At 44.8% G+C, this 130765-nt stretch overlaps 4 protein-coding genes and 4 long non-coding RNA genes across 18 annotated transcripts; 3 read left to right on the top strand and 5 right to left on the bottom strand.

Moving 5' to 3' along the window:
• Positions 1-6215: 6215 nt before the first annotated feature.
• Positions 6216-6929, bottom strand: LOC116668612. Its single transcript, XR_004325833.1, has 2 exons — positions 6506-6929; positions 6216-6411 (listed from the first exon to the last, which is right to left on the bottom strand). It is a non-coding gene; the product is annotated as an uncharacterized LOC116668612 (long non-coding RNA).
• A 140-nt stretch (positions 6930-7069) lies between these two features.
• Positions 7070-17962, top strand: CHAMP1 (chromosome alignment maintaining phosphoprotein 1). Of its 4 annotated transcripts, none has more exons than XM_032496553.1 (4): positions 7070-7437; positions 10712-10823; positions 17214-17288; positions 17808-17910. In XM_032496553.1, the coding sequence occupies exons 1-3, from the start codon at positions 7087-7089 to the stop codon at positions 17255-17257; spliced, it is 507 nt and encodes a 168-aa protein (XP_032352444.1). In that variant the 5' UTR covers positions 7070-7086; the 3' UTR covers positions 17258-17288; positions 17808-17910. The 4 variants fall into 4 exon arrangements, with proteins under 4 accessions (XP_032352444.1, XP_032352443.1, XP_014407865.1 ...); XM_032496551.1 differs by lacking the exons at positions 17214-17288; positions 17808-17910 and adding exons at positions 9378-9480; positions 12959-16516 and having other exon boundaries at positions 7346-7437; XM_032496552.1 differs by having other exon boundaries at positions 17214-17962.
• An 8537-nt stretch (positions 17963-26499) lies between these two features.
• On the bottom strand, positions 26500-47832 carry UPF3A (UPF3A regulator of nonsense mediated mRNA decay). 2 transcript variants are annotated; one of them, XM_032496557.1, is made up of 10 exons: positions 47510-47832; positions 46498-46604; positions 44848-44954; positions 43618-43716; positions 43384-43494; positions 40193-40248; positions 39944-40102; positions 34502-34662; positions 32494-32767; positions 26500-27510 (listed from the first exon to the last, which is right to left on the bottom strand). In XM_032496557.1, exons 1-10 carry the CDS (start codon positions 47801-47803, stop codon positions 27358-27360), a joined length of 1521 nt encoding a protein of 506 aa, XP_032352448.1. In that variant the 5' UTR covers positions 47804-47832; the 3' UTR covers positions 26500-27357. The 2 variants fall into 2 exon arrangements, with proteins under 2 accessions (XP_032352448.1, XP_032352449.1); XM_032496558.1 differs by lacking the exons at positions 26500-27510; positions 34502-34662 and having other exon boundaries at positions 32605-32767.
• On the bottom strand, positions 46498-85295 carry CDC16 (cell division cycle 16). 4 transcript variants are annotated; one of them, XR_004325830.1, is made up of 19 exons: positions 85104-85293; positions 83791-83845; positions 83600-83697; positions 82642-82680; positions 82170-82313; positions 80082-80241; positions 79038-79129; positions 78395-78528; positions 77514-77593; positions 76421-76470; positions 75443-75516; positions 73736-73861; positions 66916-67068; positions 65470-65533; positions 63005-63066; positions 61941-62076; positions 60370-60460; positions 57483-57956; positions 46498-46604 (listed from the first exon to the last, which is right to left on the bottom strand). XR_004325830.1 is itself a non-coding variant. In XM_032496555.1 (18 exons), the coding sequence occupies exons 1-18, from the start codon at positions 85149-85151 to the stop codon at positions 57697-57699; spliced, it is 1713 nt and encodes a 570-aa protein (XP_032352446.1). In that variant the 5' UTR covers positions 85152-85293; the 3' UTR covers positions 57473-57696. The 4 variants fall into 4 exon arrangements, 3 of the variants coding, with proteins under 3 accessions (XP_032352446.1, XP_032352445.1, XP_032352447.1); XM_032496555.1 differs by lacking the exon at positions 46498-46604 and having other exon boundaries at positions 57473-57956; positions 80082-80167; positions 82249-82313; XM_032496554.1 differs by lacking the exon at positions 46498-46604 and having other exon boundaries at positions 57473-57956.
• On the top strand, positions 47835-49897 carry LOC116668611. The gene is made up of 3 exons (XR_004325832.1): positions 47835-48003; positions 48150-48421; positions 49342-49897. It is a non-coding gene; the product is annotated as an uncharacterized LOC116668611 (long non-coding RNA).
• LOC116668613 lies at positions 55983-68762 on the top strand. The gene is made up of 3 exons (XR_004325834.1): positions 55983-56059; positions 58234-58244; positions 68752-68762. It is a non-coding gene; the product is annotated as an uncharacterized LOC116668613 (long non-coding RNA).
• An 8219-nt stretch (positions 85296-93514) lies between the features above and the next one.
• On the bottom strand, positions 93515-118327 carry CFAP97D2 (CFAP97 domain containing 2). Of its 4 annotated transcripts, none has more exons than XM_014552364.2 (5): positions 118006-118327; positions 111132-111212; positions 110193-110311; positions 101665-101807; positions 93515-94835 (listed from the first exon to the last, which is right to left on the bottom strand). In XM_014552364.2, exons 1-5 carry the CDS (start codon positions 118096-118098, stop codon positions 94816-94818), a joined length of 456 nt encoding a protein of 151 aa, XP_014407850.1. In that variant the 5' UTR covers positions 118099-118327; the 3' UTR covers positions 93515-94815. The 4 variants fall into 4 exon arrangements, with proteins under 4 accessions (XP_014407850.1, XP_032352450.1, XP_032352451.1 ...); XM_032496559.1 differs by having other exon boundaries at positions 101665-101812; XM_032496560.1 differs by lacking the exons at positions 93515-94835; positions 101665-101807 and adding an exon at positions 109195-109385.
• A 6642-nt stretch (positions 118328-124969) lies between these two features.
• Positions 124970-128177, bottom strand: LOC116668615. The gene is made up of 3 exons (XR_004325836.1): positions 128041-128177; positions 127903-127950; positions 124970-127117 (listed from the first exon to the last, which is right to left on the bottom strand). It is a non-coding gene; the product is annotated as an uncharacterized LOC116668615 (long non-coding RNA).
• Positions 128178-130765: the final 2588 nt, after the last annotated feature.

The following is a 130765-nucleotide window of genomic DNA, read 5'->3' on the forward strand; positions in this document are numbered from 1 at the left end:
AGGATGTGCTTCACTAGACGAAGCATAAGCAAACTGGGGTACATGTATGTCAAGAGGAGCAGAATGAGCCACCCCAAAACAGGCCTCTTTGGCAAAGAATTAGTCTGGTCTAACTATCAAAAAAAAAAAAAAAAAAACCATAGAAAACTAAGTAGAGGTTGCCCATCTGGGAGCAATATTTACATTTCTTAGGAAAATCTACATTTGTAAGGGTGTGTCCATCTTTGTACCAGAAATAAAGAGCTGATTAAACCTCAATTAACTCTTGCCAGTTGAGAAGTCCTGACTTAAATCTGCATAACAAACACACCCTTGTTTACTGAGCTTTCACAATAACCTACCTTAACCTGACTTCCTCCCTCCCCAAGGCCTTGCTTCTGTTTTTAGCTGAAGATCCTATTTAAGGTGATACCTTTGGCCATTTCAGAGAGAGACCCAGTTGTCCTGGGTGTCTCCCCTGTACACAGGAGGTACACATGTTATTAAATCTGTTTGTTTTTCTCCCTATAGTCTGTCTTATTGGGGGGGGGGGGTCTCATCCAACAACCTAGAAGGGGAGAGGGAAAACTGGTTTCCCTCCCACACACACGTAATGGAATGCTCCTCAGCAACAGACATTAAACCATCAACCCACGGAAAGACACGGATAAATCTCACTTGTATGTTACAAAGGGAAAGAATCCAGTCTGAGGAGGCTGCACACAGTAGGACCCCATTTATGACAATTATGGAAAAGGCAAAACTGTACATGAGCTGATCATGGAGTGGGGGTGGGGGGGTAAAGTATTCCATGTGATATTTTAGGATGGACACCTGTCACTATGTGTATGTCGAAGCCCAAAGGTCAATCATAATCTATTCAAATTTGGTTGTTTAGGGTGCAGGAGTGTCACAGGATGGAACACTAACTGTGACAGAATCTAACTGCATTGGAAATAGGTGGAAAAATCTCAGTCGGTGGTGGGGCAAAAGGTGCTGATCTAAGTTAACTTTGGAAATGAACAGACTTATTCTACAAAGGTAGAATGGACCATTGTTAAACTGTGGACTTTGTATTATACAGTTCTTTCTGGGGTGTAGTAGCTAACAATTCTGAAAGCACTGTGCATGTAACCTGCAAAAGAGAAATGAGTTGACAAAGGGCAGATGGTGGGAGCCAGGCTCCTCGCTGTGGGATTGGGGAGTCACAGATAAGCAAGGGGAGAGCCTCATACTCCTGGATATGAGCTTCCTGGGCAGATGGTGTGGGGAATAGACAGGGATAGGGGAAGGCACAGGTCCTTACTCTTGGAAGGCCCTGCAGATGGAAGAACTTCACACCCTTTCCTTCCCCCCATACCTGCTGGAAACACTCAGACTTCCAAAATCAGCTGGTTGCAGGTTTTAAGACATTCTCACCCCCACACAGATAAAGGAGCAATGAGGATCTTGCACTACCCAGAAGCTGTCCCAGAATCCAGGCCCTAGAGGGTGGACCCAGGACGGGGTACCTGGATCTCTGACCAGCAGGTGAGAGCAAGGAGACCAGTCCTGAGGGCAAGGGTCTCCTGAAGTCTGTGAGCCCGATGCCCTGATGGGGTTCAGTCCCTGTGGGGACATGGGTGGGGCCTGCAGTGGTTCTGTTTTCCACCTGAGCCCCTTGGATGAAACCTGAGCAGCACTGCGCTCAGGTGTCTCCTGGTAGTGTTTCAAACTGACACAGCAGCTTTACAAAAGAACAGGAGAGTGAAACTAAGCACCTGACAGCAACCCCTCTCTGGCTCTCAGCTGCTTCCATCAGGACCACAGTCCCCTGCACAAGATCTGCTATAACCCACCTGCCCTGACCCAGCCTCTCCCCTTCCACCCTGGACCCCTCTCCCATGCCAGATGCTTCTGTCCAACCACTGTATCCCCCTCTCACCTTGGGGCTAACAGGCCCCTCAGAGGACTGTGATCCTGTTGGCCCCACACCCCAGGAGGCAGCCCCGCCTTCCCTGGTTGCTGAGCTCAGACACCCCAGGCCTCCTAGTGCCCACCCACGTGAAACCCGTGTGCTGCTGGGTTTCTGGCCAGGTGAGCTCCATATCCTGGGAGGAGCCTGCGAACAAGCGTCCTCACTTTGCTGCTGGCACAGTTGTTTAGCTACTGGCCCATGGGCAGTGCTGGGATGAGATGAGAACCAGGAGATGTTCCAGGTCTCTGAGCCCTGCCCAGGCCCATCCAGACTGACCAGGTCAGTAGGTGGGGTGCTGGCTGCTGTGCTGTATGAGGGTGGCCCCATAAGTACCTCCTGTTTCTTCTACCCTACACAGCAGAGGCCTCCAGAGGGCAGAGCAGACAGCCTGCCTCAGTGGGTAGAAGCTCCTGGTGACCCTACAGGGGACCTGGAAGGGAGGGACCAGGCAGGAGGGGAGCAGGGACCCAGGCAGAGCCATGGGGCTTGTGGCCTGAGGGGCCTTTCTGGGTCTGAGCTTGGAGTGGACAAGCAGGAGTTGAGTGTGACCCAGGAAAGCTGCCCTGGTGAATGAGGCTGAACCCACTTTAGGGTGAAAAGCCTCCTGGATGACCCTAAAAACAGGATTATTAGATGAATCCTACTAAAGGAAGACTTTGTAACATGAGTCCTGCTGAAGAGAAGGTTTTGCAAAGCGAATCCTCCTAAGAGGAGGCTCTGTGAGCTGGCACCCCTCAGAAAGAGGATGTACAACTTGCTGGGGGCCACCCTGGGCAGGTGGTGGGCACAGACTCCACTCTGTGGCCCCACATCTGTGCTTCTGGGTGGTCACTTGGCTCCTCAAAGCCTCAGCTTTCCAGTCTGCTCGGGGAGGGATGGCAGTGTGGATTAACCAGTATTTTGCTCAGAATAGGGTAGAAAGGGGTCTTGTGGAAACTTTGCAGAACACTGTCTTTAGGGGAATCACAGGCTCTGTTTCCTGCAGGTGTTAGTTTAGGGTCAGGAGGGCAAATCTGAGTGGACTTGCAACAGATCCTGGGGATGGGCTCATTTCAGTGGGTCCTCTTGTTCCCTGAATCTCAGAAGGGGGAGGCTCCAGTGGGCAGTGGCAAGTTCATCCCATACCTGGAAGCATCCAGACCTCAAGGCCCAGTGGCCCCCGGGAGGCGGGCAGGACAGGCCAGCCTCCCCCTCAGTCCCCTCCTTCTCAGGACATGCAGGGTCCAGACTGTCATCAGGGAGAAGGATGGATGGAGGGAGGTGGGTGTCCTATGTGGGAAGCAGCTTGTGTAAGAGAAACAGTCCTTAATTTATGTCTCAATCATTTTTATATTTCTTGAGATGCATATTAATGCACTAGTTTGAATTGAAAAATTGCCTTTTTTCTGCCAGAAGTAAGTCTGATTTTGGCCACTTCATTTAACAATGTGCAATGGGTGTGCCATCGTGATTCTGCGCAGATTTGGAGTATGTGCAGAGGCTCAGTGCTGTTATTCTATGTACACATATGACAAAGCCCAATGCCACTTCAGTGGTGTTTGGGGTCCTGCTCCGCAAAGGCTGTTTAGACTGTCACTTCCTGCTGCAATTGTAGCTCACTTGCCTCCACCCATTCACTCCCTTCTTCAGGTTTGGCACCTGGAATCCACCGTAAGTTGAGAAAACACCCAAATTAGTTGTTAAGAAACGTGTTAAATAAAAACCTTAAACTAGACCTAGTTTGAAAGCCTGTAAGGCCTCATTTTACTGGGTTTTGTGAGTTATTTCTGCTTTCTTTGGTTGCTTTCAAGTACTGAGAAGCTTTAAAAGGGCATGATTTCAATAATTGAGAGTTTGTTTGCATTATTCACCTTTAAGTATTTACATATTCTATTACTACAATAGCTTTGCTTATGTAATTTCGATTCAAAATAATGGAAGAAGGTCTTTCGGTGTTTCGTTATTTTGTTGTTGTCTATTTATAAAGAAAACACCCATGAAAAAGACCCAGAATTACTGCCCCATCACAATCTAGATTTTGGCCCCCAAAAGTTGCACAGTGCTACAGGTTTGTTCAGAGTTCAGTTGGGATAATCAACTCATTTGAACACTTAAGAAAACAAAGTAAAGCACCCGTTCAAATTACAGCCTGCATCCACAGCAAGCCTTATCTCTAACAGTGAATTTCACAACAGAAGGTAAAAAGGCCCCAGAGGCATCATAAAGAAAAGGAACCCAGAGGTATCCACACACTCCACAACCACCTCTAGATTGAAGGGTCCCCCTTCTGCAGATAAATCAAAGGAACAAGTACATGTTTGTACACTCATATTTCACTGACAGATCCCTCCAAGACATCTCATCTTCACCAAATACAGAAATAAAAACAGGTATCTTGCTACCAGTCTTGGGCTCTAACCTGTTCTTTAACTGGAAATTGTGTGATAGGAATAATAAATTAAACTGCCTTCCAGGAAGTGGCCTCACAAATAACAACAATAAAGGGTTGCAAGTTATTATGGTGATGCTGATACAACAGCAACACTTTCAATAAAATTATTACAAGACCTTCAAATACAAACTACAGAACTCCATATATGCCCAAACTAAATTTCACAACATAACTTCATATTACAGTTAATGATCTCACAAGTTCTTTTAAAAGAAAAACCTGATGTTCAAAGTAAAGATCTCAAATATTTGCAAATGATGCAACTGACAAGGGCTTAATTTCCAGAATATACAAACACCTCAAATAACTGAATAACAACAACAACAACAACAAAACAGCAACAACAACTCAATCAAGCAATGGGCAGAAAACCTAAACAGACATTTCTCCAATGCAGACATACAGATGGCCAATAGGCACATGAAAACATGCTCAATATCAATAATTAACTGAAAAATGCAAATCAAAACTACAATGAGGTATCCTTTTACATTGGTCAGAATGGCCATCATTAAAAAGTCCACAAATAATAAATGCTAGAGATGGTGTGGAGAAAAGAGAACCCTCCTACACCACTGATGGGAATGTAATTTGGTGCAGCCATTGTGGAAAATAGTATGGAGATTCCTCAAAAACTAAAACAGACTTACCCTATGATCCAACAATCCCACTCCTGGGCATATATCTGGAGGAAACTCTAATTTGAAAAGACACATGCACCCCAATGCTCATAGCAGCACTATTTACAATGGCCAAGACATGGAAACAACCCAAATGTCCATCGACAGATGACTGGATAAAGATGTGATATATATATACATTATACATATATGGCATATATACATAATGGAATATTACACAGCCATAAAAAGAATAAAATAATGCCATTTGAAACAAAAATGAACTTATTTACAAAACAGAAACACACTCACAGACAGAAAACAAACTTATGGTTAGCAGGGGCAAAGGGCGGGGGAAAGGATAAATTAGGAGTTTGGGATTTGCAGATACTACTATATATAAAACAGGCAACAAGGTCCTACTGAGACAGGAAGGAAGAGGGCAGGGCACAGCCACTCAAGGAATGACAGCAACCAAAATGGTGGAAGATTCACCTCCTAGTTGGCCTTGAGGATTAAGAGGTTTGATTTCTAATAGACCTTCAGCTTCATTATACGCTCATTGTAACAGCATGATCAAATAACATGCCCGCAGGCGCCATGACAGACCCAAGGCTAACCGCAAAAGGCCAAAGAATGCACGGTGGCCCAGTCCCTGGGAATCCCAGCCCCTTCCCCAGGGCTGTTAGATTGATTGCACCCGTAGGCTTGTGAAGCTACTGAGACCATAAAAAGTGACAACACCATGCCTAGTGGTCCTTTGCACTTTCTATCCCCTTTGGAGAGGGCCTGCCCTCTGCCTATGGAGTGTGTACCTACTTTTACTTTAACCTGAGCACCCAATTCCCACAACTCTTTCCTTGCCTGCCTCTTGCCTTATACTCTATGCAGTATGTATCTCTCTAAATAAATCTATCTTAACTCAACAGTGGCTTGCACTTGAATTCTTTTCTGCACAAAGCCAAGGACCCACACTTGGCAGGGCACATCCCAGGGGCTCAACCGAGACCTGGGACTCAGCCCTCCTCATGCCCCACATCCTGCATCACTACGGTAAAGCACAGGGAACTATATAATCAGCATCTTGTAGTAACCTACAATAATACAGAATATGAGAAAGAATGTTTCTGTGTATAACTGAATCAATATGCTGTACACCAGAAAATAACACAACAGTGCAAATCAATCATACTTCAATTTTAAAAAATCTCATGGCTACGTTCACACCTGCCACTTAAATCGTGTTTTTATTTGCATTTTTCTTATTATTAAAGCTGAAGGTTTTCCTCTTTATTGGACATGTCGGTCTTCTTTTGTAAATAAGCTGTTTGTGTCTTTCCCCTGTATTTCTCAACAGGGTTTCAGCATTTCTTTTTTTCATAAATTTTCAGCCAGGAGATTAGAGTTCATTTCAGAGTTGGGCCCTGGAGGATGGGAAGCATTTGCCTGGGTAAGGTGAATGGTGTTCATTTATCTGCAGTCCCGTCACCCACTCCCCTCCAGTCCCAGTGAGTTTACCGTGAACCTGGGCAGGTACGCCCTTCAATTCCAGGCAGGTGCCTCCATCGGGGAGGAGTCCACGGAGCTCAGGTAAAAGATACTAGAAAATTTTTTAGCCTTTAATTTTAAGTTTTCTTTTAAAGCTGTTAAGTCAAAATTATGGATCACCTTGCTAAAAAACAAAAACCTGCAAATTTCCTAGCATGCACCCGTTACTGTTTAAGACTATTTACAGAAATTAAAAGGATGCAAGATCTTAAACTTGGGTAAAAGTGAGGATAAAACAAAAACCACAGGGATAGACCGGAGATGCTGCAACGGAGGCAGAGTGGAGGCCGCTGGCTCACACAGCGACCACGCGCCAGCTGTTCTCCTGGCGCAGCACCGTCTGGGCCGGGCGCTTGGGATCCGCGGAGATGTTAGCCTCAAAGGACCCGAAAAACAAGCAAGTCCAAGACCCTGAGCAGCCGAGGGACCGCAGGCTGCGGCTCGGCCCCTCCACCCAGCGGGAGGCGCAACGCCGAGGCCCGCCCGGCCCGCACGGTAGGGAGTATCGCGGACCCACATCGAGCCCCACCGGCTCGCAGGAACTTCCGGGCATGTCCGGGCGGGGGCCGCACGGCCCTTCGCGGGGCGGGTGGGAGTTGCATCACTTCCGGGGGCCTAGCGGGCTGCTTGACCCGCCGACGTCCCCTCGGCAAAGCGACGTCCCCGCGCCCAGCGATCTGATTGGTCCGCGTGGGAGGGCGCGCGGCGCCAAACTCGCTTCCCGTCAGCCTCCGCCCGCCCGCTCTGTGGCCGCGCGCACGTTCGCGCGCCCGGAGCCCGCGCCTGCGCCTCGCCGCCATTCGGGAGGCCGCCGCGCCGCAGGGCCTCGCGGAGCCGCCCGGGGCCGCGAGCCCGGCCTCCCGCCGTCCTTCGCCCGCCTGGACGCCGCCCGCTGCCCACCGGTGAGGAGCGGGGCGGGCGGGAGGGGCGTCATCCGGGCCGTAGCCCCGAGGAAGCCGGGGACGGCCTCCGAGGAGGGGCCTGGCCGGGCCGCCTGCCGGCGGAAGGACCGCTCCCCCGGAGGCCAAGGCGGGGTTGGGCCGCCAGATCCGGGGTGGGAGGCCCTGCGTCACCCCGTCAGAGGCAGGAAGCGTTTTGTCGGAAACCCCGCGAGGAGCGGGGACCTCACTCAGCCGGGCGGGCATGTTCTGCGTTCTGGCCCGGAGGCAGTTTCCTCTGCCCCTCGTCTGCGTGGGCTTTTGTCGTCGTTGCTATTTAAAACTCAGCCAGGCAGCCCCTGGCGTGGGAGGAGTGTGATCGTGTGTGTGATAAGGGGTTAGTGTCCAGAGGATGTAAAGAAATCCTGCAGCTCAACCACAAAAAGCGGTTTTAAAATGGGCAACGGACTTGAGTGGGTATTTCTCCCAAGAAGACGTGCAGATGGCCAGTGAGCACATCAGAGGATGCTCATTAGCCATCAGAGTTACGAAAATGAAAACCAGAATGAGATACCACTTCACAGCCACTGATACGGTTATTATTGAAAACAAGAGTGGACACTCGTTCGTTGCTGGCAGGGTAGTAAAATGGTGCGGCCACCACCTGTGGAAAACAGTGTAGTACTTTCTCAAAATTTGGGCATGGAGTTACCATATGACCCACCAATTCCCCTCCTAGGTGTAAACTCTGAAGAATTGGAAGCAGGGACTCAGATACTCGCACACCAGTGTCCACAGCAGCCTTATTCAGAATAGCTTAAAGGAGGTAACAGTCTAAATGACTATCAACAGATGAATGGAAATAAATTGTGGTATGTTACTCATCCTTAAAAAAGAATTAAATTCTGATACATGCTGCGGTGTAGACATGCCCAGTGAGGTAAGCCAGATACAGAAGAACAGGTGTGTGATTCCGCTCAGAAACAGAAAGGCAAATAGGGGTGGAAAGGGGTACTGTTGAATGAGTGTCCAGTTTCTGTTTATGGTGATGAAAGGTTCTGGAAGTGGATAATGGTGATGGTCATACAACATTGTGAATGTACTTAATGCCACTCAGTTATGCTTTTAAAAATGGCTGGAATGGTCAATATTATATTTTACCACAGTTTAGAAAGTGTATACAAAAAGGCAAAACTACAGAGACAGTGGTTGTGAGGAGCACGGGGAATTGTTAGAACAGTGACATTACTTTGTGTGAATCTGTAATGGTAGAGAACATGACACTACATTTGTGAAAACCCTCAGAACTGTACAGCACGTGGGGTGAGCCCTGTATAAAGTGGACTTTAGTTAAGAGTAACTATATATTCGTCTCTAACAAGTCTGCCACATTAATACAGGGTGTTAATAATAGGAAGGGTGTGCAAGGGAGGAAAGGAGATACATGAGAACAGAGAACTTTCTGTTCAGTTTTTCCTTAAACCTAAAAGCTGCTCTAAGAAATAAAGTTTAATTTTAAAAGAAAACCAGCGAGGGTGAAGAGCAATGCTAGTGTGTACATACTAGTGGGACCCAATTAGCTTTAAACATGCTCTGCTAAACACATTTTTACATTTAAGAGCTGTGTGTCAAAATGTTTTAGAAGACGACCAGTAGTGCTAGACTTTAAGGAAGAAGTTGAATGGGAGATGAAAATAGGTGTGATATCACCTGCTATCCTCACTGAAAAATACAGGATGATGGAGTAGCAAAACACTCATGATTAAAACATGTTTTTAGAGACAATGTTGTCTGTAGAGGTGAAAAGTAAGATAAGAAATTTTTATTAATCTGAATAATGTAGAGTTACTTTCATAGTTAGGCTTAGGAGCCCTGACCTTTAGGAAAAAAACTTCTGTAATCTTGAGGCTGGAAGTAATCTTAGTGTCTCACCTAGCAGTTGAATTCTGGACTCAATTTTCCAGCGTCACCATGGGAGAGACATCGTTGTCTTACAACAGAGATCTGGAAGCAGAAACCAGGGGCTTCTGTAGCTTCCTGTGACCTACTTACTGTGATCTTTGACAGGTTGGTCCCTCTCCCCCAGCATGAGTTTTGTGTTGATTGTAAAATAAGGTTGGACTTAAGTCCTGTGAGGATCCTTCCAGTCCTTTACTGACCATTGGATTCCAATTGTGGACGGCTCCTACCTAACAAAGCAACTCATTCTAGTCCATGATTAAATACTTTGTAACAAACTTTTTAGGTTGACCTGAAGTCTCTTTTCCTGCTGGCTTCCACTTGGACAGCTTACATGTTAATCTGAAATTCTTCCTCTTTTGAAGTTAAGTCTCTGCTCACAAATGACATCTTCTTAAAGACTGACTACCATTATATTTGCTTTCTTTTGCATATTCCTAGTCTTAAGGACTTTCTTAAAGTATCCTTCCCAGTAATCCACTGGGATACTCTGCCCAGTGCAGACTCTAGTCTTATAGTCTGCAATTGATATTTGGATTACAGATGTTTGATAAATTTCATTTAGTTGAATGTGGCCCATTTACTGGCTTTTCAAGATCTTAGTAATCCCATTGTATTCGTTTGGTCAGGATACACAAGGAAGAACCTGGATAGATAGCAGAACGTTTTTCTGGTCCTTCGTCAGGTGCTGATTATCTGCCTGATCTTGAGAAAGGTGGTTTATGTCTAGGTTTGAGTTCCCTTCACTATAAATAGAAGTTTTAAAGTACATGATCTCTGAGGTCTTCTGCCCTACAATCCAATGACTCAGGCTAGACAATAGTTCAGGTCTTTCCTAATTTTACAATTCTGGGAATCTAAGATCAGTTCCCCAGTCTTCATGAGACATCATGAAGCACTACCATCCCTCCCTTTTGCAGAAGCCTCTTCCCTCTTTGCCCCTTGATCCTATTGGTATGTTGTCCCTTCCTCCACTGTGTGTTAATTTGCTGCTCTGCTGTGCATGGATAATTGACAGAATAGCCTGTAGTCACGGCAGGAGTCTCCTGGATGCCGGTCACATCAGCTGAAGTTAGATGGTGGGTTTGAGAAGGTTTGACTGGGTTAGGGTTAGGTATTACATAGTGGATCATTACCATGGAATTTGATAGTCATGGATAGCATCTACTGTAGTCTTTGGTGTCCTTTCATTGCAGTTAGTGTCCAGGCTTATTGGATTGGACCCCTCTCAATGTTGGAAGGGGCAGGACAGTGAGAGGAAGAGGCAGAATTCTATTACAGAGGGCACAAATTACCACAGAGAAGTAATTTTGATTACCCTTCTTTTATTTTTTTTCAGGTTCAAGTTCTCATCTTTGTCCTTCTTGATGTACTGCAGGCTATTGTCTGTGGTTTACTCAAAAAGCCATGTAGACTTCTCTGCCCTTGTAAGACTTCTAGTAAGACAGCTGGTAAGTCTACTAGGGAAAAGTATGTTGTTTTTTCATTCCCTCCCCATTCTAAAACTACTTGTCCTGGATTTCAGTGATATTCTGCCAGCATTGCTTTGCATATATTTTTGTGTGCTTTTATCATTTCTCACTTTCTGATGTTTAAGAGAGTATTTTATGATGAGTATATTTTTGAAAAGTGCTTGGTGGAGTTCTCGAGGAAAAACTCTATAAAGGTATACACACCCATATATGTAATGATGTATGAACATGTGCTAAAAATGTTACTTACAGAATCTGTTTTAGCAGTTGTTGGATTCCCATGCTAAGAACACCCAGATGGAAATGGTGGAGAATAGACTAGAGTCCAGAATGGAATCATACATGAAACTTAGTCATTGCTAATAGAACGTCATAGCTCAGCATAATTTAAAAGAGTCATAAGGAAAACACTCAAGTTTTTAATTTTTATGTAAACCACCTATACATAGTAAAAAAAAAAATTTACAGTCGAGAGACATGGTAAAGTGAGAAGATATTTTCCATATAGAGGCTGATTTCTTTTATATGCAGGGCTATTATAAATTAGTAAGAATAGGCAAAGCACATCCTGGAAAAATAAATACACATGAATAATAAGGTAAAATGCTCATTAGCCTTTCTCATTAAAGAAAAGTACATTACAACAATAGTGAGACATCAGTTTTCACCTAAGAAGTAGCAAGGATTAGAAGTTTAATGATACTCTGTTGACAAGGGAGTTGGGGAATTGTTCTTCACATATGCACTATTGGTTGGTATATAAAAGTACAGCAACTTTTTGAGAGTTTGGTAAAATATCAGTTTCAGTTGCGAAAAGCCTTTGAACCATGTAATCCATTTCTGGGTTTTTCCCCCTTCAGAAATACCCTTAAATTCAGAGAAGGAAACTCTGCTTACTCTGTATGTAAAAATGTCCTAGAAAATGCCTTCTAATTCAGCAGAATTCCTGAACATTATATTTGCCCTTACTATAGAAACACGGAAACTTGGCCCAGTTTTGTCTCCAGAATCACCAGAACATGTTCCTCTCGCTTCCCTGGAGCCTGGTCCTGTTGTTTCTCCTAAGCCACAGGCACCTTTTCTTCCTTCAGTGAAAGTGTATTGCAGAACAATATGTTTAATATCTCATTTCTGTAAAAGTGTGTGCACTTTTGTAAAGATAAACATGTCTTCAGTGACACGTAAGTACAGTGGCTTCCCCTGGGGAGTGATACTGTGCGTGTATCTGGTACTGTGTGAGTAAGTGTGTTTTTAACCGTGAGCTTCTGTTACTTTTACCACCTAAGAAGACTCACTTAAAAGGTTAAAAGTCTCATTTTCTGGCAAGCAACTTGCCTTAAGTTTCCTCCACCAGAACTGCCCTTTGCTTGGCAAACTCCTTCACGTCATTCAAGACCTCTGCTTGAGTGCCTTTCCTTGACAGCCTTCTCTGTGTTTTCCTCTGCACTCTCACCTCCCCAGCTCAAGTAAGCACCATATTGTAAGACACCCCTTTAAACACAAAGTGCTTAGAAAAGCATGGAACACAAAATGATTTATTAAATGGATGGATAAAAATAGATTAGGATGGATAAAACATTACAAGATATGTTGATTTTTTTTTTAAGCCATCTTTTCATAGTTAGATTTAGTTTAACAAGTACTTCCTGAAGTGGATCTAAGGTTTCTTATTGAGCCTTAATAGCCTAACTATAACTTTCATATTTACTCAGCTTTGTGTGCTGACACTTTGTTGATTCAGGGTTTTAGAGTCAAAGTGTAAGGCACAGGCAGTAGATAATGCTGGAGTCAGACCTGGGTCACTGGTAGTCCTGTAACATGGGTAAGTCACTTCTTTGAACATCAGTTTCTTCATCTGTAAATGAAAATACTGTGTGAGTTATGTTGTTAGGAGGATTAAATGAGATAATGTGTGTAAAACTAGCAGAGTTCCTGGAACTCAGTAAAATATTACTGACATTTCTCCTTTCTCTTCAAAATCTTAATAGAGATACCATCTAATAAATGCATGTGCCATTCTAGGCTTAAAATGATACAAGTATAGAAAGGACTAGAACAGTATTTTTATTCAAAATTTTGTTCCCTGAAAATAAGTTATTTCTACTTTATTGCAGCACTGCTTTTAGAGAATATAATCGTGTATGTTAGAAAGAAAAATGGAAGTATTCCAGGACCTTCATAAACTATCAGCACGTTTGGAGTGTGACCACTGCAGTTTCAGAGGCACAGATTATGAAAATGTACAAATCCACATGGGTACCATCCATCCGGAATTTTGTGATGAAATGGATGCTGGTGGGTTAGGTAAAATGATATTCTACCAGAAAAGTGCAAAGCTATTTCACTGCCATAAATGCTTTTTCACCAGCAAGATGTACTCTAATGTATATTATCACATCACATCCAAACATGCAGCCCCAGAGAAATGGAGTGAGAAACCAAAAAATCAGTTAAACAAAGAAGCAGATCCTGTGAAAAGCCCTCTTCTTCCTGAACACCAGAAAATGCCCCCTAATTCAGGAGAACTCCTGAAATCTATACCTGCCCTTTCCGTGGAAACACAGAAATTTGGCCCAGTTACGTCTCCAGAATCACCAAAACCCACTCTTACTTCCCTGGACTCTCAGAATTCTGGCCGTGTTGTTTCTCCTGAGCCACAGACACCTTCTCTTCCTTCTCCCGAGCCTCCAAAACCTGCCCCTATTTCTTCTCCTGAACTTCCAAAACCAGTCCCTCTAGTTTCTGAATCCCAGAAACCAGTGCCTGTTCCTTCTCCAGAACCACAGAAACTTGCTCCTGTATCTCCTGAGCCAGTAAAGGCTACTCTTATTAATCCCAAACCTCAGAAGCACTCCCATTTCCCAGAAACACTGGCGCCACCTTCAGCCTCATCTCCAGAGTCACCAGTTCTAGCTGCCTCCCCTGAACCTTGGGGACCGTCCCCAACTGCATCTCCAGAGTCTCGGAAGCCAGCCCGGACTGTCTCCCCTGAGCCAAGGAAGCTCTCCCCTTCTGAGTCCCCTGAACCTTGGAAGCCATTCCCTGCTGTCTCCCCAGAGCCTCGGAGACCAGCTCCAGCTGTGTCACCAGGTTCTTGGAAGCCAGGGCCACCTGGGTCCCCCCGGTCTTGGAAATCCAGTCCTTCAGCATCATCAGGACCTTGGAAGCCAGCTAAACCTGCTCCATCTGTGTCTCCTGGACCTTGGAAACCAATTCCTTCTATATCACCTGGACCTTGGAAACCAGCCCCCACATCCTGGAAGTCTTCATCAGTCTCACCTGGTTCCTGGAAGTCTCCCCCTGCATCTCCTGAGTCATGGAAGTCCGGCCCACCAGAACTCCGAAAGACAACTCCCACCTTGTCACCTGAACATTGGAAGACAGTTCCCCCAGTGTCTCCTGAGCTCCGTAAAGCAGGACCTCCCTTGTCTCCTGAGCTTCGCAAACCAGGCCCACCACTGTCCCCAGAGATCCGAAGTCCAGCAGGATCTCCAGAGCTCAGAAAACCCTCAGGGTCTCCAGAGCTTTGGAAGCTTTCTCCTGATCAGCGGAAAACTTCTCCTGCTTCACTTGATTTTCCTGAGCCCCAGAAAAGTTCCCGTGGTGGTTCCCCTGATCTATGGAAGTCTTCCTTTTTTATTGAACCTCAGAAACCTGTCTTCCCTGAGACCCGGAAACCAGGTCCTTCTGGGCCACCTGAGTCCCCTAAAGCGGCCTCTGATATCTGGAAGCCTGTTCTCTCTGTTGATACTGAGCCTAGAAAACCCGCCCTGTTTTCCGAGCCTGCCAAAACAGCCCCTCCTGCTTCTCCTGAACCACGAAAACGTGCTCTTTTTCCAGAGCCCCGGAAACATACCCTTTTCCCTGAACTTCCCAAATCTGCTATCTTCTCAGAATCTCAGAAGGCAGTTGAGCTTGGTGATGAACTACAGACAGATGCCATAGATGATCAAAAGTGTGATGTTCTGGTTCAGGAAGAACTACTAGCTACACCTAAGAAACTCTTAGAAGACACTTTATTTCCTTCCTCAAAGAAGCTCAAGAAAGACAACCAGGAGAACTCGGATGCTGAGCTTAGTAGTAGCGAGTATATAAAGACAGATTTGGATGCGATAGACAGTAAGGGCCAAGAGTCAAGCAGTGACCAAGAGCAGGTGGATGTGGAGTCTATTGATTTTAGTAAAGAGAACAAAATGGGCATGACTAGTCCAGAGCAGTCCAAGAACGTTCTGCAGTTTACTGAAGAAAAAGAAGCTTTTATCTCTGAAGAAGAGATTGCAAAATATATGAAACGTGGAAAAGGAAAGTATTATTGCAAAATTTGTTGCTGTCGTGCTATGAAAAAAGGTGCTGTTTTGCATCATTTGGTTAATAAGCATAATGTCCATAGCCCTTACAAATGCACAATTTGTGGAAAGGCTTTTCTTTTGGAATCTCTCCTTAAGAATCATGTAGCAGCTCATGGGCAAAGTTTACTTAAATGTCCACGTTGTAATTTTGAATCAAATTTCCCAAGAGGCTTTAAGAAACATTTAACTCATTGTCAAAGCCGGCATAATGAAGAGGCAAATAAGAAGCTAATGGAAGCTCTTGAACCTCCACTGGAGGAACAGCAGATTTGATTTTTAAACAGTGTGAATATGTGCTCTACAGAGTTGTTTATTGAAACCATTTGTTGAAAGTGTAGTTAAATAGCCTAGTTGAATCAGTAGATGTTGGTGTGTATAATGTACTGCGTTTAATTGTCTCGGTAGTGTTACAAAGAATGAGCATTTGGGTTTTTTGTTTTTGGTTTTTTGTTTTTGGTCTCTATTTATGTGGCTATCTTGTAAGTCAGTACATTCATATTGTGTATTCCGGATGTGTAAAATTTCTTCAATTTCTTTTCAGTGTATTTGAATTTGAAGAGGTAGGCATTCCATTTAATGATCAAGAGCAAGTCATACTCAATTTCAGACATCTAGGTAAAGTGCATCTTTTTTTGTGAAACTAATTTCAGGCAATGGAAATCATTAGTTGGAATGTTTAAGAATTAGGGATGAAAATTTTCAGAAATTTTGTTCTCTTAAATGTACTTTCAGATCATAAAAGTTATTTTAAGATTTTTATTGGATCATGTAAAATTAGTTTATTTATAAAACTTGAACCACTTCTAGATGCTTAATTGCTCTTATGGAAAATTGGATCTCAGGGTTGCTGATTTTCTGCTACAAGGGGGAAGTTGAGTCAGTTAAAAAAAATAGTTTGCAGCCTTCTCCTATAGGAAACTGGGAAGCCTGAGTGTGATTTTAGGCCTCACCCTTGGTTGTTTCTTTTGGAGTCTTCCATTCTGTACCTAACCCCAAATTCTGGCCCTTCACTTCCCTGTGAGCTCACGCCAATAGATGACCCTTACTTGTCAAATGCACACGAGCCGTACCTCCTCCTCCTGGGCTTTACGCACCATCTGTTGGGGCTTCAGACCAGGGTAATGAGCAGGAACTGAAAGTCTTCCAGATTCACAACAAAAAACTTTATAAATAGACATTGCTGTTTAAGAATACATCAGTTTTATGTTTTTCACAGTTGTTACTGTAAATACCTTGTGCCTGTTCATGGGTTATTTTATTCTAAAATTTTTTGTCAAATGTGTATCAACCAAATTAAAAACAAAGACTTTGATGTTAGCAACATCTTCAGGTGTGTGTTTCCTTTTGTGTAATTTTCATTGTATGTTACCAAATCCAATTATTCTTTCCAATTTCCTCTTGGTTTTAGCATATTAATTTTGATATCTGGAGCAGCATTTTCTCAGCTCTGCTTTCTCAGAGTTCTGTGATAGGTAAGTTAGGGTGTTCACAGTCATCCCTTGGTATCACAGGGAATTAGTTCCAGGACCCCATGCAGATTCCAAACTCTGGATGCTTACGTCCCTTATATAAAATCATGTAGTGTTTGTATATAACCTACACACACATCATCCCATATACCTTAAATCATCTCTAGATTACTTACAATGCTTGATACAGTGTAAATGCTATGTAAATAGTTGCTGGCATGGTGGCAAAATCAAGTTTTGTTTTTTGGAACTTTATGGAAATTTTTTTCTAATATTTTTGATTCATGGTTCTTGAATCCAGGAATGTGGAAACCAAGAATACAGAGGGCTGACTACATTAGGCACTCGTTATGGAACACCTCATCAATTCATATCAGCATATCAAAGGGTGTTTAATCTTGGTTGTGGTCAGTCCTGACTGCCTCATTTAAACAATGTGACGTTTTTAGTGCCATAAGGATTCTGATATTTGGCCACAATTGAGATACTGGCTTTTATTGAGCTGTTCCCAGATATTTGGGAATAAGACATTTGTTCCCATTTTTTCACAGCATCCAAAAGAATACGCGCCTTGGGAAGACTTAGGTCGTACTAGGAAGGCCCTACAAGCTTCAGACCTGTCACTGGTGAGCACGGTCTGGCAGGCAAGCGTGTGAGTGGTTGGTGGGATTGTTGGTTACACTGGGTACCTTGAGGACGAGCTTCCAGTTCTGGGGTTTCCTGCTAGGTGTGATGCCAAACAGTAGGACAGATAAGGTATCTTGGACACAGCTGTCTGTTTCTTGTATACTGACTTCATTAAAATTATGAACCGAAAGACAAGGGGCCTGTGGCGCCCAGAAACCCTTTAGAAGCCTGCAGTCTCAGACCAACTGTTAGAGCATGTGACGACATGCAACGGCTTCTTAGGCCTTCACGCTTTTTGATGCAAGCTTCTTACAGAATCCTTCCTAAATTACACAAGGGGGAGCCAGCTGGATCCCACAACTTGCCATCTGATGTTTTCTCATGATACTGTCACAAGTGAGAGGGTATACTGCTAGCATAGGTGGTGGTGCGTGAGCAGCTGTGGCACGGAGCCCTCAGCTGTACTTACTGAACCACTTGTTCATGGCTCCCCGCTTGTTCCTCCGTTTCCCTCTCAGGTCAGGGGCAAGCTGGAGAACTTCTGTTCACCTCTGACAACTGCCTCGTTCACAGTAGCGTCCATCACTGATCAGTGTGACCCACTCTGTGCCTTTACATTTTCTTAATTTTCTATGTAATGGACTTTTTAGTGAAGTCTCCAGTGATTTCACTTAATATGAAAGGGAATGATTTCACTTAATATGAAAGGGAATAAAAGTTATTGTACCATCTTTGGCAACATTACTGGTCTTGATGCCATTATATCCTAGGTGGCCAATTTAGTTTTCATTAATTTGACTACATGACTTGTGATGTGTCTGTAGCTGATCCTGCTTTTGTTTTTAATGTTGGTGTGGGTTCTATAGCTTTGTCTTGGATGAAGATGATGCTTATCAAATCTGATCTGCAAGCATCAAAATGAAGAGGGGTGTCCCTTTAAGTGGAATTGCATCCTTAAATTAACAACAACCCAAAAGTGTCTCCTTTCTCAGTCTAGCTATTTTTGTATTTCTTTCCCACTGCCATGACACACTGCATGAAATGTGGCTTCAAACCACGCAGATTTGTTTTCTTACAGTTACAAAGTTCTCTGGGCTAACGTCAAGGTGTCAGCAGGGCTGCATCCTTTCCTGGAGGCTCCAGTAGAGAATCCATTCCCTTCTCTTTTCCAGCTTCTAGAGACCACCTGCATGCTTTCCTCATGGTTCCGTTTCTGCATCTGTGAGCTCGCACAGTGCGTCTTAGACTCTGCTTCTGGTGTCACGTGTTTCCCTCCCTCACACACTTAGGACCCTTGTGATTACATTGGGCTACCCAGATAACCTAACAGGATCTCCCTGTTTTAAAGTCAGCTAATTAGCATCCTTAAATCTCCTCTGAGATGTAAACCTCCATAGTCACAGTTTCTGGCAGTTGGGACTTGCCTACCACACCCGAGCTTGAAAATTGGGGTTTTCATCACTCTGCTTAGCCTATAGCAAGCCTGGTGGAGTTTCTTTGCCAACTTATCTGCTGCTACTACCATACTGCTCTAGGCCCTCATCACTGGTGCAGAAGACTGCTTAGTCCGGGGCCCCCAGTGTCAACCCCAACCCAACCCTTATACACCAAAATAAGGTCTCCACAACACTAATTTTATGTTACATTTGTTAAACAGAACGACCCCTTAAGGTACAGTTGCTTAAGGTCTTCTGTTGGCAAAGCATACCTTTTTCAGTAAACTTCTCAGCCCATCTCACAATTCTTGGTCTGTTTATCCTGTTAAAGTTCTACCCTTATTAAGCCAGGCACGGTTCTCTCCACTTGCAAAGGCTACTCTTGCAAGATGACTTTTTATTTTGTAAATTGGGGGAGGGGGGAACCTATAGGACTGGTTTGGACCTAAATTAGCATCAATTCAGTGCAGGAATGCTACTTTTTTTTTTTTTTTTTTTTTGGTTATAAATACCCCAGACTGGATGCTACACTCAATCCTAAAACTGAAGTACAATATGACATTTCAACACCTTTGATCCTGATCAGTTAGTTGCTTAGTTGTTTTGAGCATACTGTCAATTAACTTTTTGCTTCTAACACCAGCCAATCTCTTGCAGATGCTTGCCATGGGCCACAAGGAGGATTAGATGAAATGGGTAGGGAGTCTACTAAATTGTTACTTGATTTATATAAATGGAAGAGTTCTAGGTCAAGTGAACCAAATTCTAACTTGAATTATAAAAACAGAGTCATGGCCCCTCAATCATTTCCCAGATGAGCTTGTTTATGGACCTGGAACCCCTTGAATGAAGGGGCGACTGGGTCCCCTAGAGCAAGGACCCCAGTACACTACCAGGAATGTATACCGTTAACTTTTACCCCAACCTTCCCCAAAGGTACCTATGGTCATTTACCAGGGTGACTGCATTGGGGAAAAGGAAATAACCGACCCTTCAGGAATTCCTGGACAGTGGCTCTGAGATGACACTTGATTCCAGGAGACACCAAGTGTAACTGTGGCCCTCCGGTCAGAGTAGGGGCTTACAGAGTTCAGATAATCAACAAAGGTTCAGCTCAAAACCACTTCACAGTGGGCCCAGTGGGTCCCCAAACCATCCTGTGGTTATTTCCTCAGTTCCAGAATGCAGAATTAGAGTAGACACAGGCAGCATCCCCATGTTGATTCCCGACCTGTGAGATGAGGGCTATTATTGTGAAAAGGCCAGTAGAAAGCCTCTAGAATTGCCTCAGTCTAGGAAAAATGTAAATGCAGAGCCATCAGGCAAAAGGAGTTCTGGGAAGATGGCAGAACAGGAGCACCAGGAGCGGGTCTCCCCACCACGATAGCAGCTGAACTGGCAGAATCTGTCTGGTAACACTGTTTTGGGACTCAAATCTGTTAAAATCTTCAACTTTCAGGGGAAGAATTGGAGAGTAAGTTGCAGTTAATTTTGGTCAATCTGGGCTCTTCACAGAGTAGCAGCTACTTGTCCCCCACTCACAGCCACGTGAGCACGATGCACACAACTTGCAGGAGCTAGTGTGGGTGAAAAGGACCCTGTTTTGCAAATACAGAGGATCTGTGCTTTGCTTTCTAGTTGCTGCTTTAGATTACAGAAGTGCAGACAGAGACAGGCAACCATTCTTTTTGCACCTCCCCTCCAGCTAAAGTGACTTTCTGTTGATTTAAAGGGCCAGGACTTCCCCGCCCTCACCAAAAAAAACCCCACATACACTTCATTCTTTGTTTTTCTCCTTTGGAGAACCAGACGTTAAAGACTAGGACATTAAAAAACTACTGTATGTACAGGGAAAATTAGAAAGTGACTGCTTGCCCAAGGGAAGGCTCAAAAGAGACATAAAAAGACATTGTTTACACCTCAGACTGATCCTTGGCACAGAGACAGTCTACAGCAGTTAAGTAAATAAACATATAACCAATAGAGGAAGAGGGAGAATCTGATTTCCAGAGTTACACATCAGCACATTCAAATGTCCAGTGTTCAGTAACAGCAACAAAAGGTACACAAAGAAACAGGAAAGTGGGCCTGTTCACAGGAAGAAAATTCAGCAGACTCTTTCCCTGAAACAGACATAGTGGGCAGATGTATTAGACAAAGACTTTATCTAAAGGTTTATCGATTTTGTTTATCTTTTAAAAAACTCAGCACTTAGTTTCCTCGCTCTTTAAATAGACGGTTGTGTTTTTCCTCTCCACTTCCTTTTCTGTGCTCTGATCTGTGTTACCGCTTTCTTTCTGCTAACTCTGGGCTGTTTGTTATTCTTTTTCTATCTAGTTCCTTGAGTTGTAAAGTTAGGTTGTTTTTGAGATATTTTCTTTTTCCTATTTTTAAAATATTTTAAAAAATTATTTTTGTTCTTTATTGTTTTTTTTTCTTACTTTGGATTTGGGGGGTTAGGGTTAGGGGTTTGTTTGTTTGTTTGATTTATTTTAATAGAGGCACTGGGGATTGAATCCAGGACCTCATGCATACTAACCCTAAGCATGCACTCTACCAATAAGTTATACCCTCTCCCCTCTTTTTTCTTAATGTAGGCATTTATCACTATAAAATTCCTTCTTAGAACTGCTTTTGCCGCATCGCACAAATTTTGGAATGCCAGCTTTCCATTTTCATTTGTCTCAGCTATTTTTTTGATTTCCCTTCTGATTTATTTGACCCATTGGTTTTTCAGAAGCATGTTTGATGTAGTGTGATGCTCCACATTTGTGAATTTTCCTATTTTCTTCTAATTGTTTCTAGTTTCATTCCATTGTGGTTGGAAGAGTTGCTTGATACGATTTCAGTTTTCTCAAATTTATTGATTTGTTCTGTGACCAAACATTGGATCTGTCTTGGAGAATGTTTCACGTGCACTTGAGAATGTATATTCTGCTGCTATTGGTTGGTATAGTGTGTACATGCCTGTTTGGTCCATCTGGTCTAATGTGTAGGTTAAGTCCAGTGTTTCCTTATTGATCTTCTGTCTGGATGATTGTCCATTGTTGAAAGTGGGCCTTAAAGTCCCCTGCTATTATTTCATTGCTGTCTATTTCTCCCTTCATATCTGTTAATATTTGCTTTATATATCTTATGTGCTCCAATGTAGGGTGCATAAATACTTACAATTGTTAATTCTTGAAGAATTAACCCCCTTAAGCCTGTATAATGACGTCCTTTGTCTTACTGCAGTTTTTGGCTTAGTATCCTTTTGTCATAAGCATAGCTACCCCTGCTTTCTTTTGGTTTCCATTTGCATGGAATGTCTTATTCATGCCCTCACTTAAAGCTGAAATGAGTCTCTTTAGAACAGCATAGAGGGGGAGGGTGTAGCTCAATGGTAGAGCACTTGCCTAACATACACAAGGTCCTGGTTCAATCCCCAGTACCTCCATTAAAATAAATAAATAAATAAGCCTAATTACCTCCCCCTACCAAAAGTCTATAAATAATAAAGCTAATTTTAAAAAAAGAACAGCATAGAGATGGATCTTTTCCTTTTTTATCCATTCAGCCACTCTTTGTTTTTTCTTTTTTTAAATTGAAGTATCGTTGATGTACAATATTATATAAGTTACAGGTGTACAACATAGTGATTCACAATTTTTAAAGGTTATATTCCATTTATAGTTACTACAAAATACTGGCTATATTTGCTAGCTATATTCCTGTGTCATATAATACATCCTTGTAGCATATTTATTTTATATATAACTTGTATCTCTTAATCCCCATCCCTATCTTGCCCCTCCCCACTTCACCCCTCTCCACCGATAACTACTAGTTTGTTCTCTGTGAATCTGTTTCTTTTTGGTTGTATTCACTAGTTTGTTGTATTTTTTTGATTCCACATAAAAGTGATATCATACGGTATTTGTCTTTCTCTGTCTGACTTACTTCACTTCGCATAATTCCCTCCAAGTCCGTCCATGTTGTTTCAAATGGCAAAATTTCATTCTTTCTTATGGCTGAGTAGTATTCCATTGTGTATATACACCACATCTTCTTTATCCATTCTTCTGTTGATGGACACTTTGGTTGCTTCCATATCTTGGCAATTGTAAATAACACTGCTGTGAACATTGGGGTGCATATATCCTTTCAAATTAAGTGTTTTTGTTTTTGTTGATACACAGCCAGAAGTGGAATTGCTGGGTCATATGGTAGTTCTATTTTTAGTGTTTTGAGGAAACTCCGTACTGTTTTCCACAGTGGCTGCAGAAATTTACATTCCAGTCAACAGTGTATGAGGGTTCCCTTTTCTTCACATCCTTGCCAACTTTTGCTATTTGTGCCATTCTGACAGGTGCGAGGTAATACCGCATTGTGGTTTTAATTTGCATTTCTCTGATTATTAACAATGTTGAGCATCTTTTCATGTGCCTATTGACCATCTGAATGTCCTCTTTGGAAAAATGTGTGTTCAAGTCATCTGCCCATTTTTAGAGTGAGGCTTTTGTTTTGTTTTGTTTTTTTTAAGTTGAGTTATATGAACTGTCTGTATATTTTGGATATTAACCCCTTGTCAGTCACATTGTTTGCAAATATTTTCTCTTACTCTTAAGGTTGTCTTTTCCTTTTGTCAATTGTTTCCTTTTCTGTGCAAAAACTTTTAAGTTTAATTAGGTACCATTTGTTCATTTTTGCTTTTATTTCCTTTGCTTCAGGAGACAAATCCAAAAAATATCGCTAAAATTTATGTCAAAGAGTGTTCTGCCTATTTTTCTTCTAGGAGTCTTAGGGTTTCTAGTCTTACATTTTCATGTATTTAAATTTATGAAAATGTTCTAATGTCATGCTTTACATGTATCTGTCCAGTTTTCCCAGCATCACTTACTGAAGAGACTCTCTTTTCTCCCCTGTTTATTCTTGTCTCTTTTGTTGTAGATTATTGACCGTAAGTGTGTGGGTTTATTTCTGGGCTCTCTATCCTGTTTCATTGATCCATGGGTCTGTTTTTGTGCCAGTACCATACTGTTTTCATTACTGTAGCTCTGCAGTATTGTCTGCAGTCAGGGAGCATGATTCCTCCAGCTCTGTTCTTCTTTCTCAAGATTATTTTGGCTATTCAAATTTTAAAATCATTTGTCTTAGTTCTGTGAAAAGTGCCCTTGGTTTTTTGATAGAGATTGCACTGGATCTGTAGATTGCCTTGGGTAGTATGGTCACTTTAACAATATTAATTCTTCCAACCCATGAACATAGTATATCTTTCCACATGTTTGTGTCATCTTCAATTTCTTTAATCAGTGTCATAGTTTTCTGTGTATGGGTCTTTTACCTCCTTAAGTAGGTTTATTACTAGGTATTTTATTCTTTTGGATGTAAGGGTAAGTGGGATTGTTTCCTTAATTTCTCTTTCTCATCGTTTATTGTTAGTGTGTAGAAACGCACAGATTTCTGTATACTAATTTTGTATTCTGCAACTTTACCAAATTCATTGATGAGCTCTAGTAATTTTCTGGTAGCGTCTTTAGGATTTTCTATGTATAATATCATGTCATCTGCAAACAGTGACAGTTTTACTTCTTCCTTTCCAATTTGAATTCCTTTTATTTCTTTTTATTTTCTGATTTCTGTGGCTAGGATTTCCAATACTGTATTGAATAAAAGAGCCACTTCATCTTTAGAATGGAGAATTTAGTTCATTTACACTTAAAGTAATTATTGATACAGACTTACAATTTTGTTAATTGCTTTCTGACTGTTTTGAAGTTCCTTTCTTCCTCTTTTGCTCTTTTCCTTTCAGATTTGATTATTTTCTTTAGTGGTATGCTTTGATTCCTTTCCATGTATTTTTTGTGCATCTGTGATAAATTTTTGCCTTGTGGTTACCATGAGGCTTACATAAAACATCTTAAAACAGTTTACTTTTAGCTGATAACTTAACTTAGAATGCATATAAAAGCTCTACACTTTTACACTCTCCCCTCCCATATTTTGTTCTTGATATCACAATTTACATTTATTTACATCTATTGATATTATATATCCATTAACAAATTATTGTAGTTAGTTATTTTAAGAGTTTTGTCTTTTAACCTTTGTACTAGAGTTACAAGTGATTATCCCACCACTATTACAATATTAGGATATGCTAAATTTAACTATATACTTACCGTTACCAGTGAATTGCTTTTCTGTTAGGAATCAGTGGCCTTTTGTTTCAGCTTGAAGAACTTCCATTAACACTTCTTCTAAGGCTGGTCTAGGGGTGATGAGCTCCTTCAGCATCTGTTTGGAAAACTTCTTCTATCTTCTTCAGTTCTGAAGGACAAATTTTCTGAGTATAGTATTCTTGGTTTGTGTATCCCCCCACCCCCGACCTTGTTAATTATAACATCTCACTCCCTTCTGACCTGCAAAGTTTGTGCTGAAAAATCCACTGACAGTCTTGTGGGGGTTCCCTTGTACATAACAAGTTGCTTTTCTCTTTCTGTTCTTAAGAATCAGTCTTTAACTTTTGACAATATGTCTCAGTGTGGGTCTCTTTGGATCCATCTTAATTGGTACTCCTTAGGCTTCCTGTATCTGGGTGTCTGTTCCTTTCTATGGGTTATGTTTTCAGTTATTATTATTTTTGGAATAAGGCTTTTACCCCTTTCCCTCTCTTTCCTTCTGGGACCTCTGTAATGCATATATTGGTCTGTTTGCTGGTGTCCTATAAGTCTCTTAAGCTATCTTTACTTTTTCATTCTTCTTCTTTTTGCTTCTCTAATTGGATGAATTCTACTGCCCTGCCTTCGAGCTTGCTGATCCTTCCCTCCAGTTGATTTAGTCTGCTGTTGACCATCTACTGAATTTTTCAGTTTAGTTATTGTATTCTTCAGCTCTATGATTTCTATTTGGTACTTTTTAATATTTTCTTTCTTTGTTGAAATTCATACTTCATGCAATGCTCTCCTGACCTCAGTGAGTACCTTTGTGACTGTTATTTTGAACTCTAGCCGTTAATTCACTTATCTCTATTTCATTAAGATCAGTTTCTGGATATTTATCTTGTTCTCTTTTTTGGAACATATTCCCCAGGTGTAATTACTCATTAAGGCTAAGACATTACTCACCTTTTTCATTACGAGCATCTCATGAGTGTACAGTGGAGTTTTCCAGAGGCTACATGCTGTGTGGTGATGTTACTACTTTGACAGCCAAATGGACCACGGGTTTATGGATTCTTGAGCTTTAAAACATTTTGTTTTAATTGTGAATACTATAACATCAACAGATATAACCTAGTTATAAACAAAAAGTCCTTTGGGGTTGTCAATAATTTTTAAGAATGTAAAGAGTTCCTAAGACCAAAAAGTATGACAACCGTTGTTTTAAACCATTAATTTTGAAAATGAACACTAACAACCTATGGTTTGTTACACAGGCCAAATATGGTCTGCTGCTTGTTTTTATGAATAAAGTTTTATTGTAACACAGCCCTGCTCATTCATTTACTACTGTAAATGTATTATAATGCTGCTTTCTCACTACAGTGGCAGAGTTCAGTAGCTGTGACAGAGACCATGTAGCCTGCAAAGTCTCAAATATTTATCATCTATCCCCTTTCAGCCAGAGTTGGTGTGGCTGGGTCAGCTGGGCCTCCCTGGTTCCACAGTAAGTTCTTCTCTCCCCTCCCCCACAAAATTTTTGGGGCTCAGAAGTCAGAGCAAGAGCACAGCAATGCGTGAAACTGACTGTATGTCCAACAGTCATAGATGTTTTTTAATAATAAATAAGTCAGTTTTTGGTAAACATTTTATATTTTATAAGGAGTAGACATAACCAGCAAAATAGTCAGATGATTGAAGCTACATTTTTAAAAAGCGGTATTTTGTTACATACAATTCTATGTAGGAAAGGTACCATAACTGGAGTTCACATTCATAGCAACTAAAATTTTTATTTAATAAATTGGCATAGCACCAAAAACACATGAACATTTAAAATATTCACTAGAAGGAAAAAGTACTATAGAACGCACAGTTGCAGAAAGCTACATTACTATTTTAAAATAAACTGCCTCAGACTGCAAAGAGGAAACCCACAGACGCTGCACTTAGAGTTCCCATCACAGGGGTTACAACACTGTGGTGTCAGAGGCCATGACAGAGGTGCGCAGGGGGGACGGGGCACAACGGCTATAGCGGAATGACAGCTGCTCACTTTCCAGAAACCACAACTCACAGAAAACCAACAAAAAGCACGATGAGATACAGACCCCAACAGAACCCTTGCTTACGAATGTGTGAAACGCAAAGTCCAAGTTATGTTTAAGGTGCTTTAGATACTAGTCTTCTTCCCTGTTTTGGTCATACTTTTCTGCTTCCTAAAGGAGATTTTTTTCCTGTATTAGTTGTATTATATATACTAGTCTGTACTAAAAACGGTAAAATCTATGTAAACTGTTCAAATTTTTAAAAGATCGCTCCTTAAGAATGGTTTCTAAGCCACGTTAATAGTTCTGGTTTCTCATTTCTTTATAAGGAGTAAATTCACCTTGCTCGCTTTATTCCAGGCTAATTTATACACTTGTGAAATGCCTCCTTGAATCCACAGAATGCCGAAGGGAGCTCACCACCGTCACAAATGCGCACGTTGCTCAGTCTGCCCCTTCGCTCTTCTGGGATCCAGCCTCTGTGAAATCTTCCGCCTCACCCCTCTTCCTGACATGGCCCTCCTCGAGGGGTCTTCCATCACACTCGCGGGCTCGGACACACGCTCTGGGCTGGTACAGCTGCACCGCTGGCCGGTCCTGCCAGGAAAGAAGGTGTGTTACTTTTCCAAGGGCCAAAAACATAGGAAGGGACACAGTTCTATTTCTAAGACCTGATAATCCTAATTATCTAAAGAAAATCAGTCTTGCAGCTAAAAACCAGCTCTTTTCACGTATTATCTCAGAAATCAGGCATTTTGAGACCAAAAAAGCCATGAAAAGGAAGACAGTTAATATTTAAAATAAATTGAAAGCAGGTAAAATTAGTATCTGGGTAAGTTACTGTTAAAACCTAGAACACCCTATACAATTAATACAATCATGGCATTCCCCTCCCATTTTGAGAGATGAAAACTCCAACACACACATATCTCAGCCCCTCAAATTCACCAGGGAGGATGTGAAGTCTGAAACAAAATGAGGTGTGGCCCCTCAGAGAGATGGCTTTTTAGAGCTACTAACTAAGCAGTCATTAACATTTGTAATAAGCAATTTCTGTGTAGCTTATTCCTGAACTGTTACCTTTACAGAAAATAAACCTAACCAGTCATCATACTAAACTCTTAGAGATAGTGGGATTAAATACCTGAAATGAAACTAAACTGTTCAGGGAATGGGGAGAGGAAGCCAGCTGGCTCAGCATGGACCCAGCCCTACGGCCGAGGGAGGGGGCAGCTGACCCAGCTTAGCAGAGCTTCCAGCCCTGAGGGAGTAGAGCAGCCCCACAGCCTCCATGGCCACCTGGGGGCCCAGGACAGCGTGAGTCAGGTGGGCACGTCCTGGGCTGGGTTTCTCCAGGGCCCACCCTTGGGCTGTGTGTGGAGGCCTCACATCACCACCATGGGGCTTATCGAAACACTCTTCTCCTTGGCCAGGCTGAGAAAGGAAAAGAGTGGGAAAGGGCTTGGCAGGCCCCATGGATCTGAACTCCTGCGTGGCCCGAGAGGCAGGCTCCACACACCACCTCTGCCTGGGGCTCTGCTCTCCCAAGTAACGTGTGCACAGAGAGACCCTGAAAGAGCATAATCGCTTGCCGAGCCTCGTAAGAAAGGAGCCATCACACACAAAGGTGTGCAAAGACCCACACCACTCACTGCTGCTAAACAAAAAGGCAGTTAAACACAAGCGTTCCTGTGAACAAACCCCACCAGAAAGCCCCATGGCTGTACCTGGTACCTGAGGTTAAGGTACCTACAGACCCTTTGAGTAAAACGGGTGTGGCCAGTCAAGGGTGACGATGAGAAGGCCCTGCTGTCTGGAGTCCTGCCTCGCCTTCACTGGGGATGCTTTAAAACCAACGTCACTGACACCCACCACACCCTGGACGGATCTGCAGGGAGTTGCGCCAAGTGGAAAAGCCAGTCTCAGAGGCCACACACATGCTCCCAATCACAGAGCTCCCTGAAAAGACAAAACCACGGAGGCAGAGCAGAGGTGGCCACCAGAATCACGGGCGGGCTGGGAGGTGGGTGTGCCCTGCAGCTCGTGACCAGCACTGGGGCAGGGGCCGGGGCCTGGCAGGGAGATGACCCCAGTTACAGTGCTTCTCTGCGACAATGTGACCTGAATAAAACTTAAACTCAAGCTTCTGAAAGAAAAGCTGTCTGTTGGGCTAAGTTAAGTACACAATCCCAATTCCATGCTGATTGTGTAGAGCAAACCTATGGTGTTTATGAGCTTTTCGAATATCCAAGAACAATCAGAACACTTTTGGGGGGATCAGGATGGAGAAGGGGAGGACACAGAGCTCACCTCCCCCAACAAACACATCAAAAATAAATCGACCTGTGGAACAATTCTCACATAAAACTAGCTAGAGACTAGCAGAAGATCTCCTATGCAACGAAAGCTGCAAGAAAGATCTCCATGTAACTGGGCAGGATGGGAAAAAGGCATCTGTGGGGACCCGTGTCCCTGGTGGGAACTGTAAGGAGGTGAAGATCCGCATGGGTGGTCCCTCATCCTGGGGAGCAAGCAGGTCCAGCCACAATCTGGGTATCCCAGTCCCAGGGTTCTGCTTGGAGGAGATGGACTCCCTTGCCTGCTGGGAAATCCGCTGAGACAGAGAAGGGCTGGAGAAGCTCAGACTCCACTTGTTAGGAGCACAAGTGTGCTGACAATCAGGGTGGAAAGAGAGTCTTGCACTGGCAGCTGCCACCTCACTGCACTTGGGGCAAACATCCTGGCCTGCTCACTCCACACCACAGCCTGGTGTGAGATCTGGGCAGAGACTCAGTCTAGCAGTGCAGAGACAGAGAAGAGCGTGGGACTGTGGTACAGGTGAGGTGGCAAAGGCCACTGTTGGCATGTGCAGGAGTACACAGCGGTTGTCTCCGAGCAAGAGCCCTCAGCTCCGCCCACTCCAGAGCACAACTTAGTGTTGGATCTGGGGCAGAGGGTCCTGGGAGAGTCTGCCACAGAGGCAGCCCAGACCCCAGGCAGCAGCACAGCCACCTCAATTCCTGCAGCCACATTGCCCTGACCCCCAGCCCCACAGCCTACTCCACAGCCTTGCATGAGATCGGGGTAAACACAACAGAGAAAGGGATGCAACTCTGGGCTGCTTCTGAGGGGAACCACAGATGCCCACACAATCAGCACGTATGTCTTCTGTGACTGCATGGGCCACATTTGCTTTTTAGCAGTCACCTCCTTTGGGGCAGGACACACACTCAAGGGCAATGAAGCTTTACTGAACCCAACCCTCATGGCTTCTACTCCAACAATGGGGGAACAGACCTCACCCCTGACAGGAAGCCCCCACTCATACCCTGCATAGGGTCTAGATACTCCAACACCAACCACACCTCCTATCAAGGGGATAATTGCCAGCACACCCTGAGGAAAGACAAGGCTTCCATACCAAACCAGCCCTTATGCCAAAAACACTGGACATACATAGTTTATACATAAAAACACACTATTAAGACCACAGTAGACAACTGTTTCTCCTAAGTTCACAGAGACAGAGAAAGTAAAATAAAAAGGCAGAGGAACCACTCCCAATTAAAAGAACAAGAGAAATCCCCTGAAAGAACAAATAATGAAACAAAGCTCAGTCTACTAACCGACTAGACTCCAAGTTCAAAAAGGAAGTAGTAAAAATGCTAACTGAATTAAGAAAGATTATTGATAGAAATGCAGATCACTGTAAAAAGGAACTAGAAACTATAAAGATGAACCAATCAAAAATAGTTCAATTGCTGAGATAAAAAACAATCTAGAAGCAATTAACAGTGGACTAAGTGACACAGAAGAACAAATCAATGACCTGGAAGAGAGAATAATAAAAATCACGCAATCGGAACAGCTGACAGAAAGACAAAGGAAAGAAATGAAAGCAACATACGAAATCTATGGGATAATGTAAAATGTACCAACCTGTGTATAACAGGGATTCCAGAAGGAGGAGAGAGAAGGAAAATGAAAATGTATTTGAAGAAATTATGGCTGAAAACTACCGTAACCTAAAGAAGGAAACAGATATCCAGGTACAGTAAGCACAGAGTCCCAAACAAGATAAACCCAGAGACCCACACCAAGACTTGTTATAATTAAAATGGCAAAAGATAAAGATAAAGAGAGGATTCTAAAGGCAGCAAGAGAGAGTCAGTTACAGGGACCCCCCTGAGGCTATCAGCTGATTCCTCTGGAGAAACTCTGCAGCCAGAATGGAGTAACATGATATATTCCAAGTTCTGAAAGGAAAACACCTGCAACCTAGGATACCCTACCAGCAAGATCATCATTTAGAACAAAAGGAGATACAAAGAATTTCTCAGGCAAGGAAAAATGAAAAGAATTCAGCAATTCTTAACCTACCTAAAAAGAAACACTGAAGGGTCTTCTGTAAATAGAAAAGAAGAAAGAATCTATAGGAAAGGGAAAGTCACAACAGGAAAGGCTGAAAATCACTTAAATAAACCAGCACGTAGATTAAAAAAACAATAATAAAAAAAAAAAACCTGTGAAAAACGATTACAACTACAATTAACAGTAAAAGAATATGCATGGAAATATAAAGTAGGACATCAAAATCACAAAACGTACAGGAGAGGGATATCAAAAATGCAGCTATTTCAGAATGTGTTCAAATTTGAATGACTATCACTCAAATTTAATTTCAAAGACATTCTTGAACTCCATGGTAACCGCCAATCAAAAATACACAACAGAGTCACAAAAACCAAAAAGAAAGGAACTCAAGCATACCAAAAAGGAAAATCGTCAAACCAACAAAGAAAAACAACAAGGAAGAGATGAACAAAGAACTACAAAAACAACTGAAAAATGACTAAAATGGCAATAAGTATACACCTATCAACAATTACTTTAAGTGTTAACAGACCAAATGCTCCAATGAAAAGACACTGAGTGGAAGACTGGATAAGAAAATAAGAACCTCCAACATGCTGCCTACAAGAGACTTACTTCAGGGCAAAACACAGACAAAGTGAGAGGATGAAAAAGATATTTCATGCAAATGGAAATGCCAAGAAAGCAGGGGTAGCAGTGCTCATATCACATAAAACAGACTTTAAAACAAAGGCCATAAAGAAAAAGAAGGGCATTATATAATGATAAAGGGATCAATGCAAGAAGAGGGTGTTATACCCATTAACGTATATGCACCCAATACAGGAGCACCTAAATATATAAAATAAAGACTGACATAATGGGAGAAGCAGACAATAATGAAACTTAAGCCCACTGACATCAACAGACAGATCATACAGACAGAAAACCAAAAGGCAACAGAGATACTAAATGACACAATAGACCAACTGGACTTAATTTATACCTACAGGACTGCATCCAAAAACCCCGGAATACACATTCTTTTCCAGGGTGGACCCTCACTGTCAAGTGTGCACCCTGCACCTCAAGACACCACGCAGACTTCCCTCGTTTGGTTAATAAAAGAATTTCTGTTTGGAAAAGCAGCGGGAAGCCTGCAGAAGCAGTTTATATTTTCAGCAGATGGAAATGAAGTGAGAGGTTATCCCAAGTGAGTGAAAGAACCTTGTTTCCCAGGCGCTTCTTTCTGGCCACCAGCCAGTCCTCACTCCTCTGCTCCATGGGGGCGCCCCAGTCCTGGCTCCCTGCCCTCCCTCTGTCTGGGGCGAAGCCTTTCCCTGACTTCGTCTCTTCATTGCCTCTTCCTGAAAGCCTGTCCAGCTCGCAGTGAGCTCTCTGCTTCCTGCTGTCGTCCAGGTGGTGTCTCTGTGCTTCAAGTTCTTGTTCCCGGCATCTTCTTTCTGCATCCCTTTGCTCTTTATCACTGTCGTTTTGTGACCTGTGATTAAACACAAATGATCAGCAACCTCTTGCAAACTGCTTGTCAGTTACCCGTCCTCCCTTCCAGACTGGAAGGTCAAAAACAGGCCAGGAATACGTAGGTCTGCTCATCCCCATGGTGCCAAGTTTGCACATGACAGGTATTCAATAAGAAACTTTTGAAGAGATGAATAAACAACAGTAATAACTATATTTGCTGTTATACCTGAGTGACACATATGTAATAGGCACTATGGGAAGATACCATGTACACATATTTTTATTATTCTCAGTAAATACAACCTCCCCTTTTCTGAAATGAGATTAACAGTGGTCAAGGGACTTTCCTGAGAGCCCAGATACACATCCATCATGACACAGAGCCGGTATCTACAGCTGCATTTCTGCTCCAAGCAGAGCTAAAGTTAACTGAAGATTAACGTATGCTGTTATCAAACTGTTAAATGAATAGAGAGAAAGTAAGTGGCTACTTAGCTCATCTGGTTCTTAAAGTCTTTCTCTCCACGAACCTCACACACTGTCTGGCTCCCCGCGCACAAAGGCAGCAGAGCAGACAGGAACAGAAAGATCTACCAGAAAAGCACAAATCTGTGCAAGAAACATGACAAGGGCACTCTGTGTCACAAGCAATAGTAACAGAAATGCCTGTAACATAAACCAGAGTGTTAAAAGACCATAGATTTGATAGTCACACATGAATTAATTTTATAAACAAACCAATTAACCAGAACCACCAAAAAGAGGACAAAAACTTTATCACAACTCTGTACAAGGAAGGCAGTAAGAAACCATTCAGATTATATTGATTCTGGACAAACAGCAGCCTAATCCCATGACCTCACCCTGCTCCCTCCGAACTCAAACCTACTTCCAGACGCTCTGTGAGCAGAGGGGCCCTGGGCTCCAGGAAGCTCTGCAGGCGTCCAGGTCCAGCCCATGGGTAAGAGCCCCTGGTCAGGGGAAGAAGCAGCCCAGCTGCATGTGGCACCCGACTGTGGGGAGGGGATCAAACCCTGAGGACACAGGGCAGGAGGCAGGGGCTCCCTTCTGCCAAGCCTCTGGCTGGTCTTTGGCCCCACTCAGAGACTGCCATGTCCCATCCCAGAGAACACTGCCTGAGCTCCTCTCACCAGCTGCTCATCATGAGCAGGCAGAGGACCCCCGCTGGCGGAGGGGGGCTAGCAGAACACCAGTACCCACAGCTGCTGGTCAGATCCCGTGGTGGGACAGAGGGTTGCCCACTCCAGCAAAGGAATGACAGTACTTAGGGTTCTATTTCTGTATCACAAAAGATTCCCAGCACCTAACAGACTGGGTTCTCAAATCTGTAATTCTGTAGATGAATTGAAGGAGGTCCGGAAGATCAAGTGGGCAGAGTATCTCAAAACAGAGAGGAAAATTACAAACTGATAAAAATCCCAAAGGAAGAGAGATTGGGAAGATCTTGAAACCCAGAAGTGCAGTGACAGGGGCCCAAGAGAAGAGGCAGGAGAGGACAGTTAAGGAGATAACACAAGGACATGCCCCTTCTGAAGACAAACCGAATGGGTTCACCAAGTTCCCACTTGACCAAGGAGGGATAACAATGTGGACAAGCATATTCTGGCAAAATTCCTGAATTCCAAGCATACTGTGATGTGTAAGTACTTGCACTGGCAAAGGAAACATGACCGTGACCCAAAGGCCACCTCAGACAAGCAACATGGTCAGAGAAACAGAAGCACAGGCTCACTTTTCCCTGAGCTCCTCCCGTGAGCTCTCCAAGGGCCCAGACTTCATGCCTGCATGGCTGGGACACAGTTCCCGTTTCCCATCTCCGGGGTCAGTTTCCTCTCCTCTTTCTTTTGCTTTCTCAGTGCTTGGTTCTTCTCCCTTTTCTGGTTTCTTGAGAAGCTGAAAAATTATCATGTTAGTAAAATATCACTTTAAGAGTGTATCATGGAGGGTAGGGTGTAGCTCAGTGGTAGACTGAATGCCTAGAACGCATGAGGTCCTGGGTTCAAGCCCCAGTACCTCCATCAAAAAAAAAGGAAACCCAATTACCTACCCACAGAAAGTAAATTAAAAAAAAAAAAAAAGAACAATTTTTTTTAAGTTTATCATAAAAGAAGTTATTTAATAAATAATTTAAAATACACAACAATACTGAGTCCAAATGTTTGAACAGCAAAAAGAGTAAGCTAAAGGCCCACTGAACGGGTTTTTGGTAAAATACACAGGGGAATGTTCAGTCAATGAAATACTCTGTAGCTATAAAAACAATTTAGGATAGTTACTGTGATGAAAACTTACTTATACTAACGAATAAAAGAATGTTACAAAGCAGAATGACTTCTAGCTATATGTTGATTCACACACACAGAAAAATGTCTAAAAGGCTTGCAACACTGTGTTAACAGTGATCATTTTTAGTTGGCAGAACTGAAATGATTTTCCATCATCTACAGGTTTTAGTTTTTCTAAAATGAAGACGTATCACTTTCGTAATAAGGAAAAAACCTTTTTTTATTTTTAAAAAGACTGCTTTATATTGATGACTTTGAGACTAGTTTAGAGTTTTCAAACACTGTTCTCTTTCTGGAGAGAGACTCAGAGGTTGCTAGGATCCATTTAATTTGGTATGAAACTGGCCTCCCTCCCTGTTCTTACTCTGAAATTTAAGTACTGCAGGGCGAAGTCAGTTTGTAGAAAATGAACGGAAGGTCTGCTTAACGGGAATTCTGTTCTCCCTAGACATATTCTATATTGCAGCACAGCAAAACTATACACAGATACATTTAGACTAAACTAGTTCCTTTAAGAATGAAACATGGGCTGACAGGCAAAATGCAGAAAGGTGCTTCTCATGAGAGGTGAACACCGTCACCTGCACATATGCTCTTACTCTGCCTGCGGGGGATCTGCGAATTCTAACACTTCCTTTCAGATAACACTCTATATTTTTTTTAATTAAAAAAGCAATATATGCTGGTAATAAATGCAAACCCCAGGGAGGGGCAATAGCATACACCTCCATCCACCCAACAGATGGTTTTGTGCACCTCTGAACCGTTTTTACTCACAGTATTTCTGGAACCAAAGGTTAGGGTTAGACCCCCCTACCACACCACTTCTCCAACACAGGCTGGGTATCCCATGGTTCACCCCAGTCCTGACACCATCTACCTGCCATTAATGTCAGATCCCACGAGACTGTCCCCACTTCAGAGGCCAGTTTAAGTCCCAGGTTGTCTGGGACCAGCACTTCTGATGGGCTGGCTATAAGCTCAGGGGGGTTCTGAATAAGAGTGACTCACGGAACTGTGGAAAGTGTGTCACTCACTATGAGTGGTTTGTTATAAATGGTACAGTGCAGGGACAGCTAGATGGGAGAGATGCGAGGACACAGCAGCAGGGAGAGGTCTGAGGCTTCCATGCGCACCTGGGATCCGCCTTCTTGGCAGCCAGATGCACGTGCTCACAAGCTTGGGTGCTCTCCAAACCCCCCACTTAGGGGACTTTCAGAGAGACTCCATTACACAGGGCTCACTGACTGAATCACTGGCCATTGGTGACTGAACTCAACCTCCAACCCTCTCCCCTTCTGGAGGTCGGGGAGTGGGGCTAAAAGTTCCAGTCCTCTAATCATGCCTTGGTCTTTCTTAAGCCCCATCCTGAAGCCATCCAGGGCCCCAGACACTGGTCAGCTCATTAGCATACAGACACTCCTGTCACTCCAGAGACAAGGGTTTTAGGAGCAGTATGCCATACATTGGGAAAAAGACCCTGTATCAGGTGCTAGGGATACAGTTGGGAATAAGAGACAAGTGCCCACAATTAAGGAACTTACATTTAACATTCTAGCTGAGGCAGTGGTGGCCGTGGGGGTGGAAGACTGGTGTACACAGTGACAGAAACAGAAAAGAGTGAACAAGACAATCTCAGGTGGTATGAATGCTACAAACACACAATAAAACAGAATAAAAGGACAGTGAGATGTGCGGTAAGGGGAGGAGAAGGAATAGTTTCTCAAGGGGGTCAGGAATGGCATCTCTGCAGATAAGATGTGAACAGGGACCAGACGGTGAACAGGAGCCACAGATGAGAAGGCGTGAGTCTGGGGAGAAAAGCTCCCTGTGGAAGCGGGGAGGGGGAGGAGAGAGGGACAGGACACAGGGGAGGCAGAAGCCAGGGCCACATCCAGGGAGCCCTGCCCAGCCCTCAGTTCTACTTGTTCCACAGGCATCTGCTTTTAAAGAGCTTCGTGAAAGAGATCACACAATTGTCTTGGATAATGCTATTTATAGCCTACAGTTACGTACTCAGGATTTTGTTTGTAACTGTGCTAACCTGACCTACCTCAACTTGAGCTCACTGCTTAGTTTTCAAGTCCTTGGAGGAAATAAAATGCTGAGTTGCTCTCCCTAAATCATATTTTTCTTTACTGTTAAAAACAGCCACGAGAGCCTCTCTCTGCCTCATTACTTTCAGGGTATTAATACAAATTCTTTCGGCATTTCTTTGCAGATTTTATTTTTCAAGTTCTCTTCTTTAAATTAGAATTCTCCAGAAGAATCATAGGTCAGAGACACCCAAATTGAGCACAGATGCTCATTAAAGGCTACGCCTGGAGTCAGACACATAGGGTCAGGTCAGAACACCACACACTGCGGAGGACAGAGCTGTGGACGGCTCATGTCACAGGTCTAACCTACCACCAGGATTCTTTTTTACCAGATTGGAATAAGACTAAGCCTTTCTCTCACTGTGCCCATGTTTTGTTTTCTTTTTTTCTAGATAAAGAGTCCTACAGTTACTTTCACTGACTTAAAATTTTTTATTATTATTATTTTATTTTATTTTTTGGCAGGGAGAGGTAATTAGGTTTTATTATTTACTTTTAGAGGAGGTACAGGGGATTGAACCCAGGGCCTCATGCATGCTAAGCATACGCTCTACTACTTGAGCTATATCCCCACCTAAATTTGTGTTTATTTCTTTGGCTTATTTTGGATGCTAATTCCATACTCAAAAATGTAAAAGTAAAATGCTATACTCCAAATATTTTGTCTTACTTAAAGTCATAGTGAAAACTGTGGGCTACAAGTTTCAACGACTCTTCCTGAAAAACTCTGATAGCTGTTGACAAAAGCGCTTCTGAGAATATACAGCCTTAGACTAGCTATCATTCTTTGCTGAGGAAAGTAAAGGAAAAGGTTAGACAGTATTTGCACACCTGTGACCATAAAATCTGCATTAAACGTGTACCTACTTCCTCGCAGGTCATGACAGAGCGGCCTTTCCACAGTGACAAAGACCTTCCCCATAACGTGAAGGTTTCATTTGACTAGTTATCCTTCAAGGGCTGTTAGTTCACACTGCTGAGACTATCTGCATTTGCCACAGGAAGTACGTCCGCTACACTTTTGTTATGAAGAGTCGCGTGCTCACTCAGGCCACACGGACAAGCAGAAAACACCCTCTCCGAGTTACTTCCTGAGGGACCCCGGCCTGGCCTGTTCCCGGTCCATGTTCTGGCAGATGTGGGGAAGGTGATCTTCACTGAATACTGCTGACTGGCTTCCTCTACTTCATCAGTGTTATTATCAGATTATGAGACTTTAAAACTACACAGATCTGTGTCCAATTCTCAAAGCCAAGATGAAAGAAATGACTTGGGATGATTTCTTGTGGGGCAAACGGCTCCCTACTCATCTTTGCACACTGGGGTTTCATCTTTGCCACAAACGTGTGTGAGCAACATGGCCTGGCCCACACCTTCATCAAGCTGAGTTTTTCAGCAACGTCCTTAAACTTAAGAGAGACATTTCAAGAAACAGTCTTCAGAAATAATGTCACTCATTACTGCTGTTCATAAATACTTCAGGTTTTCCTCTGGCACTTCCTCTGTCCCCACTTGAGATTAGCTGGGGATGTGCACCATGTTTTGGCAGGTGAAATCTGAGCAGGTAGGATGGATGTCACTTCCATGTGGAAGGCTTAGGAACTAGCGTGCAATGTGCTGTGTTACGCATCCCCTTCCCCTGTCATTAAGACTGCGGAAGCAGATGCCAGATGGTGCCTCCATCAGCTTGGGTCACTGAGTGGCCGTGTTGGGCAATGCACAGTCGACAGCAATGTGGCCCAGAAAAGGACCTGAGTTATGTGAAACCAATGAGATTTTGAGACTGTTACTGCAGCATAACCACCAGTCCTGACGGATACAAGTAGTTGTGTGTTTCATAGGAATGTTGTTGAGACATTGTTCCCTCCATTGCTAGTGAACCCCACATGACCACCTATGCGGGAAATTGTTTTAGAAGTCAAAGTCCAGAAAAGGCTTTGCTTCCCTTGAAGAACTGGCATGTTTTCTCTGCATGGATAATGGAAACTGTTTCTGATCAGCTTTTCTGGTTTTGACTGCCAAGCACATCAGACACTGACCGACAGCTCAGTTAGGTGTTTGCGACCTCTTTCCCATCCTTCCCTGGCTACCTCTGTTCCTCCAAGTCCTGACCTTTCATATTTTTCAATTTATATTATATAATTTTAATGAATCCCTAAAAGGTACCGTAAACCCTTCATGGAACAGGTAAGATTCACATTAGGCTACAATCCGGGCTCAGTTTAAGTCACCTGAGCGGAGCACTGAGAAGGCGAGGCTGACCCCAATGCGGACAGTAAGTTTTACACAGAGGAAAGCTCCCTCTCAGCACTAAGCCACACTCCTGAGAGAGTGCATCAGCCAAGGGAGAAGCTGGGCGAGGGAGGCAGAAGCCGTTGCTGCCACAAGAGAAATGGGACAACCCGGTTCTATGAGTCAGGCTTCATGTAGAAAGGGCAGTGAACACAAAGCCAGCGGGTTTCAAATATGCAGTTTTTCAGTCAAGAAATCTTCCTTCAAAGGCAAATATAAGCAGAAGCCCAACCTATGACATTCAAATGTGGGGCTCCTCTGGGTGCCGTGCTCCTGTCTCCCCAGGAGGCCAGTCCCCTTCCCCACCCACCTACGTGGTCCTCCCAACACAGCACGCCCAAGGAACCCCAGGGGCTCGGGGAACACAGTGTGAGAAAAGAACTCTAACAGTTAAAGACTACACTCATTGAAAATGTTCTTAAAGTTCTAAAGAGCTAAAATACCTAAAAGGTAGAACTATTTTTGGAAAAAGGAAACGAAACGTCTAATCAGAATTACCTGAATCCTTACTTCTTTCTCCGCACTTCTTTTTGGCCTGTCTGCCGCTTTTCTCTTACATCTTTCCTCCTCTCTCCTCCTCTTCCTCTCTTCTTCCCGTAAGCGCTTCTTTTCCAACTCCCTCCTCCTCCGTTCTTCTCGCTTTTCTTCTCGAATTCTCTAGAGATGTGGGAAGTACGTGCATAAACTGTCTGCACTGGACGTGACAGGAACAGGAGCGCTGTTCATCAGGTAAAAGGCCAGACCTACCTGCTTCTCTAATTTTCTGTTTTTAATATATTCCAAAAGAGGCGTGGTTCTTCTAGCTGAAATACAAAAATTGCAATGTGGTATTACCTCTAAAAAAAGATTTCTTTCCTTTATTTTAAATACTTGCTTTCAATTCAATCTTTAAAATAATTAGAGGAATTAAAATATACATGAACATATACTATATTTGAGGGAGTTCTTATTTCATCACTATAAAGTCAAATAATTTGGAGGTATTGACAATTTTACACATGCTAGGCATTTAATTCCAGACTCTTCAGGGAATCTTCTATATTACAAATATGGTATAAAAGCAAAATGAGTACAATACATTAAACTTCCCAAATGTTATGACTATCTTAACATTTTTGCTGATAATTTAAATCAGCACATAACATTTGTAGATACAGTCAGCCCTCCGTACCTGCAGGTTCAACATCCACAGGTTCAACCAACTGTGGATCAAAAATATTTGGGGGGAAAAGTCCAGAAAGTTCTCTAAGGCAAAACTTTGAATTTGCCACTGAGTGGCAACTATTTTCATAGCGCTCACAGCAAATCAAGTACTATAAGTCACCTCGAGACGACTGGAAATACCCGGGAGGGCGTAGGTAGGCCACATGCACGCACAGCACTGTGTTTTAGAGAGGACTGAAGCGCCCACAGACTTTGGTATCCGTTGGGGGCGGGGGGAGGGGGGCTGCTGGAAATCCGTGCAGACTCTGCTCTGCACTGTGGAAGTTCCGGCCTTGCCCACCAAGGGCAGGGCTGAGACCCTGGATGGGTGGAGGTTGACATGGAGACTCGGCCTGCCTCCCTCCTTTCCTGCAGAACACCTGCCTTGTTACCCCAAAGCAGTGATGTGAATGAGGGGTAAATGAGACCTTGCATGAGAAAGTGCTTTACAAACCATAGAAGTGTCACTGTTAGACCTCCAGAGAGCTGTTACCACAACCTATGAGGAAACCGGGAAGCTGAGGCTCCGGACAAGGTCACGGGGTTGCTAAGTCTCAGAGCTGGGACTGAGCCCAGGTTTGTCTGCTCTGTAGACCCTGATATACACTGAACTAACCTGAACTTCAGAGTGAATTAAAACTTCCATTTAACCCACTCTGCTTAGACTTGATCGTAAGAATCCACTAAAGGCCAAAATCTAAGAAAAGAAGAAGGCATTTGCCACAAATTGTCTGATTAAGATTAAACCACACAGGCAGAAACAGGAGTCACAGAAACAAAGCCCTCGGCCTGGTCCCGGGCTGGCGGGCTTCCTCAGCAAGTCACTACCATTCGTGTCCCACGCACCCAGCACTGGGCCGGGTACTGGGAGCCAGAGAGGACAGAACTGCACCCTGCTCTGCAGGAGCATGGCTGGAACCTGCAGGGTGGTGTGTGTTTGACCAGCAAGGGGGTATCTAAAACTGCCCAGACATTAAAGCCCTCACTACTTTTCTGAAGCTATCCTATACAAGGGCATTCACAACAAAGCAGTGAAGAAGTGGGTGGGGGAGGGAGGTGACTTGTGTCAATTTCTGATCTTCTTTTAGTTCTTCTTAAATTCAGCATATTTCTACAGTGAGATCACAATCTGTCCTCAAAACTGTTTCTTCCCTACTTCAGTAACAGTGCCATGGTCCACGGACCTGCTCAAGTCAAACTCCAGGAGGCCCTGATTCCTTCTGCTTTCTTACTGCACATGCCAGACCTCAGCCCAACCCCCAGAGCGCACGCCAACTCGGCCAGCCTGAGTCAAGCGCCTTCCCTGACCACAGCCTCTCTACTAGGGCCCAGCTTCTACCAGCACACACCGTCCCCGACGCTGGAGCAACCAGAGACCACACCACGCCACTCCCTCAATGGTTTCCAGCGTCCCTCCAGTAAAACCCAGCCAACCGTGCTGTGCCCCATCTCCAGCCCATCTGCCCCTTGCAGGCCACGTGCCACCAATGGGCCTGCGCCCGCTGCTCCGGGCCCAATATGCCAGCAACCAGCCCTTGCTTCCTTGCCTGGCTGGTCTCAGGTCAAATGCGGTCTCAGAGGGGCCTCTCACCAAGCCCTTACTCTATTCCAGTATGTTTGTGGAGCTCATCAGGAATGGAAACGCTCTGGTTTGGGCATTTCTGCACGTGTTTGCGGCCATCACCCCAACAAGAGGGCAGCGCGTGAAGGCAGGAGCCAGTGCACCCCATTCTGGTGCAGTCCCCGGTACCCAGTCAGCACATGCAGGGCATGTGTCCACAAATACTTCAGTGAGTAAGTCTTCTGAGCCACATGTTAAATCATCTCTTATAAAACTCCGTTACTACACTAATGAATGTTTCAGTAATGTTCACCTTTTTGATTAATTTACTCAACAAATATTTACCAAAGACCTAAATTTGTCCAAGCAATGTATTATATGCTGAGACTAAAAGACAGAAATACAGTCCCGTTGGTGGGTGTGGGGTGGGGGAACAAAATGAGAAGAGAGTTAAGGCAGAGGGAGACAGACAAATAAGATAAATTATCAACAGTGTCACTGGCCTGGCCTGTAAGTGTCAGTGGGTGAACAGGGTGCAGGCATCAGGAGGGGAGGGAGGAGAAGGGGAGGGGAAGGGAATCGGAGACAGAAAGGGAGACACTACAAGCAGACTGCCTGATAGAAAACAGGGTTTCATGTCTCCAAGTTCTGGGGGACTGCTACCAGGAGACAAGCACTTCTACAACGTACCACCTGCAGGTATAGGGTTGAAGGCCTGATTCACACCAGACTCTTGGCTTTGGCTGGGCTTACCCACTGGCTCAGGAGGACTAAACAGTTTTTTTGAACAGCGGCAAGATGACCTCATACTTAAGCAAAGCATCTCATTTGTGGGACTGCTCTTTGCAAACATGTCTGATTTCAACTTTGAGACATAAGGCTTTTCCCTAATGCAGCCAAGCACACAGCACTCAAATGTCTTCTTTGTTGTTCACACAGAAGCATCATAACTCTGAAACAAAATGACTGTAACTGAAAACTCTGGTGTTCTCCATTGACAGATGCTCAGAATTATTTTCCCAAGTTGCCATCTCACCATCCTTTTGTCAAAGCTGGGAAATATGCACATTTCTGTCACGTGTCGGTTTTTTATCATATAATGAAAAAGAAATAAATATATACTCTATAAATACATATCTCAATAAAGCAAAGAGAAGAAATGAGCAAAACAGACCAATAAGTTCTCTTGTCTTTGCTTCTATGTCCCCCAGAAGAGTTTCAGGATTGGCACTAGTTTTCTCCTCCTCCACACAGTAAGCTTCTAAAAACTTCTTATATTCTGGATCTGTAAATTAAAATAGACAGAAAGAGAAGAAAAATATTCCTTGCCATATACAGGAGAGGAGTCATACTTGATCAGTGTATTTAATTTGGTGGTTTTCCAACCCAGCATCTGAAAAGGACGCACCATCTTCAATGCTTCCAGTTTTAGCATCTTTTTTCTTTAGCTTCTTTTTGGCTATCTTCTGGAATGGAGCAAATTCTACCACTGCAGGATATTCTAGGCCTTTAACAGAAAACAAATTACAAAAAACATTCTGAAATTCTACTGTATTCATTTTGGAAGACAATGCACTAGCTTACTTAAGGATTGAACACAGCATTGACAATATTACTGTTTAAACTATAATTTAATTATACTTTCAAGTAATTGTAATCTTAGCATGTCAAACTCCAGACTTAAACAAAGGATGCACAATTATTTGTTAAATAAAACAAATGTTTTATTTTGTTGTCGTGGTGGTTACAAGATTAAATACACACAAAATTCATTAAACTGTATACCTTAAAATGCTCATTATTAAAGATATGTAACTTATACCTCAATAAACGTTATCACTCTACCACCAAAGAGTTTATCTTAGAATATCTTCAAATAGGTTTCCTAGTCACATTTAAAATTTTTAAGTTTTAAAAGGTTAATTCAATTATCGATCTGTTATGTGAGTTCAAGGAAATGATTCTGCTTAGAAGATACACTCAGCTAAAAGAGAGAGCTTCAAACTGAAAAGTTCACAATGAAAGTCACTTGAAACTGATTTTGTTGTTATGTGAGGGGAAACAAACACACAGAAACTTTCACTCAGAGAATCCACTACATGATTACTGAAAAAAAGATGGAACACTTCTACCTTGGCACTAAACTCACTGAGTAATCACTTTTAGATTTGTCAGATGACTATGATATTTTAACTCTCATTTATCTGGAAGACATGTTTGTGCTACCCTCAACTATCCAGAATAAAGTCAAGAACCTGGAGGAGAGCAGGGCTTCAGATAGGCAGGGACAATGTCTGACTCATTTGTATTGCTGTGTCCACAATGCCTAGTACATAGTATTAGGATACAATAATTTAGTTCAGGGACATAAAAAGTTCACTTCTCCAGAAAACTCACTTATATGAAAAACTTGACTCATGATAATACATAAATAGGTTGTCACTACTACACAGAATTGCTGGAATTTCTGGTTTATATATAATTTTAATTTTAAACATAAGCACATAATCACAGTAATAATCAAAATTTATGAGTTTTAGATTAGTATCTAAGAACTTCTTAATTAAAACTCACAAACATGCAGCAAAACTTTTACTTAGAGATTATAATAAAGAGTTTAAAAAGCCAGTGATCCAACCTTTACTGTCAATGAAGATATATCCATCAAAACGATCTCTAAAAAGCAGGATGTCATCAGGGTTTCTAAAGTTAATGTACGCTCTTGAATAGAGATGAGGATAAAGACTGAAATAAGACATAACAATGAAAATGGTTAGTAAAAAACTTAGGACTTCTTTTGGTTTTGTCTTTTTTTCTTTTCTGGATACAACAGACTACTTCAGATACAACCTTTATGCCACAGAATCATATCTCAGTTAATTACAACAATCTGGATATTCTATAGCAAAAAACCAAAAACAAAATATTAACTGAGATCTTTTTTTTTTTTTTAACTGAGATCTTTTTAATGATTTGGGAGAGACAGTTTAGGTTGGTTTCTCTACTGCACAGAGCCAGGGTTAAAATACTGGTCCTCAGAGGTGGAAAACCAAAGGCAAGGTTATTCAGAGATAATTCCTAATCATGCATCATGACTGCAATGCAACCTGGTCATGATTCATTGAGAAGAAAACATTATACTGTAAAAGAGATCTTTTGCTGATTTAGAGAATATGTTTACGTATCTTAAGAGTATTTATTGTAGCACATGGCATGTGGTCTACAGAAGAACTAAGCCTTTCTCCCCTTTCTCACAGCTACCAATGCCCTTCACAGGCAGGGACTTTCAACCCCAATTCACAGATGAGAACACTGAGGCCCAGAGAAATTAGGTACTTGCAGAGGGTGTAGCTAGTTAAAACGTGGGACTGGGATTCCAGTCTGAGTCCCTCTGAGACCAGTGCCTGACCTCCTTTAACTGTACCAGTTTTCCTAAACTTTAGTCATGTGAAAAGTCATCTTTATGTTTTTTTAACCATATTTTTTTTACCTGTGATATTTTTCTTTGACTGAACTGACATTTTTTATTTAAATGCATTTACTCAAAAGGAAAGTTTATATGGCTATCATAAATGAGAATGCATGATACTAACGATAAAAAGAAGAATAAAGATAATGTGAAAATCACTAAAAATCAATAGTGAAAATTGCTAAATTCTAGCCAAACTGTCACCTGTTGAAGGGCAAACTTGAGGTCTGCTCTCTTTTTGTTAATAAAAAGGAGATCTGGAAGTGTTAAAGTATTGTCAGAATCATCTTACTACCAAGCTGTAAAAGGGAAGTAAAAAAATACAGCTTGGTTGGGGTGGGTTGGGGTGGGGGGTGTCAGTGGTGGAAGGGAGCACTGGGAGGTTTCTGGGGTCTGGAATATTCTGTTTCTTTATCTAGTGTTAGTTACGTGAGTTACGTGGGCGAATTCACTTGTAAAAATTCATTAGGTTATACATCTACTGTTTATTCACTTTTCTTTGTTGTATTTTAATACAATTAGTTTAACAGGCTGTATGAAATCAGGTTTATTGATATACAAAATGAAAAAAATTAAGTAATATGTTGTTAGACTGTTTTTCTTTTTAGACTATGTTGGTGCTACAGAGATACTCAAATTTATTTTAGAGGAATTGAGTGACCTTCCTACTTAGGAACGACTTGCAGAAATAAAGGTCTGTACTGATTTCCAGGTACATGTGGGAAAGAAGATGGAAACAGATGGTTTCTATTATCTATATTACTTCACCATCAACTGACAGTGCCTCTCAGCTCGTTAATGTTGGTAAAAGCTTCTCACCTGAGATCAGCAGTAAAGAATTCAAAGTAATCATGTGCGGGCAGAGGGTGTAGCTGCTCCGCCAGCTGCTCCTTGGTGAGACCGGGAGGAAGCCGCCGGATTACCACCTGGGGAAAAAACGCTGTCTGGGTTTTGTTTCACTAGTACTGTATCAAGCTTTAATTACCTGAATGCTTGGTCACCTTTGTTTATGCTCAGAGTAAAATCTAAGCCAAGAGACCAGCAGAAACACGCATTTTAGGAAAGATTCAGAAATACATGCATGGAGAACACGGCTATCAAAAGGGTAATGAGGGCTGAACGGTCAGAAAAGGCTGTGCATAGCAGCTCTTTTTCGTGAAATCATTTCATTAATACCAGACAACGGCTGGCATGTGCCCCCCCTACCCTCTTCCTGCACGAGGGGCCATACTGGAATGTAAGATACATGTACGAAACACCAACAGCAACAAAACATCGACGCATCTCTTCTTACTGCCGAGAGAACTCCGCCCGCTGCGGACACCTTCCGCCTGCTGACCGTCCGCAGTGTTCACCCTCGTCCACTATCCAATGCTACCAGGCTGTCGGGCTGTGCCTCTCCCGGCCCACCGTCTTCCCTGGACCAGACCGGAACGGACCCTCGCCGAGCCACCCCTCCCTCTCGGGCCCCCTCTGGCCGCGGTCCTCCGCAGCGTGGACGGCTACTGCCCGGCGCTGGTGAGCCCAGCGATTCAGCCCCAACGGGACATATCCTCAGGCTGAACTGACTTTTCTTCCTCCTAAGCCAGGAAAGATTGCGTCAAGGGGGTGTAAAGCTGGGTCTCAGGAGGCACCAGCCCCTCCGCCGCTGGAGCAGCGCAGCCCGGCTGCTGTCCGCGGTGCTGAAGCGTCCGCGGCCCCGCCCCGAACGCGAGCCGGGAGCCTGGCCCCGTCCTTCACCTCGCACCGCCCCAAAGCTAAGACCCGTCCTCTTCTCGCGAGGTTTGCCGGCATGGCTCCACCCCCACCCTGCCCCCTCTCCCCACCCCACCTTGCTCAGGACCGTCCTCTTCTCCTCGCGAGGTTTGGTTACACCGCCCGCACAGCCGGAGAACGAGGCCACTGGTGCTTCGGGCTCTCGCCGCGGAGAATAGTGGCAGAACTGGGCTTCCGCGGGTGACGGCTTCTCCCTCCCGCTCGGGCCCCGCGCAGCAACGGCCGCCCCGGGGCCGCCGGCCCCCTCCTTCTCCGAACGCATCCCGCACCCGCCGCGGAGCCGCCGCCGCCTCCCGTCTGGGCCGAAACCTCGCGAGAACTGGGCCGCCCCCACCCAGCCCGCGCCCATCGGAGGCCGCACGCCCCCTTATCCGGCCGGTGCGGTGGCCCGGCCCGCACCCCTCCCGGCCCAGCCTCCGTCTCCGCCCCCAACCGCAGGGCCCGCGCGTGCGATTCCGGGAGCCGTGGAGCCGGGCCTGCCGCGCTCCCCTGCATCCCGACTTAGGAGGGTCTAGGGGCGCACAGGTCGAAGCCCTCGCCCATGAGCGGGTCAGCGGGAAGTTCTGGTCCGGGGGACTTCGCCTTGAGCGGGGCCCTTCCCCACGGAGAAGAGCTGGCCTTTTGGCCAAAAGTTCCAGAGAATTACATACACGTGCTTAATAAGATATTTACAGCTATTTATTTTTTTCCCCAAGGAATCTGAACCTTTCATCAGAGAACAGCAGTTACATTTAAGACAAATCAAGCGACTGACAAACAGCAGAAACCGGTGGTGCATGGCTTTCCTAAACGAAGTAGAATAGACACACCAGTCAGCAGAAATTGGCCGGCAGGGAAAGAAGGTTCACTGGGCTGTCCTTAGGCCTCAGGTGGCAACGCTGACTCCTGTCTGGATTGGTGGTACAGGCTGAATTGGAGCAGCTCAGACCCGCGGCATTCACAAAACAGGGCCTTAATGTTTTCCAAGGTAATTTTCACTCAACTTTTTGAGGTATTCAGTAAATGGGACAGCAACCAAACCAGGTTCACATTTGTATGTTTTTCTTTTGCAAACATTCAGGCAATACTACTTCTGATTAGAATAGTTTATATATGTTACTTTTTAAATGCCACGTTTTTCATATTTTATATTTTCAACTGATGTTGGCTGTATTCTTCATTCATAGCACCTTTCTTCCCAGAACTTCCAAGTACAAAAATAGAAACTAGAGATGGAGCGAGTGAGGCAATAAGAGGTTGCAGGTCCTGGAAGTAAACCTAGGTTTAACGCGATCCAGTCCTTTATCCTTGAACCACTTACTACCTATGAACACACTTGAAATGTGTCACTTTACATGAGCTGAAAGACTGACAGAGTAGTTCCAAAACTGAGTTCTTTAAAACCCCACGAAGTGAGGCAGGAGCTGTTACCAATATTTCATAAAGTCTAAAGGAATCCTATCAGGAACACACCTATGACGAAGTCACATACTCTAGATCCAGAGTTTCTTTTTCTGTCTCCACTCAACTCAGTATTGAAAGTCTAGTCATGCTGATCAAAAGCTCTTATCCATGACAAAGAACAGGAAAATGTTGTTACCAGATAAAATCATTTATTACATCCTGAGGGTGGGAGGTAAGGGCAGAAGGCGCTGATGGTGAGAAATGTGGGAACCATTCATTTTAAAAATCTGAATGTTTCAGCAGTCTTTAAGAACAGAGCATAAATTTGGAGCATCTTTTTTAAAGAACTGCTCTCAATCTATTTGCAGCTTTTCTCTCTTTAATTTCTAAATATTATACAGATTAAACAACTGAGTATCTAATTGTAACTCTTTAGTGATGTTTCTAGATTGAGATAATAAAAAGGATTCTAAATCTTACACTTCACATCTGTTCTTCTTGAAGTGTTCTTGTCCTAAGGGATTTTTTTCATGACTCAGCCAAAAACCACAAAATGCTTAAATGGAGAAAACTCCTGTCCCAATCACGTGCAACGCCTTGTGCCACTTCTTCTGTCAAGATTTTGCGCCCACCATCATGACGCTATGGCTGTGGCCTCTGCCTGAACGTCCTGCCCACTTCGCTGAAGACCTCTCAGCCCAGCTGAACACTGTCCCAGCCATGATGGCTTCACTTGAGATCCCCCAGGACCTTGAGCTCACCTCCACTTACTGGTTACTAAGCTGTATCCAACGCTCGAAGGACACTCCCTAAAACCCAGAACTTGACCTCACTCAGGAAGGAACCCTGTCTTCGTTCAGCTGTGTGCCCAGCCCAGGCACTCACATGTTTGCTGGATGTCCATTTCTTGTAGTTTACCCAGAAAAAATGCCAAAATGTTCTTCTTTTCCCCCACTGTAACTTCCACCACTGTCGATTTTTAACGACTCCCTCTGATTCTTTAATTCCTGTTATTACCAATAAAGTTCTGAGAAATGGTTTCACAAAAATGACAGAACTCTAGAATTCAGGTTTGTCTGATGAAATTATTCTTTAAATAAAGTTGTATAATACAAATTTCAAGACACAGTAAATGAAATACATTTGTAAAACCGCTTATGATTTTATATGAAAAAAAAAGTGCAGCACAAAAAAAATCTAGCTTCCTACACATTGCCCAACACATCCTGTTTAAAATACTGAGAACTAAATTCAAAACCAAGCAGTGTTAAATAATCTCCAAATGTCAGTGAATATAGTAGGTAACTTTGCTTTTGCTTAACTGAACACTCCACCCATGACTGTGATCCTGGGGGAAATGCTGGTCATAGGAAGTGTTACATATTACTCCAGGTAAATTATAACCACTCTAACTGATGGATGACAGTAGCTTAAAGCAGCTGGTGATTATTACACTCCACTTTTCTTTGAAGATGACAGCATGGTCACTTAAGAAAGTTGCCTTTTTAGGAAACTAGGCATCATTACCAGAGACCAGAGAACTGAGTCATAACAGGAAAACACTTGGTAGTACAATCACACATTACCTTTCTGACACGCTGTGAAGACAACACTGATACTAGACTGCTGCTGATATGAAACAGTTTATCAAATGTCTTGAAGCTTTTGTCTCTTATGTCTTAAAGAACTGCCAGCAAGGTCATGCTTACTGATCAGGAGTTCACTCTTCCAGAAACCTAAAAAACCACACCACATGTTCAATGAAAAATCTAAATGAAGTAATATTTTGGTCTGGTGGGCCAAATAAATGTAAAAAAGTATTAATAAAATACCTTCATTTTAACTTATTTTAAAAGTGATTAGGTGCCACCATTTGATTTTCTAGCCCAGCTAAAGAGAGGGGAGGCATAAAAATAGGCACACGTGATGCCTGACAGAAGAGACAGAAAGGCATTTAAAAAGAAAAGTGAAAACTCAGTAACACACTATTTGAGTCTAAATAGCAGGAAGCAACTCATGGCACTAACAAAATAAAATGTAGGAAAGAATTCAAAAGGGACACATCACATCGAGATGGCTTCACAGGTCTTTTTCTAGCCTTCAAAGAACAAGTAACTGCTCCTTTACGTAAGCTGTTCTAGAAGGAAAAATGTCCATGTCACTTTATGAAGATAATCAGCTCAAGAAGGTAATTCATAGTAGATCAGTCTTTGATGATCCTAGTTGCAAACATCCTAAACTAAACAGCAGCTAACAAATTTGTGATGTATTAAAAACAAATACATCAAAATATGAATTAACACCAGAAGTGCAAAGAAAAGCAAGAAATAAAAGACCAAACTTTCTATCTTAAGAAAAAAACCCAAGGTCAACTTTAAATTATTAAGAGTTCATTAAGAGGTTTTTTGCCTCCAATCAACATGGAAAAATATATACTAAATTTGTCCTCATACACATGTAAACAACTAAAAACCTGGACAAAATAATACTGAGTGACAGAAACCAGATACAAATGAGTACATAATGTGTAAGTCCATGTATATAGCCCTAAAAATCCAGAAGAGGTGAAAATAATCTAATGTGTTAAAAGTCAGAACAGTAGTTAAATCTTGAGATTTTACTTGAGAAGTTACAGCTGACACCACAGAAAAACAAAGGTTCAAAAGAGACTGCTACGAACAACTATATGCCAATAAAGTGGACATTCTACAAGAAACAGACCAACGCTTAGAAAAGTACAATCTAACAAGACTCAACCAGGAAGAAACAGAAAATATGAACAGACCAGTTACCAGTAATGAAATTGAATCAGTAATTTAGAAAACTCCCCACCAAAAAAGTCCAGGACCAGATGGTGTCACAGGTGAATTCTACTACACATTTAGAGAAGAGTTAACACCTATCCTTCTCAAACTATTCCAAAAAGTCACAGAAGAAGGAACACTTCTGAACCCATTCCACGAGGCCAGCATCACCCTGATACCCAAACCAGACAGAGATCACAAAAAAAGAATATTACAGGCCAATATCACTGGTGAACATAGACGGAAAAATCCTCAAGAAAATATTAGCAAACCAAATCCAACATCACATTAAAAGGATCATACACTATGATCAGGTGGGATTTATCCCCGGGATGCAAAGATTTTTCAACATCTGCAAATCAATCAATGTGATACACCACATCAACAAATCGCAGAATAAAAACCATGTGATCATCTCAATAGATGCAGAAAAAGCTTTTGATAAAACTCAACATCCATTTATGACAAAAGCTCTCCAGAAATGGGCACAGACGGAACATACTGCAACATAATAAAGGCCATATATGACAAACCCACAGCTAACATCACACTCAATGGTGAAAAGCTGAAAGCATTTCCTCTAAGATCAGGAATAAGACAAAGATGCCCACTCTTGCCGCTTTTATTCAACATAATTTCCAAAGTCCTAGCCACAGAAATCAGACAAGAAAAAGAAGTAAAACAGAATTCAAATTGGAAAGGAAGAAGTAAAACTGTCACTGTTTGCAGATGACATGATACTGTACATAGAAAATCCTAAAGACGCTACCAGAAAACTACTAGAGCTCATCAATGAATTTGGTAAAGTTTGGAATATAAATTTAATATACAGAAATCTGTGCATTTCTATACACTAACAATGGAAGATCAGAAAGAAAAATTAAGGAAACAAACTCACTTACCATCAGATCAAAAAGAGTAAAATACCTAAGAATAAACCTACCTAAGGAGGTAAAAGACCTGTACTTGGAAGAGAATAAGACACTGACAAAAGACACGGAAGATGACACAAACATGTGGAAAGCTATAGTGTGTTCATGGGTTGGAAGAATTAATATTGTTAAAATGCCCATACTACCCAAGGCAATCTACAGATTCAATGCAATCTCTATCAAAATACCAAGGGGATTTTTCATAGAACTAAGACAAATAACTTTAAAATTTGTATGCACACACAAAAGACCCTGAATAGCCAAAATAATCTTGAGAAAGAACAGAGCTGGAGGAATCTTGCTCCCTGACTTCAGACAATACTACATGGCTACAGTAATCAAAACAGTATGGTACTGGCACAAAAACAGACACATGGATCAATGAAACAGGATAGAGCCCAGAAATAAACTCACACACTTGTGGTCAATAATCTACAACAAAGGAGGCAAGAAAATACAATGGAGAGAAGAGAGTCTCTTCAATAAGTGGTGTTGGGAAAACTGGACAGATACATGTGAAACAATGAAATCAGAACATTTTCTAACACCATATGCAAAAAATAAATTTAAAATGTATTAAAGACCTAAATGAAAGACTGGAAACCATAAAACTCCTAGAAGAAAAATAGGCAGAACACTCTTTGACATAAATTTTAGCAATATTTTCTTAGATTCGTCTCCTAAAGCAAAAGAAATGAAAGAAAGAAAAAAAACCAAAAAACAAATGGGACCTAATTAAACTTAAAAGCTTTTGCACAGCAAAGGAAACCATTGACAAAAATAGACAACCTACAGAATAGGAGAAAATATTTGCAAATGATGTGACTGATAAGGGGTTAATATCCAAAATATATAAACAGCTCATACAACTTAAAAAAAAACACAAAAACTCAGTAAAAAACAAGCAGAAGACCTGAACAGACATTTCTCCAAAGAGGACATGCAGGTGGCCAACAGGCACATAAAAAGATGCACGTGCACACTGTTAATCATCAGAGAATGCAAATTAAAACCACAATGAGATATCACCTCACACCTGTCAAAACGGCTACTGTCAAAAAGAACACAAGTAACAAATGTTGGAAAGGACGTGGAGAAAAGGGAACCCTCATACACTGTCAGTGGGAATATAAATTGGTGCATCAACTATGGAAAAGAATGGAGGTTCCTCAAAAAACTAAAAATAGAACTACTATATGATCCAGCAATTCCACTCCTGGGTAAGTACCCCAAAAAAACACAAAAACAGTAATTCAAGCAGATACATGCACCCCAATGTTCACAGCAGCACTATTCATAATAGCTAAGATATGGAAGCAACCTAAGTGTCCATCAACAGAAGAATGGATAAAGATGTGTGAGATACATATATATATATATATATATAACAGTATTACTCGGCCATAAAAAAGTAAAAATTTGCCATTTGCAACAACATGGGTGGACTTCGAGGGTATTATGCTAAGTGAAGTAAGTCAGAGAAAGAAATACCATATGATATCACTTATATGTGGAATCTAAAAAATGCAACAAACTAGTGAATATAACAAAAAAGAAATAGATATAGAGAACAAACTAGTAGTTACCAGTGGGGAGAGGGAAGGGGAGGGGTGAGACAGGGAAGGGGATTAAGAGGTACAAACTACTATGTATAAAATAAATAAGCTACAAGAATGTACTGTACAACACAGGGAATATAGCCAGTATTTTGACTTTAAATGGAATACAATCTTTAAAAATTGTGAATCACCATTGTACACCTGTGACTTATATAATATTGTACATCAACTATACTTTGATTAAAAAATGAAAAAAATGACGTTACTGATAATCATCTGCTTATTTTACATGGATTCAGAAGATACAACAAGTATAAACATACATGTATCTAATAAGAGAGCCGGAAAGCTGTCCTTTAAAGATGAGAAATGCCTGTTTGTGCCACTTCTGTTCAGCAAAATACTAGAACTGGTTTAGCCAACAGTTATGCAGGGAAAAGAAACAAAAGGAATCCAAACTGGAAAGGAAGAAGTAAAACTACTTCTCTTTGCAAACGACATGATCCTATTACATAGAAAATTCTGAAGAACACACACACACACACACACACACACACGTACAATTTGTTAAAACTAATAAACACATTCAGGATACAAAGTCTACAAACAAAAACCAGTTCTAACTCTATACACTAGAAATGAATAATCCAAAAATAAAATTAAGAAAACAATTCCATTCACAAAAGCATTGAAAAGAATAAAATACTTAGGAATAAACTTAACCAAGGAGGTGAAAGACTTGTACAATGGAGACTGTAAAACACTGCTGAAAGACATTAAAGATAAATAAATGAAAAGACATCCTGTGTTTATGGATCAAACATAATATTAAGAAGACACACAAATTCAATGAAATCCCTATCAAAATCCCAATGGTTTTTTTGTCCCAGAAATGGAAAAAAGAAAAACCCTAAAATTAATATGGAAATTCAAGGAACCCAAAATAGTCAAAAGAACCATGAAAAATAACAAAGTCGGAGAACTCACACTTTCCTACTTCAAAACTTATTACAAAACTAGTTAACAAAACAGTGTGGCACTAGCATACAGACACACACAGGGACCAAAGGAACAGAGTTCAGAGCCCAGAGCCCACCCTCATATTTATCATCAGTTCAACACGGGCACCAAGACCATTCAACAGGACAAGGACAATAGTTTCTTCAAGAAATGGTGCTGGGAAACTGGACATCCACATGTAGAAGAATGAAGCGGGACCTCACACCATATACAAAAATTAACTCAAAATGGATCAAGGACCTAACTGTGAGACCTAAAACTATAAAAATCTCAGAAGAAGACATAGTGAAACTCTGCATAACCTTGGATTTAGCAAGTTTCTTAAATATGACACCAAAAGCACAGTCTACAAAAGTCAAAGATGAAAGAAAAAAATAAATTGGATTTCATTAATTTAAAAACTTTTGGGTATCAAAGTACATAATTAAGGGAGTCAAAAGACAACTCAAAAAATGGGAGAAAATACATGCATACTTTGGACCTAACAATGGTTTAATATCAAAAATCCACAAAGCACTCCGGCAACTCAACAAGATAAACAACTCCATTTAAAAGTGCGCAAAGGATCTGAATAGACATTTCTCCAAAGAAGAAACACAAATGGCCAATGAGCACAGGAGAAGCTGTTCAACATCACTAGTCACTAGGGGAATGCAAATCAACCAAAATGAGGTGTTACTTCCACCTACTATGATGGCTACAGTCAATACAAAAAACAAAAAAACCCAGTAAAAACCAGCAGTGAGGATGCGGAGAAACTGAAACCCTCATGCACTGTTGGTGGGAATGTAAAATAGTGCAGCCACTGTGAAAAAAGTGTGCCACATCCTCAAAAAGTTAATATTGCCAGTAGCTAAAAGATGAAAACAACCCAAGTGTCCACCAACAGATAAATGGTAGGTAAGTGGTAAACATACACATACTGGAATAGCATTCAGCCACAACACTATGGAATGAAGTTCTGATAAAAGCTCCAACATGCTAATATTATGCTAAATAAAATGAACGAAACAGAAGAGGACAAATACTGTATGATTCCACTTACATGAAATTATCCAGAATAGGCAAATTCAGAGACAGAAATTAGCTTAGAGATTACCACAGGCTGAAGGCGGGACGAGTGGGGAATTACTGCTTAATGGGGACAAAGTTTCTGTTTGCAGTCATGAAGAAAAGCTGGAAATAAATGCCACTAAATTATACACTTGAAAACGGTGAAAAAGGCTATCTGTCCGCACCTGCACACACGTTGTTTCTCAGCGCATTAGGTGAGCAGAGGCAGAGCCCCGTACACGAACCCCCCCCAACACCTGTCTCGCACTAAGTGGTGCAGCTGTCACCAACAGCGCTCGCGATTGTTCACTGAAGGCCACAGTTTATGTCCTGTGCACTTCACCAAAAGGAAAGTCACAGGGACACAGGAGCCCAGCTCAGAGAGCTCCAATGGCCAAAGCTGAAACAACTGAAGCCACAAAATAAATAATATTAGTACAGAATTTTAACCTAAAATAGGAAATATATATAACAGCAGTCTACACTGATAAATAAATAAATGGGATAAATAAAACGAATAAATAAATTGGAGAGAAGAGATGAAATTTCATTACAGAAAAATTCCAAATAATATGTGCAGATACCCCCACCCCACAATCCCGAGGATGGAGCTTAAACCCTAGTCCGACGGAGGGTGGGCTGGGCCTAGTGATTGACATCTAAGAACACAGCACAGCAAGGGAAACGCTGACTACAGTGCAGAGGCCTGGCAGACACCACTGTCACCAGGGACAAGGCCAACACCTCCTGCGGGCACCACGCTGGCCTTGGGCACCCTGACGTGATGTGAGGAGAAAGGTACTTCACAACTGAGGTATTTTCCCCAAAACCCTTAACCCTAGTCTAATCATGAGAAATACTCAAAACTAGTTAACAAAACAATCATGAGACGTACTCAAAACAAACTCAAAATTGAGGGACACTCTAGAAAATATCTGACAAGTCCTCCTCAAAACTGTTCAGCTCATGACAGACAAGAGGTGCCTGGGGGAAGTGGAGACTGGGCCGTGTGGCCCCTGGGCACAGGCACAGGAAGAGGACATCAGTGGGAAAATGGGTGATACCCAAGAGTCTGGAGTTTAGCTGCTGGAAACATACCAACGTGGGTTTCTTAGTCATGATAAAAGTCCCATGGGATGCAAGATGTTATCAACGGGGGACCAGGTGAGGATGTACGGAAGCTCTCTGTACGACCTTTACAGGTTTTCTGTAAATCTAAAATTAGTCCAAAATAAAAATCTACTGAGAAAGAAAAAAAGACGTAAACGAGGGTTTACCTTCTTTATTTCACTTCATATAGCTATTCTGTAGGGCCAGAAAACATGTGCTGCAAAGGTGTGCCATCCAGTCCCTCAGGCCAGGTCTCCACTCCCGAATGCAGACGTGTGGCTGGGGTGCGTGATGAGCGTGATGAGCGACGGGCAACTCTCGAGCCACAGGAGGATGAAACGCTGACCTCTCCAGGACGGCGTGGAAGCGGCCCGCATGGAATCACATACTGTGGTCCGACATGGACGTCTCTAACATCATGTCGCTTTCATTCATTTCAATTTCAAATGCTTCCTCCAAGGAAGGTCTGGAATCTGGAGTCTTCCTTGAGGCCACCAGCGGCGCAAGCCCTGCTTCCTCCACAGTCTGTTTTTCTGCCTCAAATTCCCTGAAATCCCACGGGGGTGAGATAATGTTTTTTAGCGTCTTCATTGTATGCACGTCAAAGTCGTAGCACTTTAACTTGTCTTTAATGTCTGCTCCTAGAAAGAGAGAAATGCCAGAGTAAGAACAAAGTAAGAGATTCCACTTACCTGCCATTTCCATCGATACATAACACTGCTCCGTCATTTAGGCCGAATGTACTTTCAGGGGCACAAGCACAGCTTGGGAGAAAGACTGTTCCAGTCACTCCCCTGCTCTTTTGATTCTTACTATGAAGGGCGACGGCCGGGAGGACGTTCAGAAGCACAGGCAGGTTCGGCCTAGTGGGGCTCAGCAGCCTCCGCACCTCCGAGGCCATTACCTTTGTGAGGACAGGTAAAACATCTGTCCCACTCGGCACTGTTTCTCCAGACCTTGCCTAACTTCATAGGACTTCTGCATTTAAGCCTTACAACTCCTCCTCGGACAAGCGTGGAAACTAAGCCTCACACTGGCCCCAAAGCCGCTACTGAGTGGTAAAGCTGAGATTCCAGCCCAAGGTCTTCAGGATGACAGAGTTCAAGTCCCTTCTTTGTTTTTTAAGTTTTAAAAAATTGAGCCATGACATACAATCCAAAAAGCGTGCACAGCTAGGTGACTTCTCACCTATGTGCACACCCACATCAGCACCACCAGACCAAAACAGAACACTCCCAGCTCTTAGAAAACCTCCTCAGGCCTCTCTAATGAACACTTCGCTTTTCAATCACTACTCCAATTCTTCTACCACCGATTAGTTTTGCTTATCACTAATCTCCATAAAAATGGAATTAATCATATATATATTCTTTTCTGGTCAAAATCTGTGAGATTCACACATGCCACAACACGACTCAGCAGCTGGTCCCTGAAGTGCGCATTGGTCTCCATCTCCTACTGACGCACAGTCGGTCATGTGCAGGAGACACTGCCAGGAATGAAGCTGCTGTGTGCAATCTTGCGAGTGAATACCAACTCACTGAGCCACCTGTTTCTCCTGGGCATAACCCAGGAGCATAACCGCTACATCATAAAGTCGGTGTGGCAGGTCACTCACTGCCCTAACCACCCCCAACGAGCCACACCTCCCATCACCCATGCCCCTGACCCTGACCCTCCTGTGTGGACTCTGCACATAGTCGCGTCGCTCATACTGATGTACAGAATGCGATGAAAGTGACTTTGTGCGACTCCCAGACCAAGAGGTCTTGAAGGTTTGGATACTGCCCCTCGGGACCCTGAGGCCACGGTGCTATGAAGAGACTGGGATACAGACCCACGGAGAGCCCAGCTGTTCCAGTGAGAACCCCACAGACGAGGCCATTCTGGACGTCGGCCCCACCAAGTGAACGAGACCACCAAGCAAGCCAGCCAGCCCGCAGGCTGCGAGGAGCAGTGTGTCTCTGTGGTTGGAGCAGCGTCAGGCGGCAACAGGTAACAGATATGACAGGCCTGCTACACGTCAGCAGCTGTGTTGTTAAACAGTTTTCCAAAGAGGTTTTACCTGCTGGACCCCCACCAACAACCAGTAATGCACGCGTCATCACCAACACGAGGAGCTACCGGCACCTCGCACCTTTAGCCACTCTGGCAGGTCCACAGTGCTGCCTCACTGTGGTTTCTGCTTCACTTTCCTGGTAAGTAATGGTACTGAGCACCTTCATTTGCTTTCTAATTATCTGAATGTCCTCTTTGGTGAAGCTCCTGTTCAAGTATTTTGCCCATTTTTGGCTGAACTTTCCCTTACTGTAGGATTTCGTATTCACGACACAAGTTCTCTGATAAGCCTATATATTGTGGTGACTTCTCCTGGTCTATGATATGCCATTTTGCTCTGTTAATAGTGTTTTTGGATAAACATTAGTTCTTAATTTTATTGAAGCCTAATTTACCATCTTTTCCTCCTAACAGCTTTTACATCCTGTTAAAGAAATCTTTGCCTACCCCGAAGTCCAGGTCTCAAAACTTAACCTCACTGAAACCCTCCTTACCTTAAAATGTTCGTAACTAAATGACGCCCAAGTGCAGCAACTCCATACAAGCTTATCTTATGACTCGCTAATCTTAAAAAAAAAAAAAAGTTAAAGAACTATCTAGCGCTGTAATATGAATGTAAGCCGACTTACTGTCCCACTGAAGCGCAAAGATTAACATGCTACACTTTGCTTACTTGTTTATTAGAAAAATCTCTCAAGATTTCTTTCAGTGTTGCAATTAGATTGATTCCTGTACATCACACTGCTTTATGCATATTCTGTAACAGTATTTTGCTTATAGTAGTACTCAACTTTAAACTGAATGGACACTTAATGAATCACTAATTCCCACAACATTGTTCAACTGAAATAAATGAAGTTCCTTGATATTAACGCAGTTAGGATGATTAGAAAGATAAACTGAGGACAGTGCATGAGAATTTGAGAAACCTAAACAGAGATAAACGACAGTCTAAACAACGGAATACAACATCAACAAGAATAATTATAATCTCACCAATATAGGCTTCAGAGTCACCAATGTACATTTCAATGCAGTGACCAAGCATCGTGACAGAAAAGGTGTCATCTCGCCGAAGACCCAGGGCCTGCCAGGAAAGACGCAGCTTGGTTATTACAGGAAAACTTACTTCCTTCTCTTTGGCTAAAAATAGTCCCACAGGACGCAATTCAACATACTCCAGGGAATCCAGGATGGGGGTGGAGGAAGTGAGAGTTGTGGGGACACAGCCATCACCAGGGGACACGTCTCGATACTGCTGAAACTGGGTGACAGGACACAGAGGGTCATCACACTGTTCTTTTCCTTTTCTGTGTCTGAAACTCCCTCCTCCAGAAGATGGTAAAGACTCCACCTCCACAGAGAGCCCTTTGTTATTAACTAAATCACAGAAGACACGTACAGACATCTGAAAGGCCACATGAACTATAAAGCTGCCAGTCACACTTGTGAGTCGCTCCGTGCGTGCTCTAGGTGTCTCAGCGGTTCCTCAGGATCATCCTGCCTGAAAGTCTCTCTATCACTCACAAATTTCACCTTTAAAACACAGAATTTTCTCATATTTTATCTCTTTCTCCAAATACAGTTATTTCACCATTTTTTTCAAATTCTAGCACTTCTGAACTGGGGAAGTCTTTCAACCGGAGGTTCCTTAGTACTGCGGTCAGCCAGCCACAGCTGTGATCAGGGTACATGCATCAGCATTGTGGACTTGGTGGCCTCGTTGGTGGCATGCACTAGACCACAGACCACGTGAGGAACACTTAAAGAAGACACCTGAGTTGTGGCTGTCATCTAAAAACCTTCTGGTGACCCTTTCTGGCAGAGCCAATGCCACTGGCCGGGAGGAACCTGAAGGAAGAGTGGGGTGTGAGCACTGACACCAGGACACAATTTGGGGAAAACAGGAATATTGATTTAGAAGAACCAAACTCTGAGTGTGAAGAACTGAACATCTTTCATTTATATCTTCTTTTTTTATGTAGGTATTAGAGTGATCCCTGATAAAAATCTATGTCCTCATACGTCCAAAAGAACACTTTTTCTAAGTACAAAGAAAATCTGAAACAATAGGCTAGAACTGTGTTAAAGTTTAAATGGCAGCGTATTTGTTTCGTGTGATCATCTTGCTTACTAATGGTGTCTCAGACTTGATGAAATACTGTGTATGGATTAAGGAGAGAGTCTTTCCTTGTGATGAATGCAAACAGTTTGTCCATCTACTAATGCGGTCTGAGGGAATTAGTTACAGTCATAAATAGGAGAGCTCCCTGAGGGCTCCCACAGACGCACACCCAGCTGAGACTGCGCTGGCGAATACCCCAGACCCGCGTCTCACTGATACTCAGGACGGGTCTCACAACTGTTTCTATTCTGATGAGCACTGTACAACGTGCACAGACTCTTCTCTGCAAAGAAAACAATAAAATACAGGTTGCTTGAAGAATTTTAAAGCATAAACTTAAACCGTACTTTTGTAAAGTAACAAAACACTGCCTAGAAGAGATCTTAAAAAAAAAGTGGTAAATGTAACAAGATTTAAAGTTAGACACAAACGAGAGACATACTGTGTGGAAATAGTCAACAGCGTTCTCAAAGTTGCCCATCAGACTGTGAATGTACCCGATGGCAGAGTAGGTGGACGCGTTCTGAGGGATGAGCACGAGGGCCTGGCGGTGGTAGTCCAGGGCCTCCGTGTACTTCCTGTGAGGGAGGCAGGAGGGAGGAGGACAAGAGGAGAGAACAATCAGTGGGTACCATGTCCGGAAAAGCATGCGCCTACAAGAACACACAAGAAAGAAACTCCTTCCTCTATCAGAGTAACGTCCAGACTGTGACAGCCTCCACCCCACCAGTGTGTCTAACCCCCTCCGTGTGTCCTCCTGCCTTCCCGCCGGGGTGGCACTCCTGCAGGGCTATCAGCTGCCTTCTGTGTGGGGCCTGGTGTGGAGCCTGGCGGGAGACTGAAAGCAGAGCCCCACTCTCGACCATCACCCGGCAGGGTCTTCTGGATGTGAAGACAAGTCCCCCACACCAGTGGTGGTTAAAAGCAACCAGACAGCTATGCTTTAAGGTCCACAGGACTTACTGGGAGCAGCATGTCCCAAAACTCTCCGGAATCCTTGCCCTGTAAAACCTTTTGTGAGAAAAAGGTTTTGTGCTCAAAAATGTTTGGGAAATGCTGCAGTTCATTAATAAATAGTAAAGACTCCAAGAAATCCTGAAAAACCTGCTAAATTCTGAGTAGCCTCAAGTTTCCCAAACTCATTTAACCAAAGAATCTATTTTTCAATTGTCATTGTTTGTCACATCACAAAACTGGTAACCAGAGGAAAACAGAGAGTGAGGGATGGATACGGTTTTAATTGGGGCCTGCTGTCTTAATTCTCCCAATTCTGAACATTAAAAATTTTTAATCTAAGAAAATAAAAGTTATTATAATTCTCAATGTATTTCTAAAGTAAAATTATACCAACAGAGATGATAAAAACAATTATTTTGGTCCTTGTTAAATCTGAGTAGCCAAGTACAAGAAAGCTGGAGGATCTTATAAAATGTGGAAAAGGCTACACAAAAGTAAGCAAAGTTTTAGTCACAAAGAATATTTCTAAAAATGCTTTACTTCACTTACTTAAGTTTTCTGCAGACATGCCCCAAGTTGTTCAACAAAGGTTCCCATTTGTCAACTGTCACCTAAAACAGAGCAACATCAGATGCAGGGTTTACACTGTGCTTTTCAGCCCAAGCGTCTGCATCGGGCTGACTCAAGCATCTTCATGAGCGAGGGGCTCCCTCCTGGTGCTCCCACAGCACCAGGCAAGAGTGTCCAGCGCCTCCAGCTTCCCTACCAGACGAGACATCCTGAGGACTCCAGTATCCCAACAGTACAACTTGTCAAGGAGCCCTCTGTGCTGAAGAAGTTCAAATTTACCTCCAGGCCAGAGCTTTCCATCTGCCTCCCAAATATCTCTACTCAGAAATCTCACAAGTACTTCAACCCCAATGAGCCACATGCTGAACTCTTACGCTGTCTCTCCTGCCATCCCAGCTCCCCAGTGTCACCCCTGCCCTCAGCACCCACGTCCTCCCTGACCGCTCCAGGGTCACCGAGGCCTGTTCATCAGCCTCTTCATCAGAACTGCACCCCCATTAACAAGACCTGTGGGCCTCGTGAGTCTGACCGGACTGCCCGTCCTAACCCTCTCACTGTCCTGCCACCTCAGGACAAGGCGCAAACTCTCACGTTGTCTTTAAGGTCCCTGAAGACCTGCACTCAGCCCTCCCACCCTGTTTCTTGACATTCTCTGTGAGCTCAAAATCCGCGCCACACTGACCCAGCTCCAACTTCACATGCACCATTCTCTACACCTGAAAACACCCCTTTCCTTATTTCTGCCGCCTGCCGTCCATCCGTCCTTTAGAACTGAGGTGTGTGTCCTCGTGGCCGCAAGGCCTCCTGGACCTGCCCTCAAGTCTGCGAGGCCTCCCTTACTCCATCCACCAGAGCGGGTCCGTGCACTGTCATCACTGCCAGTTTACTTGTGCACGCGCCCTGACAGACCTGAAGACAGTCAACACCGAACCATTCTCTGTTCCCTCCCAATGCACAGCTCAGAGCCTCAGACACAGCTGACGTGAGCAGTGAGTCAGGACCAGGTGAACAAACACACCTGGGCCGCACTCTCTGCCCTGGGCCTGGCTCTAGGAGGCGCTGCCCACGTCGGCAAAATAAATCTTAATGATTCCTGGGCACAACTGCTTTCCTGTGGCTACTCTGACATTTGCTGCAGTTTATAACTAAGTCACACAGTATCTCCCCCTCTGCATATAACCCTTTAATGGGCATTCTGAAAGGTTAATAGTCTTGTGCTTTCGTAATTAAACCATTACTTTAAATGTCTGTAAGAATCCAGTGTCTTCTGATCATCACTGCTTTAGGACAGTGCAGCCCAAACTTCTCTGTGCCTGAGAACCACCTGGGGACCTTGCTAACCCTGCAGACCCTGGCTCAGTAGGAGTGAGGGTCTGCACCTCTAACGAGCTCTAAGGTCCAGTCTGATGCGGCTGGTCCAGTCTTGAGTAGCAAGGTCCTAAGGGATTTGAAACCCTTTGAAAACTGGCAAGGTGGTAAGTGGCAACCTATACTCCAGAAACATGTATTGCCCAGCCCACCCGAGGCTGAGCTGTGGAAGAGCCTGTTTCACGTACCTCCACGTGCAGACACTCAGAAGTACAGTGTTTCTAAGCTCATCTGACAAATAAGAAGACAGCAAAGTAAACAAAGCTCTGTCTCCAGGGACAGGTAAACTGCCACCTGGCAGGGCCCCGGGGAGCTGTGTCTGCCTCAGGAAAGAGGAACTCGCAACGAAGGAAGATGCGGGCTGTGGGCAAGTGTGCCAGACAGGAACAGAACGAAACTGGGAAGTGATAATCAGACAGAATAAAACAACACAGGTGAGAATAAAAAGAACCAGGAACCAAAGAGTGGCAACAAGCAAGCCCACAACCCCAGAAGCTCACAGTATCTAAAGCTGTTGTCATTTTAATGTAACACCAGTGCTGACACAGCCACGCTGGCTGGAAAGTTTGTTAGCACAAATTCACACATGCTTCACACGACGGACCCTAGTTAAAGGCCTAAATACGCATCAAGTACCAGGTAAGGAAGCGCAATGAGAGGTCTGATTTAATGACATCTAACCCTTTTCCGCATCCCAGATTCCTGGAATCAAAGACGAGGTTCTTAAGTTCTCAAAAAGGACATGCTGGATGCCACACTGCCTACCAGCTTCCACTAATCATCACATATTTCCCATATCAAATATATTCTGTCTAATCCCACAGCCCAAAACTAGAGCCTCTTAAGAAGCAAACAGCCAACACCTGCCCTCTCAATTAGAAACAAACTCACTTTGCACCATGTGGAAAAACACTTTGCACCAGGACAGGTCAAACATTAACAAACACCTGCTATGATAAACACTAGGTTATTACATTCAAGGCAAGACACACTGTCTAACAGTATTTTTTTTTCATTTAATAGTAAACACAATTATGAGTGTGTGTGTGTGTATTTACAGGTATTACATAGAATACCTCATTGCCAATTGCTTTGATTTTTTCCAAAGCATCGAGAAACCATTTTTCCGCTGTTTTCCATCTGAAATAGAGGGGAAAAGGTTGCAGGTTATTCAAAATTAGCATGTACAAACATTTTAAGAAAAATGTATCTCTTTCCAGTAATATTGAGATACGAGGTAAACTTCTGAAAATAGTTTATTAAAATTCAAATTTAAGTGAGATAAATGACTCAACATCACAAGAGGCGATGATTTTAGGAGATACAGCATATTCTCAACATTCTAGGAAATTATCTTCTGCGAAGTCACTGTGAGCCCCACTCCAGCCAGTGCCAAACACCCGCTCCCGGGGAAAGACTGCAAACTCTGCTCACATCTTCACCACGTGCTCAGTGTATCTGTTCCGTACCTGCTTCTCTTTGGCAACACCTTACTTAGCGTATGGTGCTGACTCACAGCCCTGAGCCCACGCCAGCAGCACAACCACCCCACCCCCCACCACCAGGGCTCATTGGACATGTGTTCTGCCCAGCACCCGCCTCCATGCTTCGGACACTACCTGGCACCTCAGCACTCCATCTGGGAGCACTTTAAACAGTGAAATAGCCAACAAAAGGCACAAAAATGGGGGGGGGGGCACCAAATGGACTGCAGAAAGAACACTTGCTCACAGTATAGGGGTGGAAACAAGAAGGCAGAACAACTTGTTTGACCTCCACTGGGACACACCCTCGTTCGCATATGTGAAAACACTGTCAAGTACCGACTTCAGGGTGACAAATAAATTGACTGCATATTAAATTGTTACTATACATTATTAAAAAGGCTCCAAACTCTTTTATAAATACTAGATAATCCAGTTTTTAGAATACACACAAAAAACACTACAGTAGTACTAATTTACTGTTTTAAAACTTATATAGTTTAGTGCAAAGGACTATAGATAGTTCTTTTTCTAATTGACACTGAACTACTTATTCTATAAATATTCAAGACTACAGTAATGCTTCAGCTACCAACCAGGAAACTCAGAAACTGGGTCATTCTAATTGGTTTCATTTTCAGATTAACTGGTAACTGAAAAAGAAGTATTTCTGTTTCAAAATTGTGCGAAATCTTTCTCAAATGTGTGAACCAAACTCCTAGCCAGCAAAGAGATGACCAAGGATTCCGCAGGGCCTCCAGGCCAACCTGTGGGCTCCAGTGACTTGACAGAGTTGGCAACAACTGTCCCATCCTAGAACTAACAGCTGGTGACAGCCCACAGCAAAGGAGACCAAAACTCAGGCTTAGCATTTCTAAAGAATTCCAAGGTAACACTTGTTATTCTCTTTAACTGTCCACCTCCTTCCCTAAAATAAACATCTATGAAGAGTCACTCTGATCAGTTAAGCTCTAGTGATGAAGGTTTTGTTCTGTTTACAGAAGAGGAGCAGAAGGGCTTGGGCCTTTCAGTACTTACTCTCCATTCTGAAACGCAACCACGCCAACCTCATGCATAACAAATGGATCTTCTGGTGCGATGCTTAGAGCTTGGCCGAAGAATCTTTCAGCCAGTTTTGAGTTATTGGTCAATCCATATTCTAATCCAATATAAAGCATTGGCAAATGACACCTAAAAATATTGGAAAATTTCACATATTCAACACCAAAAGCTTTGTAACTTAGCAGATGTCAAATCCCACCTGCAAAAATAATTTTAAAACCTTCCCTTTTTTCTAACACTTCATTTACTTATATTTAATGAATGTTTAATGGGCTTTTAGACTAATCAGCTGCCACTTCTAGACTCTATCAGCAACCTGTTTACCCTTATTTTTCATTCTTCTGTAGTAAAAAACAAAAACAAAACCCTCTAAAGTAGAAGGGCTGGCCCCCAGCAGACTGTCTTCTTCCTTCTCCTTCCCTGACTCAGCGACGTTCACCCCTCACGACTGCGTTCAAGTTCCACTTCCCTTTGCGAAGCTGCTTCGGACCCTCCACCTAAACAGCTCTGCATTCCTTCAGTTGCTATGGGTGTGCGCTGAAGAGCTCAGAACCGCGTCGTGCGCACCCTATTTTCATGCCTCTGTAGCAGTCCAGGCCCAGAATAACTAACCTTAACTGAACTTTCATCTCCTCACCCTGTCAGACCAGGGAGCACAGGAAGATAACCTTTCTTTGAAGACGGATTTGACCCCGTCCACGCGATGTGCACTGGCTCTAATCTGCAATTACGACTGAAGTCAGACTGTCCTGTCTACAGAAGGGTCGTGAAGAGCCTCTACATGTGTTTACCTGGAGGAAGTACTTCCGAAATGCAGTTAGGAGCTCCAAAAGTCTATTCCTCCAACAACTGTCAGAATAAACTCCAGAACTTTGGAAGTTACCCAACAGCTTACAACAGTCTGAGGAGTATTTACTCTAGAAAAAACAGCTGAGTCTCAGAACGGCAAACCCTGTGACACTGAACTTGTCCGATTCTCACCTCCTTTTCCCCAGCTCCACACCAGCTGAGAAAACTAGCAGCCTGGCAGCCACTGGAGGGGACAAAATGCATCTGGGGCTCCTGAAACACTGACAGAGGACTGTCACAATGTGCCCCATCTGGTAGATCCTTGGAAAGGCCCATTCATGGCTTATCTCTATCTGATCTGACTCAGAGCTCACCCAGAAAAACATCTACCTACCAGGGCATTTGTTGAAAAGAACTGGTGGTAACTGTTTAACATGAACCTGAGGCAGCTGTACCAACTGAGGCAAACAAGAGGCTGACCAAAACCTTACAGGAAATCTGGGGAACAAATGTCCGTAAGGGGTTTGAAGAACCCCAACATATTCCTAGGGACCCAGAAGGCCACACACAGGGCCATACGCATGCACAGGAAAGGCTGGAGAAGGCCCCAGTCTCCCATCTCTGGATGACCCTGGGGCTCAGTGCAAGCAGTAAGTGTAGAGGGCTAGGCAGAAGTATCAGCCATGGGAACACTGCCGGCATGCCCTTGTACAGAGCAGGGTCCTTCAGAAGAGGGGGAGACTCATTTCAAGCTTGGAAAGAACCTGTCATGTGGCCTCATGTGATGAAGGACACAGACTTCACAGAACTTTTAAAAGTCCAGCAAAGTCATCAAATAAATAGCCACAACAAATAGCAAGAACAAACTCTGGGGTAGAGCAGGGTCAATCTGATTTCCAGAACTGCCACATTATATTGCTTGAAATGTCCAGTTACAATAAAAAATAAAGAGACACACAAAGAAACAGGCAAGTACGGCAACACACAGGGGGACAAAGGCAGGCCACAGAAACTACTCTGGAGGAAGACCACACACTGGGTTTACCAGAGAAACACTGTAAACTATTTTTAATACCCGAAGAACTAAAGGGAATTATGTCTACAAAACTCAAGTAAGAGAACAAGGTCTCACCAAACAGGACAACAACAGATACAAGTTATAACAAAGAACCAAACAGAAAATCTGGAGCTGAAAAGTAAAATAACTAAATAAAAAACTTACTAGGAGAGTTCATCGGTAGTTCGAACAGGCAGAAGAAATCCGTGAACATGAGTAAGATCAAATGATTACCCAGTCTGAGGAGCAGACAAAGGAATGAAAGGAAGGAACAGTCCCACAAGCTTTTGGGACACCATCAAGCACTTCAACACATGCACGATGGCCCCAGAGGGTGAAGGGGGAAAGGAAGGGGTGGGGAAAGAAAGAATACTGAAAGCAAACAACACTTGGGCCAAACACATCCCAAAGCTCAAAAACCTCCCAAGCAATCCCTACCTAGACAAACCACAGTCAAACCACTGAAAAAGACTAAATAAGTAAGTAAACAATAAACTAATAATCTTTAAAGCAGTAACAAAATGTAACTAATAACATACAAGAGATACCAGATAAGATTAACACCTGACTTCTAATCAAATACCTGCAGGCCAAGAAGGCAGATGGATGACACTCAAAGGAAGAAAAAGAATGACAATCAAGAATTTTATATTCAGCAAAGCTATCTCTTAAAAATGGAGGTGAAATTAAAACATTCTCAGAAACAGAAACTGAGAAATTCTATTTCAGACTCATTAAGAAACACTAAAGGAAGTTCTTATAGCTGAAAGGAAGTGACCCCAGGCAGTAATTCAAATCCACATTAAAAAACAAGCACCAGTAAAGGTGAATATGTAATTATCACACAGCAAAGTCTATAAATAAACAGCCTTCTGTGTGTGGAAGACGAAGCCTTCCACACACAGAAGCGTGATGCTCCCAACAACAGCGCTGGGGCAGGGAGGGCAGAGCTGTGCTGGAGTGAGGAAGCCACCCCGACAGCATCTTCATCCACAGGCACAAAAGAAGAAGGCTTGAGACGGTAAAAAGGGTTAATATAACAACAGTGAGAATATATACCTCCTCTCCTTTCCTCTCAAAGCCTCTTTGAAAACAATACCACACACGGAGATAACCCTAACAACGCATTACAGAGAACTCGCTGTTAGCAGACCAGCCCAACAAGAAACAGTGATGAGAGCCCCACGGGCCAAAATGAAAGAACACGAGACAGTAACTCAAATCCATGTAAAAGAGTAAAGAGTTCAAAGGAACAACACAGGTAAGCATAAGAAAGTATACATGTATTTCTGTTTGCAACTCTTCTGATCTATTGACATTAAGTTGGCGCCCTAAGGTAAGAAATAAATTTGAATTTTGTCCCTGGTTGCTTACACAGATTTCCTGAATAACGGGAGCCCCTCTGATCACACCCAGGTTTATCTCAGGCCACCAGGAAGATAAAGGAATGTGAGAGCTGGAACTTCTAGGCCTACGTACAGACATCCTGGAAGAGGAAGCTGGAGCCTGAGCTCCGTGAAAACTCTTGGACAATGAGACTCGGAGAGCCTCTGGGCTGGCGAGCACATGGAGGTGCTGGGAGGGTGGTGTGCCCCCACGCACACACCCTGCCCTGTGCATTCTCTTCCATTGGGCTGCTCCTGAGCTACATCACTTATAATAAGCAAAATGCCTTTCTGAGTTCTGTGAGTTCTTCTGGCATATTATCAAACCTTAGGAGGGGGTTGTGGGAACCTGAGTAGTAGTCGTCAGGCCGAAGTACAAGTGGCCCAGGATTTGCAACTGGCATCTAGAGTGGGGAGGGGCAGTCTTACAGACTGAGCCCTTAACCTACGAGGTCTGCACTACCTCTGGATGGTCAGTGTCAGAACTGAGTGGACCTGTAGGTCCCAGCTGGTGTCTAGAGAATCAGAGAACTGGTTGCTGGTATTGAAAAGCACCCTAGTTGGTATTAATCCAAACTAGATTGCTTTAAGGTGTTAATTATCACCCCCAAGATAACCACTTTAAAAAAAAAACCCTCAAAAAACGTACAACATTAAAAAAACAATTAAAATGGTACATTACAAAATATCTAACCAAAAAAATAGTGAGGAATAGAAGAAAAAGACGTATGACATAAAAACAGACCAAAATGCCAAACATAGATCTTACCTCATCTGTAACTGTATTACACATAAATGGATAAAATTCCATCAAAAGGCAAGAAACTGGCAGAATCAATAATAAAGCCATTATCCAACTATTTGTTGTCTACAAGAGACATACTTTAGATTCAAAAAACACAAACAAGTTGAAAGTAAAAGGATGGAAAAAGATATACCAAGCAATTAGTAACCAAAATAGAGGAGTGGCTATACTATCAGAGAAAATAGACTTAAGACAAAATTTATCACCAGAAGCAACAAAGGACATTTTATAACAATAAAAGGCCCAATCCATCAAGAATCTAACAACAAAGACCCAAAATACAGGTAGCAAAAACTGCCAGAACTGTAGGGAAAAACAGACAATTCAACCATAATAGCTGGAGACTTCAATACAGGGACCCCCGCTGTTCGAAGGTGTGCTTCATACCACCTCACTTTTGCAAGAGGTCTATCTGGCTGGCTAACCAAAGGAAATCTGAAGAGGATTTCTGCCTTTAAGACAAAGAAAACTGCTTCCTCACTGTCTGCAATTTCAGCTTACAAAAGGTTTCACAGGAACACTTTACTTGCAAAAAGTGGGGAAACCTGTACCCCACTTGCAATAATGGACAGGATATCGAGGCAGAAGATCAACAAAAAAACAGAAGACTCGGACGACACTACAACCCAATCAGGCTCCAGGGACAGTGACAGGACGCTGCATCCAGCACAAGCAGAAGTCTCGAGTGCACCTGGAACATCCTCTAGGGCAGACGACGTGAGGTCATAAAACAAGGCCCAATAAATTTAAAGACAGACATCACACAGAGCATGTTCTCCAACCACAACGGAGTTATGCTAGAAATCGTAACTGAAGATCTGGGCAATTCACAAATATGTGAAAATTAGACAACACACTCTTAAATAGCCAGTGGCTCAAAGAATCATAAAGAAAATTTAAAAACATGTATGCAATTCCAAACAATTACCCAAACACAGGGCACGTTAAGAAAATGCAAAGCTGTTCTGGTGTGAAAGTGAAACTGAGAGAGAAATAATGCTTATCCTCATGAGCCAGTTTGAAAGTTTAACTAGAAGAGCGCCAAACTGGAAAACATTAAAGGTATTAATTACGTCACTGATTATCACTGGTTTTGATTCTTAGCTACTAACTACCTAGTAACTAGTAATAAGTATTCTGGAATTGAACATCCAGGATAGCAAAATAAAATCAGCAGACCTGAATATGTGGTCATAAAAAACACAGTCAGTCACTTTTTTCTGCCAGTTCACCAGCCTGATAGACTAGGGGTGCGTGCAGACACTGGAGTCAAGCTTCAGCAAAGCACCGGCTAGGGCTCATACCCAGTGGGCTCCCGTCCGCACAGGAAGGACTGGGTATGAGCACCACTGAGGTGGAGCAGTACTGAGCTGAACAATCTGGAGGAGTAGTCTAGTGATATGCTAGTATTATGGACTTGGGACTGAATGCATGTGTCTTCCCCTAGAGCCACACGTTAAGTCCTAACTCCCAATGACTGTATTTGGAGAGAGGGCCTGTGAAGAAATAATAAAGGTTAAATGAGGGCAGAAGGGCAGGGCCCTAACACAAGAGGACTGGTGCCCTTATAAGAGGAAGAGACACCAGACCTAGTTCTCTGGCATGTGAGACACAGTGAGAAGGCAGCCATCTGCAAGCCCGGAAGAGAGCTCTCTCCAGGAACCAAATCCGCGAGCACCTTGACCTTAGACTTCCCAGACCCAAGAACTGTGAGAAAATTAACTTCTGTTGTTCAAACTACTGGTCTATGGTATTTTGCTATGGCAGACTGAGCAGCTAGGGAGCTGTAGCTTTACAATATTCTCATGGATGGCTAGGTAGATATCAAAGTCATACATATCATATTTAATATAACTAAAAAAGCTGGGGCCACAGGTAATACGGATGCAGAACTGGATGCCAAAATGGGTCTGACAGTCTGGAAAGATACATCAAACCTAGTAAGATGAACTCAATACAGAGAAGCACAGGATACCCCTCCTGACTCCTACGAGCAAAGAAATGAAGGTAATCAACTTTCACTGAGTACTTTCCACGTGTCAAACACTCACAAAGTCTTTAACTGGTATTATCTCAACTACCCCTCATGGTAAGCCTGGGAGTAAATCATGCTATTATTCCTATTTTTCCAGAGGCACATCCCTTGCCAAGACTGCCAGGCAGGCACCTTCCCATACCCGGCGCCTCTCCATGCGGAGATGGGCAGCGGTGAGCAGAGGCAGCCACACAAACAGCACTGCAGGGTGAAACCAATGGCGACTCTAAAAAGAATCAACAGGAGTAACCGCAACTCAATCCTCAAAGTAACGCGCTCTCAGGGTCAGGGTCAGGGTCAGGGTCAGGGTCAGGGTCAGGGCACACCCACTCAGCATCAACACATTTACTGCTGGTATCAATCCACAGTGCTGGCAGATTCCGTTCTGAATTTGGATTATGAATTAAGCCACATAAATGCATTTGGACGTAAGCAGGATGTAAGTAGTAATTTTGCTCATGAATACCTTCATTCTTGTATGAGCATGTGCAAAACAGCTTCCATCCTCCTGTTCCCTGAGCCAGTCGGCCAGCCCCCTTTGTACTGGTTAAGATAAACTGCCGGGCAAAATCACTACACCAGCTTCTTTCTCCTTCATTTCCAAGTTACTTTACAATCCTAAACTACTAACAAGACACCAGTGTTATGTTTCTGTTGAGCTCAGCAACCACATGGCAGAGACATTAGAATAAAATCTCGCTGCTGAATGGACTTGCTCTGCGCACCCTTTCATCAGCTGTGCGGCTGTGAAGTAGGCGGCCATTGCCTGGTCGTGCTCACTCTCAACCGCGAACGAATGCCCGTACGCTATCCACGCCGGCCCATAGGTCTTCTCGAGCGTCGTAGCTTTGCTAGAACAAGAGATTTCATTCAAGTATGTTATTTATTCTCAAATTAAGTTAGCTATATGTAAGTTGATGCCTTTAAGGACATCAGAATTAAGTAAATAAACGAGCTGTCAACATATTAAACGCTAATGTAACATTTATGTTAATTCACCTGAAATAAAATAATGTTTTTTAATAGTACAAGCAAAATTTCAAGTAACTTCAGGAAAGGTCCACAACTTCTCAGGTGCTGCGTGGAGCCCATGAGCACCGTGTGTAAAGTTTACAAGTCTCACCTGATCCATAATCCAGGAGCTTCACTTTGAAACCTAGTCTACAGTGGTAGCAGCAACCATTTAACGAAGGTCTGTTTTGTGCATTGTATGCACCACCTAACCCCAGTAACTTTCAGAATAAACTATTGTTCACATCTTAGAATTTGTATACTGAGGCTGGAAAGACTAAGTGGTACCCTGCGGATGGTCAGGTGACTCACCTTAGTTCACAGACCAGACTACACAGTCTTAAACAGTCTTCAATTAGGTGACTCACAAGAAGGAATAAAGAAAACACATCACAAAACCAGGAAAACATAAATAGTGAGATCCCCACTTTCAAGCATTTTATTTTCTAAGTTTTCTTTTACCCACATATTCCCTGTTTCATGCAGAGCCGATTACTGAGTAAGCACCCTTAATCAAAGCAACAGAGTTCAAAAGAACTATTATAACACAAATCATCCTACTCCTGGAAAGAGCACAAACACATCTTTCTAAAATGTTTCACACTCAACTAACCAGAGAGCTTCCGCACTTCCTCCATTACCTGTCGTCTTATCAACTTCCCTAACGATCCTGGGATACAAATATTACATCATTCCCATCTTTACAAAAGAAAGAGAGGGTCGGAGAAATGAATGCTCCCAAGGAATTACAGCTGTAAGTGGCAGAACTTGGATTAGAATTGAAGTCTGTACCTAAAGTTTACAAACTTCCCACAGGACCATTTTCTACTTGGTTCACATGGAGGAAATCACAGGTATTATTATATCTTAAATCCTCAGTAATCAATTCTTCACATACTAGACATTTTCTGGTACTTGAGTAATTGACCAACGTTGGTTAAGCAGCTTGCTTGGGTTGCATGGAGTTCCTTGAGCTAAAATCACAGCAGATCCTTACACAAACCCATTCACCAGGCCAAGAATTCTGTTTCATAGTCACATTTAGTGACGCTAAGTTTTCATGTAATTGCACAACTATCAACACGAGTCCTAACAGGAGGAGAACAGTATTTCTGTAACTGAAAACTTTCAAAATACTCTGCTGTTCCTCACTGCTTCGTGTTTATTCTCACTGATAAATAAGCATTTAAATACAGCATAAGCTCCTTAAGAACAAGGTCTACCCACTCATTGCTTTTATCTCCCCTGAGGACATCTTAAAAAGAGCAAAGCAGGAAGTGATAAAATTGAACAGAACCTGAGGAAACATTTATTCTTTCACACAGCTTTTAAACGTAATACTAATTACTGCATTAAAGCAGAAGACCAAGAAATTACCTCTTACAGGTTCACTAAGAGGGAGAAAGACAATAAATCCATACCTCAGATATCTTCTGGCATGTTCATTTTTATGACCAACCATGAGATAATAGCATCCCACTGCAAACCAAGACACCTAAAAAGTTTAAAATTTACCATGACCAAAGATGTCTGAACTGGGAATCTGATCAAATCAGACGTTCCATCACATATTCTAGTTCAAGTCAGAAACCTCTCTGAGACAGGCTGTGTGCTCAGTCCTAGATGAAAAGAGAACAGACTCTCTACAGCCCTTCCTCAGGCTGCCTTCAACCAGGCCCCTACAGCACCTGACATAGACGAGGCCCCCTGGGCACCCCGATTTCACAACCAGCCTGAGTCCTGGCCTCCCACCCGCACTGTGTATCTTCCCTGGCCCGATCCCTGTTCTACCACATTCCACCTTGTTAGCCAACTTCTTGGGCAGTAGTTTCACCTCTTGATAAATTATTTTCAGGCTGGTCTAGGGTGCAGATTCTTGTCTGAGACTCAGACCCTGACTCAGGACTTCTGTCTTCAAGGACAGAGTTCCTGATTCCATTTTCAATTTCTAGGTCTTAGTTCTGATCCACAGTTTGGAAGATACAATGATTCAATCAGTGGGCAATCCGTTAGTTGCCCTATAATATGCACAGGAGAAAGCTGCTAAGCAGTTACTAGCATTGCTGATGAGAGGTGTGAGCATGACTTTCACTTTCAGTATTTCATTTTTCTGTATGTTAAGCCTTTTAAAATAATAAATATATATAATTTCTATAATCAGAAAAAACAGATTTCTGTTTAAAGTTACAGACTAAGAAAATACTTCCGTCTGTTGGAAAAGGAACTGCTACTTCTAATTATCACAGGCGCTAGGAGACTCCACTCCCACACCTTCAGATAAAACATTATTGTCTGAACTTAAATGTAGCCTTTGTGTAACTACTAGTTAAAGAATTTTCTTAAAGTTCAGGTAAGAAAAAAAACCCAATAAGGAAAAAAAATGATTTATATTTACTTACAGGATTACCAGGATACAAATCCACCAATTTATGAGAAAGATAGAAAAGTTCTACAGTAGGGAAAAAGAAAAAAAAGAATAAAATTACTCATATCAAATGAATTTTAAGACATGAATTTTCCCCAGTTACAATTCTTCATAATCATATAAATTCTGTCCTCGCAGCAGTGATTTCATACTTTTCTTTCTTCCAAGACAGAAAATCCATTTACCTGAGGCAATACAGAAACTCCATGGGGTAGACACTACAACTGTTTTCATTTAACCCCCTCCCCCTCCCCCCATGCCAGAGCCTGAGTGGGCACAGAGTGCTTGCCGAGTGACTAGAAGACAGGATGAACAGCCATGGCAAAGGCCTGCACGTGCCTGAGAGGCTACCTCAGAGCACCTCACCTCTCTTAAAGCCACGCCCCTACTCTGGGCCCTTATGGACCATCTTACCACCCATACCCGACCTGGCTGACCAAACTTCCCAAGCCATCAGATCAGCAAGACGATCTCTGGAGTCACACCAAGTCCCAGCACATCAACGATGATGTTCCCTACGGCCCCACAGACCAGGGCAGCTGGAGAGCCTGCGCCCCAGAAAGCTTCCTGGGATGTGGTGCCACAGGTCCCCAGAACACACTCTGAGCAGCAGGGCTCCAAGTGGGGGGGCCTGGCTATTATCCTCCTGACCAGCTCACTATTCAATTTAAAAGACTTAAGGGCAAATACAGTTCAAACACTTCAAATGTTTCTGAAATACTAAGTTATGGAAACAAGAGGAAAAATTCTGCTCCCTGCCAGTTTCTAAAGTTACTGACTTTTGCTGTATCAACTTTCTTACGGATTTTACAAAAAAGAAAAAAGGCAAAACTGCTACCCATCACTCAAAAGCTCACACACCTTAAAGCACAAACTACACTTGAGAAAAGGAAGCAGGAAGCAGGGACAAAGAAATGGTGTGTTCTGTTGGCTACTTTGATAAGCATTTCATCCCCCAGCTGTCACCTGAGATTTCAATTACCCAGGATTCGTAAGACAGAATTTCAAGAGTTACAGAACACTTTCAGTCTTAATAATAATTTTTTTAATTAAAAAAAAAACCTTACCATTTGCTTTATTCAGCTCCACAAGTGTCCCTATGTGTACGGGTAAACAATTTGCATGGAAAGGATCTTTTTCCATTACTCTGAAAGTGAAAGCAACCACCATGACCCCAGAAACAGCACGTAACAGCACTCGTCACAGTCAGATTACATCTGAGCAGTCATTTCCATGTTATGTACAACAATGTGCGTTGTAGTACTTTTTTACTCTCCTGACTCTGCTATCTTTAGGCAAGTTCAGTTAAGGTGATGATTAGGCTATAAAAGAAATGGGGGTGGGGGGGCGGGAACCCTAATCTAAGAAGGAATAAAAACAAACATCATCATATACATTTACTTTAATAGAACTGTAACAAAAAAGTGGCCCAATTATTCAGAAGGATCAAAAATAATATGAATTATTAAATAGATCCTAACTATTTGTCAATTAAAATGTTTGTGAATTCAAGGATTTCAAGCAATCCCAAAGATCCGTTACAAATAGTATATGTAATTCAGCTAAAGGACAAGTGTGAACTGGAAAACTAGGGGAGGAGGCCTGGCTAGTAAGGCTGACACCCGGTACCTGCAGGATTTTATTAGTCTCCACTTTAACAAAGAACGGATTTCATAAAACTATGCACCAGAATTGTAATTTCAAACTTGCAAATTACCAACTGGGAGGGACATGTATACTCCCCAGTTAGTGGGATAAAGGGACAAATGTGCATAAACCTACAAATTGCTCTTTTAAGACAATACTCCCCTTGATATTCTGCAGCTAGAAAAAGCAGCTTAAAGGATCATCCATTAGTCTAAGATTGTTCAGAAAGCACGTCCCAAGCACTTCTTATGTAAAATGGGCTGAACTCTGTTCCCACACAAAAGCAAGTGGGTGTACTTACACAGAGGTAAGCTTGTAGCACATTTTAAAGTCACAGTTGTAATAATGTCTTTCAGCTAAAGACACGACCACATCCAGGTTCTCCTGTAAACCCTCTACAGACTCGGGGATGGCAGTTTCACTAGGCTTATTATACTGAAATAGAGAAAAAATGGAAACATAACTCAACGAGCAATACCAAATCAAAAGGCAGGCTCAGTCTGGCCCAACTGTTTCAAGAATTCACACGTGGACACGTGCGAACCTCTCAAAACTTTTTAATTTTTTAATTTCAAGTATCATCAGTATTCCTCTCAACAAGTCTAATTCTCTTCTCAATTTTATCACAGAATTCCATGGTAGGAAGTATTTTACAAAGTAGAAGTTCAGGGAGTTTAAGAAAAAAATTCTCATTTTCACACAACAGCCCTCCGTTACCTGGTAGTTCAATCTTTTACAAGTATAAGGAGTCCCTGGGAGAAAGACAGACATTTTTGGAAGCTTTTTTAGGAATCATATCATATACTTAAAATAATCTATTCTTGCAAATGTGCTAAATTAATAAAAATTAATTTAAAATTTTCAACTAGTAAAAGGATAGACTAAATTTAATGAAAAAAATAAAAAATTCATTTGACACAAAAATTAACTTTGTTTTTACTTACCTTTTTTAATTTGTTCTCAAATAGAAAACGTAGCAATTCCTGTTCTTCAGTACAGAGCTTGCTGAGAGGTAGTGATTCAAGAAGTTCTTTTTCTAAAAAATTTTGAGAAAAAAATGTCCTCACAATATTTAGGGGGAAGAATCAGCAATAGAAAATATTCTTTTATAGTTCTTGGTCTAAGTAAAGTGAACTCAAAAAAAAAAAAATAACACGATCAGAATGTTTTAGAGAAAACTAAGACCCTGGTAGTGAGACCCACCTTGAGGGCTGTCCATGAACCTTCCAGGCAATCCTAGTCATCACCAGACCTAAGAACCACCAGGTCGGCTTTGAACCCCATGTGGACAGTTCTCTGCTGTGCTGGCTTCCTATGCACTGCAGGATATCTGCAGGGTATCTGGCCTCTACATAACAGATGTCAGCAGCAACCTCCCACTCACCTCCCACCCCAAGCTGTGACCATCAAAACTCTCCCGAGATATTGCCAAATGTCTTCCAGGGGCAAAATCACCCTGGCTGAGAACCACTCTTTAGGCTAAAATGTGTTTGAATCCCATCAATGCAATATCTGCACCTTCTCTGTTTCTCTCGTATCCACCTCACATCACTGGCTACACACTAGGGCAACAATCCTCAGCCCTTGTTGCAGCTCAGAATCATTTGGGGGCTTTAAATCATCTGACACCAGGGCCCCACCACCAGATTCTGATTCAACTGGTCTGGAGTTGAGACCTGCACACTGATGTTTCTAAAACTCCTCAGGGTTTAAAGTTCAGCCAGGTTGGGAATCACTAAACGAGATAATGAATTCTTATACAACCTCAAATCACTCATCACGTCAGAGAGTCCCTGAAGACTCTGACTGCAAGAGGCACTGAACAGTATTGCATTTTGCAATGTGCTTCATATTTGAAGACATTAAGGAGGTTAATAGGTTTATTTAAACCCGTACATAGCCTGCTCTTGATTCGACAGATTTCAAAGAAAAAAACAATCCAAAAAATATTAATTGTGCTAAACATAAAGACACCTGGGTTTCCAAACCTTCTTGAGCTGTCAGCATGTGGTGTGAAGTGAGAAGGTCAAACGCTTCAAAGCAGTAGACGTCGAGCTTCAAAGCCTCTTTGTAGCTGTAGGTGGCGAGAGTTCGGTTATCGAGAGCATCATAGATTTTCCCTCGTAAAAGACAAATAGAACTCTTTATCTGTTGGAAAATGATGAGTTACATATCAACACTATTAAACTTAATTTTTTATCAAACATTACACATTATCTAAAGGCCAAGACATTTTTTAACATCTAGAAAGATCTGCTCCATTCCAAAGTCAGACATAATTAATAGAAACGTGAAAGCAGAGTAAAAGTTCTCTAATCTATTTTTCCTGGGCTCGGCTCACTTCAACAAACCTTTACCGCTACCCTGTTCATTACTAGTTCTGTCCCAAATAGGGAATGATTCAGAGACGGCAGACAGAGCGTACATACATTAAATCAAATGTTAGGGTAGTTTGATATGTAGATCTCAATGACAGAATCTTAGTAAACATTAGAAAACTGACAGCCACGCAGCACAGTGGTTAAGAGCACAGCTTTCTGGAACTGCACAGACCTGAGTTCAAATCCCAGCTCTGGTACTTACACTTGACCTTAGACAAGTGATATAACCTCTTGTTCCTCAGTTTCCTTTCCTCATCTTGGAGGGTTCTCCAAGGGTTACAGGTAATACTATCTGTAGCCAGCACATGGTAAGCTGCTCACATGGTAGCCACCTTACTACTACCATTAACAAGAAGATGTGGAAATTTGATTTATGTTCCAGGCTCTGAACCTCAAAAAAAAATAACTGAGCTTAAAGATGGCCCAGAGATGCAGCTGTAATTGGTAATGGGATGAATGAGATTTATCATGAAAGCAGAATTTAGAAAATATTAGAGGATATTATGAGAGAATCTTAGACCTATACAGTATCTTATCAGTTATTAAAAAAGTAATTTCATAAAATACTGTATTAGAAATAAATCAAGCATTTCTTAGCAATTAATGGATAAGAGGTTCAAAAATAATAATCCTTAATTCCCTCATAAATGCATTTCCTCACAAAAAAATGAATGTGCTACTTAAAAAGGAAAAACCAAAGCACGCACAGTATTCCTAGCTTTACGAGGTGAACAGAAGGGTAGCCAAGTCTTCCTCATGGACAAGTTATAAAGAACAACTTGGGGGGTGGAGGGTGGGAAGGGATAGCCTGGGGTTTCAAAATTGTAGAATAGATAAACAAGACTACACTGTATAGCACAGGGAAACATACACAAAATGTTATGATAACTCACAGAGAAAAAAATGTGACAATGAGTGTGTATATGTCCATGAATGACTGAAACATTGTGCTGAACACTGGAATTTGACACATTGTAAAATGACTATAAATCAATAAAAAATGTTAAAAAAAAAAAAAAAAAAGAACAGCTGGGGAAATGGGGGGACTGGTGAGCAAGAGCTCAATGGTACAGGGTTTCTTTCTGAAGTGAAAAAAAGCTCTCAAATTGACTGTGTGAGGTTTGCAGACCTCTGTGAATATACTGCAAAGGAACGAGCTGCACAGTATGTGAGCTGTATCTCAAGAAAGCTGTTTAAAAATTAAAAGGCTAACAGTCCAGATCAGTAATGACTGTGGATGTTACTTATTATGTCACATTATATACTCTCTGCCAACAAGGTACATGCAATTCATACAAATATGAAGTACACAAAGTAAAATATACAAAATAACATCAAGCCATTCCCTAGAAAGAAACAATCTAAGGCAATCAAAGTTTCCTGGTACAAAACACTTAAAATACAGAAAGAAGGGGAAACATTATTCCACCCATGGGAGTAGTTTAAAGCATCAAATGTGAGAAGAAAGATCTCAAGTCTGCCTATTTCAGATTCAACCATCTGAGGACACAGTTACAATTTCTAAACGATGGCTCAGAAATGTCTCAGAATCTTTTTGGTTTGGGCAAATTAAATAAATTGGCAATCAAACTGTTTTAACACAGTTATACTCAAACAAAAGAAGACTTATGTTTGCCACGTCACGTGGGCAATTCTCACTGATGTCGCTGAAGCACGCCTATCAGACTCACTTACTGAGGACTGAGACACCTCCCAGTCACTGGAGGGGTCTCTCAAGCCACCACTTTCATCCTTCAAGCATTTCTCGAATAACCTTTTGTTGATCGGTTCCTCCATATCAAGAATATCGAGAGCCTGCTGATGCTCCTTTGCAGCAAACTGTGTAGAAAACAGAAGAAGCATTCGTCACCCGTGACTTCTGACACTAGAGACACACACAAACACTGTAGATTCTAAAAGGGTCTAAATTATACCCACTGATTACTTAAATTTAAAATGTCTCAAGTAAAACTTTCTTCATGCATGTCAACTTTTAGCAAATGGAGAATCAATATTTATAGCAAATAATACTAAAAAAAGGACATTTCCTCAGGAAATACTTTATTACTCTGCAAGCTCCGTTACTGGAACTCACACTCGGGAAGGACACACAACACCCACGTCACGAACCCTCACCAAACAGAAGCGGGACAGAGCGCATACTCACGTGGCACCTAGCTGCAAGGTAGCGACATGCTTCGTACAGCTAGGAAAGAAATGAGTCTATTAACAACGAGATCAAGGTAACATGCACCTTCCCTCCAAAGACAACTATAAGCATGAAGTCAAGGAAGCTTTTCTCATAATTTCTCCTTTACTCTTGCAGAGGAAAAAAAAGAAAAAACAGACTCTTTAACTCATGATCATGAACATACTGTTTACCAGGCACCAAGGATTCAAAAGGGAGTAGGGATCTGCCCTCAAGGAGTCTGCAGCAAGGGAGACATAAACCATGAAAGAAAGGGCATGGAAACTATGAGGCAGCTGAAGAAGAAAACATCTGTAGGGGAGAGGGTCAGCGTTCTAGGCACGGAGCCCAAGTAGCTGTCACACAGCTTCGGAACTGCAAGCAGCCAGCACGGCTGGGTACATATGACACGTACTGATGGTGGTGGCGGGTCAGACAGAGACTGTAGAGAGATCATGAAGGACCCTGGGTGTCTATGAAGCATCTAACTTTATTCTGTAGGTGATGGGAAATCACTGAGTGATACTGTGAGCGACATAATCATACCTGTGTTTTAGGAAGACCACCCTGTGCAAGTTTAAAAGGTAAACCAGAGACAGGAAAGGTGGGGTGTGGGAAACATGTCCTTTTGAGAAAGGAGAGAGGCTTCAACAACAAAACAGACAAATTACAGGCCTGAAATATATAAGTGATGACATGGAAAGGAATATCCACACTTCAGAACTATTTAGAAAACAGAACTTTCAAACCTTGGTGACTAAGTGGGATGGTGGGAAGAGGGAAAAACAAGGTGACAGATTAGGAATAAGAAATTTTCTCTTTTCATTTAATAAGAAAAATTGAATCCTTTAAAATATTTTTACATGAAAAGAACATATACCTAAAATACTAACCTCATGACATTTTTAAAAGCTCTGAGGTTCATACAATCACTTACTTTGTCCAATTTTCGTGACCGAAGTGCATGAGCGGCTCTGTGATACTGGGCTGTCAGGTAAAGACACTGAGCCAGCCAGTAAATGTCCTGGGGCTCCTCTGGAGGGAAAGTCACACAAATGGTCAGAAGTTCAAGGTAAAGGAGACAGGTTTTTAATAGAGAAATCAGAAAAATTAGAATTTGTTACTTACCATGAGAGAGTGAAGCTACCTTATCCGCCCAAAATAAAGCACTTTGATACTGTTGCTGCATCCAAAAAGAAAAAAGGTAGTAATTGCCCTGTTATTTCAATAATTTTACACAGATATCTTAATATTATTAGAATGCTACATAATAAGTCAACATCTCAACATAATAGCTTTTTACATGTAGTAGGGGGTCTATCAATCATACCTCTATCTCATTCGCGGCTAGGTGAGTTTTAGTTCAGTGGTACAATAAAAATATTATTTTAAGAGCTCTGATATATACAGTTCTAAAAGGTAAATTTTAAACAAAACTTACACATTGCAAAAATGTATGGACAGGTTCGTGAAATAGTAGACCATTTAAACTACCATTTTGCAACATCTAGCCCTAGCCACCAGCTAGCAACCTCAGTCCTCCTGGATGCCAACCCAGAGCTCTGCTGCCAGTCAACCTGGGAAGAGGCTGCACGGATGTTCACACATCTGCTCAAAAGCGCCCACAGGGTGGAAACAGGCCTGTCTCACTGCTCACTACATCCCCGAGCCAGAGAAAAAGTGCTCAGGAAGCATTTATTCAAGTCATCTGACTCGTGGCAAACCAACATACAGCCCTTCAGTGTGCAAACAATTGGCAACATTTCACATCCAATTCTGAACAGTTCACACAGAACACCCTTTTCCCTCCCCTTCTTGGTTTCTAATTTATCAGGAGAGCATACATTTTGCAAAAACGAAGTGACATCGTAGATTAAACTGATGCTGCTGATTCTGGGCACAATTCTTTCCCTTAAACACTGTTTGCTGTTCATTCAAGGGTAGTGCAGGGAACGAAGGTAGTTAATGTGAACTTTTAAAAGTACTGATTTTGAGACTACAAGTTTGTTTTTATCTTTGTTCCTCTAAATTCGGCCAAATAAGAATTACAACTAAACTTTTCGAAAATTTTCTATTAGCTACCTAAACTCAAAGGCCACTCCGCAACTTTCCTCCTGAAATAACCCTTCAACTTCCACTTCGCACGAAGGATGTACGGAGCATCTCAGTGCCCCGGCTCTGGGCGGGCTCCGGAGCGGGGCTTGAACACGTGTAAGGCTCGCCGTGTGCCGAGACGGCCTCGAGCTCGCTGCTCCTCAGCCTCCCTTCTGCAGAGGGCTGGGGGCTAAACCCCTCCCTTCGGGGGCTTTACACCAGAACGAAAGCCCAGGTCCGAGGGCCGCGCGCCGCCAAGACCCCGCGGGCAACCGCCCCTAAGGACCAGGCTCGGGAGGCGCTGCCCCAGGAGCCCCGGCTCGCGCTCCACGGGTTGTGCCGCCCACCTGGTCCAGGTACTGCCGGACGCGCTTCCGCAGCCGCTCCAGGTTCATCGCTGCGTGGCCTGGGTCCGGCGCGCGCCCCTCTTCGTGCTGCCGCCGGGCGGACTCCGCCCCCGCGCCGCCGCAGCCGCCGCCCCGCGCCCAGGCCTCAACCCAGCCCGGCCGCGCGCACCGCCCAGAAACTTCCGCTCCCGGCCTGGCCCCGCCCCGGAAGTCACCCGCAAATGCGTCCCCTCTGGCGCTGGAAACGGGGGTCGCGCCGTTGGTTCCGAGGCCCTCTCTTGCCCCTTGGGTTGCTAGAGTTCGTGGGGAGCTGTGGACGTCTTTCCTCTGAGACTCAAGCCCCCGCGGACGCGCAGCCAATGACGTGTCCGTGCGCCATTGGCTGATTAACGCGTTCCAAGTGGGGACTTGACCGCCGCGGGGCTGGGTTCGAGTTCAGCCCCACTTACCTCGTGTCCTTGGATCCAGGTGTGACTCCTGTGTCTCGGGTAAAATGGCCAGAACTACCTGTGCGGCTGGTCGGCGGTTAAGTGAGCTCACGCCGGGGCCTGGCACGTGGTGTAGATGCTCTTCGCGTCCTCGCCGTGGCCAAGTGTCCCTTTCAGTGTCTTCAGGCAAAACCCAGAGGCTCATCCCTCAGACGCAGGTAAAAGACACTGCGATCAAGAACAAGAACTGAAGAAGTGGATCTGTTAAGACTTTGGATCCATACGATGGAATGTTATTCAGCAGCAGAGATGAATGAAGTGTTGACATGTGTGAACCTTATGTTCAGTGGAAGAAGCCAGTCCCAAAGGGCCTCGTGTTGTATAACTCCACTGACAGAGATTCTCTCGTGGACCAAAATCTGCTCAGACTCCCCTGAACCTTTTTTCAGCTAGGCCTGTCTTACTTCCATGTATCTCTCTGTGTTGTCCAGTTTTTGCAAGAATTCCAGTAAGTTAGCTTAGCCACAGTCCCACACCCTGTATACTCCTCATCCCCTGTAATCTTCCTGGCGGTATCTGATCACCTTGGTCTGCCTTCGGCAAGAATCCTGTTAGGTCAGTTAGAATCCCCCTCACCCCTGGTGTTTCCTCTTAGCAGTTTTCACTCACGGACCCCCATCCCACTCCTTGGCTGTAGTTCCCACTCGCCCATCCTGCATTCTGAGTGGAACCCAATTTCTCCCTCACTGCAAATTTCTGTCAAATTGGCCCCTATACCTGTATTGATAGCTCCCTACTTTTGAATAAAATCTTCCTTGAAGTGCAAATGTCATTTGAATATTTGGGGTGGGGGGTAATTAGGCTTATTTATTTTTTTATTATTAGTTTTTTTTTTTTAATGAAAGTACTGGGGATTGAACCCAGGACCTCGTGCATGTTAAGTGTTCACTCTACCCTCCCCACTTGGATATTTTTTTCTTTAACGCCATTTATGTGAAATATCCAGAATAGGCAAATCAACAGCGATAGATAGTTGATTGGTGGTTGTCAGTAGCTGGTGTGAGGGGTGGGGTTGGGCAGATGAGAAGTGACAACTAAAAGGTACAAGATTTCCTTTAGGATGGTGACAGTGATCTAAGATGGATTGTGATTCCTGCATAGTTCTGTGAAAACCCAAAAGACACTGAACTCTACACTCTAAATTTTACAGTGTGTGAAAGATATCTCAATAAAGCTGTTAAAAAAAAAAAAACCTTCTTTGACAAGTTGAATGCAAAAAGAAACCTAATTTGACAAATATGTTTTACTTGACCCTGTGACAATATGGAGCTACAATAGGTAAAAACGAAAAAGTTACATGCACTACGTCAGAGAGCTAACTCAGAGAACAATCTCTACATGTAAAATTTTCAGTCTAGTAGAAGGAAGCAGCTGTGGAAATATGTAACTGCAATTAACAAGTGCAAAGATGCAAGAATCAGGAAGGAGTAGAGGGACTAATCAGTCAGTACTACCCAAGTGAAAAATCAAGTGACCTGTAAGCAGTGGAAATGGAGGTGACGTGAACTGAACCTTTCTTCCCCAATATTAAGTTAAATTTTTAAAATGAAGGCAATGCATTCTCATTACCAAAAAAAATTTTTAAGTAGACAAACAGCAAATGAAGTCAAAAGACAAGCTAGGGAGAAATTTGAAACCTACCATAAGATGCAAACCTCCTTTAGATGTAATAAACATACATATGAGTAAACTAAAATAAAGAGACCAATGGCTGAAGAGGGAAAAATGGGGAAATGATATGAAAATACAGTTCATAGGAGAAGAAATGCAAATTGATTCTTAACATCTGAAAGAAAGCTCAACTTCACTCATAATAAGAAAAATTAAAACAGTGGGATATTACTCTTCGTAAATCAGCAAAGATCAAAAATGTTGGTGATACTTTGTTGGCAAAAGTGTGGGGAAACAGGCCTCTTCATAGGTTGTTTTTGTGAGTGATACTGACATTTTCTCTATGGTGAACAAGTTGGCGTGTCTCCCAAAACAAAGTGTACATACTCTGCCCTAACACTTCCAATTCTGGGAAACATAGAGATGCATTTTGCATATGTGCAGAATGACCTGTCTCATTAAGGATAGTCATTACAACACTGTCTGTTTCATAGGAAGACCTATGAAAAAACAGAACCACCCTGCAAGGCCACATCAGGAGAGGCAACAAGTGTGCTGTCTGGTGGGAAAGAGGGCACTGGAGTTAGACTGCCTTGGTTCAGATCCTGGGCAGAGGGATCAACCTCTCTGCGTGTCATTTTCCTCATCTGTAAAATAGCTTGTACTTCATAGGATTGAGGCATGTGAGGACTTAATGAGATAATTCACAGACAGTGCTTAGAGTAATGCTGAACATATTCTTGTAATTAACATGTATATATCGGCATATATTGCATTGCATTAAATCACACTACTTTATTACTAGTGGCAGCAGCTGTGGCAGCAGTCTTGCTAATAAGCTGAGACACACAACGAGCAGCATGGAGATCTGAGTCCCTCTCGAGGTTAGACAGTCTGCTCCATTCTGTTTGAGGTCTCTGCAACAAGACCGCTGTTGCTTGCCTCCAGTCCCACTCAGCACTATGGAATGGCTAAAAAGCAGTGACCAGGCTGCCAAACCAAGCTTCTGGACCCTCAGATAGGCCTGCAGTGTCTCTGTGGTGGTGAGGCCGGCCAGATGATTTGCCGTAACCAATTTCATGCACAGTCTTCTTTTATTTTTTATTTTTTAGCTTCTTTGTGTACAGTCTTTACTAACTCATATGTCCTAAAGTCATACATTTGAGATGACTAATTAGTAAAATCACAATATAACCTGAAATTTCTTTCCATCAAACCCACTTTTAAAAAGACAAAATAAAACACTGAATGTAGTTGTATTATAAGCCCTCAGTAACTGATTCATACTGACATTTCCCAGATGTGTTTGAAGTTCATACATCTTTTATTTCACACCATGAGGCCAGGCTCTCCAAATGTCTTCAGGCATTAAACGCTTTGCTGCACAAGGATTTAATAAAGTAAACACATGCCCTTGAAAGCACAATTTATCACTTGTTTCCAGTTTGTTCTTTCCTGCTCTTGATTGCAGCTCCAGAATCCTCTCCACTGCACACAAATCAAGACAATTGCAGTGACATTTGACTGTCTGAGGAACCTAAACCTTGGAAACATTTAATTTAGAAGCCCCAGGAATCTTTAAGTAATAACCAATATCCATACACGATTTCTCCTTTTTCAAAGTACCTTCCCCTGTGGCACGTCACTCGCCTCCCCTCGCAGGGTGTGGCGACATCACTTCATTGCAGGATGGGCTCTGAGTCCCAGGGGTCTCCTGAGACAGGGATTTACTGAGGGGCTGGATCGTTCAGAGTCCTTTGCTCTCTCAGGGGCGTGCAGTATCCTTGGCTACAGTACAATTTTATTGTTGGGCCCAGAACAGACGAGTTAAGTTCATTTCTTTATCAAATGTCGTTGCTGGAAATACTTATAAGCCATGTTAGTTTATTTTAATGAGTCCATAAGCATGGTGGGGAAATAGGTTGATGGAAGGTTTAACCTCAGGAGCTCACTCTAAGACCAGGGATGACAATGTAGCAGAAGGTGACAGTAGGTACAGAAGGAAAAAGTACAAGAATGAACTAGGTGGCTGCTGTAGACTGAATATTTGTGTCCTCCCAAATTCATATGTTGAAACCTAACCAAGAATTAGGAATTACTAACACCCACTCCCCACCTACCCTCAGGGGTATGGCCTGTTTGCCAGCAGCTCCGGGCCAGCCTCAGCCTGGCCAGGTGACAAACTCGTCAGCTGTCCAGAACTGTCCCCACCTCCTCCTCCTCCCTTCCCCTCCCACTGCCCTCCTCATCCCTCCCCAGCACCTCCTCTTTCTTCTGTGGCCACAGTGCTAGTGAGAAGGTGGCATGGCCTCCCCTCACTTTGGATGCTGGGTAACCAGGTGGCCAGCCCTGTGCCCTCAGGGTCCCGGGTACCAAGGCCCAGTCAGCGACTGCAGGCCAGGTTGACTACCTTGGGCTCCTGCCACAGAAGGACAGTGCTCTTTTCTCCCTGGAATAACTTACACTGGGTTTGGATTTGCCCTCCCTGTCTTCCATGTTGACTCTCTAACTGCTGCCTTCATCTTCAGGGTTCTACAGGGTCATGAGGTAAAACAGTAGCCAGTGTCCACGGGGCTCATTGGACTTGTCATGTGCAGGAATGGTCACACTATTTTAGGTAGCAGCATTTAGAAAGATGTACAAGAAAGGTGAGTAGGTGTATGTGTTGGGCACAACACTCCCTCCACCTCCCTCACACCTGTACCTGTGACCTAAATGCACCAGTCAGACTGCACAGCTCGGGTGTCTGAGGAGTGATAGAGGCCAACAGCCAGCAAATGGCATGGGATAGCGGGCAGGGCACTTTCCTTATGCCCTCAAATTGCCTGTTGTCCTGCAGGAGTAATTTCCACTGCCTTCAAACAAAGACAATGAAGAATCATGCACAGAAATGGAGAACAGAACTCTGATATCCTCAATCAAGTCATGAATCATATTAGACAATAATACAATTCCATCCAAGGGGTTCTAAACCCCTAACCCATGATTCTTCTGGTGTGTTAACTTGTATGAAGTCAACCAAATACTGGGCAACAGCTGCACATTGATATTTTTATGCCAAACTAAGTTTTGTGAAATTGCATATGTATAAATCTGTGTTGCTGTTTCTTTTAATGATTCCTTTCTTAAACTAGTCAGGAAAACAAGGCACAGATTTTCAGTATGGCCAGAATATTAAACATCTTTAGTAGTTTCTCAAGAATTTTTGGTGCGGGGGCGGGGGGGGGGCTTCTTCCTCAGAATTACTCAAAATTGAAGAGAGAACAACCATCTTTCTAGCTGGATTGAGGAGCAATGTGACAAGGTTACCACAGGAGGGGAATCTAAGGATTGGCAGACTCTTGCTGCAAGGACATATATAATTATTAAGAAGCCCATGATTTGTAGACATCCTGTTGCTGTCTTACGATGACAATTATACAGATTTTGAATTAACTTCTACCCAAACACCAGATCTCGATTACTCAGCCTTCTCTGTGTCTTGCTGTGCCTGCTGCCACAGTTGCTAGGGCTGTACCTGCACCTGCTTAGGAACCGGAGGTTGTGTCCATTCCAGCTTTCATGTGCTATCAGTGCCTCCAGCAGAGCCAGGGGTGAGGGAGTGGGAGGGGGGTGGCAAAGTGGACAATGGAAGGATGCTTTGGCTCAGTGAAGGCAGTCACTGGGATGCTGAGAGAAAGCCCAGCTCATTCAGGAAACACAGAAACATAGTCAGGCTGGGATGCAGGGCAAGAGGCCGGAAGATGAAAGATGGAAAGTTTCATGTGAGAACATATTCATGTGTGAAAAGCACAGTCAAGTCTGGTAAGTTACAGTGTTTAGAGCTGATGTCCAGTGTTGTAAGTATCTTATTAACACACATCTCTTCTACTCCAAGATACATTATTGCTGTTTAAACTGTAGTGCTAAGGACAGGTTTTAAAGACAGCAGCAGCATATCGCTGAAAGGAGGTGTGAGACATGTAAACTGGAGACACACTCGCACATGCCCACACCCACCCACGTGTAAATGGTCTTGTTAGCAGCCGGAGCCTCCTCCCCACCTCGCCCCGGGACTGTGTATTATGTTGGACAAACATAGCTACGTAGAGTAGGATGGAAGAGCCATGGGGTCCTATTTCGGAAAAGAGGATGGTTGCTGAGCTGCTGACAAGGGCAGTAAGTCCAGCTTGACGATCAGATTTGGTTGTGCTGAGAGTGAGTTGCAGAATGGAGCTGCTGGGGGAGGTAGAAGGGACATCTCAGCTACATGGGGAAAGAAAGAGGGAAAGGACGAGAGGCAGCCGGAGCTCAGAGTAGAGTCAGGAGAAGGAGACACATTTAAGAAGGACTTTGAGAGAGAAGCAACAACAATCTTTACATCAATGACGGTGGCCAGGGACTGCAGGTGGCTTTTGTGACCAAGGCAATCCTTGCCGTGCACACACACAGCAAACGTGCCTTGTGCCAGCACACACATTCCCAGGTGGAAAGGGGCTCCAGGAGAGAGAGACACGACTTCCTGTTGTGGACTCCACTGTCTGACCCGTCTCCTGACAGCATCACTGGTAACCGGTGATTCGTGTGGAACATTATCTGGCATGCGTTTTATGTAAGGACCTGAAGGGGGTCAGAGCATGCCATCCCAAAATACACCGCTTTGGCTCCTTGATTATTTGAGAAACAGCAGATGCAAGCGGGGTTCTCTGCCCTCCCATTTCTACCTAAAAGCAGGGCATAAGTCTCCATTGAGGAAGAAGCCCCCCCTGCACCAAGAGGAGAGCACTCTGTCACCAGGGATGGGGAGCCATCAGAGACGGATCTTTACAAACACACCTGCTGAAACAGCCCGTGTCTCCCACTAATTCCCTCACACGTCCCCATCGTGGCCCCACAATCTGCAGCCCCAGCCCAAGTCCCTGGACTGTCACAGCCCCACGAATTACGGTTCTTTGTTTGAAAAGATACATAAGCTCTTGGCTCTAATGATCTCTTCAGATTTTCGTTTTCCTTTGAAGACTCCTACAGACACTTAAAATAAGTTTGCATGCTTCCCTCCTGTTTACCTGGTCGATACGGAGGCCAGCCGCGGGTTCTAGCTGTGTGAAAGGAAGCTTTTTCCTCCCTACAGATCTTACTCCTACTGCTTCTAAACACAATTCTGTTAAAATTATTGGGGAATCTAATATTTACCCAAATTGTATTTCATAATTTGGAGAGTCGGATTATAAAAACTCCTAAAGCCGTGCTGGAGAATTGCTGACTTGCGCCAAAGAAGCCCGTGGGGGTTGGGTACCTTCTCCTTGGTTGGGTCTCAGCATTCTGAATTACTGAGTACATACTGGTTGAGAACAAGTGAGTGTTTTACTACAACTTACCTTTGATGAAGATATTGGGGAAAGGGGCTAATTAGGGGGCCGGGGCTGTGGGCTCCTCGGCACCCCCATCAAGCAGGCAGAAGGCGAGCAGAACCGACTGGTCCTCTGGTCGCGCGGGCCCCGGGCCGGGGCTGCGGCTCCAGGGGCCACCACCAGAGGGCGCGCCGCCGCCCCGCGGCTCCGGTCCCGGTCCGCGGGGGCCGGGCCGGACCCGGCTGGTCGCTGGGGCGTCGGAAGGCTGCCCGGAGGCCCGGGGCGCAGGACCTGGGAGCCAGGGGCCTTCCCGCTGCGGCCACTGTTTTGAGGGTCAGTTTGCTGGGTGGCTTCCCGCGCTCCTGACGGTTCCGGGCCGTTCCTGGTTTCCCTGGAGCCGCGAGCCCGGCGGCGCCTGGGGCCTGCTGCGCAGCGTCCGGAAGGGCACTGGCGCCGCCCAGCGACCGCCGGGCTGACAGAGACCCGGCCGGCGGCCGCACAGGCGTGGCGGCCAAGCCCCCGCAGCCGCCCGGGGCGCCCTCACGGCGGGGCCCGGTCGGGGCTGGGTCCCCCAAGGCCGGCCCCCGTTGGGGTTGGGCCCTCGCCCCGGCTCCCCACCACCGCACCCCGGAGCCGCTTTCTTGCCGCAGCCCCCAGGAGGGGCGTTTCGGAGCTCGGCCCTGGGAGGGAGGGAGGGCCCGACAGCGCTCTGCTTCCAGAACCTCCCCTCACACCCCGGCCGGGCCCCGCCAGCGTGGGGGCGGGGCGGGCCCCCCCCCCCCCAGGGACCCTGTCTGCTTCTTTACTGAACTTCTACGTCTCTTTAGCAAATACAGGTAGTTGAATACTTGTTTCAAAACTCAACAGACGACAAGTTTCTTTTCTAGAAATATGACATGTCTTGACAACTTTATCATGTGTAACAAATCTTTCTTCCCTTGTGTTCTTTTCCGATTTTGGAGTTGACGCCGTGAGACTCAAACGTCAAAGCTAGACTGCTTGTGTCATCGTGTTGGGACAAGAATGCGGAGACCAGGCTGCTGGCGCTCAGCTCTGGGAGTGATGTGGGCACTGGGGTGGGTCAAGGCGGGACAAACGCCGATGTCCGTCAGAAGTGCTGCCTCGGCCCTAAATCGTCAGGGTTGCACAGGAGGAGCAGATGTGAGGGCTTGTAAACCCAGTGTACCATAGCTGCTCAGAGGGCGTTTTCTGCCAAATTTGGCAGTGATCGCAAGACTCTCAGCAGTGTCGTGCCCTGTTTGAGGCTTCCCGACAGGGAAGGGACGTGGACAACCTACAGGGGTTCCAAAGACCGCCATTCAGTGCACCGAGGGCCAAGCACACAGCCAGGCTCTAGCACAGCCTCGCTCCGCGGCCGAGGTTTCAGAGAGGTGGAGTAATCTCACAGTCCTCAGAGAAGTCAGAGTTCACACCCAGGTCTGCCTGACTCCAGGTCCCTGATTTTAAACACCATCAACTGAAGAGCCTGTCTACAAGGAGCAGGAAAGAACCTGGGATGATTCCATTTGGACCCAGAAAACCGAAAGGGGACACTGTCGACCTTCAAGGATGTGTTAAAGGCTTTGTGCACAGAGAGTGAAACGAGCTTCTTGTTCTCTTTTATTTTAGTAGAGACTTCAACCTAAATCTGCCATATGATCTTACCTGGGCTTTACTGAGAGAGTCAGCAGAGTCTGGGACCCTCTCAGCAGTGCTTAACTGCTCCAACCAAGAACTGCTAGTTCTTTTTACATCTTTAGTCATGTATTGTGGAGTCAGGTTATAATTTCATCACATTGAGGAGTTTTAGTCTGATTTATTTAGATATTTGTTAAAGTAACAATCACAGATTTTTAAGGCAATTACACAAATACACCTGGGAGTAATAAGCAAATCCACAACAGCACAAAACACGGTAACAGAGTAAGTATTAGTAGCTAGAGAAAGAAATCTAATTCAAAAGGTTTTAACTCCCAGAATTACTCTGCATAATCTATTTCCAGCTATCAGCCCGAGAAGCACATAAAATAGTTTTGCTGCATCATCTGGTCAAATACCTTGTGTGAACACTCAGTTTTGGAGTGCTGACTCACGGGCACGTACAGCTGTCCTTGTGCGATAGTGGTGGGGTCAGCGTCTCTGAGGACTAGTGTGGCTCTGGCACCGGGGAACCATGGTGGCCGCGTGTTTTCCCATCACCACTTCTCACGCTGTCTTCTTTTCCCACTTTGGGTCCTGAGTCCTACCCACAGCTTCACTTTTTGGGTCCAAGATGTGGTCTTGCTAAATTTCAGTTTCAGTTCCTGCTGGATCAAAAATACATGTTGGAAATAAACACTTTCCTTAAGCAAGAATAGTAAGATACCAGTTTACTAGAATGCCTGGGAAATGGAGTCTCTAAATTCATTGACAATTCTACCTTATTTAGAATTCGTCATATAATTATTGAGCTTTATTGAGACATAATTTTATAACATAAAATTCACCCTTTTGAAGGGTATATTTCAGTGGTTTTGCAATATTCAGTTTGTACAATTATCACCAAATCCAATTTTAGAAGACTTTCATCAATGCCCCACCAAAAACACCACACTCAGCTATTGCTCCCCAATTCTCCTCCCCCCAGGCCCTGGCAAACACTAATCTACTTCGCATCTCTAGGGCTGGACTGTTCTGGACACTTCTTCAAATGGAATCATATGTTGCATGGCCTTTGGTACCTGGCCTCTTTCACTATTCATCATGTCTTCCATGTTTGTGCACAACGCAGCGCCTATCAGAACTTGGTTCCTTTTATGGCTGTGTGATATTCTTCTATGTGCTTACATCACATTTTGTTCATCTGTTCATCAGTTGATGGAACATCCTTGTGCAAGTTTTGTGTGGACATGTGTTTTTAATTCTCTTCGGTGTGGACCTAGCAGTGGGATTGTTAAGTCATATGCTAATTTCTGTTTAACTCTTTGAGGAGCAGCCAGGCTGTTTTCCAAACTGGCTGCAGGACTTCACATCCCCGAGCAGAGCGTCCATCTCCACGTCCCCCTTAATGCTTGTTATCTTCTGTCTTTTGATTCTAGGTAACTGGCAGGTGTGCAGGGAGGTCTCATCGAGGTCTTGGCTTGCATATCCTAATAACATTGAGCATCTTCTCATGGGCTTTTTGGCCACTTGTACTTCTTTGGAGAAATGTCTACTTAATTAATCAGAAATCTTTTGCTGTTTCAACTTTGTTGTTGAAAATCTTTCTAAAATAGGTCAAAGTACTTTTACACTAAATCGGTGCTTCTGCGATTGCAGTCTGAACCAGTGGGCTTGTTGGTGTTGCATGGTCTGGGCCTTCAGGACACAAGCCAAATCCCAGAGTTTTTGTTTTTGCTTTTTCTCTTCTGTCCTCATCCCTCCCTGAAGGATGTGCTGGAAACTGCCTGTAGATAGAGTCTGGTTGTCCAGGTGTCTCAGGGAAAGAGGTGGAACAGGACTTCTTCCTTTGCTGCAGAATCGTCAAGACTTGGAAGAGAAGGGAACTGAGGCTACCGACACCTCCTCCCTGGATGGTAACCACGTCCCTGAGCTTCCGCAGTGTTTGTATCAGGGGGCCACAAAGCACAAATCAGTGTTTCATCTAAAATGCTAGGAGTTGAATTCTTACAGTTTTATTTGTTTGCACAATATAGTTAAGATATAATCAGACAAACAACCCATCAAAGGGTGGCCAATATGATCACAAAGATCCTCAAACTTGTATATAGCTGAAGGGGTAAGTGGAAATGCCACCCCAATAAACACAGTGATGGAGTCCTATGGCTTCAAATCAGCCACATTAAAGTTTTTTTCTGGTGTCCTAAATGGCTAAAACCTTTGTAGAGAACCTATTGGATTATCTTTCACCTTAAAGTCTACGCCTGACGGATTACAACCCCTGTTGGAGCTGAAGGTTTGACATGCAGTAGGCTCTTAGCCAACACACCCAGGTGGTGCAAGACTAGCTCAGTAATTAAACTCTTGACTCTGGTTACTGTGTGACAGTGTCACCCTGTCCCTTGTGCAGTGCCCTCCGGTGAGAGCCGTAACAGCTTCTTCTGCTCTGTTGTTGTCCCCCGTGCGCACACACCACACACTGAGACTGTGGAATCATTGGGGTGGGTACTTGTCTTCAGGTACTACTTGCCCACCAGGAAGGGCTTTAGGTAAGCAGAATTTATGGTTGTATACGTGTTAAAGGCTCTGTCTTTACTTTTATTTGTTTTTTTAACCATTTGACTCTCTTCACCCATTTTCCCACCACCCACCCCTGCCTCCAACCACCAGTCTGTTCTCTGTATCTGTGAGCTTGTTTTTCTTTTTTTAAAGATTTGACAGAGGAGTGAGATCAGACAGTATTTGTTTTTCTCTGTCTGACTCTTCCACTTAGCAGAATGCCCCAGAGGTCCAGCCATGTTGTGATAAACAGCAAGATTTCATTCTTTTTATGACTGAACATCTGTTTCACAATTTCTTTATCCGTTTGTCCATTGATGGGCACTTGGGTTGCTTCCATATCTTGGCTATTGTAAACAGTGCTGCTATGAACATGGGGGTACAGATGACTTTCGAGTTAGTAGAGATTTTTTGCCTAGTGTTTTTATTCTGTGTGGCAGATGAATATGTTAAAGAAGGAAAGAAAGAAATAATATTTCATTGCTTGCCAAGTAAATAGTAGGCACTTTTATAGTAATTTTTGCAAACGTTTAACCTGACATGAGTTCTGGGAACGGGTTCATCTCTCCCTACAAATGAGCAATGGAGGTTCACAGGGACCGAGAGAGCCTGGGGTGACCCTCGGGTCCACGGGGTCCCATCACAGCCTCTGCACTGATGATGTCAACAGTGCCCTGTTGCTGCGTGTGTTTGCTCTGTTTCTGTCCCTTCTCGCGTGTGCAGGTTACTGGGCTTGGGGCACGAGGTTAGAGCAGCATAGTGAGCTGAGGCCCAGCAGCTCTGGGACGGCCGCTGGGTTTTATGGCTGGTCTTGTAGAAACCCATCCCACTTTGAAGAAAAGTTACCAAATCAGTTAAGTCATTTCTCACTTTGGATTTAGGGGTAAATGAGTATGATTTGAGAAGGGTAAGGAGGATGAAGATTTGAAAACTTCCTTCAAAATATTTGCAAGTTGTTAATATTTAAACTGGCGGTGGGGGTGGGGGGAGCTTGAAGAGTTGCCTAGGAGAGCTGGGGTGCCGCCCTTCCGCACCTTGAGAAATGTGCACGGTTCCCTTAGCAGACGCTGCTCTGGAAGAGAAGGAATCAGTGCTCTTTCTTTCCCAAGTCAGTGAGCTTCAGATGTTCTGGAATTTTAAAGGTGAGTCACATGTATCCTGTCTGTGCTGGGCCAGCAAAGGCCCCAGACCCCCTGACTGGACAGTGGTTGGGTGGGAGGCATCTGGTCTTCAGGAAGCTGCTCGGGAGTGGCTTACTGGGGCTTTCCTTGGACCATCTTCCAACTTCCTGGCCCTATAAAACTGAGTTCCTTCCCCCCTAAACCTATAGTTTTCAAACAGCTTGGTTTTGTCCTGCTACCCCCATTCCCGACTGGATGCTGAGTTTCTTACATTCCCAAGGCTGGAAGGCAGGGGTCTGTCAGGGAAAAACACAAGCAGACAATTCAGAGCAGGTCCTGCTGGTTCAAAGCGGTCACCCCAAGGGCAGGAAAGGGATTTTCGACTGAGGGATTCCATGGCTGGGTGTCGGTCCCTCTGCCCTGTGCCTCACAGAAGCGGAGGCCCTGGGAACTGCAGATAGGGCCTGGAGTCCACTCGTGAGAGAGCTGTGCTTGGATTTTGGCTCTGACCCTCAGATCAGCATTCTGTCTTGGGATCCAAAGGTAGTGAGCTGGCCATACGCTTTCCATGTCTGTCTTCTTGCAAAGGAGAGGGCAGAGCAGTGACAGCCTCCCCGGGAGGCCCAGCGCTGGGACGTCTGCCTGCCCAGCTGCCTGGGTCTGGTCTTCGTCAGAACCGTGAGGGCCTCTCTGCCCCCCTCCTCCCCCAGCCTCCACTTAAACACTTAGCAAAGCTGGTGACACTTCAAATGAAGTCTGAGGGCTGCAGGCTGCGGGAAACCCTATTTCTAGGAGCTTCTGTTTTCTCTCTCTTTGTTTTCCTTTATCTTAACATCTCCCTTTACTGTTGGGCTTTATCTGTTTCCTGTTTTGTAAAAGGGGAATTTCAAGAGAGTCAAAGTAAATAAATGAAGGATGGATTTGAAGCACAGTTTCCAAGGATTTTCTTCATTTGTTAAAGAAAACAATATAAATGTGAAAAAAGTAAGGAAACAAAAACAAACAAAAAGCTAGAAATAAGAGCAAACAAGGTACTTATGTCAATAAATATAAATGGATAAAACAGGGGGAAAAGTCTCTCAGGCTAGATTATAAAGCAAAATTACAGTGTTCTGCTTAAGGACACAAACCTAAAATAAAAAGACACAGAAATATTAAAAATAAAATGATGCCAAAAAACAAATTAAATCGATATAAACCAAAGGAGGGCAGCAGAGGTAGCAATAGGAACAAGCACGTGGAAGAGGGTCCAGGCCCCAGAGAACCAGGTGAGGAGACACAGGGTGATGGCTCTCAGGGTGAGCCCCACTCCCTGACGGGCAGGGACTTGGAGAGGCCCTAGTGGTGTGAGCCGCTGGGAACCTCTGGAAGGCAGTTTGTGTGAAGTATGAGGAATAGGAAAAGTTTTTTATATTGCAAACTGATTTTTTAAGTAATAAATTTGGAGACTTTTAACTCTAACTTACACAAGGTACAAAAACTCCCTGTTTATTAAATTCTATATTAATTAAAGAGTTAAAGCTAATTAATACAACTATAAAAGAATTAAGGGAAAATATAGGAGCATATTTCTCCCATCTTAGCTTGAGACGGCAAGTACGGCACAAGGATCAGATGCTGTAAAGGGAAATACGGGCAGACCTGACTTCCTGCAAGTGGACTCGGTGAAGTGATAAGTAATACTGTGGGGAAATGCTGTGCCGCTGACAATAGGAACAGGGTAAATACTGGAACTAAAGGAGACACAGCAGTAGGAAACTGCTCGACCCTGTGGACAGTCAGTCCTCAGAAGAAACCAGACGGGACGAGGTGAGGGCAGGGCCGAGTGCGGGCGGAGCTGCACGTCGTGGACGCTGAGGAGGCTGCTGCAGAATTCAGATGTGCGTACCTGTTGACAGTTTGAGGTCTAGGAATATAAGTTACAGAAATAACACGTGTAAAGATGAAGATGGGCTGGGATGCTCGTGGTAGTTTCATCTTGAATCATGAAGGACTGGAAACAGCTCAACATTGTATCATTGGAAGACTGATTAAATAAATTAGGGCACATCTGTACAAAAAAATACTTTGTAACTGCTGAAAAAGAATGGAGACCATCTTTATGTACTGACACGAAACTATTTCCATGATATATTATTGCATGAAATAAGCAACTTACAGAAAACCATGTAGGGTGTGACCCCGTTTTTGTTTAAGCAAGCAAATATGCATAAAGCATATAAGTCCATGTTCACAAACAAGCTGTTAGCAGTGACTGCTTCCAGGGAGTCCAGTCTAAGAGAGGCCCCGCCTTTTACTTACACACTCTGTACTGTTTGATATTTTATTTCTTACAATAAATAAATGTTAGTTTCATAATTAAAAATAAAGATTTGTAACAGAATGTTTAAGTTTCAATATAAATTGCAACCCAGATTTTCTGAGTGCCTCAGCACAGATACTGTGTTGTTTTGTTTTGTTTTTAACAAACTGAAGGTTTGGGGCAATCCTGTGCAGGACGAGTCCAACAGCATATGCTCACTTCGTGTCTCTGTGTCACATTTTGGCAATTCTCTCAGTATTTCGAAATTTTTCATTATTATTATGTTTGTTAGGGTGATCTGTGATGTTAGTACTATGGCTCAAGTGGTAGCTTTTTTTTTTTTTAGCAATAAACTGTTTTTTAATTAAGATATGTTCAGTATTTTTAGACATAAATGCTACTGCACACTTAATAGACGACAGTACAGTGTAAACAGAACTTTAATATGTCATGGGAAACCAAAAAATGTGCTACCTGCTTTCCTGTGATGTTCACTTTATTGAGGTGTCTGGAATGGAGCCCGAGACATCTCCAAGGTGTGCCTGTGATTAGTAACTGCTCGTTAGCTTTGCATCTTTGCAAAGATACTTGTTCTCTCCAGGCCTCAAGATTCTGTAAAAAATGTCCAAAGCACACAGGCAGGGAGGCTGGGGCTTCTCACACCCATACCAGCCGATGGGGAAAGGCGCTGCTGGCAGAGTGAAGGCCAGATGGCCTCAGAGGGTCGTGCACCTCGGGGAGGGGCCTGGGATGGGACTGGGGGCCTGGGTCATGCTGAGGGTGGGGGAGGCTTGGGGCCAGGAATGTGTATCTAAAGGTTGATATCTATGCATTTTCCCTCTGATGGACTAGATTTCCAGGGAAAGCAATTCCCTGAAATGTTCCACAACACGATGGCTGTATGTGCACACAGGGGAGTGAGTGAAGATTTTATAACTCTTTAATCTGATTCACTGAAACATTCATAAACAGGATTATTAATGACAAAATTAAAGTATCATTTTCCTTCATTCAGAATTATGATTTTGCCAGCAACAAGGACAAAATGAAGAGGGCGAGTTTAGAGTTTAAATTATTTGGCAAACTCTTTCAAATTATTAATTCTATTTGCCTTTCTGGATGCAGTGTGACAGTTATTTCAGGACTGTCACTTCATTTCCTAACGAGGCTTTGTGCAAACTGTCCTGCTACGTTACTATTTTTCATCAACTCTTTCTCCTACAACCTATAATCAATCAGCTGAGTAGATTTTTCTCTCTCTCACTTCCTCTCTCTCTCTGTATGTATATGTATATATTTGGTGAGGAAATAGTGGATGAATTCATCAGCTGAGTCAATGTTCTGTGTCTTCTATTATTAGGATGTGGCCACTTGGCTTATGCTTGCTGACAATGAAATAAAGTGCCGTAAAACAGCGGAGAATCAGTGAGTTGATGTGTTTGCCGAATCTGATGAAGGGAGTGGAAATTTCCAACAGCTATGGCTTTAACAAGAAGAAGGAACCACGGGTACCTCTTCCCTCGGTGTTTCTGCTGGCTCTCGGGATCCCAGCCGTCTTTGAGTGGGACAGGATGGCTCCGAGTCTGTGATCCTTTCCAAAATGATCTTGTCTTCTCTCTGCACTCTGTGATGCTTCTGATCTCTCTTCCCCCTGTCTAGACTCCAAAAAACAGCATATTTCTTGAAACATGGAGAGACTTAAAGCCTGTGACAGCGTCTCTGTCTGCTTTCAAGAGAATGAGCTGGGTGCCAACGGGCAGGAAGGGCTCCTGGGGCGGAGTGGCCCCTCTTGTTCCCTTGTCCCGCAAGTGTCTGGAAGCCCCTCCTTCTCTAGGTGCCTGGGTTGGAAGGGGCTGGGCTTCAGAGATGAACAAGCACAGCCCTGAACTCAGGGACCTGATGGCCTGGGCAGGGGTGGTGAAAGGTGGAGGAGAAACTGCAGGGTGCTGTGGCAGACGAACTGAGGCACAGCGGCAGGGGCGCCCAGGCCTTCCTGGGGGAAGGGGGAAGGGACGTCGATCATGAGAAGTGATGCTGGGATGCAGACTTGAAAGAAGAGCGGGTGTCACCAGGTAGGAAGGAGAGGAAGGACACTTCAGTGACCTGGCCTGCCTGGAGAGGTGCAGCGGGAGGCTGCCAGAGGCTGGACCTTGGGTGTTGCTCAAGGAGTTCTGACTTATCTTGAAGGCAGTGGGGAGACACCAAGTGGTTTAAACCACACTCACATGCATTTTAGAACAATTGATCGCTGGGGAAGGGGCAGAGAACGAATCAGAGAGGACAAGACTAGAGGGGCATCGATCGTGAGCCCACCACAGTGGTCCAGGAGAGGCGGCCTCCTCCGGACGGCCCTGGTTGGCCGTGGGCGAGCATGGCATGGGAGTGAAGAGAGGACACAAGTTCCGGGGAGCATGGGAGTGTCGCTGACATGGGGAGTAACAGTGGAACACCATCCCATCCCAGTCAGAACAACCATAGAGCCCTGTTCTGAATGCTTTACACACACTGCTTCACGAACACCACACTGCCATCGACTGTCTCATATGCCACCAGCAACACCATGCCATGCACTGAGAGGAATTCCCACCCAGCCATCGGTGGGTGTGGGGGCAGTGAGCACCTGCGAGATATGAGTGTCTCACTTCATCCTTAGAGGCAGCACTACCAGTAGCCTGACTGAAGTTAAAGAGCGAATTGGTGAGGAGATGGGACTCAAGCACACGGTCTGACTGGGCCTGGGTTGTGGTGCAGCACTGGGTGGAATCACCTGTCGGCTGGTGCAGGCTAGAGACACGGGTGAGGGAAGGAGGGCAGCTTGCGGTGAAGGCAGGGTCAGAAAGGGGCACCTGCACTGAAGGGAGGGTGGGAGACCAGAGGGCAGAACAGGGCAGAGAAAATGATGAGGCAGAAAGGCAGTGTGACAGGTGGGGAGAGGACACTGACATTCAGTGCTTCAGAAAGGCCCCAAATTGACCTTTTTGTAGGTCAAAAACAACAAAAAATCAACAATTTTATTCAGCACATGAAGAGTAGGGCTGAAAAGAGTCTGCAGGAAAGTCAGGGCATAATGTCCATTTCAGCATCATTTATAATAGTGAAAATTCTCAGTTAATCTGGGGGCTTAATAAGAAGGAACTGGTTGAGTAAATGATGCCACCATACTAGGACGTGTGACCAACCCAGTAAACAATGTTCAGGAAAACATTCCAGTGAGGTGTAAAAATTCTTCTGATTTAATGCTGGGTGAAAACAGTCAGGATGTAGTATTGTATATGAGGTACAATTTTAATTATACTTAATACATTTCTATGTGTACAAAAATATAACTGTAAGAATGCAGACAAATATACAAAAATTATCTTTGAGTTGTGGAATTATAGGTAACTAAAATTTTCCCTTTATGTTCTCTGCTATGAATGTGTATTACTTTCTAATCAGGAAAAAATGTGAACATTATTTTTAAAGCTTTAAAAGGAAACAATTCAATAAATTTGGTAAGTGGGAAGTCATCGGTGAGCACATTTGTCTGGTTATTCAAGACCTATTTCCTGAACACCCACTGTGTGCCTGGCACCGTGCTGGGCATTGGGTCCACAGAGCAGACAGACTCACAGACTCCTTCGGTCGTGAGGCTTGTGGCTTGTGGGAGGATGAGAGCAGACAGGCAAGTGCACAGACGACCACGAATGACAGGCTGTTGTGTGTGCCATAGGGGATGGTCATGGAGTCAGACCACAGGCAGGGGTCATCCTTTAGAGTGGCTGTCAAACGCCCTCATGTGAGCTGAGACTGAAGGCTGAACAGAAGACAGTGGACCTAGGAGGACATTCCAGGTTCCGAGCTGAGACCTCGAGGGAGGGAGTGCGGCACCTGGAGATGAGCTCCTGACTGACAGCTGCTCTGTGAGTTGATGCGGAGCTGTTTGCTCACCACCTGGCCTTGCCTGGGGAGACCACCCACTTGGCTGGTCGTGTAAGTTGGGCATCATCCGAATAAGCGCTGCTGGAGGCATGACAGGTCAGCCTCACGAGTGCAGGGCGGGGGGGGGGGGGTGTCCGAGCCGGGGCCTGTGCGGATGAGTGTGGCCTGTCATGTAAAGCAAGTATTTCTGGATTATCCCTTATTTGTGGGTAAACTTTACCTTTCCCTCCTGTTTGCATGAGTAACTGGCAGCTGGCTTCATTTCTCTTTCTTCTTTGAATTTTCACTTAACCAAATTCTACCTCTAAGGTTGTTAAAAGCTTCTTCTTCCATTGAAAACTCAAATGGATCCTATTTAAATTTCTTGAGGGATGAGGTTGCCAGTGGGTTGTGGACCTGCTTGTTCGCTCTGAATCTGGCAGGGACACAGGTCCGTGGACTCTGGTAGCCCAGAGGAAGGGGCCCTTCTCTGGGCCCCTCTGTAGAAAACTGCACACACACAAGGTACTTGATGAAGACTGTTCCAGGAGCAGTCCCTGCTGAAACCAAATCGCAGCCTCGTTGGAAGCCTTAGTACAGAACGTTTCTGAGGTTATCTAGTCCAGGGAACCAAGACGTTGAGTTTTAGGAATTCTCTACTTATTCTGGCTATTAGCCCCTTATCAGATACGTGATTGCAAATATTTTCTCCCAGCCTGTGAGCTGCCTTTTTACTCTGTGGGCAGTGTCTTTTAAGGGACAAGTTTTCCATTTTCATGAAGCCTAATTTGCTTAGTTTTTCTTTTGTTACTGTGCCCTTGGTGTTGTATCTGAGAATCATCGCCAAGCCTATGATATGAAGCCCTTTCCCTGTGTTTTCTTCTAAGAGCTTTATTGTTTTAGGCCATGCATGTTGGTCTTTGATCCGTTTTGAGTTAATCTTCATTTATGGTGTTAGGGAAGGGCCCAACTTCATTCTTTTGTGTGTGGAGATCCAATTTCCCCAGTATTATTTGTTTACAAGGCTGTCTTTTCCCTGATGAATTGTCTTGGCATTCTTGTCAAAAGCATTTGACCATATATGCGAGGGTTATCTGGGTCTCTCAATTCTATTCCATTGGTCTGTACATCTTTCTTTATGCCAGCACCACATTGTTTTTGATTACTAGAGCTTTGTAGTAAAATTTGAAATCAAGAAATGTGAGTCCTCCACCTTTGTTCTTCTTTTTCAAGATTTGGGGTCCCCTGAAATTCCATATAATTTTAGCATGGGTTTTCTATTTCTGCAAAAAATGTTACTGGGACTTTGATAGGCATTATATTGAATCTGCAGATCACTTTGGCATTTTATCAATATTAAGTCTTCCAATTTGTGAACGTGGCATGTGTTTCCATTTATTTATGTCTTCTTTAATTTCTTGCAACAATGTTTTGTAGTTTTTATTGTGTAAGTCTTTCACCTCTTTGGTTAAGTAAATTCCTAAGTTATTTTTTCTTTTTTGAAGCTATTGTAAATGGAATTATTTTTGTAATTTCCCTTCCAGATTGTTCACTGTTCATGTATAAAAATGAAACTGATTTTTGTGTATTGACTTTGTGTTTTGCTACTTCGCTAAATGCATTTTTAGTTCTAACAGTTTTTTGGGGGTGATGTGGAGTCATTAGGGCTTTATACATATAAGATCATATCATCTGTGAACAGAGATCTTTTTACCTCTTCCTTTCCAATTTAAATGCCTTTTATTTCTCTTGACTAGTTGCTCTGGATAGAACTTTCATACTATGTTGTATAGAAGTGCTGAAAACAAGCCTCCCTGCCTTGTTCCTGACCTTAGAGAAAAAGCTTTCCGTCTGTCAGCATTGAGTGTGACGCTTGCTGAGGGTTTTACATACAAGGATTTTATTATGTTGGAGTAGTTTTCTTCTATCCCTAGTTTGTTGAATGTTTTTGTTATGAAAGGGTATTGAATTTTGTCAAATGCTTTTTCTGCCTCAATTGAGATAGTCATTTTTTTCATCATTCTGTTAATGTGTGTATTACACTGATTGATTTGTGTATGTTGAACCATCCTTACATTCCAGAAGTAAATCCCAGTTGATCATGGTGTATATGCCGCTAATTTGGTTTACTAGTATTTTGTTGAGAATTGTTGTATCAATGTTTGTAATGGATATCATAATGTAATTTTCTTTTCTTGTGGTGCCTTTGCCTGGCTTTGGGATTGGGGTAATGCTGGCCTCATAGAATGTATTAGGAAGTGTTCCCTCCTCTTCAATTTTTTGGGAAAAGTTTGGCAAGGATTGGTGGTAGTTCCTCTTTAAACGTTTGGTAGAATTCACCAGTGAGCCACTGGGTCCAGGGCTTTTCTTCGTTGGGAGATTTTTGATTACTGATCCAATTTCCTTACTAATTATAGATCTATTCAGATTTTCTACTTGTTCATGAGTTAGTCTTGGTAGGTTTTATGTTTCTGTGAATTTGTTCATTTCATCTAGGTTATTCAATTGGTTGGCATACGATTGCTCGCAGCATTCTCTTATAACCCTTTTATTTCTGTAGAGTTGGTGGTAATGCCCTCACCTTCATTTCTGACTTTAGTAATTTGAGTCTTCTCTTTTTCTCTTAGCTCATCCATTTAAAGGATGATTATTTTTTTGTTGATATTTTTGAAGAACCAACTTTTGGTTTCATTGATTTTTCCCTACTGCTTTTCTGTTCTTTCAAATATCTCTGCTTTAATCCTTATCATTTCCTTCCATCTGCTGGCTTTGGGTTTAGTTTGTTCTTTTTTTTTTTTTTTTTTTTTTTAGTTCCTTAAATTGTAAAGTTAAGTAGATGATTTGAGATTTTTTTCTTATTTTTTAAAGTGTTTAAGTTATAAATTCCTTTCCCCAGCACCACTTCACTGCATCTAATAAGTTTTAGTATGTTGTGTTTTCATTTTCATTTGTCTCTAAGTATTTTCTAATTTCTCTTGTGATTTTTTTCTTTTATCCATTGGTTGCTTGACAGTGTATTGATTAATTTCCACAATTTTGTGAATTTTCCAGTTTTCCTTCTGTTAATGACTTCTAACTTTATCCCACTGTGGTCAGAGAAGATCCTTCGTGTGGTATCTGTCTTTTAAGAGCTCATGAGACTTAATCTGTGTCCCATCCTGGAAGATGTCCCATGTGCGCTTAGGAAGAGTGCTTGTGCTGCTGTTGGGCAGTGCCCTGTGTGTATCTGGTGGAGCTAGTTGCCGTGCTGTGTTAAGTCCTCTGTTTCCTTACTTATCCTTTGACTGATTGTGCTATCCGACTTTGTGACTTGAGTATTGACATCTCCAACTATTACTGAAGAACTATTTCTAGCTTCAATTCTGTCAGTTTTGCTTCGTGTATTTTGATAATCTGTCACTGGGCTGGACTCTGATCTCACACCATATACAAGAATTAACTCCAAAGGGATCAAAGACCTAAATGTAAGAGCTAAAACTATAAAACTCCTAGAAGATCACATAAAGCCATGAAAAATAAAATCAGGAATGAAAGCTCAATTGTTGGGCAAATAGTTTCTCTCATAGTGTTGACTTTTGCTCTGAGTAGCTAGCTAGGTCTGTCCATGCTGTTGGAACAAACTTGTCTGCAGTGTTCTAGGGACAGATGAGCCTCTCTGAAGAAGGGCTGCTTCTCTCCAGCACCGGGCATTAACGTGACCAGTGTACTTTATTAAAGAAAGGAGTAGACAGAGACGTGAAATGGCTCCAAATTGGTGCGTTCTTGACAAAACTATCCACTCTCATCCTTGCGGGTCCCCTGATAATCTAATCACAAGGTGACACCCCCTTTCTACCAGCACATTGCAACAGGCCCTGAGATGAAGATTGCTCGGTGGCCCTGTGTCAGTGCTCTGGGTGTGAGGGCCACTGTGAGGCTGAGCCACCCTGACTTTGGACACAGAGCTCCCACCTATTGTGCGCAGTGTGCTGCCCAGAGCCAAGCACAGGTAGGAAGGAGACGAGGGGTCTCTGATTTGCTGCAGAGCCCAGCAGGATGACAATGAGATGGTCTGTGTTTTGGGAAGCAGGCAGAGAAATTCCCTAGCTGGGGACCAGCCGCTTGGCTCACAGGCCAGCCTTTGGCCCCTCCCATCCCATTTGCCCTCCCGAGGTCCAGCTCCCCCGTCTCCCGTGTCACAGGCAGGGCTTCCCTGGCGCCTCTGACTGGTGGGCACCTCCCCGTCTCTCTGCCCTCCTTCCTCCCTCATCTCCTGTGTGACAAATCAGGCAGGCACTGAGGGGGCTATTTGAGTGTGTGAATGATTGGGATTTGCAGTTTCAGAGAGAATTCCAGGCAGCAGGCAGGAGCGTCTCCCTGTGGGAGCCCCTCCTAGACTGAGTTTCATGGGGTCCAGCTGTACTCCTGGCCCCTTCATTACAGCTTTAAGGTAAGCAGTATCAACAGCGCTTTTATATGCAGGTTAAATGTCTGTCTTTAAAGCAGAAAATGACTCCAGATCAAAGGTAAAGTGTCCCAGGAAGGAGGAGGTTGACCCACAGCTCCAGGCTTCAAGGACAAGGGTCTGGACAGTGGGTGCCAGGCTGTTTCTGATGCCCAGGCCGCTGCCCGGCCTGACCCTCCCGACCAGGAGGCGGGGTGCCCTGAGTGGCACCTTGACAACCCAGCACAGCAGGAGTGTGGCCTCTGCCTTGGTGTTTCCAGCTGGGCCCACCACACCCCTGGTAGGACACACTTCCTGGTGAGGCGGGAAGCCCCATAAAAAAGACCGGCAGGACCCCCCAAGCAGGGCCACTATTCTCCTGACAGCACCATCCGGTTCCCCAGCCCAGAGGCTCTATCTCACTCTTTGCCTCTGAAAGGGCTTACTTACCCCTAAAATTCTATTGGTTCCCTGAGATCACTTCTGATTGGTTATTTCCTTCACCCCTGATTGGTTATTACTCTCACTCCTGATTGGTCTATTTCTACAAAGCTTGTGCCTGGTGGGTCAACTTCTGTTATACTTTATTTGTATATGATGTTACAAAGTGTAAAACTGGCAGCCTGTAAAGGCCTGTGTAAACCTACAGACAGGGTCCAGAGCTTGGAGTATTAACTCCTCTGGGCCCGCTGGCGTAATAAACCTGAGTTCTCCTTCTCTTCGGGTGCTGTTTGGTCTCTCGCAGCTATAACACCGCGCAGTAACGCTGAGCTACAACGCCGAGCTGTAACACCATTTTCCGCACTGGTGCTTGAGGATCAGCTTGTATTTAAGTGTATTATGAAATGTGGAAACCACTCAGCTTCTTGGAGACAGGTGTGGGCTAAAGGTTTAAAAGGATCCAGCACTTCTGAAAAAAAAAGCCACCTTCAGTGCAATTACTCATCATGGTCACTAAGTTAAATGACAGTGATGGGGCCAGGGAGAGAACCTGGGGGATTCATAGGGTGTAGGGGACAGAGGTTATTTACCTTAGAGAAGGGTGCTCTCAGAAGTCATACCTCTCTCTAGGCATTTAGAGGGTGATTTTAAAGACTGTGACAGCCCGCCCTTCTCCACCTCCAGGGAGAACCCCACTCTGGGTGAAAACACAGGCAATTAGGCGGTGAGGGCACTCGAGGCGGGGCGTGGCCCTCTGTGGTCACAAGCAGGAGCAGCCACTGCCCATGCAGGACGCAGGAGTAGGCAACCTTCCCTGCTTTTTCCAGATATTGGCCCGGGGGTCTGTGGCAGAACAAAACCTTTGCTGCTTTTGGAAACGGAAACTTTGAGAATGGCCAGGCACAGGCGCTGGGCCAGGCGGCTTCGCCAGGAAGCTGAGCTCCGCTCCTTTCCGGCTCCATCAGCCTCAGTTTCCCCATCTGCAAACCAGGAATGCAGGAGCTCCTCCCTCAGCGGGCCTCCCAGGGTTAAAGAACCGAAGCTTCAACAGGCCTGGAAGAGGCTGTTGCTGTTGGGTCCCTGCTTTGCTATAGGGAGGGCAGCTGATTCCAGGCAGACCAGGAGGAGCCCTGGTTCACGAGCCCCAGAGGAGGAGGCGCTCGTAGCCTGGGCGCTCTCTCCTGAGGGCTGGGGGGCAGCGCTTCTGCTCAGCCCTGGCCCAGCCCCCGCGGCCGCCCAGGTGTGGTGCGCCTGAGGGTGGTGGGGCTCCACTTACCTCCTGCGTGTGCAGGCGCTCCTGCTGCTGGCCTGCCCCCTGGTCCTCATGATGCAGGACACCTTCTCCAGCAGCAGACGGTTGTCCCTGTCGATGACGGACAGCCGCCCCTCCTCCAGCTGCAGCAAACACACGGGAGCCTCACTGCATGGGTTTACTTAGGCGCTTCCTCCCACCCTCCTGCCCTGGGCTTAGGTTGCCCCCTGGAGCACCAGCCTCCTGTGGGCAGGCACGGGCTCCTCCGTCTGGGGATGGGGCCGGATTTCACATGCTCGACGTGGAAGTGACAGTGAGGATGCCGTGGTTCTTTGTGAAATTAGTCATCCTCTGAAACAGACCTGTGCCCATGCCACTAGGAGGAAATCACTTCGGAGTTTAAGAGAGATACTTTATACTGTGCAGAGGAAGAGGAGATTGAGGCCAAAGGAAACGAAAGTCCTCTTGTTTTAGGTTTTCAAATTGATTGATCTGCTTCACTTCTGCCCATTCAGGCTGCCAGCTTGCAGGCACATGAAAGGCTCACAGCATTTTGCTTTGGGAAACATTAGTATCAGTATAACCGTGTGGTGCTAACCCTTGCCAGATGGTGTAAACGTCAAGAAATAAATACTCTGAGGCAGCCATGAAACATCTGGTTGCAAGGAGTGATGGTAATTAATTACTCGAGATCCACACTGAATAAATGCAGCTGTGTCCCCCGACCCACTTTCCTGGAGACCTGCCAGGCCAACAGGGAGACTGAGAAGGATTTCTGGTTCTATTACCACCAACTCCGTTCTGGGCAAGACAAGGTTACTTGGTTACTTATAGGCATTTTATTTTTGATATGTGACTTGTTTATTCCTTCTTGGGCCTGCCGTTTTCATTTTCCTGGGTTTTAAGCTGACACTTTGATATTATGTTAGCTAGGACGGTAGCTGGGAAGTAAAACAAAATTACCTTGAGCTTCTTGAGTTTCAGGTGCAGGTGGCCGAGAGTCAGCGGGGCCCGGGTGTCCACGAGCGGCTGGGCTTCCTGGACCTGCACAGAGCGGGCAGTGTGACCCCAGGCACATTCTGACCAGGTAATTAACGTGAGCTTCAGTGGGCACTGGGGACCCATATAGATCATTATTCATGCACCAAAGATTTCACGTTGGCCTATGAAAGAAGGTGCTAAAGAAGGCTCAGGACTTGATTTAGAATCTGAGTAACCCCTGGAGGGGACCAGGCAGCCCTCAGAAATGAGCCCACACTATTGTTTTCAAGTGAGAATCAAGTGGGTATGGAGTGAGACTTCATTCAGTGTAACTGCCAGATGACATTCCTGTGCCGCCCTCTGTTGCCAGAGGGCTTGGAGACAGTGGATTATGTCCCCGAATCCACCTAAGTCTCCTGTCTGAGCTCCAGCAACATTTCAGGATGAGCACCTTAGCCATTGATTCAGTGCAAAATGATCCATGCAGAGTTTCCTATCAGAAAATATACAAGCAGGGAAGAATTTATATTTTAAAATGTGATAGATTAAATGCATAAACCATTTGCAGTAAAAAGGGACCTGGTATTCTCGACACCTGAGCTGGCAGCTGCTGCCCTGACAGTGGGGATGCTGGGGAGCCCCACCAGCTCGCTCTGTCTAAAGGGACCACTGGGCATCGGGCAGCCTGGGGCCCAGACCCACAGAGCCACATGGGGACGGAGCAGGGTGCAAAGCCAGGTGATGGGGAGAAGGTCAATAGCCAGTACTTGTGCCCTGGAGCCAAGGGAACCCCGAGGAGCAGAGGCAGGGGCGATGTGACCTCATACCCCATTGAGAGACCCTCACTCAGTCACTGTGTGCGGAGGAAGAAGGGCCTGGTAAGGCTGGCCGGTCTCAGGCCCCAGGCGAGGATGGGGGATGGAGGTGGGTCAGCAATGGTGCAAGTGGGCAGCAGGCAGGGGCAGCAGAGTCGGGCCTGCTGGGGGCCTGTGTCTGACGGGCGGGGCCAGGGGTGGAGACGGCCAGCTTCCGGCAGGTCTGGGGTAAGGTGAATGCCCTTTAGGCACATTTAATCTGAGGTGACTCTTGGGGGCTTCCTAGAGGCAAGTTAGTTCAGGTTGCACGTGAAAACCTGAGGCCCCTTATGAACACTGAAATAACACTACCTATTACAGCCTCTGCTTCTGAGCACCCTGCCTCACATGATGCTCTCTCCTCTGTTGTCATGTGGATGCGGGGCAGGGGACTCCTCCTTGCAGTGAAATGCTGGTCGGTAAGTGGAGATGGAGTGGAGACATGGAAAAATTGCCATTTTATAACCATCCTATTACAGATTGGTTTGGGCAAACTTGTAACAGATGTTCGACATTGGAGGGAAAGTGTGACTGAGGAGGGGCCGGAGGGAGTTGCTGGCAGAGATGGTGAGAAGCAATGCTGTCCACCTGAAAGGACCCCTGAGAGCAGGGACCTCGCAGCTGTTGCCTGTCTCATGAGGCAGGGGTGCGAGCCCCTCCCCCTGGAGACAGCAAGATCCTTCTCAGAGACTCTGGGCTGAGGGCACAGTGGGCAGGCCCTGGGAAGTCACAGGTTCTCCAGGTGAGTGATCTCTGTGGAGACTGAACTGCCCCTGGAGGTGGTGGGGGAGGGGGAGGTGATTGGTGTCCTTCTGGAACACGCAGGCTGCCACCACAGCACAGAGATGCATAGGGACACACGTCCCCTAACTCTTTGCATTATGTGCGGCCTAGGCTTCCCTGAAGCCTGTGTACCGTCAGCACCTCTCCTGCCTCCATCTGGACCCAAAAGGGTGGAGGGGTGGCAGGAAGTGGAGCTTGTCTCAAGTTTCCAGTTCGGAGTCTCCCGCTGACACGAACATGGGCAGGATTACATTTGGATGGTGTTTGGACTTTACACGCTTGGGGTCTGCTCGTTACAGCATCTCATGTTACCCCAATTAATAAGAATCAATGCCTTTAACATACCAAGGGAAGGTTATTGCCAATCTAGAATTTTATACCAAACTTTCTATCAAGGGTGATGATAGAATAAAGGCATTTTAAACACAGAGACCAAAAGAAACAAATGGAAAAACTCCAAGCAAACACAAACCTCCCCTGCACCTGTTCTTGGGAAGCTACTGCAGGATGTGCTTCATTGCACCAAGGGTGTAAACCAGACACAGGACTCAGATGGTTGCTGGACGGCCCACCCTGCTCTGTGATTCCATGACCCCAAGGCATGACTGTGCTTCATATTTCACGATACAAGGGAGACGGTTTGGTGGGTTGCTGCAGGGTTTAAATTGGGTATAATTTATTTCAGAGGGCTTGGAGGAAGAGCTGAGTATTGCATCACTGGGGAAAATGCAGGAGGAGGAGAATTTGTCTTGAAACAACATCGGAGCCAAACCTTCCTATCCTCGAAGGCCTTGTGTGGCAGCCACACCCCCATGTTCTAACCCTAAGAGAGTCAGAAGTCACAGACCTGGGGCTGGGGAGCCATGGGGTCTCTGCGTTCTCACTGACGCTGGTGCCTCGCAGATGGGCGGGGTGGCGGCTGTTCTGTCCTGTCCTGTTTTACATTGGACACCTTCTCTGTTTCTGTGGTGATGCTGCTCCCTGGGTAGCCGTCCCGGGAGGTCAGACCCTGCGCCACCTCTGACCCCCTCTGACCCTGTCTCCACTCCTTACCGCACTTTCCTGAGGGCGTTCAGAGGAGTGCAGGGCCCTGAGATGATCCCATAGATACTGAGGACCTGCTGTGGAGGACCAGCAGATGCCAGCATCCTGTCCTATTTGTCTCAGAGTCTAGAAGCAGAACCGTCACTGGAGCACTCAAGGTCACATTGGGCCTGAGTCCTTCCCATCCCTGCTTCTACATCCTGACCATCATAAAGGTACCTACCATCAATACAGCCAGTGTGTTGTTATGTTTTTAAATTTGTGAAAAATGTATCTAACTGTAATGACCATTCTGCTTCTTTTTTCACTCAAAATTATTTTTTAAACTGTAGTATAAAACTTCAAACAGAAATAACAATAGAGAAGAGAATAATGAACCCCCTGATGTCTCACTTCGCTTCCGCAAAACCGACTAGCTCGTGGCCCATGTGGTTTCATCGCTTCCCCTGCCCACGGCCCCACCCCAGGCTGAGATTACAGCAAAGCTAATCCAAGCAAATCCTTTTCGTCCTTAAGTATTTTAACTTCTGTCTCTGAAAGATAGGAAATCTTTGTAAAAGTATATAATTTCAATACCACAATCACACCAAACGATGACACTAGTTCTCTGATTAAATATTCGGGTCCTGTCTCCTTCTCTGATTACTCTCTCTCGTCTGCTTGTTTGACTTAGGGTCCCAGTGAAGACGTGCCAACACCGCACGTGGCTGGCAGGTTTCTTCCATCTCTTCTAGTGTACAGTTTCTCCCTCTGTTCACCCCTGCAGTGTGTTATGAGGAAACCAGCTAACTTGTCCTGCAGACACTCTCCATCTGGGTCCTGCTGATTGCACACCTGGCACATCCTTAAACCGGCAGTTAGAAATTCCAGTTCAACTTTTCCCTTGGCGAGACCACACCAAAGGTGGTGCTGGGATGTTTTGTCTGTAGGTATACGTTTCTGCTTGTCTCTCTCAGGTGACGTGAGCAGCTGGGCCTGGTCCTTGATGGGTTCTTGATTAGGCATTGAAAAACAGAGACAATCTCTTCCACCATTCGTTCCATGTTTATTAATACTTCCACAATGGCAAGCTTCAGCTGAGAAGCACGCACACTCGGTTCTCTTCATCTACCAATTTTAAAGATTGTTCTTAGCATCTTCCGAGGCTGTTTCTGTTACCATCGTTAGGAAGTCAAGGGCATGGTCGATGTACTTCAGTCCACTGCACTGACTTCCTGACTGATGTTCAGCGAGGCCCCGCTGGGCCAGCAGGGGCTCCTCCAGCTGGCGTTTGACACAGCGCCAATAGTCTGCCAGCCTCTTTCCTTCTGGAGTGAGCATAAGGATCTGCAGGGTTTTCTTGCGTATGTCCTGTCTCAACTTGGAATCAGCCCTTTCTACAACCGAGGTGGTTCTGTTAGTGGGAAGTGGCATTTGGAGACCGCAGTCTGGTCGCTAGGAGTTGTGACTACACCTGAGTTTGTGTCTAGGCCTTGGCAGGGGCCAGAGCTCATCTGCTTCCTCCAGTTCCAGTTCAGGACCTCATTCCCTCCAGTGAGGCTCACTGATCTCACTTCTGCCGAAATTCCCAGCTCTGAAGGACACCAAAGCCAACCGCTCGTTTGCTTTATCCACCCTCAGCACACAACAGTCTGTGAGAAGAACACTGCCCCTGCCACCACTAACATGATTACTGAAATCAAGTTATTTATTACTTTTTGCCTTTGTTTTATCATTAGGGAATCTCACCATGAGTATACACATTACTGAGTTTTGAGGACGTCTGAATAGTTCCTCTCGATACACGTACGAAGCCAACTGCATCTACACTTAGGTTCATTTTATTTTCAATATTCTGAAGTGTTTTTTAGATTTAATTTCGTTTTGTAATATGTGAAATATCTTCGTGGCTCCAGAGTCGCATCTGGCAAACACTTCTTTCTCTAGGAGGCCTGGGCTCTGTGTTTGGCACCCTTGCTCTATCCCCCGTTGACACGTCTTCTGACTTTGCAGCTGCTCCTTTCATATCTGAAAACATAGGGAGGCATGTGTTCTGTATGTATGTGCAAATATATTTATGTATGTGTATGTGTATATAAACATTTTCATCCCTTTTTTGGGTAAATAGAGCATATTTTACATATGCTTTTTCCATTTCATAATATATTCTAGAGATATACATTTCAATATATATCCTAGAAATAAATTTATATAGTATGTATAGCCATTTCTTGCTCTTTTTATAGCTGCATGGTACTTAGTTGTGTGAAAGCACCCTCATTTATTCACCCAGCTTGTTTTTGAGGAAGAGTTGGGCTTGTTCCAATTTTGCTAGTGCGAATAATGCCACAATTAGAATCTTTTTCAATTTCTTCTCACGTCTCTGCCCCGGTGACTTCGGCACGTACACTCAGCTGTGGGGCTGCTGGGTTAAGAGATGGATGCATAGGTGATTAATTAGGTGGCGCCAACCCCCACAAGGACGGGCCCTCTTGCCTGCCCACCAGCTCTGTGCGACAGTGCCTCTCCCTGCCAACAACTTGGAGTTTTTTACCAATCTGATAGTTGAGAAGTGGCATTAGAAGGAAGTCTAGTTTGCATTCCTCAAGCATAGGGAGGTTAACCATTTTTTATAGGTTAAGAGCTGTTGGCAATTCTTTTTCTGTAAACTTCTGTTTATACCCCTTGCCTATTTTCATATGGGGTTTGCATTTTTCTTATTTTTAGAAGTTCTTTATGTATAAAGATATTAACCCTTTGTAATTTAAGTTGCAATTATTCTCCCCAATTTGTATGTGTTTTTCCATTGATTCTTTTGGGTTCTCCAGATATTTAGTCATTTCATCTACAATTAGAGAAACACTGATATCAATTTCTTTCCATTTCATACCTAGTGGATGTGTCTTGCCTACCTGCATTGGCTAATGCCTCCAACATAATTTAAAAGACTGTAAGGGACAGCACGCGTCCTTGTCTTATTTCTTACTTTAAGGGAAAACCTGATTAGGAATGAAATATTTATATTTTATTACGTAAGGAAATTCAATAGCATTTCTATTTTTTTAAGTTAATTCTGCTTTTATTTTTAGCATGAATGGGTGTGAGGTTCCAGGGCAGAGGCCCTGCTGAGAGGCCAGGCTGGGCTCGGCCCTCCAACAAGTTTTCCGTCTCCCCTCTGTTGCATCGGGGTCCTTACAGCCCCGGGGATTCTCAGCCAAGCAGTGAGAAGTTTCTCTAAAGAGCTGCCCTTGCCTTTATATGGAAAAGGAACTGGGGAGATACCAGGGGTGGTAAATCTTTCCCACCAGCCACTGTTCACCAAGCACACACTACATGTTCGGGGTACTGAGACTCTCCCAGTAACGAGATAGGGCCACCACCCCCCCGACCAGGGGAAACAAACAAGGTGGAATAGTGAACACGTTACGTCATCCATGCGGCTCATGAGGCAGCAGACGAGGAAACAGAGAGGGGTGTGCGCCGAGACTCCTCGCTCTTAGGGAGGGCGCGAGGGGCAGACTTCCAGGAAGACCAGAGGTCACAGGAAGTGAGCTGAGCCCGGGGACCACCTACCAAGAGGCTCAGAGGGGGTCTCATGGGGATGCAGGCACAGAGCCCAGGTGAGGGGCACAGGGCAGCCTGGCCGTAAATGTGGTATCCGTGCACCCAGGTGGAGAAGTAGGAACCTGGGGGTGTCTCCAGGGAAGTCACTCCAGAGTGTCACAGAGCAGCCCTGTTTCCAGAACGTCCGCTTCTTCAGAGTGTTTCCCAGCCTTGACGGCCCCTGAGCACCGCACACTCGGATGGTAGATGGGCAGATGACCGCCAGGCCACTTCGGGACCACAAGGCAGCTTTGCAAACGAGACCCACGTTGGCATCGACTAACTGGGACTGACAGCATACCTCCCGATGGAGCTAGAAGTCACCCGGTCCCCTGAGGACGCTGTTTGACAGGGAGAGCGTCCTTGGATCTTTTTGCCTGAAGATATTTTCAGGTCACTTAGAAAAAAATAAATACTTCATAGCAAGTGCCACATTTGAGAAAGGGACACTTGGACACCGCAGTCTATTTAATGGAGACTTTGTTTATGGCAACACTATGACCAGCCTTTAAGGAAACATCATTTCAGCCATTCCACCTCCAGAGAGAAAACTAGCCCTTGGCTCCCAGGGAAAGCCGGGCCTGGCCGCCTACCTTCCTCCTGTGGTCCTGGTAGGCCTTCTCCCACGTGCGCTGCTGGCGCTCCCCAGTGCGGGGGGGCGTCAGGTGGCAGGCTTGGCGAGACATGTCTGGCAGCAGAGCCCACTATCCCTTCTGAGAGGCACCCGGCCTCAGGGCGGCCCTGGAGACCCAGTGTTTGCTGGTCATGTGACGGTCGTCACGGTGCCCAAGCTCAGGGACGAGGAGGAGGAGGGGGGGGGCCTGTGCTCGGCAGAGAGGGTTGCGCGGCCTCCCTCCGGGGTGTTTTCTCAGTGACCACCCCACACTCGTGAATGAGGTAAGGAATCTCTCCGCTCTCTCCTCCTCCCCCTTCCCCCTCCTTCTCCACATCTCCCCACCCCCCTCCTCCCTCCCTCAGCCTCTTTCTCTTCTGTCTTGGAGTTTGGTAATAATTTGGACACTCCAGATATTTTTATTTGTGGCTTCAGTGGCAGAGTCTCATCGGGTTTTCTTGATGGACTGGAAAATCAGCTACAGAAAGCTCCAGCTGCTCTAGGCCTTTCCACTCTCCCTGGCTTTTACCTGGTTGGGGTGGTTTCTGTGGGACAAATGAAGTGATGGTGGGTTAACCACTGAGTCGCCGTCACTGTCAAAGTCATGTGCACAGTGCTGGAGATGACATGAGCAGAGGGACTGGTGAATGACAAGACAGCAGTATCATTTTCATTGCAGAGCCCACGTCTTCATTACATCACAGTGTCCACTACAGGAAACCTTGGTGCAGAACTAGTGTCTGGGAACTCACGGCTCAGCTGTGTGTAAGAAGTGGGCATCTTAGGAAGCGCCACGTTCCCCATGTCAGCATGATTCTGTGGCTGTCAGTCTGAAAGAGAATCAGCCGAGCTTAAGCTGCATCAGACTTGGGAAAAATAAGATGTGGATAAACTACAGCAGGACTCTCTCTGCCCTGCTGTGGGCGGCGGAGCCACAGCGTGCTTCTAGGGATCTTCAGAAGTGTGGCGGAAGACTCTGCAGGTTGATAAACTTGCTGATGTGCTGACAGTTAAAAAGCTATTGAGTTTTTCAAAGAACTAATTTAGTTTAGCTCAGAATTTCTCATGGGTATTAACTTCAGAAAACTATACGCAACAAGGTCCCACTGTGCAGCACAGGGAACTGTGTTCAATTTCTTGTAATAACGCACAAAGGAGAAAGAATCTGAAAAGAAAATATATATGTGTATGTACATGTGTAACTGGCTCTCTTTGCTGTACCCCTGAAACTAACATTGTAAATCAACACTTCAGTAAAAATTTTTTAAAAGAAAACTATGTGCGTACAGTAGAAGATAGACGTAAAAATTACTACATAAAATACAGTAGCCCTTCGAGGTAACAGGCTTCATTAAGACTTCTGGGCCTATGAAACCTACACACCATATTCAGAGGATTCTGTTAAAACAATTCACTTTCTTTACCCAGTTACGGTCATTGATCAAGCCCGATGTCCAGCAGATGCTCCGTGAAGATGGGTCACTAGTGATGGAAAATGGCCTGATGTTTGTGAGTGACTCCCCAGCTGTGGGGCTGGTCTACATGACTCGTGTCTTCCTTTTCCTGTAGCCAGTTGGCCACTCGCTGAGAGGTTTCTGACGATGCTCTGTGTCCTGCAGGGGGCTGGGGGCAGCTGGGAGGCAGCTCGTACAGTTTGCTGGCACTCGTGTGGACAGACCATGGACAAGGGGCAAAGTAGGAACTGGGCTGTATAAATGCACACACCCCTGGGCTGTGTACTGACCCTCCACCCCGGCTGACTCTCACTGCCCAGCCACTCAGTCAGTGTTTGCTGTCTGAGTGGACTTGATGGTGGGCCTGGAATAATCAGACTTGCCCCCAAAAACAGAAAGGTCCCATCAGCTGGGTGGTCTGCCTCCCAAGCACCCACCTACCCACTCACCCAGGTTCAAACCAAGTTTCAGTTCCTAACATGTTCTCAACCAGATCCAACCAGAAAAGTCAGTTAGCCAGTAGCTCCTTGGAATTGGTCCTGAGGAAATAATACGCAAGGCTGACAAGGGTTTCTACACATCAAAGAATTACCATTAAAGTGGATGACTGGAAGGTCGGAGTTTAATCATTAGTAAGAGACAATGTTAGCTTCCTCTGGTGTCTTTTTCTGTCCAAGACCCAATCCATGATACCACTTTGCATTTTGTGAACTTTTGGGTAGAGAGTTTTTTAATATTGGGCTGGGTTTGAATGTTTAGTATCACACAGTTTCTTTTTATGCTCTGCAGAAAATAAACACCAAAGCCTGTTCTTGATTGGATTACTCATGTGATACCTGTGTGTTCAGATCAGCCTTAATCAGTGTGTTGGCCCAATATTGACCTAGGAATTGAGTTTATTAGTAATGCCCTGAACTGTTACCGAGGGACGCCATGACTACGCACAGTCGTTGCACAGGACTTGTATGGTACATGCCATATTGGGCATTCGTGACTTGAAACATTCACAATCCCAGTCACGCATCCTGTGGCTCTCGCTTTGGCATTTCTGTCCCTCTGCCCTCCCACTGGAGCAGTGAGATACACGCAGCACAGGCTCCCTCTCCTTTCTCAGGACAGAGTAGTTTAAAAACCATCTCAATACCTCAAACTCATTCACTCTTGGAGGGAAATGAGCTCACAGATATTTGTTCTCAGAAATAATTGTGTGACCCAGCGGCCTCTGATGAGCACGGGTCACTGGAGAAGCTGCGTACCTCCGTGCAGTGACAGGCGTGGGCTGCTTTCCCAACGCCGAGAACACCTGAAATCCTGGGCATTGTCACTTACGCGTCTGGGAGTGGACACAGGGATCGGGAGTCTGGAGGACATGGCCAAAGAAACCAGGGTCCTGGGCCAGCACACAGGGCTCTTCCTGGGGACACTCGTGGTCCTGAAAAGTGGGGATCTCTGCGAGAGAGAGACACGTGGGGAGCCTAGCGGGAGACAAGGGCTGCACCATCAGGAGAGGTGTGAATCAGAAACAATCTCTGGGAGCAATGGCAGGTTACTGTAGAACAGAGGAGGATGCGGGAGCTCCTGCAGCTCCGCTCAGCCAGCCTGGCTGCCAGTTACCCGCAAACCGTGAGACTGGCTGTGTGGCCCTGGGCTGGCGGCGTCCCAGGATGCAGAGGAAAGGTGATGGCTCTCCTCCAAGGCCTCAGATTCTCCCAGTGTCTCCAGGGCACGAGCTTCCTGCAAAGTGAATGACAGCAGTAGAACCACCAGAAACCCCAGAACAGACTCCCAGGGACTCTCCTTCCCACTGAAGTCATGGGACACATTAAGGACAATGAGGCTTACTATGTTTTAAGGGGGAAAAAGATGAAATTGGAAACATCTGCAGGGTACAGGAAACCACAAAAGTTTTCAGTACAGGAGGAACATTTACAAAATTTGCAAACTTTGACCACACGCTGAGCTGTAAAGAAGTCTCCACAAGTTTTGAAGGACCGTGACCGTACAGACAGTGCTGGCGAGGGCACTGAGCTAAGGATGAACAAAGACACCCAAGAGCCCCACGTGTCTGGGGTGAGGGGATGAGGCTCTGAGGTCAGCAGCAAGACAGAGCTGCTCCTGTGACCTTCAGGTGCGCTTTTAGGGTACATTGGACGTCTTTGTCGGTTTGTTCTGAACACAAGGAATTTTAGTTGCCGGTAATTAGTGATGGTGGAGTTATCTGTAGCCTCAGTTACTCAGTCACTTCTCAAGAATGTTAGTCCTGAAAAGATTCACTTAGGCCTATTAATCCTCCTCTGGAGATGTTCTTAGGGAATTAATCCAGAAGAAAGGAGAGCTGTATACACAAATGATGACCTTCAGTGTTGCTGACTTCACAGCTAGTGGAGGGGCACACCTGCGGCGTCCTCTGCAGGTGAAGGTCACCTGTGCGTATTGGCTTGCTGGGAGGTAGTGCAGCTGAATGACGCCTGGGAAGATTACAAACCCAGGAAAGCAAATGTAAAATTGTTCCCGTCACAGTCTGTAGGATCAGGAGTGAGCACAGAGCCTAGAAGACGTCCTGGAAAAGCTAATTTATTATAGGTGAGAATGAAGCGATTTTTAATTTTCAAAATGGATGTATCACATTTGTGTGGTTACTTTAAAAAATCCACTTGATGTGCAAAGTGGCCCTGATCACACCACCCAGAGCCCACGCCTCCCCTCTGAGGCGTCTTCTCTCAACCACTGAGCATTGAGAATTCAGTGACACATCACCCACTGCTCGAGACAGGGTCGCTGGCAAACACACATGCACCCCTCGGCCTCTTTATCTAAACAGCTCGCCCCGGATCCCACGTCCTCTGGTCACGTGGCCCCACACTGCATCCGCAGCCTGGGCCGCCCAGGCTCCGCAGGGGAGACCCCGGCCAGAGAGAGCAGTGCACACTGTGGGGTCTCAGGCCCTGCACGCACAGTCTAGGAACCCAAAAGGAGCCGCTTCTCCTTTGCCTTCAAGCCCAGTGGAGCAAGAGCGGATCTGAGTCTTTACTGGGAAACCAGTAAATGCGGTCGGGCCACAGGGGCTCCCAGCGTGCAGAGAAGACCTCCACGCTGGGGCGCAGTGGGACCAGAGCAGCAGTGGGGAAGCCCCTCCTGCCCGGGTCTCTACCCTGACTTACTATTTTTTTATCTGGCTAGAGGAGGCAGTGAGACCGCCAGTGCTTTTGTGCTATTTTAGGGTAGAAGGGTGGCCTTTGGCAAAGCCCTGCCATCTGCAGGGTTGGAAGCAGGTGCTGGCTGGGTCGGGGGTCAGCAGAGCAGCCAGTCCCTGGAGGAGGACCAACAGGCATGCCTGCCAGGAAGGCCCCGGGCTGCCTTCGATGGCACTACTGTGGCTGCAGACACTGTCTCAGGGCCCTTGAAGCTGTGGTCCCTCAGGGGCACGAACTGCAGGATGTGTGCTTGGAGTCCTGGGGCAGGGTCTGGGAGACCCTCCAGATGCCTGTGAGCTCGTTAGGAACCTGGGAAGGGATAGGCCCCAGGCTCTCAGCCCCTGGGTCCTTGCTACCACTTCAATGTGGATGCTACTGCAAAATAAAGAAAGCGTTTTCTCCCTCAGGAAAACAAGGAAGCAGTTCATGAGTATTTTTGGCAACACATCCTTCCCTTCAAGAAAAAGAAGAAAATGCAACTGGAAAACAAATTGCACCCCCTCCTCCAATTGAGAAAACACATGAAACGTGAGAAGGGTCCACTCCACCTGCACTGAATGGAGGGTCTGGCCTTCAGGTGGGAGGGTGGGTCTGGCCGGGACTCAGTCCCCCGTAGGTGTGGCCTGTGGGCCTGGCACGTGGTCAAGCAGCCAGGAGGAGGCTGCTCTGTCCAGCGTGGCAGCGGTGGAGCCCTCTCACTGGCAGAGTTGCCCCAGGGCTCAGAAAGTCAGGCTTCCAGAAGAATCACATTCATTTAGGGTGACTTGAATTCAGAGAAAATACTTGAAATTGTCTGAAATTTACTTTTTCATCATCTTTACATTTTGATTCTAATTCTGCCAGTTGCAGTCATGGTGGAGAGACGGGTGTCCTTCTGCACCTGGCAGCCCCGGAAGCCCTGGAGCAGCTGCAGCAGGACCCCGCCCCCACCCTCCCCTTCCTGAGGCCGAGCCTCTGCAGCTCCTTTCACGGCTCCTGACAGGAGAGGTGGGCATCACTTGGAGCAGCAGTTTCCCGGGTAGGAGCCGGGTCTGGAGGAGAGGACCCTGCGTGGCAGAACCTGGTGGGTGCAGTCCAGACGGTTGCCCAACCCCTCCCCGAAGACACTGTGAACCTGGTCAGTCTTGCTGGTCCCACTAAGCCCCTCCCCACCACGGCCATCTGGAGCTCCCCTCTGCCGGCGGGAAGGCACACTTTCATCCGTGGAAGCGGTTGGTCATGTGGATGGTGGCCGACAAGCACGGGCAGCCCGTTGGTCCCAGTCCGGACTCACATTTTTGGTTAGGGAGCTGTCCGTGTCTCTGGGAGGCAGGCAGGAGGGAGCACAACCCCCAGCCTGGGCTTGTTAGGACACAGGCTTCCTAACCTCTGTTCTCACACCTTCCCCAGTGCGCTGGAGCGACTTCTGCTTTCTGTTCCCTCCCAACTACATTCTTGTTATAAATGGTCCTGCAGATACCCTTCGGGGTGGGGGTGTCTGCCCAGTCCCCTAGACCTGCCCCTAGCTGGTCTCACACCCAGGCCACACCCCTGCCTTGGCCTGGGCCCCAGTCGATTGGATCAGCAAAGATCTCTTTAGAGACTGGAACTGGTATCTGGATTCAGCTAGTCTGTCTCAGCATACAGCATGGCTGGCACTGAGATGCCCATGAAGCCTTGGCTAATGAGGGACCTGTCATCCATCCCACGAGCACAGAAGCAGGGAGAGACAACCTTCAGGGAAAGAAGATTGTGAGAACTGAACAGAGGGACAGAGAAGTGGCACCAGGAGGCTCCCCAGGCACCAGCTTAGACCTACAGGAGCCCAGCTTCCTCTGGGTTCAAAACAGATGCCAGAGTCTCCCGATAAATTCCTCTTTTGTTCTGAGCCATCCAGAGGGGACAGAGGCCAACTTGGGGAATCTAAGACCATAAGTAATTCCCACTTCTAACTAGTTTTATGCAATGGTGGTATTTGTCCTCCCGGGAAAGTACAGAGAGGTGACCCACCCTCTTCCATAGAAAAATCTGCAGATTTTTGGCCTAGTTGACTGGCCTTCCTTGTCTTACTTCACCCCCAGAAACCCTGAGAACCACCTGCTAGGTCTTCAGGTTCCTGCTGCCACTTGAAGGGCTTTTGAAGTGCGTTGAACTTGCTGGAACAAGTCCTCTGTTAAGCCTGATAACTGGCCGGTCAGCACTGAGGTAAAGCCTGGAAGCGGTGGTGATTTCCTCAGATAGAAACCCAATTATACTGGCTACAGTTATCGGTGATTTGATTTAAATAATTATGTTTATTTTTAAAAGAGGACCCCAGTCTCCCCTCTTTTACACTCTGCCCTGCTACTCATCCTTTCATCAATAGTTAATCCATGTGTCTTTTTAAAAAATTATTTGCTTATTTAATGTATTTTTAAAATTTACTTGGAGGGGGGAGTAATTAGGTTTATTCATTTGTCTATTTTACTGGAGGTGCTGGGGTTGAACCCAGGACCTCACGCACGCTAGCCACACACTCCACCACTGAGCTACGCCCTCCCCCTTTAGTCCATGTGTTCTTAAAGCTTGTTTCTTCGAGGACAAAACTGAGTTTAAATGTCAGAAAATGGTCATCTTATCCTTGGGCCGGAGGCACCTGAGCCGCTTAATTTCTGAAAATGGAAGTGCTTGCTGTCAAATGGCACCGAGGCAGGAAGCAGTGACAACAGCTGGTTCAGCCTTCATGGTGGCCGGGCTGGGGAGGGGACAGAGCTGGGCCCAGGGTCTGACTCTTGGTCCGGGAACGTCCCCCTCTGCCGGCACCCCGGTGTCTGTGGTGCCTGGGTGAAGCACCCGAGGTGTTTCACGGGCGGCGGCTCGCCTTCTTCCACAGACATCACAGTAGACGTCTTGGTGTCAAAGGCATGACAGAAGGTCTGAAGGTCTTCAGTCGGAGACCAGCTGCTGCTTTCCTTGGGGTGATGAGGTCAGTGAAGCTTCTGCTCCTCAGCAGGGCTAACGGTGGTCTGGGGAGGTGGGGAGGGGCCTGCCGCTGGGGCTGTGGCGTCCTGCCCTCCTGCCCTGGTCCACCAGCTGCTACAAGCTGTTTCCCCTGCTCCAAGAGCTCCCAGGACCCTTTTAATCTGGTTCCTGAAGACTTCCCAAATCCTACCTGCTCACCACCACACCCATCCCAGCCCTGGCCGTGCCTTCCTTCTTCCCGACCTGTTCCTGTACCACTGGCCCCCCTGCAGGGAAAACGCAGATTTCCCCTGAAGCTAAAGGGCTGAGGTCCAGAGGCCCCACCTGCCCAAGGCCCTGGGAAGACACTAGTCATTTCTCTTTGAAGTTTTACCCTCTTTTCTTTTTGATCAGTGATCCCCACCCCCCCCCATGCCAAATCACGTCAGTTTCAGGGTCTGCCTCGGTCTGTATCTTTTTCTTCTTTGCACAATGCTTCCTGTTCACATGTTCTCTCTGCCGGATGTCTCCTGAGGGTGGTCGTTGAGCCACCAGAGTGGGGGACGCCAAAGGCGGAACCCCAGCGCCTCCTGTGTTCAACCAGGGCAACTCCTCCTGGGCGTGTTTAATATGTTGTGCTCTCGCTTGAAGAAGTGTCCTGGAACTCTAAGAAACTGTGAAAACCCTGGTAGGCCATGGCTGGTGGCTTGAACGTTAAGGTCAAAAGCTAATACGTGTGACGTGATATTTTGGCCGTGAGCATGGGGTAACAGTTTGCTGTGACACTAATTTGAAAAGATATCAGTGACTTGGACAGTGAGTCAGCACAACTCTTCCCAAGTCAGCGCAGCCTCTGGGGTGAAACATGCAGGTAAGTAGAGTGCGTGGTCCGTAAGGTGCTGCTTTTCCTTCTTTGTGTGTGAGTGTAGGGACCTGGCATGTTGATGAAGCCATGAGACTTTTACTCAGACCACAGAGCATTCGGACAGAGATGAGCTGGACCTGGGAAGACAGGCGACAGGAGCGTCTGGGAGAGAGCTGGACCGTGTCAGCAGTTGGCAGGTCTCCCGAGAGCTGTGCACAGACAGGGATTCAACATGGAGCTGCACTGGGGCCCTTCCACAGACACTATACGTACATTAGTTTTCCCTCCCGAGAATGACCATGGCCTAGAGAACCTTTCCGTCAGAAAAGGGGATATTCAGTAGTGACAAAGAGGTGTCCAAAGACCATGTCCAAGTGTTTCAGCACAAACTGAAAACTAGTTACCAGACAACAGGACAACAGAAAGATGGTTGAGGGTCACAACAAATCAGCAGGTGAACCAGCAGCAGTGGTGACTGTAGAAAGGAGCGGCAGAGCGCCATTCACGGGAGACGGCCAAAGCCAGTCTCCCTCTCAGCGTGACGCAGGCTTGTTTCCATGTCTGGGGGAGCTGTGGGGCGGCTGGTGCCCCCAGGCACCTGGGTCTCCTCCCCCCTCAAGCCTCAGCAGACTGCAGGAGATGCGCGCAGGGAGGGTGGACCTGTCACCGCAGAGAAAGGGAGGTCGAGGTGCGGGCAGGCTCTGAAGGTAGGAAGGGATGGAAGGTGTGCAAGGGCTGGGGAGGCAACAGTGGAAGCTGATGTCATCATGTAGGAGGGACCCTGCCGAGGTCCTGAGGTGTGGGTGTCACTGGGTTCTGCCTGCCCCTCTGCTTCCCTGGCCTCCCTCTCCCCTCCCCACCCGGCAGACACCGAGGGCTCTTCTTCAAAGACCTTGAATCAACAGCCTGGGTTGGGCCACAGCTCCTAGCACGTGTCTGGGGCCCCAGAGTAAAAGCTTCCTCATTCTGGTTTGGGTTGGGGCATGTTGCGGGGGAAGGAGTGGGTAATTGCCAGCTCACTGCCCGCCAGTTCCTCACCGTCCATCTAAAGAGAGCACAGCCAGCAGAGCCCAGCTGTGGACACGAGCTCCCAGCTTACATTCCCACTCAGAGACGCCGGGGGAACCCACAGCAGAATGAGCCTGACTTCCCTCTAAGAGGACCCCAGTATCCCCAGACTTCCAGAAGAACGTCAGGGGAGTACAATGAAGGTCCACAAAGACAGGGACCTCGGGGCAAACGGCTAAGTAAAAACAAGAGAAAGTCAAACTGAAAGTCCAATTGTCGTCCTCAGAAACATTCTAGAAAACACTGCATGCTCGTAACAGGCAGAGTAGGAAAGAAATTAAAATCTGATTCCTGAACCTAAAATCCCAGGGAAGAGATGACGCTAGAGCCAGTGTGTCTTCCAGGACGCAGCTCAATGTGGACAGGTGGGGACGTACCTGAGGAGAGGTCACCAGGCTCAGGAGTAAGACGTCTCACCACTAGGACTTCAGAGAGAAAGAGAGAAGGGTGAGTAACACTAGGACGTAACAGGAGAACTTCCCATGCAGAAAGAAGACGTGACTCAGGAGACTGACCCCTCTGAGGGCTGAGGAAGTCCGGACGAGGCCAGAGGGAACTTCAGGACATCAGATGAGGAACCAAGACGGCCTCAGACCCGTCAGCAAGGGTTCAGAGGACACTGGGGCAATAGAGACTTCAGGGGTGAAACGGCAGAGTGGAGACCATACTCACCCCTCTTCTGGGAACCAAGACCAACAAAGAAAAGGAGAAGGAGAAACACACTCCACCTCCAGCAAAGCTAGGAGACCACGTGGACAGGAGAGCTGGCGTGGGGGACATCCCGAGAGGCTGCAGGTCACAAAGCTTCAGACTGTGTCACACCCAGGGGGAGAGCAGAGTGTGGGTCCCTGGCCTCACCTGGCATGAAAAAGAATGGTTGGAGCCACCAAATAGGACCTCGCACTGTGCAGGTCCTCATGACGCCTGGGGCCGAGGTGGTCCCCCACGTACAGCCCTGCCTCCTGGCAGACCCTGGCCCCCGACAGAACCCTCCCCCCCAAGGCAGACCCTGGCCCCTGATGGAGCCTCCCATAAACAGCTGGTCCTGGGAGGACTCGCCACACTGGAGGTGAGGTATAAACAAAGGCAACCAGTGCCGAGTCTCAACAAAGACAGAGTGAGAATAAAACATATAAAATGAAGGGAAAGGAGCAAGTAAAACACAGCAGAAGGAGCAGAAAAAAGAGCCACGAAGGAAGTGAAAACTGAGCAGACTCACCTCCTGGAACAAAACCGTCACCTTCCATGTGAGAAACAGCACATCCAAAGTGCATAGTGAAAGGGGCCCCTCAAATCCAGCGTCTCCACCGCGTGAGGCAGTGCTAACTCCAAGAGCAGGGTTTGCACAGTCTCACACATTTTGTAAGCTTATGGCATTTAATTTTTAATAAAGCTTCTGTTTAACTACCAGCGGGCAAAACTCCTGAAAGCATAGTGTGATCCCACAAGCCGGTGCCTCCTGGATCCCCGGGGCCCAGTCGCTGCTGAAGGTCCTGAAATCAATCTCAAAATTACAAATGAAGCTAGAACAGCCAGCACTGTTTTAGAACACGCTGGGTCTAGCCAGGGCTGGTGTTTGTGTAAGGGACTTGGGTCATGACCTAAAGTGCAGTTATTTTGTGGGTCCTTCAACAAGAAGTTTGAACCCCTCTGGGACCCCTTTCTGGGTGACAACGGTTTGCGAATGGCTGTCAGGGGCCGCACGGCTGTTGACACAGCCAAACACTCCAAGAGGAGACAGAGGTCAGTTACCTGCTTCCTGAGGGAAATGCAGAGGAAGGAGGCCTGAGAGGTGGAAAGCTTCTGCAAAAGGGGACCCCCAGGAAGAGAGGGTGCAGCAGGGCTGGTCTTTCCCTGGGCTCCGGAGCACCCGGGGCAGGTCTGCCCTCAGGTGTGCAAGGCGGTAGCGGGAGACACTCTCATGATAACAAGGACGGTCCTCGCAGGATGAGGTGGGGTGACGCCCTTCCTGGGGCATCTCAGGTTCTCCACAGGAGAGGATGTGGGCCACCTGGGGCTGTGGCAAGAACCATAGGAGGGATCTGTGAGCCAGCATCTACCACCATCTTGTCCTTTAAAAAAATTATTTTGAGGTGACTGTAGATCACATGCAATTACAAGGAGTAAGACTGTGCAGCTCCCCATTTCTCCCAGCACTGAGGTGGTGCAGGACTGTAGAGATCACAAAACTGCAGAGACCCAGCCCCTTCCCCACCCCGATCGCACCAGTGTCACATGCACTCGTACGCGAGCATGTCTGGACCTGTGCAGTCCTGTCACACATGCAGACACGTGTGGCCACCACCACCATCAGGACACAGGACACTTCCACCCCTAGGGCCCCTCCTGCTGCCTTGTTACAGCCACTGCCTCCCCATCCTTGACCTCTGACAACCACTGTCCATTCTTTGTCTCTACAATTTGCCGTTTTAAGAGTGTCATGCAAATAGAACCCTGCGGTGGGTGTGACACACTCTCCTCCCACCTCGGGTCCGCAGCGCACCTGCATCGGAACTTTTTCCTGCTGAGTAGCTTGTTTGCCCTCTGCCTGTGGAAGGATGGGTGGAGTGCTGCTTCTAGTTTGGGGCTTTCGGTAAACACGTGGTTTCATGTGTGTAACGCCTTTTTCTTTTTCTTATTCTTTTTTTAAATTGAAGTATAGTCAGTTTACAATGTTGTGTTCATTTCTGGCGTACAACATCATGCTTCAGTCACACATGTACGTATGTATAGTCCTTTTCATATTCTTTTCCATTTAGATTATTATGAGATACTGAGTATAGTTCCCTGTGCTCTACAGTATAAACTTGTTGTTTATCTATTTTATATATAGTAGTTAGTATCTGCAAATCTCAAACTCCCCATTTATCCCTTCCCATCCCTCTTCCCCCCTGATAACCAAAGTTTGTTTTCTGTGTCTATGAGTATGTGTCTGTTTTGTAAATAAGTTCCTTTGTGTTTTATTTTTTCAGATTCCACATATGAGCGATCTCATATGGTATTTTTCTTTCTCTTTCTGGCTTACTTCACTTAGAATGCTGATCTCCAGGTCCATCCATGTTGATGCAAATGGCATTATTCTATTCTTTTTATGGCCAAATTAGTATTCCATTGTATAAATACACCACAATTTCTTTATCTCGTCCTCTGTAGGCTCACATTTAGGTTGTGGAACATCTTTTGAAGGAGATTTTCTCCCTCTAGAGGGGAGAAGGGGCCTGGAGTGGACATGGGCCTACT

This window comes from Camelus ferus, chromosome 14 (assembly GCF_009834535.1).
Source record: "Camelus ferus isolate YT-003-E chromosome 14, BCGSAC_Cfer_1.0, whole genome shotgun sequence".
NCBI classification, from domain to species: Eukaryota; Metazoa; Chordata; class Mammalia; order Artiodactyla; family Camelidae; genus Camelus; species Camelus ferus.

Excerpts from the sequence above, each read along its gene's own strand:
- CHAMP1 (XM_014552379.2), top strand. The coding sequence starts at position 12,986 with ATGTTAGAAAGAAAAATGGAAGTATTCCAGGACCTTCATAAACTATCA.
- UPF3A (XM_032496557.1), bottom strand. The coding sequence starts at position 47,803 with ATGGGCGCGGGCTGGGTGGGGGCGGCCCAGTTCTCGCGAGGTTTCGGC. Across the intron at positions 43,717-44,847 it reads TATCTTCATTGACAGTAAAG|GCCTAGAATATCCTGCAGTG; the intron begins GTTGGATCACTG and ends TTTCTGTTAAAG. Across the intron at positions 43,495-43,617 it reads AACTGGAAGCATTGAAGATG|ATCCAGAATATAAGAAGTTT; the intron begins GTGCGTCCTTTT and ends TTTAATTTACAG.
- CDC16 (XM_032496554.1), bottom strand. The coding sequence starts at position 85,151 with ATGAACCTGGAGCGGCTGCGGAAGCGCGTCCGGCAGTACCTGGACCAG. Across the intron at positions 63,067-65,469 it reads TCAAAGCAATTGGCAATGAG|GTGACAGTTGACAAATGGGA; the intron begins GTATTCTATGTA and ends GCTCTGTTTTAG. Across the intron at positions 57,957-60,369 it reads TGACTCTGAAGCCTATATTG|GAGCAGACATTAAAGACAAG; the intron begins GTGAGATTATAA and ends CTCTCTTTCTAG.
- CFAP97D2 (XM_032496559.1), bottom strand. The coding sequence starts at position 118,098 with ATGTCTCGCCAAGCCTGCCACCTGACGCCCCCCCGCACTGGGGAGCGC. Across the intron at positions 111,213-118,005 it reads ACCAGGACCACAGGAGGAAG|GTCCAGGAAGCCCAGCCGCT; the intron begins GTAGGCGGCCAG and ends CGCTCTGTGCAG. Across the intron at positions 110,312-111,131 it reads TGAAACTCAAGAAGCTCAAG|CTGGAGGAGGGGCGGCTGTC; the intron begins GTAATTTTGTTT and ends TGTTTGCTGCAG.